At 44.3% G+C, this 123,165-nt stretch overlaps 1 protein-coding gene across 1 annotated transcript; it reads right to left on the bottom strand.

The window, feature by feature from the left end:
* Positions 1 to 65,666: 65,666 nt before the first annotated feature.
* On the bottom strand, positions 65,667 to 120,781 carry LOC144768694 (zinc-binding protein A33-like). Its single transcript, XM_078652554.1, has 6 exons — positions 120,238 to 120,781; positions 77,204 to 77,299; positions 70,035 to 70,268; positions 69,599 to 69,621; positions 68,317 to 68,453; positions 65,667 to 67,979 (listed from the first exon to the last, which is right to left on the bottom strand). Exons 1-6 carry the CDS (start codon positions 120,616 to 120,618, stop codon positions 67,438 to 67,440), a joined length of 1,413 nt encoding a protein of 470 aa, XP_078508680.1. The 5' UTR covers positions 120,619 to 120,781; the 3' UTR covers positions 65,667 to 67,437.
* Positions 120,782 to 123,165: the final 2,384 nt, after the last annotated feature.

Raw genomic sequence — 123,165 nt, 5'->3', positions numbered from 1 at the left:
GGGCATATTTACAACTAAAGTGGCGAAGCGCTGTGTTAAGCCGAGAAGGCTAACACTGCCCTCCGTCACTTTAGAAATGAAGGGCTGCACCGTATTTACAACAATATGGTGCAGACCTTTGTTTCTTCCTGCGCTGGCGCTAAATTTAGCTACCAATGAAGGCACCCTTATACCATAGAGCAAGGGTGCCTGCGTTGTGGGAAATGATTGTTTATGTGCAGAAAGGTGTTCCTTCATGCACATAAACAATCAATTTCAATTTCAAAAAGCTTTATTCGACACATAAACAATCATAAATGGCGATTTGCACAAGCAACACACACAGAAGTTGCAACTCGTTATTTTAGGTTGATTGTTTATGTGCAGGAAGGGACACCTTCCTGCACATAAACAATCATACATGGCGTTTTGCTGTTACTGTGTGTGCTGCACAATGAAGCACACATAGAAACAGCAAAAACGAGGAGAAATAAAGCATTTCTCCTGGTTTCGTCTGTTTAAGACCAGGTTTTCCCTGGTCCTAATTTTTGCTCTGCCCCATATTTATGCCACCATTGTAGATATGGGGGAGTGTCAAAATCAATGGGTGTTACAGCGGAACGCCCAGCCCAACAACCATTGCCCACCCCTTTCACACTAAGTATAGCGTGAAACGGTGCCTTATTCATAAGGCGGCGTTAAGCCATGTTAAGTGGCTTAACGCCGCCTTGTGAATATGGTGAAGCCCCTATCGCCCCAGGAACACCGATTAAAAGTGACATTCCTGTGGCAATAGGGACATGTAAATATGCCCATATATGTTTTTGAAGCCAGTGAAAAACTCTGAGAACTGGCGTACTATGCTTTCGTCAAGAGGCTGCTGAGCAGTCTTGCCGTGGCATTCTGGACAGTAGAGGATGCAGTTTTTATATGGGTGCTATCTGGAATACTGCGTTTTCAAACTCGAGATATGATTGTACCAGGATGTTTATCAAGTTTGTAAGGAAGTAAAGACAACAGTGCTTAATTCGTAAAAGAAAAAGTAACAGGGCCCAAAGGTTTCTCAAAAGCCTGCCGCCAGAGCTACCAAATACCAAGGCAGTTCAGTCTTGATTCCACCACTTCATGCCTCTTTCTTCCACTACCTTCCACTTCCTGTGTCTTTCTCTGTCATATAGTTACTCATTGCCTATATGCTGTGTTAAGTTAGCATGAGCTTATTAAATGTTTAAACGCCATTTTACCTTTTTGCTGCTTCTGCACACGACACATAGTTGTTGTTTTAGCTTTCAGCCTAGTAGAACGTTGTGGTTTACACGAGAATAATATGTTATTGCTCTGATATCAGCTTTTCTTGGTAAACTATGTCTGTACAGTGGGTGCTGAAGCCTTCAAGGATAACTCGACACAGCGTTGTTGTGAGGTCTGATCTTCACACCTTCCTAGACATAACATACATGCAAGCGGCGGCCAAGTTCTGGCTTTAGGCACGTTTTATATTGCTCCCTACAGAGCACACTACACACCTGATGGTGCTTCGCATGCAGAGAGCTGGTGGAAGATGATGTGATCCCTTACCACTAGGATCTTGAGGTATTGGGCTGCCCTTCTAAAACCCAAAGAGACCTTCTTAGATATAATATAATATACTAGATAGGGAGGGTGAAAATTAGGTGTTGTTAAAACCTATTCATTTCAACATTTTAGCATGTTGTCACCTTTTGTATTTTATGGACTAGTAACTATGCTGATAACTTTGCTTCTTATAATATGTTTGCTTGTATTATCTAAGATACTGCGTTTGAGAACATTGCATTAGTAAATAAACATTTCAAATGTGCACGCGTCCTCATTTACTCCTCGTTCTGGATTGAAATGATTGTATAACGAAAGAGTGTTCATGTGTTCCACGTGACCTGAGGTATTCTAAGTTCATGTTCTGGTTTGTCTAAGTATTGGGAGTTTGTAATGACCAATGAGACACTGTAGCTAGCTCGGTAGGGGATTTTGGGTACTAAGGTGAGTTTTGGCACACCCTAATTCACTGAGGTTCCAAGTCTCTATGCACAGTTCTGTAGGAGAACAGGATCCCTGCTACATGGCGCCCAACGTTACGGTGGTCTTATTACATGACACTTGAGTAGTACATCTTTCGATCCTTAACCCCTTCACTGTCGTTTCCGGAAAACGGTGGTGTCGGAAAAACCTACCTTTTTATGTAATAGGTCTTTTCAAGCTTGAATCTTTCTAAAACGGTTTCCTTGAATTACTACCCAGTTGTGCTACAAAGTTTACTTTGTTCTATTACCTTTCTGTGCCGCTATGGCCGCGGTGGACCTTCCGCAGCATAGTCGCATTGCGGTGTGCAATCATTTGCAGAATTACAATGTCCCCGTGGATGGCATGGCCGTGATAATGGTGGTGAGTGCGGAAGTAGCTTACCCTTACGAAATCTTTTACTCGTGGGTGACCTTCCCAGCTGTGGACGGAACTTCAGGTGTGTTCCATACATATACTCCCACTCCTCTGCCGAATGAATATACTCCGTATAGGGCACAGGAAGTACCTATTGATACTTGGCAGCATCGCGTTTGGTTTGGTGGCGCCCTTCCCCACTCGTTGACAGCTCCGAGGTTAGGTCCTTTGTCCATTCCAGGCGCAAATTGGCCTGTTTTGGCTGGATTTAAACCTCATCCTCAACACGGGGCATGTACCGTGGCTAAGTTAAGACGGCTACATGTAGTCGCAATTGGCGTGATTAGGTCGTTAGTGCAATACATAACCCGTAATCTCCCGGGCGGGGCCCCGGGTGGTGCGGCGCTTCATGCAGGACAGGGCGGTATGAAGCTCAATCCCGTGATGGTCAATGCTGTGATGGGCAAGCGCCCCCAGGATAAGGATGATTTTCCTTTCTGGCTTGCCGAAAAGTTTGACCAGCTTGAGGCAGTATTTCCTAACACGACTCCTGGTGAGAAACACAGGATTCTGACAATCAGTTTACCTAAAGACTTGGCCCCTGAAATCGGTGACTGTGAGACCTGGGGTAGAACATTTGCGGCGGTCTATGCGAGGTGTTACGGCACTCCGTCTATGGCTGTCCTGCCGATGGTCCTTAAGCCTGTTCAGGATGAGCACGGACCTGAGGCTGCAGTTGAATTGGGTGTGCGACTGTGTGGCACCTTTGATGTGGTTTGCGATCTCATTCTTGCTAATGTCAAGGGGGGATGCAGTGAACTTTCAGGTAGCTAATGCTTTGGGTGCACTTCCCGATGCCAAGAAACCCCGACAGTTAGCGAGAATTATTGTGGCGGCTTATAAAACCGTGGGCCGCAATAGTAGGGGTCTCAAGCCTTTTTCGACTAAAGAGAAAACGCAACCCCAAAGGCAGAAGTCTGACACTGATGTTCAGCCCAAGTCCAAAAAACAAAATTGGCCTAAAAAACAAAAACAGGGAAAGCAACAGCAACAGAAACAGGAGTCTCGTCCTGCTTCTCCATTGCCTGCGCCCCCAGAATGTATTTATGCCTTGCGCGATCGCGCGAAGATAAAATCACCTGATCGATTTCAGGTTTCTGATCAACGCTCTCCTCGTTCTTTTCAGGAGTCATCGGCCTCGGCGACCGGTGGTGGAGGAGGCGGAAGGGGTCGGGGTGGCCAGCAAGGACGTGACCAGCCCCGCCCAAAGGACAGTGCAGACAAGCAGGACGGCTCTACCCCGAAAAGACCCCAGTTTCAAAAGAAGAAAGTCGCCGCTTTAACAGCGAGATTTGCCACAGAGAGTGAGAACGCGGCTTTGTAATCTGACATGGGCTCCGACTGGACAGCGCGGCGGAGATTACCATCATTCGGGAGGCCCTGCGTCCACTACTGAAGGTGACAGCGACTGACCGTTATGTTGTAGTAGAAACAGTAGTAGTAGTAGAAACAGCTGATACTAGAGTTGCTCCCCCTGACAGACTTTTTGAAATAGTCCTTCAAATCGAAGGTGACATACAGCGTACCATAAAAGGGATATTTTGGGAAAATCTTACAAGTACTTATGACATTTTGTTAGCAGAGGCTGACTGGCCCCCACCTTTTGTTCTCGTAGCTCCGCGAGGGGAGGAGGTAATCCTCCCCAGTTTCGGGCAAACAGTCTCCAAGGAGCATGCGCTGAATTTTGCAGAAGAGTGGGCTAAGGCTCTAGCGCCGGCTCTGTACCCTACACACTGTGGTTTGGATACATTTTCCCCACACCACGCGATTCCTTTGCGGTCTCAGCCACAGCCTCAACCTCAATATCCCATTAGACGTGAGGCTAAAGCTTCCGTTGCGGAAATCCTTGAACAATTGGAATGTCAAGGTGTGATTGAAACATGTGTGTCACCAATGAATAACCCTCTTTTTACTGTGACCAAGCCTGACGGATCGTTTCGTTTGGTATTGGATGACCGGCATTTGAACTCGCATTGCCGTACCTGTGCAGTACAGAATACTCACGGATCTGCTTTAGTGGATGGTCTTGTGCGTAAGCGGTTTAAGACCACGCTTGACATTTCCAACGGTTTTTATGCCCATCATTTGGATGGTCTGAGTTCCCAATGGACCTCCTTTACTTGCGGCGGTGTGCAAAAACAATTTCGACGTTTACCTATGGGCTATAAGAATAGTCCTGGGGTTTTTACTGCACGCATTGTCTCTCTTTTGGAGAGAGTCGACCCGGATGCATGCTCGTATGTGGATGACATTTATCTCACAGACGACGAACTTTGGGAGCATCTGTGTCGAGTTGACTGCTTAATTTGTAGCTTTGCAGACATAGGTTACAAATTCAACTTTGCTAAATCGCACATTGCAGAGTATACAGTGTTGTTCCTGGGCTACGAGCTCAACAATGAAGGTAGAGGATTGGCTCCTCACTTCTTGGAGAAATGCGCACAACTGCGCACTCCGACAACTCTGAAAAAATTACAGTCTTTGCTGGGATTTTTGAACTTCGGGAGAACATACATTCCTGATTATGCCCAGCGTATCAAGCCTTTGTATGCTTTGATACAACCTACATTTACCAAATCATGCTGGCTGCCTGAGCACTCAGCTGTCCTGCAATCTTTGCAGGCTGATCTGCTCGCTTCTAAATTCTTACTGACTCGTGACAACCACACCAACCTGGTGATAAGAATCATCCCTGGGACGGTGGGTTTCACTTACCTGACTTTTAACGAAGGAGACACTGTACCTATTGCTTACAAGTCACACTTGTACACTTCGGCTGAAATGCGATTTTCCACTGTGGAGAAAGTTTTGACGGCTGTACAGATGGCGATTCTTAAAGAACGTGCTCTGTCACAGGGAAAACGCATGTTGGTTGTTACCCCGTGTCCTGCTTTGGAGGCAGGTACGAAAGCCAGTGTACCGAATTCGAAAGGCTTTGCACCCTCGGTGGATACAATGGGCTGCTTCATTGACGTCCCGGATGTCACGTTTATTTTTGACGCCTCCTTACGGTCGCAGGAGTACTTACAGTATGAATTCGTTCATCCGGCTCCTTTAACTATGCGGCCTTTGGAGGATTTCCATTGCATCATTTACACTGATGGGTCGGCGCAGGTTGCGCATGGCTCTAAACACGCCTACGTTTCCGCATGCGCCATTGTGGTAGGTGCCATGGTGAACGATGAGTTCAAGTCCAGAGTCGTGCACACGCAGACTCTAGGGGACTGCACCACACAATTGGCAGAGCTTCGCGCTCTGATGCTTGCATTGGAGTACGCAGATCCTAGGTTGACGACACTTATTGTAAGTGATTCCTATTACTGTGTCCAGTCTTACAATGAAAACTTGTTCTTTTGGATTCACAATGACTTTTTTGATTCCAAGGGTAGCACAATAAAACATAAAATGATCTGGGTCTGAGTGGCTGAGCTTAAAGAGCAGTTTCCGCTCGTGTTTGTGATTCACACTCTAGGTCATCAGCGCGTGGGAGTACACGCTGTTGGCAACTCGCTAGCTGATGAGGAAGCGAAATCTGCAGTATCGACATATTTAGTTGCAGCATTTACACGGTCCAAAAGTAAGATTGATGATGATACCTTGGCGGCTGTTGCTGCCTCTGAGGAGGGAGGTAAATATCCTGCGGGGTTCCCTTCAAAGTACACATACCACTTAAGTCCCGATAAGGTTCCTTATGTGAAAATTCCTGAAGTTGGTCGAGGTTGATTCCCAACTCGGACCGCAGGAATACGTTGATTACAGCGGCACATGAAGGTGTGGCGTCTGCGCATGCGGGCGTTTCGGCCACTGTATCTCAGGTGCAACAGCGTTTCTGGTGGCGGGGACTGTACAAACAGACGCGCGATTATGTCCTTCAATGTTACATTTGCCAGCAGATTAAGCCTTCAACTGCTGCGCGTCCACCACAGACACAGTTGTACATATCTAATAAGCCACTAGGATGTGTTTATTTAGATCACTGCTGTCCTTTTTCTTCTGATACTGCATATAAGTATATCTTAGTCACAGTTGATTCATGCACACGCTTTGTCTGGGTCTGGCCCCACCGTAGCGCTGATTCACGGACTGTCATAAGAGATTTGCGCGTCTTTATAGGGATTTTTTCCTGTGGTACCTTCCATTCGGATCAGGGTCCGGCTTTCGCCTCTAAGGCGTATATGGATGCCATGATGTCGAATGGGGTTCAAGTCAAGTTTTCGTCTCCATACAGACCTGAGGGTAATAGTATAGTGGAACGAATGAACCGTGACTTAAAGCAATCACTGACAGCTCGAGTTATAGGAACTGGCTGGCCCATCTCAATGGCGTGCAGCGTGCTCTTAATAATCTCCCTAGAAGGTCTCTGGGTGGGCGGACCCCGTACAAAATGCTCTTTGGTATCAAGATGTATGTCCCGGACCTTGACGGTCTAGACTGCGTGGCCCAAGCCACGGCCTTTGACGTAGATGAACATTGCAATGTTTTACAGGATCTACAAAAGACCAGAGACAGTCTTGCAAAGGAACATTTGCCCTCCTCATCGGATGATGCGTTGCAGATCCAGGTAGTTGGAGAACTGGTTTGGGAGAAGATCGAGAACAAGAAAGAATTTGGTCCCTCCTATCGAGCTCCGGTTCCTGTGCTTGGAGTGAAGGGCACAAGAACAGTCATTTTACCACCACTTCCAGGTCGTAAGGAAAACAGGTTTATCTCAATTGACAATGTCAAGATACACAGATTGGCCGATTCTTCTTAGTATGACCCCGGCAGTCTCCTGTCCTTCGATTGTGAGAAATTCTGTTTTGGCCACTGCTTCTAATCCTGAGCCAGAGGTGGCCATCGAGATGCCTACAATTTCCAGTCCTTTATTAAGTACTTTGCCTGGTACTAACGTTAATGAACTTGATTACACTTACCCAACTGACTTATCGATGCCTGATCTACAAACACGTTTGGCCACAGAATCCAGATTTTCTTTTGACACTGTCTCGCAAACTTCAGGGGAGCCCTCACGTTTTGCAGTTTATACAAGTTTATTTAAAAAACATTTTTTGATTCCCCCGTGGACATATATTTGGTTGGTACTTTTTTCAATTTACCTTTTTATGTGAATTGGGTTTGTGTTTTATTTTTTCCGGTTCGTCAATGGACACTATGTCGAAGAGAGAACATGCATTCGACATCTAAATGGAACTTTGGCACCCCTTTCCTCATCGCATTCAGCACACAGACGCAAGAGAGACTTGGCTTTTGTTAACATCACTGCTTGGCCTGTCCTTGATGGGATTGTATTGGGATGCTGTTAAATTTCAAATCCATGGCCCTACTGAGGTTGTTAATGTCCCTAATGTGCTCAGAGTAAACATTGGGGATGTGGTTAAACAAAACATACATTCTGATGATTGGGATGTTCAGGCCGTAGAGGCTTTGTTTTCTGATTTGAAATATTATGCTGCCTTTTATGATGAAGATTTGTACTTAGAATCTGCTAATTATGGTGATTTATTTTGCTTCCAACATTTTGGCAACCATTACTTGCATAAAACTAATTCCAGGAGAAGTGCTGTAAATTATACACAATGGGAGCATTGCCCTGCGCCTTTACAAGGCAGTTCAAGTACTTTTTTGAAAAAGTACACTTATTTTACTGACTTTAATCAGTCCAATCCCGCTTCTTTTTATTTTAATATGACAGAAAAGTCCATGTCCAAGGTTAGACTTACCGAACTAAGTTATTGTACTCGAAGTCCTTTCTAGACAAGCTGGCTGTTGGCGGCTACGAGTTGTGGAAGGAAATAATTGATCTTAAATCTGTTTGGGGTTCTAAAAATTGTCCGGTACAAGGCACTGAGGCTTTGCACCGTGCATGTCTCATCCCAAATCATATGTGGTTTTTGAACTCTACCATTTCACAAACAACATGCTTTCGATTGGCTACTTCTAAAAAATTAAATACTCCTTCCTTCCCCGATTTAGAGGAATTTTCTGGTTGGAGTAATGTCACACAATTTTCCATTAGGGAATTGCAATCTCTTTTGCTAAATTCGTCCTTTAACATATCCAGTTTGGATCCAAAAGGTTGGCTGATGTGGCACAGAAGTGCTGATTCATGCCAACGTCGTTTTCTGGGTTTAGCTGATGGCTTTACACACGTCAGGACAGATCCCCGTTTTGAAACTGACCATTCTGTCACCACTTATTCAGTAGGCAAATTATGTCAGAATTGGCTCAAACATTCTACCTTGGCTTCAGTTAAACTACATCCGTCTAAACTGACTGATGATGTTGATTTAAATGATTTCATAAAAGGCCCGGCTAGTGGTAGATCGAAAAGATGGATATATGCGATTTATGATGAAATCTGGAAGACATCACAGATTGAAGCGGCTAAACGCCTTAGAGCTATTGATTAGACTAATTTAGAAAAGGTGCTTGCAGTTGTAGATAATAGCATTAACATGCTTTCTTCCCGCATTTACACATTGGATAATATTGTGTCTTCTGTTGTTGATATTGTACAAGAAGAAGTGTCTGTGTTGTACCATGGTCAAAATCAATTGCGTTCCATTATGCAATTTGCATGGACCCTGCAGACGCTTAAGGCTGGAAAAGTGCCTTGGAATTACATGAATGTCTCCTCCCTCTTTGCCCCTTTTAATTTGACTGACAAGCAGCGCTTACTTTCAATGAGAGATGCATCTTTTTCCATGTTACACATTGAAAGGTTGGAGTCTTTACCGATCTCTGTGGCAGAAGCCACTGCAGCAACGTGGCTTATCCACGGGTTAATCACATTACCATTTGCTTTGTTTAAATTTACAAATTGTATGCGATATATTGCAATAGGCCGATACGAACCACTGGGTAGTTCATATCTACATGAAGCCTGGTCGCTTCCTTTTACTTACAGATGCCTTAAAGATGGGCAGGAAGTTTATCTTAAAGGTGAAGAGTGCACAGAAACACCAGATCACTCATTAATGTGTAGACATATTCAATTACATGGTTCTTGCAACCAAGAATGGCAACATTTAGCTTGTGTTTCGAAAGGTACTCCCGTTCCCGCAATCGTCCCCACTTTCACATTACTGGCAAACGGCAGTTATTTACTTTTAAATAATGAGGATTGTTGTGGGTTAATTAGAGGTATTCCTTATGTGGTTACAGTAACTGAATGTGTGGTTTGCTGTAAAAATGTTTTGTATCCTCTTCCACATGGGAACTCAGATGTTTCCATCTGGCCGCGGATTCCAACCTTGACGGCAGAGTTCAATGGAATGAGTAGAATAAGAGCCCTTTTGTCCCAAAAAGAAGTGGCCCTGAGTTCAGCTTGTGAAACATTTGTCCTTCACATAGCCAACACCCGCACAGAGGTGCAGGCATTATTAAATACTGACCTGCCGTTGCATTTCAGTGAACTGATTCATTCAATCTTTAATGCGTCCTCCACTTCTGGCCTCGCACACTTTTTTAAGATAGTTAGCAGCGGTCTTGTGACTTCATTTGAAAAGATATTTGGAGTCATTCCTGCTTTCTTCCATTCGATATTTTCAAGCTTATTTGGTGGATTTCCTGTTTTGCTGGCGCTGGCGGCAGGCGTTCTGGTGCTATTTTGTTTTATTAGGAATGGATGCCCATCCTGTGTTAGACAACGCGCAGCCCCACCTGGCACTGTTTCGCAACAGGATGCTTGAATACTATGGCACGCTGCTGCTCGCCACCTTAAGCGCAGCATATGGATTATCGTTTTGATTTTCCTAGTTCACATGTGTCCAGCCTGTGTTTCATTGCCTGTGCTGCGATTTCGAGTGAGCCCTTGATTTGTGTCTCTGCAAGATGGTGTCTCCTGACGTGGATTTTAATCAACTGATGAGTCCCTTAGTTGCTCATGAGTTGTTTTGTTCGGACAAAAGGATTATGGCCTTGGCAGCGATGCATGGAATAATGGGTCGTTGGAATATACTCGCAGCGGCGCAAGATTTCTTGGCACACAGCTTTATTGAGAACCCACCGAGTTGTCCTCTGATGATGCTAGAGGCTCCGGTACTTGAAGAGCACGTATGTTCTTTTCCGCTATTAAATTGGATGGCTGAACTGTTTTCGGATGATAACAGTGACTTCCTGCTGAAGGCTGTTGCTGCTTATTTTGCATATTCAGTCCTGGCCTGAGGACATTCGTGGCCTTAAATGACATTACGTTATTCTTTTTAATTTTTTTTTATAATTATGGAAAAAAAAATTGCCACCCAGGCCTATTGACTTGAGTAACAAAATTGTCATGTTGAACCAATTTTTTTCTCTTGGGCTACTGAAAAAATTATTTCTAGCTGTCCTAAATTTGACCAGGCTGATCGTTCTTGAACTCTGCTTTCATGATGAGCCCCTTGCCTTATCTTATCTTATCCGTGCTCGGATCATGGGGGGATGTCATATAGTTACTCATTGCCTATATGCTGTCTTAAGTTAGCATGAGCTTATTAAATGTTTAAACGCCATTTTACCTTTTTGTTGCTTCTGCACACGACACATAATTGTTGTTTTAGCTTTCAGCCTAGTAGAGGCGTTGTGGTTTACACGAGAATAATATATTATTGCTCTGATATCAGCTTTGCTTGGTAAACTGTGTCTGTACAGTGGGTGCTGAAGCCTTCAAGGATAACTCGACACAGTGTTGTTGTGAGGTCTGATTTCGCACCTTCCTAGACATAACATACATGCAAGCGGCGGCCAAGTTCTGGCTTTAGGCACGTTTTATATTGCTCCCTACAGAGCACACTACACACTTGATGGTGCTTCGCATGCAGAGAGCTGGTGGAAGATGATGTGATCCCTTACCACTAGAATCTTGAGGTATGGGGCCGCCCTTCTAAAACCCAAAGAGACCTTCTTAGATATAATATAATATACTAGATAGGGAGGGTGGGAATTAGGTGTTGTTAAAACCTATTCATTTCAACATTTTAGCATGTTGTCACCTTTTGTATTTTATGGACTAGTAACTATGCTGATAACTTTGCTTCTTATAATATGTTTGCTTGTATTATCTAAGATACTGCGCTTGAGAACACTGCATTGGTAAATAAACATTTCAAATGTGCACGCGTCCTCATTTACTCCTCGTTCTGGATGAAATGATTGTATAACGAAACAGTGTTCATGTGTTCCACGTGACCTGAGGTATTCTAAGTTCATGTTCTGGTTTGTCTAAGTATTGGGAGTTTGTAATGACCAATGAGACACTGTAGCTAGCTCGGTAGGGGATTTTGGGTACTAAGGTGAGTCTTGGCACACCCTAATTCACTGAGGTTCCAAGTCTCTATGCACAGTTCTGTAGGAGAACAGGATTCCACCACTTCATGCCTCTTTCTTCCACTACCTTCCACTTCCTGTGTCTTTCTCTTACAAGTTCTTCAGATTCCTGCTTTCTCCCCCTGTAACAGATTTCTCATCTTTCTCTTACCCCTCCACATTTTCTGTTGTTCTCTCTCTTGTTCTGGTTCAAAGTGTGAATATAAAAAATAAGCCCACAGTACCTAAAAAGGGAGTACCGGTGGGCATCATCTGCAACCACCGTCTCAAATTAAGCACTAAGTGGATCTCTTTTTTGGGGACTTTTAGGTGCAACATGCAGATGTTTTCCGATTAATTGGAAATCTGACTATCAATACTTAAATTTCGTACTGATTGTTTTGAGGTAGGAAGGGGCCCATGTTCAGTGGCCAGGCAACCTTCTCCCATATTCCTTCAGAGGTGAGGAGCAGCTCTGTTTCTGTACAGATGATATTAGGAAAGAATTTTGACCTCCAGCATCGCGAGAAGGAGATGACGCCTGCCAAGATGTATCAGTTCTGGATACCTGCCTAATTTCTGGACAATATTAAGGCAACAGTGGTCCCTTACAAGCATCAATACTTAATCAATGAATATAGACGAAGTCGTTACTATATTGAAAATGACATACCCAGCCGGGCAGAGGTCTTAGTGTTTACTTTTCAGTCAATGTAAGACATGATTCACACAAAATAAACAAGACAGGGCACAAGCCTGCACCCAGTTTATCACACAGAAAATATCAGGAAAGGGGAACAATTAGAAGGAAAACACACAAAAGGGCTTATAGGCAAAAAGCTTAGCCTTCTGTAAACTTGTAAATTGCACAGTTTTGATTATGAAACAGAATAATATTGACACTTTTAAAGGGCATATAAGTCATTCCATGTGTGTAAGGTGCACATAGTTGTCGACAGTGTTTCGATCCGTTTACCACATTGTACGGATCACATCAGGACATGTAATGTATGCCTAATAATAATTCTAATAATGCCTTTTACCGGAAGGCCTGAGAGTGACGGTTACTCACTTTTTACATGGGGCTTGTGCGAACCTTAGAACTAGAAAATATTGCGGCGCTTGAAGCTGAAGACTTTTCTTTAGCACTAAACAAAAAGAACATTCATCTGACGTTAGAGGTTTTGGAAGTTTCGACTGTCTGCTTTTCTGGAGCTTGCTTAGATTGGCCCCTGAAGAAGGGACTCCTTGGTCCCGAAATGCATCGGGCCCCTACAAGATTTATTGTCAAGATATGATCATTTATACATATGTGAATTCTCTGAAGATAACTGTGTCATGAATTTGATTTTGTTCTATATGTCAACACAATCAAAAAGTGATGTTAATTAACTTTTGATTCCAAAACTACATGTAAAGATTTATATTTACAAGTATAATTGCATCCATGTGGTTTATATTTTTGATATTTTTGATAAATTGTATTTAAATTACATTTAATTACTTGGAGGGTCATTTAGTGACCACTTGTGAACAGTGCGCAGTGCTGCTACCGCACTGGTAGCATTTAAACTCTAATAATAAAACAGCCTCATTTGCCATTAGGCAAGCCAACGGAATCGAGGCTAGGTGTGTGCCGGATCAAGGAAATTCGTTTGGACTGTTACACAGTAGTGTCAGCCAGAACTAGGAGTGCTTCAGTGGGACCGGAGCATTGAGTGATCGCTGGAGAGCCGTGAGCTAATTGCCAGCAAGGGAACGTCAATCGGACCACAGTGGGGAGAATAGGGACGTTCGGGTTAGCCGGTATGATGACCGAAAGTGAGTAGTCCAAGGCTGCTCAATCGCGGGTGCCGGTGGGGCTATTGATGGCAATATGACACATCCCTGTGCTTTGAAAGTGCCGCAGCGTGGTACAGCAAAGGGCTTGCAGTACCACGCTGCTGTACTTTCTTGTAAAAAAAAGGTGTGTGTATTTGCAAAGGTCCGGAAGGATGTCACCAGACTAATAAAGAGGCCCCACCAAGATCCTGGAAAGAGCAACCTGTAACTGCCACCATTGACAGTTATAGCTGCACTTAAGGAGCAACAAATAGCAGTTATAAAACCAGCGGATAAGGGTGGGGCGGTGGATCTCTGGTCCCGGTAAGCATATTTAGCAGAAGGAAAAAACCATGTACAGAATCCCCTATGGTACCGGAGGATTCCGCAGGAACCTTCAAATGAGATTTCACAAGAAATTGCGAATGCAATCACGGAAGGTATGGAGCACCACATATTAGGACCAAGAGAGGCTGAATATCTAACAAAAAACATGCCAGGGTGCCTATACTTTACCCGAGGGTACACAAGGACGCAACTAATCCACCGGGCTGCCCAATTGTTTCTGGGTGTGATTCCATTTTGGAACCGCTGTCCAAGTACATAGACGTATTCTTAAAACCATTCTTGCAGGAAGTCCCATCTTACCTATGCGATACCATGGATTTTATTAACAAGATTGAAGGTTTTCCTTTTGATCCGGATACCAACTTATTAGTCACAATGGATGTGTCATCATTATACACACAGATTCCCCAACAAGATGGCCTTGATTCAATGGAAGTATTCCTAGAAGCATGACCCAAACCCCATCAGGTGCAGACGGAATTCATTCTCCAATTGGTATCTCTCTCACTGAGGAGGAACTCCTTTAAATTTGACAATGAACTTTTTATCCAAGTCAAAGGCGTAGCCATGGGCTGTCCTTTTGCGCCTGAGCTGGCAATCCTGTACATGGCGAAATATGAAGATCGATTTGTGTATCACAACAATCCATACAGTGCACACTTAAAACAGTTTTACAGGTATATTGATGATATTTTGTGCCTGTGGGAGGGGCCCGAAAACATATTACAAGAGTTCCACACATGGCTTAATGACCGCAGCCCATATATTAAATTCAGCCTTGAATACAGCAAACACAGTCTTTCATTTTTCGGATGTGAGTGTGAAAACTTCACCCAGTGGTTTGATTACCACATTACAAACAAAACCCATGGACAAAAATAATTCCCTACACTTCAGAAGCTTCTATCTCAGAAACCTTAAAAACAATTTGCCATTTGAGCAATTTTTACGCATAAGACGTAACTGTTCTAGAAGGGAAGACTATGAGTTAAATGCAGAAGCACTCGTCAACAAACTCTTGGAAAGGGGATATCCCAAGAAACTATTAAAACATTCTTTCAAAAGGGCATGGTTCACCCCCAGGGAACATTTGTTAACTAAGAAAAGCAGACCACAGACTGACCGCATTGTTTGTGTTTCCACGTTTGGGCCCTACACACAACCTGTGAAGAAAATTATGTGTAACAACAGGCCTTTTATTCGAGGAACCATTCCCAACATCGGGCCACCACTCTTCGCTCTTAAAAAAAACAGTATTATCAGTCAACAAGTTGCAAACACAGCAGGCCAACAAAGAAAACCAGTGATGCTTTGCACTATGTTAAATCTTCCACCTGTGCAAGGGCACCATACATGTGGAACATGTTCAGTTTGTAATTCAAACCACAGAAGAATGCACCTTCACTGACAGCCAAAGACACTGGCGGCACAATGAATTTACAAATTGCAAATCCAAAAATGTGGTCTACACTGTGACATGTCTGTGTAAAAAGATATATATTGGAAAAACATCCCAAGAAGTGTGAAATTGTATTGTGCCACATCGTTCACGATTGAAAAATAAGATCCTCACTTCCCCAATGGTTGAACATTTTACAACTCTAAACCACAGATTTGATGATTTTACATGGACTGTATTATCATTGATAATTAATAACAACCAAAGAGGCGGCGATCCGCAAGTATTACAGGCACAGAGGAAGGAATTCTTAATTATGAAATTCAACACAGCACTGCATGGCCTCAACGAGTTGTCTGAAGTCACAAACCTCTAAAAGGCAACAGTCTGAACAAACATGGACTTCATGTGTCACAATGCCCGGAGGCGCCTGACCTCTCAGTTCCCCTTCCAGGTTGTATTAAAGGAACCAGTTTTGCAATGGCCTCATTGCTGCCGGTTTGGAAGCAGAGTAGCATGTTGGATTGATATTTCATGCAGTATAGAGAAAGAATTGCAGGCAAGTGACACAGTGCCACTGGGGGAGGAATAATTGCACACATTCATTCAGAATCTTACCGAAATTATGTTTCCCTATCATAGGAAACATATGCGATTTGGGAGCAGCTGCTGTTTAAAAGCGTCCGCATCAATTACGGCTTTTTTCGATTTTAAGGTAACAGTGCAGCTAAGTTAGTTTTGCATTGTCATGCAGCACCTTGCGCGCACTGAATTCTTTTCTCACAGAGTGCTCACAGTCATTCCATTCATTGTTTGCAGATAATGGACTGACACCACTGAGTTTTCCCACACATCACATACATTTGAAGGTAGGATCTCTTCCCTTTGGTTCTCTGTTGCAGAAAGAGCTGTCCTATTCAGTACATTTAATTGCTAATGCTCTAATGTTTAACCCTCTCTAGCTTCGATCACAATATAAGATTTGAAGCAACGTTTCTGGACATCAAAATCTACACCACAATTAAGGTACCTAAATTATTCCCTGTCCGTAAAGTAATGGTGGTACGCGGGGTGTCAGAATGAAAACCAACAATATTTCTTTGAAGTCCTGAAGAGAATCCCGGATTTGTTAGGGATTCGAAACGCGTTGGCTTTGAGTATGGGGGATTGTTGATGGGGTGTGTCATGAGGAATGTTAAATAATATTTCCCTCAGCAGCTTCTGACAACACCCACCATGAGGTTAGGTATCCCCAACCTCTCACTGGCAGGACAGGAAACATGTGTTTCGAAAATGAGTAACTGTCCATCTGGTGTTAATATGAATAAAGGACTGGTTTAATATCAGGCTGGCACACATGAGTTATTGATGTTTTTCTTGTGATCATTGATTTTTTGTTATTATTTGTTTGCAAAAACGTTCCATATATTATTTTTTTTTCTCACAAACATTTTTTTTGCACTATGTAAATGGTATATATAGTTCTATTTCAAACGTTTTTGAATTGTGCGATTTACTAATGTGGTGTTTCTTTGAAAAGACATGCTCTATTGATTTATGAATGACTTTGTTGAAATATAAAAATAAGCGAAATAAAGCTTGAAAACTTTGGAATTAATGGTCTAAGGTTTATCACAACTCTAATCAAATAACCTCCCCAGACATTCTGTTTGCTTATTTCACCATTGACAGTGGAGCATCCATCAATGTGATGAGCAATTCATTTTTTTTTATAATTTACTAATTCATCGACCCACACGAAGGCCCACAAAAGTCCATGTATTTGCATATGGGCATGGATGGCCCATACCCCCCACTGGTCGGAGTATTCATGAACATCAATGAATATCTCCCAGGGTAATACTATTCAGGCCAAGGCTAACATTACCAAAGAAGGGCTGGGCATGCTGCTCTGCCGCCAGATAGTGGAGAAATTACAGGCAGATTTGCAAGTCGCTTGCGTCTCCAGCCTGTCACTTTTTTTGATGCGGTACAAAAGGGGGTGGTGATGGACGGAGCATCTGAACCAATCAAACACTCACACCCAGTCAACAGATCTGGGTTTAATCCATCACCGTTCTTTAGCCCTCTCTGCCACCCCAGTTCGGACATGGCCATATGCAAATCAGTCTGACCCTGTGCCTCATGGGAACAGTCCAGCCCGAACTGCCAAGCCATGCCTTCCCTGGACCGGAATCAAGCTTCCTAGGACCGGTTTCTGGCATTCCAGCCGTCTTCAGCCAGGCTTGCTTGAATCCAGTGGCAAAGTGAGCAAGGGACTCAGGTCTGAGCATACCCTGCCAACTTATGGCGACAAAGCGGTACAAAAGGGGGTGGTGATGGACGGAGCATCTGAACCAATCAAACACTCACACCCAGTCAACAGATCTGGGTTTAATCCATCACCGTTCTTTAGCCCACTCTGCCACCCCAGTTCAGACATGGCCATATGCAAATCAGTCTGACCCTGTGCCTCATGGGAACAGTCCATCCCGAACTGCCAAGCCATGCCTTCCCTGGACCGGAATCAAGCTTCCTAGGACCGGTTTCTGGCATTCCAGCCGTCTTCAGCCAGGCTTGCTTGAATCCAGTGGCAAAGTGAGCAAGGGACTCACGTCTGAGCATACCCTGCCAACTTATGGCGACAAAGCGGTACAAAAGGGGGTGGTGATGGGTATGCTCAGACGTGAGTCCCATGCTCTCCACACCACTGGAGCCAAGATATCCTGGCTGAAGACGGCTGATAGCCAGAAACCGGTCCTAGGATGCTTGATTCCGGTCCAGGAAAGATATGGCTTGGCAGTTCGGGCTGGACTGTTCCAATTAGGCACAGGGTCAAGGCTGATTTGCATATGGCCATGTCTGAACTGGGGTGGTGTGGAGTGCAAAAAAACGATGGATTTAGGCCCAGATCTCTGTACTGGGGTGAATGTATGACATTGTTCTGCATTCTGTCCATCAACTGTTGTTTTGCATTTGTCACCCCGAGTGGGATGGGTATGCTCAGACGTGAGTCCCATGCTCTCCACACCACTGGAGCCAAGCTATCCTGGCTGAAGATGGCTGATAGCCAGAAACTGGTCCTAGGATGCTTGATTCCGGTCCAGGAAAGACATGGCTTGGCAGTTCGGGCTGGACTGTTCCCATGAGGCACAGGGTCAAGGCTGATTTGCATATGGCCATGTCTGAACTGGGGTGGTGTGGAGTGCAAAAAAACGATGGATTTAGGCCCAGATCTCTGTACTGGGGTGAATGTATGACATTGTTCTGCATTCTGTCCATCAACTGTTGTTTTGCACTTTTTTTGATCTAGCGCAGTGTGGTGCTGCGTGGCTTTTTGTAGCCTTGTAAATAAAGCCCCTTTTCACACAGTACTTTGCGAGAAAGTGGTGTGCCATGGGTGTTGGTATGGGTGTTCTTCTGTGAAACACCCACGGATTCTGCCGTATTGCCAGATTTACAACAGTTTGTAATCCTTGGAATGCATCAGAATCCTACACCTCCCCAGGGAAGGGGTAAGCAGGTGCAATAAGGAGAAATACTTATATTTCTTCTCATGCTTTCCTCTTTCTATGCATGCTGCGTTCTGCAGCACACATATAAAGAGGAAAACACCTTGTGATTGTTTTTAGTGCAGGAAAGTGTCCTTTCCGGCACGAAAACAATCTCACCTAAAACGCAGACACTCTTGCACCATGGCACAAGGGTGCCTGTGTTGGCGCATGGCAGCCAATTGAGAGCCAGCGCAGGGGGAAGCACAGGGATGTGACATATTGTTGTAAATATGAAGCATACCTGTACTTTGAAAGTGACGCAGCGTGGCACAGTCAAATGACTTGTGGTGCCACCCTGTGTCACTTTCGTGTAAATATGCCCCTACATCTCATACAACCACCATAAAGTGTCCATGCAAACAGACTGGACAGTCTGATAAAAGAATGCCAAAACCGGTTCAGTAGAATAGGCTGTCTGAAAGATAGATAGTGAAGCTGCACATTTATAAAGTCATACAGACAGCACCTCTGCATCATTACTTCATTGCCTTACATTTTTAGCCCAAGGTGGAAGAAGAATTAAGAAAGCTTGAATACGTTTATATCATCGAACAGGTGGAAGGTTCTACACCCTGGGTCTCCCCAATTGTCACGCGAGAGACCAAGCAACTCAGTGATTTGAGATCATGGGACACAACCACACTGACTTTGTTGCATCCTGAAGTACTGGGTTAAGCCTCAGTTGGCAGCATGTCCTCCGCAGGAGATCTTATCTCTTCCAATTCAGGAGTTTGTTGCGGTATCAATTCATCATTACTTCGGGATGGAGGCCTGATCCCCGAGGAAGTCATTCCTTCACCACTTGTGAGCACATACCATGCCTTCACAAAAGTACAGACTATGAGACTGAGTGAAGGTATCATCTGTTTTAAGATGTTTTATTGTGTTATCCAAGGAATGTAGTGTTGCACATGCATAGAATCGGAAATACAAGTAAAGGGAACAGCAAGTGGGTCCAGTCTGAGTTCTCCCCTGAGTCCGAGTATTTGCAAAGTTCTGGAAGGACGTCACTGTACAACAAAGAGGCTCTGACCGGGACCCACAAGAGAGAGCGTTCAGACCACCTTGTGTGCGTGTGGTTCATTTGCAAACACAACAAGATGATAGATGGAGTGCAGAAAGTTTCAGCCACTCACAGATCTGGGTTTAATCCATCATTATTTTGCTCACTATGCCACCTCAGTTTGAGCCCAGCCATATGCAAATCAGTCTTAACCCTGTTACTCATGGGAACAGTCAAGCCCGAACTGCCAAGCCAGGCCCTCCCTAGACCAGAAACAAGCATCCTGGAACCGGTTTTGGGCTAACGGCCCACGTCAGCCAGGCTAGCTTGAATCCAGAGGCACCGTGAGAATAGGACCCATTTCTGGGCATTCACTTGGCCACTTAGTGCGAACATAGCAAACTCAACAAGATGATAGACGGAGTGCTGAAACTTATCAGCCACTCACCCCCAGTCACAGATCTGGGTTTAATCCATTGTTCTTTTGATTACTAAGCCACCCCAGTTTTGACCAAGTCATATGCAAATCAATTTTAACCCTTTTCCACATGGGAACAGTCCAGCCCGATCTGCCAAGCCAGGTCCTCCCTGGACCGGAACCAAGCAACCTGGAACCAGTTTCAGGGTTTTGGCCCCCATCAGCCAGGCTAGTTTGAGTCCAGTGCCACAGTGAGGAAGGAACTCACATCTGGGCATACCCTTGGCCACTTAAGGCGAACATAGCCAACATAACAAGATGATGGATGGAGTGCTGAAACATTTCAGCCGCTCACCTCCAGTCACAGATCTGGGTTTAATCCATCATTGTTTTGCTCACTATGCCACCCTACTTTGGATCCAGCCATATGTAAATCAGTCTTAACCCTGATCCTCATGGTAACAGTCCAGCCCAAACTGCCAAGCCAGGTGGACCGGAAACAAGCATCCTGGGACTGATATCATGGTATTACCCCTAATATGCCAGGCTAGCTTGAATCCACTGGCACAGTGAGCAAGTGACCCACTTCTGGGCATACCCTTGGACTACTTAGAGCAAACCTAGGAAACACAACAAGATGATGGACGGATTGCTGAAACCTTTCAACCACTCACAGAACTGGGTTTAATCCATCGATCCATTGCTCACTATGCCACCCCAGTTTGGACCCAGCCATATGCAAATCAGTGTTAACTCTGTTCCTCATGGGAACCATCCAGCCTGAACTGCAAAGCCAGACCCTCCCTGGACCGGAAACAAGCATCCTGGTACCGGTTTCGGGGTATTACCCCCTCATATGCCAGGCTCGCTTGAATCCAGTGGCACAATGAGCAAGGGACTCATGTCTGGGCATACTCATGGCCACTGAGGGCAAACATAGCAAACACAACAAGATGATGGACGGAGTGCTGTATCCTTTCAGCCACTCACCCTCAGTCTCAGATCTGGGTTTAATTCATTGTTCTTTTGCTCACTATGCCACCTCAGTTTGGACCCAGCCGTATGCAAATCAGTCTTAACCCTGTTCCTCATGGGAACATTCCATCCCGAACTATGCCACCCCAGTTTGCTGCAACAACTCCCGGCCTTCTCAATGAAGCCAACAGCAGAAAGAGGTGGAAGGTGTAGAAGGCAGGTCTAAACCAGTGTTTAATTCGAGCCAGTGGTTTCCGGTGTTCATCACTGACACTTAATTGTCAACACCACACTTAGGATAGTCAGCCACATGGTGGGGCTGCTCATCTAATTTAGAGATGAACAGAACAACGGTTGTTTATGAATACAATATACATAAAAAAATTGCTAATACCTGCCTACCCAGCCATTCCTTTAGCGACCTGGAATAATCTGAACTGTCATACTTGCAGGCTAGAGAGATGGTAAGTATTTGTTTTGGCAGCAATGGGTGGTGCAAGCTGCAGTGACACAGGTCACCACAGTATAACCTTCCCTACCACCAAGGTTACAAGACAGATGGCAGGAGCACATGCCTCCTCACCCATCCAGATCAGGACAGCAGTAGTAGGCTAAAACAGATTATCGGTGTGGGAAATACTTTTCAGTTACTGTTACTCATGTGCTCTGCATTACTAGAGCTTGCAACATCTTTTTAAATATTCGAAAGCATTTGTCGTTGCCGCTTATTATGGTTCTGAGATGCTTTCTCGCACATTTCCACATCCAGTCTCTAGATGGCATAAGTAGGTAAAGTATGTGGGCCAAATGAACAAACTTTTATGTCAAAACTGTTATTATTTGTTTTCCAGAGATTCATCGTCACAGCCTTAAGTATAGCCCCTCATAAAGCATATAGCAGCTATTTACAATTACAGTTGCTACAAGTCTCGTGGTTCTTGCCGTTGCCGTGTTTGAAAGATTGCTTCACATTGCAGTGACTGTAACTTAAGCATCTCGGTTCCTTCACATTAAAAACAACCAACAAAGAAATGGTGGGTAAGATAATTAGTTAGCGTGTATTAGGGTAGTATGGTGTGGGAGTCCATTCTAAAGGTGGCAGTGGTGTGGTGAGACACCAGTCTTGTCCAAATTTACAAACTTTTCATGCAATGCAGCACAGCAATCAAAGTTGCACTGTTTTGCTTCAAAGGGAAAGTGAAAAACAGCCCTGTCTACACTAAGAAATGGTGCTGTTTTTCTCAACCTATCGCTTTGGCACTTTAGGCCGATATGCGTCACCACACACACCCTAGTGCAAGGTCACATGCACTCTGTCAAACATAGGTTTTGTACTGGAAAGGTACCCTTCCAGGACAAAGACGATGCTTTGTAAAGTCCACATTTGTAAAGTGCACAATCACCCGTAAGGGTCTCTAGGCGCTGGGGGCCGTCGGGAAGATTAAGCGAGCTATTGCCCAGAGTCACATGGTGCTGGGCTACCCTGCCGCCGGAGCCGGGGATCGAACCGTGGTCCCCAGATTCCAGCGTCAGTCGCCCTGGCCGCGGTGCCACACCTCTCCCCTTTGTTACTTTTCCGACTTTGTGCGAGTGCTGTAAAGGGCAGCACACATGCAAAGTTTTAAGAGCACGAAGAAATTAAAACATCTCATCTGTTACAACTTCCTCTTGGAGGCCTACGTTTTTTGAGAAACTATGCCTAAAATGGTTAGTAGATAGGGATTTGCATAAAATCTCATTAGTAGTTCCAGTTAGCACCCATGCATCAAAGCCATGATGCAAAGTAGCACATGTTGCATAGTGCTACTTTGCATTATTTTGGCAAAATTTCCAATACGAATCCTGATTTGTGCTGGGTTTGTTTTACAAAAGTAACACAAAACTGGCGTAAAGTGTTAATGAATCTGTAAACCAATATCAATTGCGCAAATTTGTGCAAATAATTTGTAATTTTTTAAAGCTGGAATTTGCCACTAGTGTCTAAAGTGCAGTTGTTGAAGCCGTCTGTCCCTTACAATAAAATTAATATTTCTAGTAATGCATATGGTATTTATATAACAAGCAGAAATGCTGAGTACCTGTTGAAATGCCCATGTGGGCTAGCTTACAGTGGAAAACCAGAAAGGAAAATCATAACTAGGTTAATTGAACACAAGAGTAATATTGGAATTAAGAACCCTTTCATCTACTTTAGCGGTACATTTTAATACAGAACGATACAACATCAACCTTTTTAAATATGCAGTACTGGAAGAAGTTTAATTGAAATCTGGGACTGACAATAGAAAATCACTGCTACAAAGAGAACTTTATTGGATCAGGAAACTGCAAACTGACATACTGAAAGGTCTTAATGACCGCATTGACTCAGTTGTTTTCTAAGATTTGTTTTTATGTGGGATTATTTGTTTTCTGTTTGGCTCAACACAATGGTTTTATGGGCACATATTTCCTTGTAGAAAAGACACATTCATAACAGTATGTCTGGAACCTATTTACCTAGGGATATCGACACTGTCAATTAGGTCACTAAGTACAGAGGACACTCTAATGCTGAGAAATGTATTTCTCCCCAGACACTCCATTCCAATATGGCAGACACTTTTTGATACTAATTACAAATGAGGCAAGTCCTATTTCTATCTTCAAACAAATAGCTGATAAGCAATGAGGTATCCAGCAGAAATTTTGTATTTGGACACAGGAGTTGGAGGAGATAACTTGAAGCCAACTTGTTGGGTGAGTACAGCGCACACTCTAATGCTGAGAAACCTATTTCTCCCCTACACACCATTCCAATATGGCCAACACTTTTTTTTATACATCAGACACAAGGCAAGTCCTGTTTCTATCTCCAAACAGGGAACTCATAAGTACCAAGGTCTCCTAGCAGGGAGTTTGTATTTGTACACTGGAGTTTGAGGAGATAATATGAAGCCTATTTATTGGGGTAAATGAAGTTAGGGGAACCACTGTTGTTAGTTTGACTGTCCTAACAAAGGAAGGATTCTTCGCTAGCCTGCATGTATTATTATTATTATTTATAGTACTTCTAGAGCGCACTGTCACCTTGCAGGCATCCTGGCGCTAAACCTTTTCAGAGATACACAATTGTGAGGCCACGCAACAGCAGTTAACTAAATCTTCGGGAAGAGCCAGGTTTTTAGCCTTTTTCTAAAAGGCAGAAGCTCATTAACTTGCCTTGCAGCTGCCACCTCAAAGGATCTGCCACCTGACCTCACCTTCCTAAATTTTGGTACCCTCACTAACTTTGCCCCTGAGGAGCGCAAGGTTCTCGTGGGCACATACCAGGAACATTTCTTTTGAAAGGAGACCGACCCCATCCTATTCAGGGCCTTAAACACTAGACAAAGAGATTTGAACTGAACTATTTGTCTCAGCGGCAGCCAGTGTAGTTCTGCCAATGCCTGAGAGGAAGAGGACCTTCTAGGCCAGCCAAGGACTAATTTGGCTGCCATGGACTGGATCCTTTGCAACCTATCCAATAAAAAGTTAGGAGCTTCCAGCAACAGGGCATTACAGTAGTCCAACCTACTGAGGATAGTGCTGCGTGCAATCAATGTGCGAGCCAAGGAGGGAAGCAGAGGAAAAATCTTCCTCAGTGATCTAATGATGGCAAGACAGCAACCCACTGTTTTTGTCACCTGCGCTTCCAGAGTTAGCTGACAATCAAAGATCACACCTAGTTAACGGACAGTCTTTACAGGCTGCACTGGGGTCGGGGTATCCAAGGGCCAAAAATTGCTGGGCAACCTGGGAGGGAGCCTTTCCGTGGTGCAATAAAGCACCTCCGTTTTATCAGCATTACATTGCAGCGAGTTTTCCCTAAGCCACAATGCCGTGTCCCACAAACAGCTATGAAACCCTTCCAACAAAGTTGACTGAGGTGCAGATGCAGATTTACCACTGGGGTTGATATTGTTTTCACCATTAGTTAAGAGACTGTTCTCATATCATTACCATGTTTTTCTATATTGGTTCACATCCCTCAGTTAGTCTGGCGCTTGTGTAGTACAGACCGGGGTGCTAATTCAATGTTTAATGAGTACTGTGTTTTTAGAATGCTTCCTAAATAATTGTTACGTAGTTGCCAATATAAAAACAAGCATTGGCATAGCCAATAGGTCTCGCCTTTGGGACCTTATAAGTGTTTAGCCATGCAACACTTGATGTTGTTGCACCAAGGATATTGTGCTAGATAACTAAACACTTATAAGGTCCCAAAGGCGAGACCTATTGGGTATGCCAATGCTTTCCCCGGCTCTGTGGGGAAGTCTGACCTTTAACACACAGAGGAGAGGGACATAAACACTACCGGAGTAAGAAAAACACATTTTTAATGTATTATATGTAATTTATCACCTTAATTTCTGTGCTGAATTCAGAGCTTCCTCCTCCTCTATTAAAAGCATTAGCGTTTTGTTTACATGTGAAGAAGAGGCCATGGCTATTTTATGACTGTACGGTGGCACAGCATGTAGTGAGGTGTGCGCACAGCCAATAAGAAGGCAGAATCTTTTGCTGTCAGCTGGGAGACCTAATTTTGCGGCCAAAATAGTAAATATTGCAGCCATCACGGCAATCAGCTGATTTCGTGATTTTTCTATGAAGCGCGAAATCGCAAAATGCTGGAGGGTCTACCTAGCGGTCCTGCTAGGGCAGACTCGGGGACTGATCTCAATCCTTTCTTCTTGCCCCTGGCTGTGGCATCAGCAGTATTTGTCTCACCTGGTGGTCTGGCAGTACAGACTCGGGCAAAGTCACTGTTTCCCTTCATTGCGGCTGCGTGATTCCAGCTGGTTAGGCTTCACACTCTCCTGAGCGAGTGGGCGGGGCTGTTTGTCTGTCCCACATTCACTATCGCAGGTGGCCAGGTTGGTTGTTTTATGTCTTTAATGCGGTCTGCACTCTTGCCTAACATGACAGCAATCACCGTATTGGTTTGTGGGTCCATCTCCCTGGCACCTATGGCATTTTCTACGTCAGCTGGTTTGCCAGTCATATGTATATAAAGGTTGGCAGTTCAGCGTGCATATTGTACTGCAGTATGGAGTCAGGTGGAAAAGTGAGTGAGAAGTCCCATAATGTGGAGGATGCTGGTGCTTCTGAGCCACTTTCTTCTTTGGCTACTATTCAGCAGATAATCCAGGCTGCTGTTGCTGCTGCTTGTCAGAGAGTTTTTTTTAGAAAACAATGGTCCTAAGTACACAATTATATTTAGAAAAGATTCGATATAGACCTTGTTGGGTACTATATCTATTAAATGCCCAGCCGGACAGAGAATTTTTATTGTGACAATGTTTTTAAAAATAGTAAGGAATATATGAAGGAACATTACAACGGGACGCAATCCTGCACCCGACACAAGGAGGGAAGTGAGGGAAAATGGAATAACAAGTAAACAATTAAACAAAAGAAGTTACAGGCAAAAGCTAAGAGCTGTGGTAGCTTGCATTCAGCATTCAATAAAACAAGCCTAACCAAATAGTAACCACAGTAATTACACACATTGGACCATAGTGGTACAATTTTGTAATGTCGACGACGTTTTGATCCCAAGCTCATTAATTAGAGGGATCATCATCAGGACTAGAAAATAACAATTGCCTGGTGTATACCAATAATGCCGTAATGATGATGATGATTGTGGCACGTTGGGTTAACGAATGGCAGTTTCTCCGAGCCACTGAGACCCGTGTGGGTCGTGAATTAATACGGATCGCTCTCATGAGCTTCTCGTCATAAATGTTTTAGTGAGGGGAGTGAGGCTCCTGTCCAGGGTAACTGGAAGGAAATGGGGGGGTTTGGCCCGGATCACTGAAAGAATATCGACTGAAAGAATATCGACCATCAAAAATATCGTAGAGAAAATATCGACAGTCAAAATATCGAGTTTCTATCTACAAACAGGTAAGTACAAAAATATCGAGTTAAAAATATCGTTTACAAAAATATAGTTGTAAAAAATATCGTATTTACTAAAAACAGTGTTAAATTAAATTAATATTAATAATTAATTACTAAAATATACTTAAAATTACTTAAATTAACTTATAATAATTAAATAATTAATGAAAGTTAAATAAATATTTTTTTATTTCATATTTATTAAACATATATATATAGTAATAAAATATAATAAAATAATACCCAAAAACTGAAAACTGACCCTGAACCCTAAAAATACCCCTTTACCCAAAAACTGAAAACTGACCCTGAACCCTAAAAATACCCCTTTACCCAAAAACTGAAAACTGACCCTGAACCCTAAAAATACCCCTTTACCCAAAAACTGACCCTGAACCCTAAAAATACCCCTTTACCCAAAAACTGAAAACTGACCCTGAACCCTAAAAATACCCCTTTGCCCAAAAACTGAAAACTGACCCTGAACCCTAAAAATACCCCTTTACCCAAAAACCCAAAACTGACCCTGAACCCTAAAAATACCCCTTTACCCAAAAACCCAAAACTAACCCTGAACCCTAAAAATACCCCTTTACCCAAAAACCCAAAACTGACCCTGAACCCTAAAAATAAAAACGATATTACTTCACTTACCTTAAAAACGATATTACTTCACTTACCTTAAAAACGATATTTTGGCTGTCGATATTCTGTCCTGTCGATATTTTCTCCAAACGATATTTTGGAGTCGATATTATGTCCAAACGATATTTTGGAGTCGATATTATGTCTGTGTACCGTTTGGCCCATGGGACAGGGGGCGGGTAGGGCCTAAATGTCAAGGAAAAAAGATTTACCCACACCTCCTATTGTTTGGATCAAATTTGTGATCACAAAGAAAAAGATAAACAAAAGTTACTATGCTTATCTTGGCAATGACTTTTGCCCCTTAGTCTTTTTATTTTTTTAGAAAAAGGTACTTTTTTGTCCGAAGTGGACGCACTATCAACTACACAAACATCTCACATACGTGGAAAACGAACAATAAATTAATTATGTGACTCAGTACACCTATTTACAATACATTTGACATATACACTGAAAAACCAATACATTCATGAACCTTACTCTATAACATTCAGTGTGTCAAAAACAATTTCTATACACATAGACTCAATGTCAGAAATCAATATCAAGAAAAACAGTAAATGTCTTATTCTCAGACTGAAGCTGTGGATGAAATCAAGCAATTTTGTGACAAATTTTACACCCAGAGACCAACTAGGTCAAATGCTCTGAGCGTTCGAGAATGAACACGAAGGATTCAATCACACATTGCCGACGCGTTTCGAGTTGTGGCTGTATAGATTGCCAAACTCTCCTCAGGGCTGAATTTATCTTTGGGAACTGTTTCTGACAACAAAAATAAAAAACGAAAAATCTTATTAGTATTATGCTTCCCTAAAACCCTTCAGCTCAACTTATCAAACACAAGAATGGAAAGGGTAATTTTGTACCTGGGAACTGAAGACATTAGTTCATATCTGTGGAATTGCATTTGTACGCAGTGGCTGCCGTTCTGTAAAAAGATACCGGAAAACTTGAATGTAACGTCCGGTCAGCAATATATGTGACTGACAATTGAGCAAAGGACGCAAGGTTACCTTTACATGAGGCAGGTCCCCCACTCGCTTAAGATGGAAGGCGCTACTGGATCGTTAATCCTAAAAAAACGAGTAATCACAGAGTTATTGTGAAACTCTGTGAACGTGTGTAACATTCCGAGAATCTCGTAGGGAGCATGCCAGTTACTTACTCGGCTTGCAGCGCATGTTTGGAATCGGGTGGCCAAATCGGCTGTGATCCACACGATCAATGTTTTCTTCTGCAGCGATGGCTGAAAGAAAACAACAAAGCCTGTGTTTTAGCCTCACGGCGCGGTACTAGTGGCAATGGCGGCGTAGCTCGCGAAGACTCACCAAATTCTTGTTTGAAACTGTTCGCGTATTCCGATGGGTCAACTCCGTGTAAAACTCCGCTTTGACAAAACGGGCAACCAAGCTCGGGTCTGCATAGCACTAGTCGACTCACCAGGACATGTGATGATCACATGTACCAATGGGAGGGCAGATGCATTAGGCATCTTCAAAGGTGCATTCTGGTAATTGTATTGAACTAAACTAGCGCAAGCATTTTAATGGAGGGAATACATTGTAGTGCCGGGGGACTGTGTGTAAATACAAATGTGGAGAGCATGGGATTATGTCCTATTCAACTCACTCATGCAGTTTAACCCGTTGTTAATACTGTCAAACTTCATTATGAGGTATGCTTCCTTACGTAACAATGCACTTTCAATGTTGGGAGATTGGTGTTTCGGATCTATCCCTGCTAGAATTGTCCAATTGAAATCATTTTCAGTATGGTTAGCGGACACAAAGTGGTCGACCATTGGTGCAGTCGATACTTTCCGCTTGATACGTGATCTATGCTGTGTAATTCTTATGTTGATTTGTTGGCAAGTCTTGCCAATGTATATCTTATTACATTTGCAAACCACTGCGTACACAACGTTTCTTGTCTTACAGTTTGTGAAACTGTCATGTCTCCATTTGGTACCATTATGCTCAAACACGGAACCCTCCAACGTGGTGGGACAGGGCACACAATTGCCACATTTGTGGTGGCCACACACCGGTTTGAGGTTCCACTGAGTGATTAAATCACTTTTGGGTTTTTGAATGTAGCTATCTGCTCGTACCAGCTGTTGTCCTATGCTCTGGTTTTTTTTCATTGCGAAGATAGGCTTCTCAAATGGGTATTCCAGAGACTCCAACAGGTGCCAATTCTTCAAAATAATCTGTCGAAATTTGTTAGTGTGTGCACCATAGGTTGTCACACAAACGAGTTTGTTGATTTCAGCTTTCTCTTTTTTCCGCAAGAGGCTTTCTCTGGGAGTGAATCTAGCTCTTTTCTTACAGTGATTAAGCAGTTTCTTGGGGTATCCCCTCATCCTCATTTCGCCACAAAAAGATTGGGCATGTGTGTCGAATTCAGATACTTCAGTACAATTTCTCCTGATCCTTAACAGTTGGCCGAATGGGAGGTTCTGTTTTAGACACTGTGGGTGTGCACTATTGTAGTGGAGGATGGTGTTTCTATCCGTCCCTTTCTTGTACAGTGTTGTGTTGAGTATACGGTCTACGGGGCTCACTGATACATCAAGAAATGTAATCTTAGATATACTGGATTGCATCGAAAAATCGATGTCAGGATGTCTGGTATTGACCCAATCCACAAAATGATTCAACTCGGTCTGGCTCCCCTGCCACAGGAGCCAGACGTCGTCTATGTACCTCCACCATTGAATGATATTGTTGAAAAAAGGGTTGTTATTGTAAATGAACCTTTCCTCATATTGGGCCATAAACAAAACCGCCATTTCCGGCGCATAAGGACAACCCATTGCTGTGCCCTTGACCTGTACAAAGAAGTCGTTCTCAAACTTAAAATAGTTGCTACGGAGTGATATTTCGGCCAATTCAATGATGAAAGATGTGGGTACCCGATGGGGTCTTTCCCTTAATTCCAAGTATAGTTCCATTACTTGTAATGCTTCATCTTGAGGGATTTGGGTATACAAGGATCTTACATCCAGTGTGGCCATGATTTGTGTGTCTTCATTGAACTCAGAGCCCTCCACTTTTATGATGAAATCTGTCGTGTCCCTCAGATACGATCGAACGCCAACAATAAAGGGTTTTAAAAAGAAGTCTATGTACTTCGAGACTGGCTCAAGGACCGAGTCACACCCCGAGACAATCGGTCTCCCCGGTGGTGTTTGACTGTTCTTATGTATTTTTGGTAAAAAATACAAAATAGGTGTCCTTGGTTGTTTTCTATTTAAGTATTCAAATTCCTTGGGCCCCAAAAAACCTTGATCTAAGGCCACTTTGGTAATTTTGGCAATTTTGTCTTGTATCTCTCGAACAGGATCTTCTCTGACTGGTCTATACCATTCACGGTTTTCGACATGTGATTTGCCCTCAGTTAGGTACATCGAGCGTGGCCAGATCACCACCGCCCCACCTTTATCCGCCTGCTTTATAACAATAGAGTTATCAGCTTTTAGATCCTGAATAGCTTTAATGTGATCCTTGACTAAATTGTTCTGTACAAAGCATTTCGATTTTTCGAGTTTATTGATAGATGATAGTACAGTTTGCTCAAAGGCGTAAATTTGCTTAGGTATATTATGGGTGGGAGTGAATCTCGATTTAACTCGAAGACCTGTTGTTTCTTCAGTTAAAGACGATTCACTTCCTGCAAAATGCGATTTTAGCCTGATCTTGCGGCAAAAATCTAATGCCTCTAGTTTCAATTTAGTGAAGTCGGTGCGTCGTGTGGGAACAAATTTGAGCCCCAAGCTAAGGATCATTTTTTCATCGGGGGTTAGTTGTTTATCTGAGAGGTTCACGATGGTAGATAGATCTAGTTGTTGTAATACCTGCTGCGTGTCCTCATTTCCCATGGTTGCTTGAAGCGAACCCTTGATTGACCTCCCTTTGCTAAAAAAGACTGGTTGGAATTTCCCTGTTTTTTAGAATTCCCAGGTCTGGACTCCGGTGAGGAATCTGATGATGAGGTGTCTGAAAACCCTATGAATCTGTTCTTGGATCGGCCTTGATAGGTAGTGAGAGCTTTTCTAGAGTCAGCCGCAGTGTAATAATCCTCCTTTAGGAATGGGTACACCTGCTCAATTTTGAAAGACTTAGAGTCCCTTTCAAACTGTGCAGTTTTCGCGTTAACCGTGTAATCCTTAAAGGACTGGATTTCTTTTTCTATTTTTTCAATTAGAGCCTTGGCATCTGTTATGGATGGATTCTCTGAAATAGCCTTAGTGAGTGCCTCGATTTCCTTCTCTTCCTGACTGCAGAGTCTCTGGGCAGTCTCTATAGTGTCGACTGCACTTCGTGTTAATGAAACTGAAGCCTTTTTTGTACTCCGAGTCTTCTGTGAAGATCACAGGAATATTTTTAATTTGCAGGCCCCAAGGAATAGTGCCTCATGCAGTTTAACCCGTTGTTAATACTGTCAAACTTCATTATGAGGTATGCTTCCTTACGTAACAATGCACTGTCCAGGGTAAGGCACTCGATTAGTGCGAGGCAGGGTTTTGGTCTACGTCCTCCTTAGTGAGGGAGGGGCTGTATTAAAGGCTCGGCGTTTGTGGAGCTCTAATGAGTACAGCAGCGGTGTGCTGTTGGTTCCCAGGCGCGATGGTCCTGATTGATGAAAGCATCTTATCAAACGTGTACACAGGAACTTTAGATACTATAGACTTGCTCTTCTATTGGTGCCTGCATCTCAATAAAAAAAAATTGACTCTGGTTCCAACTCAAAGTATTCAATACTTACATTAAGTACTGGATACTGAAAATTGAAAATTCCGTCTTCCTCACAAGAGATTTCTGTGAATCTGCCAGAAATGCATTCAGTTACGGTTGACTCTTCTTCAGTTTGTTAGCTACCCTCTCTTCTGGGTTCCATGGCCTCTTGCATTTCTCTTGTCTGGGACACAAGACTGCCTATGATACTGTTGTGTACTTTTCACTAATCACGTTTGCGAATAACATAAACTTAGGATGATGCCAGATTGATTCCATGCACCTCCGCAGGATATAGTATACCTGACCAGCTAGCTTCCAGAGCCACTATTAGCCCTCCTAAACCTGAAGAGGGAGCGAGCAATTCTGGCAATCACTGAACATGACAACTCTGTTTCCTCAGGAACCGTGGTGACAGATTTTAACCTTTGCTCAATCACTCGTGCTTTCTTGTAGTCAGAGACCTATACAATGAATACCAGAGAGGCCTTTTCAATATTTATTGAGCTGTAGTGATTCTTGCATAAGAGATCTCGGCTGAGATGATTAATAGACAGAAGCAGACAAATGTCATAATAAGTGTCAGCCCAGAGAATAAAACAAAGAGTTCCACCATCTTGTTGTTACAGGTTATACGTTTTATGTCATAAAAATTATGACAATTTAGCATACCCCTAAGATGCTTAACCCTGACCTACTTGTTTTGAGAGTGAATGTAAGATATGCCAAGAAAACCCCCGTCTGGATGATCTAACCTCTGGAGTGTATGACAGAGTCTTGGTCATTAACTGGGCACCCCTCACGGAGATGTCAGTCAGCTGCTAGGTGAAAGCTTCAGCAGGCAGGGGCCCCTTTAAGTCACCAGAAGGGTCTCTTCTGATTATGTCAGGGAAAAAAGGCTATATATAGAAAATGGAATACTTACCTCGGGCCGAGATTGTGATCAGGCAACCATTGTTTGTGTTCTACAGACAGCTGTGTCGCCATATGGATGTAATAATAAGACACATTTGTATTACGTATGTGAGAGGCCTCACATCAATGCCAAGGCAGTATGAAAGTGTTCGTACTAAGTGTTCAGTGTTAGCAAGATCTGTGTTTCTGTGAAACCAGTGCAGGACAACAAAAATCATTTGACTTCATATGCTCTGCAATCTCTGCAAAGGGGGCAGAAGAGAAAAAAATCCCATGATAGATGTGCCATTTCAACTTCTTGCTTGAACTCAAACTTTGATGACAGAGGCCTTTTTGGAGGGTTAGGGTGCTCACATGAATGTTCTCATGTTTCAATAGTTGAGGTCTCTGATGAAATGAAGGTATCATAGCAACATGTTGGATTTGTGAGCAGGCCACCTGTATCTCAGGTCCCTCCTGCCAGTAATCAAAGCCGGTCAAAAATAAATGTCTATATTGTATTAGCTGATGTAGGGAAAGACAAGGTCAGAATGGTCTCCAGGAAGACTGAAAAAATTTGGCATTGAATACTAGCAAGAGGCATTCAACTGACTGCAGTCCACCTTCCAGGATGACAAAATACAAAGCCAGACTAACAACCATTATTTGTTAGCACAGGAATGTTTTTTAAACAATGAAGTGCAGAAAGACAATCTTTCACTGTGGTCGTCAAAAATAGACTTATTTGCATCAGAATGAAATGCAAATGCCCTGGTGGCATCTAGGTTTCCATAGCCGAAATGCATTTTTGATGGTTGAGAGGGTTTCTCTGTGCTCTACCTCTGATACCACTGCTCCCAAAGATGATCATCAGGTTCAGGAAGAGTAAGACAACGATGATCCTCATTACCTCCACTGACCTTGCCAATGGTGGTTTACAGATCTTCACAAACACATTAAGATGATTGATGGAGTGTTGAAACTTTTCAACAACTCACCCCCAGTCAAGAGATCTGGGTTTAATCCATCGTTCTTATGATCACTATGCCACCCCAGTTTGGACCCAGCCATATGCAAATCAGTCTTATCCCTGCTCCTCATGGGAACAGTCCAGCCTGAACTGCCAGGCCAGGTCCTCCCTGAACTGGAAACAAGCATCCTGGGACTGGATTTGGGCTATCACCCCTCATCAGCCAGGCTAGCTTGAATCCAGTGGCACAGCAAGGAAGCCCTAAGAGGCCATGGGTATGCCTGGGGATAACTGGTTGAAAGGTTACAGCACTCCGTCCATTTCTTGTTGTGATTTTATGTTCACCCTAAGTGGTCAAGTGTATGCCCAGACATGGGTCTCTTGCTCGTGTGCTGCTAGATTCAAGCTAGCCTGGCTGATGAGGGGTGATGCACCGAAACCAGTCCCAGGATGCTGGTTTCCAGTCCATGGAGGACCTATGGAAGCATTATATATCACATTTGATGATCAAACATATATTTGACCTTGAAGTCAAGTATTACACCTCAAGTTCAACAGCCTGCTATAAGAAGAAATAATAGTGCTTCTTGACAGAAAGGATATAGGGCATGTAGTTCACACTATGCTTTACATGACACTTGAAATGCATGCTAACCTTAGGCTATTCATAGATCTCTGACAGCAAACAAGATTGTATAGAAATCCTAAGATTTCCAGATCTAATATCCACCAAAGAATCAAATCCTATAGACCCTTGGCCTTACTTAATATCATAAGCACTGAAAATATCTGTACTTCACACCATGGTTGGAAAACACATTAGTCAAAATCCTGCCACATGCCATTAAAAGCAAGTACTGTCATTCATTTATTAAATGCTTATGAGTCCTGGCAGGAAACAGGAGGAGACAAAGTGGACCAACTTACCCATAGATACATGATTGGCTGCTAAGAGCCTTGCAGACAGACTATATATAATGCAAAGAGAGCACAACTGTGTGAATTCACAACTCAATCAATCAGGGAATTGTGAATCACGCTACTGAGGGTCTCAAGGCGCCGGGGTGGGGGGTGGTAAAGCTCTGGGTCAGCCAAAGAGCTTGTTCCAGGCCTTTGCCACGATATAGGAGAAGGCTCTTCCACCGCTCTGTTTCTGCAGATGCGTGGGGTTTCTGCAAGGGTGAGGTTGGCGGAGCAGAGGTTTCTCCTGGGTACGTGGAAGGAGACTCTTTCATTGAGGTATTTGGGTTCGGTGTTGTGGAGGGATTTGTAGGCGTGGGGGAGTAGATTGAAAGTTACTCTCTTCTCGATGGGGAGCCAGTGGAGGTCTCGCAGGTGTTGGGTCCAGCATAGAGGGTGTTTCCGTAGTCCAGTCTACTTGTTCTGAGTGCGTGGGTGACCTTTTAACATGGTGATTAGAGGGCACTGCTCGGGGGCCACATGGAGCATACATAAGGAACTGGCAACCTCGCTTACAAAAATAGAAGCCCAGCTACTGGGGTGCAAACAGGAGGGGGAAGGGAAGGGAAAGGATTCGAGGTGCCTGGAACAGCTGCGCGCAGAACATGCAGACCTACTGGAGCGATTAAGGTGCCATAATTACACATCGCATACACCTCGCACACATGCATCAGCCGATTGAGGGGGCTGACTGCTTGCCTAGCTGATATGACAGGAAAGCAACCGCGCTCTGATAGGGGCCATACGTACGTCAGCATGAACTCTGGTATATACACAGTGTGAGATACACAAGGCTATGATGGAACACTACACCCAGTTATACCAATCTAGAGGGCACTGTCCGGATCATGAATTGGAAGGGTTTCTGGGCTCCGTACAACTGCCCACAGTCTCAGGGGAACACAAAGACATACTCAATGGTCCGCTCACATTGGAGGAGATTGGAGATGCAATCGGATCCATGGCATCCGAGAAAACGCCAGGGCCAGATGGCCTGCCAGCCGAGTATTACAAGGCATATCTCAAGTCCCTTACGCAAAGCCTCCACACTCTATACACTACAACTTTAGAAGAGCGAGAGCTACCTCCCTCGCTGCGCGAGGTGTATCTGGTGTCCCTATTAAAACCAGATAGAGATCCCACGGCCCTGGGTTCCTATACACCCTTGGCCTTACTTAATACCGACTATGAAATACTTGCCAAGGTGTTAGCAGACAGACTGGCGCTGGTGGTCCCCACGCTAGTGCATGCAGACCAGAACTGTTTGGTGCCCACACGGAGCACCTCCCTGGACTTGAGGCATGTTTTTTAGAGTGGCGACAGATGCTATACAGGAATGGCCCAGAGCAGGGTGCCTAATATTAGACCTAGAAAATGGATTTGATTCTTTAGAGTGGGACTACCTGTCTGCAACATTATTAAAATATGATTTGGGTCTAGGGTTCCTCCAAATGGTTAGCTTACTGTACACAAACCCTACAATTCGTGTGCGAATGGGGCCGTACATAGTGGACGCTATACTGGTGCGCAGGGGCAATAGAGCCCCTGGCGGTGGCGATCGATGCGCACTACACAGGGGGACGGTATACCTATGGTGGATGCAATACATCAAGTACCACTCTACGCAGACGATCGCCTAGTCTATTTTACAGATGTAAAGAGGGTTCCTGACTAATTGGCACACCTCTTACAGAATTTTGCCACAGTCTCGGGGCTGCAAGTGAATGGTGATAAGTCCTGTATATATGCGTTCCACGAGGCGGGTTGAGACCGGGTCTTCACTCTTAATGGTAAAAGGGTGCAGTGGAGAGAGGACACCTTACGCTACCTAGGGATCCGGATCTATTGCCAGCCGAGAGACCTGTTTGACGGGAACCTGGGGAGAGCCTTAACAGCAATCCGGTCGCAAGTGCGATTTGGGGCGCGCTTCCGCTAGCGGTAACAGGCAGAGTGGCACTAGCCAAGATGGTAATCCCTCCCCGACTTCTATATCACTTTGCCAATTTGCCTTTATATATTCCTGCATCCTTTTTTACCACACTAACTAAACTAGTCAGGGACTTCCTGTGGGGGAACGCAAGACACAGAATGGCGTTGGCAAAGCTATACTTACCTACAGACCAAGGCGGCCTTGCTGCGCCTTCCTTTGAGCACTACTATTTGGCTGCTCAACTGCAGTGGATAGCCCGCTGGCTCGCAGACAGGAATCGTGCAGACACGGCAACCACACACCCGCCCCACTCACTGGAGCAAATGGTCAGGCTTTTTCACCCTGCTAAGAGGCCTACAACGTCAACGTCATTGCTACTAGCGGTAGCATACAAATGCTACCACAGTTGTCTGTATATCACCAGAGGCATCACTCCCTATGTGCCGGCAATACCGCTGGAGGGGTCTCCTAGCGGGCCTACAGGGCTCACGTCGCAATCAATCACGGAGTGGCTAGAGGGAGGTCTCAAGACACTAGGGGACCTATACTGGGATGGAGCGCTCATACCATATACGTCTCTAGAAGACGACGAGGAGTTCCCACCGGGGCAATTCGTTACACATCGCTCACTGATAACCACATTAACAGTCAGATGGGGGGACATGACTACTGAGCCGAGCCCCCACCTCACCATACAGTATCTGCCTGTCATGGGACATGGAAGGCATCTCGTACGCTGGTGCGCAACATCCCTCAGGACCCATACGGCATTAAGCCTCGACCCACTCTGTCGTAAATGGGAACAAGACCTGGGGCAACAGCTAGTAGATAAATAATGGACACAGAAACTAAAGAGCGCGATAAGCATACCTAGAAATATGAGGTTTAGGCAAGTACAGTTGTACATTGTCCACAGGGCCTACCTCACACCCGTCATGATCAATCGCTACTTTAACCGCACAGATGTGATGTGTCCGAGATGTGCTCAACCAGGGGCTGAGCTGATATACATGCTATGGAGCTGCCCCCGAATAAATGTATACTGGCGCACAGTAAGTAGACTGTTACACAGGCTGCGAACTGCTCTTTGAATCGACAATATATCTACTACACCACTTTAAGATGACCCCTGCAACTAAGGTAGTATCTAGGTTCCTGGATTTGGGGATAGTAGTTGCTAAGCTGCTTCTAACTAAATGGTGAAAATCAGAAGATCCACCACATGCACGAGTGTGGCGTTATTCACTACTAGCATGGGCCAAAGCAGAAAGCATCACCATCAAACATGAAGAAACGTTAGGGCTGCGTAAAGATCTCATAGCAGCTTGATGGGACACCTTCTTGCACGCGCTGCAGTGAGTCGAGGAGGGGGGATCCAAGGAACTAACCGATCGTGAGGAGGGCGAGCAGACAGCGTGAACCACACATACCATTAGGAGATACGCTGCGGTACCCCATGAACACATGTGGGCCAACTAAGTGTCTGCGCAGGCGTGGACACCACAAACGGGAGATGATAAGTGCTGGATTAACAAGGAATATGATGTAGGCATGTGTGGGGACAAGGGGAAAAGATCATAGGGACAGGTCACTGTTATTGTTTTCGTTATTTGTTATCTCATCTGTTCAAAAGCCCAAGGTGAATGAACTGGAAGGACTTTTGCGAAACGCCACAGCTGTTCCATTGGAATTCCATTGTATTTCGCTGTAACTCTGCACAGTGTGTAATGATGGTTGGAGGGCAGATGTTGTCATTGCTTTCTCAAAGGAGAAACTGTTGGATACATACGACCTGCACGTTACAGACTGTGTACTTGATATAAAATACATTTTATATTGTACTGATGGCCAATGGGTATGCATGCATTACAACCTAGACTTTTACTGTAGAAAGCAGGTTTACATGCAATTGTTGCCTTTCACAAGAATGTAAAAATCATCAATAAAACAGATTTAAACAAACAAAATGAGTGCCTGGGTGACGGTCTTCCTGGATTCGGGGGTGATCCATTTGAAGGTATTGCGAAGGATATGGAGGGTGATGATGCAGGTGGCGGTGACGGCGTTGATTTGGTGGGTCATGGTGAGGGAGGAGTCCAGTATGATGCAGAGGTTCCAGGAGTGGTTCGTGGGGGTGGGTGGGTTGCAGAGGGCTGCGAGCCACCAGGTGTTGTCCCAAGCTGAGGGGGTGGGTCAGAGGATGAGGATTTCGGTCTTTTCAAGTTGAGCTTCAGACAGCTGCTGCTCATCCAGGATGCAACATCTTTCATTCCTTCCTGGAAGCTGAGTCTCGTGGCGTCGGGTTCCTTCGTGAGGGAGAGGATGAGCTGGGTGTTATCGGCATAGGATACTATGCTGAGTCCATGCTGTCTGACGATGGCAGCGAGGGGGCCCATATAGATGTTGAAGAGCGTGGGACTGAGAGACGATCCTTGCAGTGCTTCGCAGTTGATCTCTGTGGGTTCGTAGAGGAAGGGCGGGAGTCTGATCCTTTGGGTTCTGCCAGTGAAGAAGGAACGGAGCCAGTTCCTTGTATGCCTGCGTCGTGGAGTCCGGCTGTGAGTGTGCGGTGGGAGATGGTGTCGAAGGCTACAGAGAGGTCTAGTAGGATGAGGGCCGCAGTGTGGTCTTGGTTGAGGAGTGTGCAAATGTTGTCTGTGGTGTTGAGGAGGGGGGTCTCATTGATGTGGTTGCTGCAGAATCCGGAATGGGAAGGGTCAAGGATGGCGTCTCCTCGATGAAGTTAGTCAGCTGAGCGTTGATCTGCTCAGTGACTTTGGCCACGAAGGGAAGGAGAGAGATGGGTCAGTAGTTTTTCAGATTTGTCAGGTCTGCAGAAGGTTTATTGAGGAGGGGCTTGACTTCTGCACATTTCCAGTCATCTGGGAATGTGCCGGATTCGAAAGTGGGGTTGATGGTGCGTCGTAGCTCGGGCACCTCTGTGGAAGATGTGCGGCAGGCAGGGGTACATGGGGGCTCCTGGGTAAATGCTCTTCATAGTCGTGTCGGTATCTTCGGTGGTGACCAGGGTCCAGGCGGTGATAATAGGCTGTGTGCGTGGCTTCACTGGGGGGTTTGGTAAATTCCGGGATGATGCTGAAAACAACTGAATCATGTTTGTACAAAGCATACACTTTTTACATTCAGGATGGAGTCTATGGGACCATAACCAGGCCCTTAGAAGAGGATACTGTCAATCAGCTGGATTACTCCACAATTCTAGATGTTAATTTATTTGATAGAGGAGGTTACAAATTATCCTGGGCTTGAAACCTTCTCATCTGAAACAGAAACAATTGGTAAATTGTAAAATATGCAGATCTCAGAAGTGCCTGGACAACCAGCAGATCACACCAAAAGAAGGCTTGATTGGGAAATTTTTACAAACAGTTTGTTGAACCCATGAAAACGAAGGTAACATTAGCGATGCTTGACCTTTTAGGGAGGCCAGCTGCTTGGACACTGGGAGATCAGTCTGTGACATTTATTGCTGTCCACCACTGTATTCCTCTTGGTCAATATAAACTTGGCAAGGGGAGTTTGAAGTATACTGTTGGGGTGGATATGTGGTTTTTCTACTGGCCATTCCCGCTAGCTGCGAAGTCAGCAAGAGCAGTCGGAAACTGTCATCTCCCCTCCTTCGGTCTTTACATGTGTAGTACCACATGGTTTACCTTTGTCCCCTGTTATTAAACATCTATTTCTGTCCCTATCTTTGATTAATCAGAGGCTGTGGTCTTCTGTTGCCAACAACGCCATGACTCTGCCTCATCTTCTCATCAATACAGACAATGCTGAGGAAGTGATGGAGTGCCTTGAGGCTTTGAAGCACTGGATGCAGGACAAAAGGCTCTGTTTCGTTTGAGTGAGTACACTTCCTTAGCTGTTTATATAGTGGGCCACTTTATTTTGCAAATAACGCGTTATTGAGAGAACGGGTATATCTTTAATTTTGGTCTGATTTTGCAAGTAATATGGACTGGTGTATATCTGCTGAAAAAAGTGCTTAAGTAAGTAGAAGTTGCCCCTAAATGTGCAAAAAGATCTGGGGTGAATGGGAACATTACTGTAGATATAGCCAATGGAACGACCACAGAATGAGCTCTGCAAATGATGCATTCTAGCAGCTGAGTTTGGGTGTCAGTCAGGTTGTCCTGTATTCAAACAGCATAATGTGTGTGGCGAAATGACATGCTATTGGTCATTTATAAAATTACTACAATGGTTCTCCAGTACAAATATGCTGCAGAACACCTATGCACTGTGTATCTTGATGTAATGCTTGTTGCAATGTTTAAACTAGGAAAAAGAAAAATTTATAAAATATTCTTTAAAAATAAAGAATTTAAGGAAAGAAAGCTTCAGCCGAGGTGGCTGTAGTGTATTCCATAATCTGTAATCTTTTTTCAGAAAGCACCATTCACGCAAATTGGTTCAAGCCCTTTTTCGGAGGGCCTGAAAGAGGACTAGTTATTTTTTAAGTTATTTGGTGAACCCTCAGATAAAGGTTCATCTCACTAGTTTGCACAGGGTAATGGATATGATATGCTTAACTTTTTTTAACTTCACAATATGAGAAGATGTCCACTGCCACATAGTCTTCCAGGCAATCCAAGTATCAAATATTGCCTGGGTCATGGGCGTACAATGGCCAAATTCTGGATAACCATTAACTACATAAACAATTTCCATTCTGATTAATTGTATGTAAATGCGTCTTATGTGGATATAATGTAAATAAGGCATGGAACTTGCCCTCGTTGGCGTATGTTGGACACCACTGATCTAGGGTGAGGCCAATGTTCTTTACCTTATAGGTGGCATTATTTTTTGGTTGAAAAGATATGCGCCAATAGAAGCATTGTTTACAATTTTTAAATCTGGTTCCAAAGATAACCTCAGTTGTGGCCACATTAAGTTGTAGCCAAATGAGTTGGATTGTCTTAAGGAAATTATCATACTGATCCTTTGGAGGTGTACAATAGTATGTGTATCGTCCATGTATGGCTGTAAGTATATAAGCACACATTATTTTAAATTGTGGTTTAACATAGGGATTAACACATATACACTAACCACTGTGTTGGGGAGACCCCTACGGTATCTCCAGCAGCCTTCAAGAACATCCCATGAGATTGGGTCTGAGGGATTGCAAAGCCTATTTTATTGGTTTACTAAGGCCGACTAGAAGTCAAAGGTAGCCTAATTCTAATTACTTATATTAAAGAATGAGATTGGGGAGGGCATCTTGGAGGGCATTGATACAGCCAGACACACCCTATGGAGCTCTTCTGAATCAAGGCATATGCATGTGGCCGGGTGGCTAGACAGGTAAGAAGCACATCTCCAACATGTACATCTCAGTAGGCAGATTTGCAATTGCAATTAACACAATATTAATTACTTCAGGGATGAACACTGGGATGATCTAGGGACATAGGGCCAGATGTAGGCAGCCAATTACCGGTCGGTAACGGCCGATTTCGGCCGTTACCGACCGGTAATTGGTTTTCGAGATGTAGGGCATGCATTTACAGAATCGGTATTTTACCGATTCTGTATTTACCGAATCGGTAAATACAGACTCGGTAAAATACCGAATCTGTAAATGCAGATGTAGCTGGCACATGTCAGAGTGCCACAGGGCTTTAAGAATCGGTATTTTACCACCCAATCCAATTGGGTGGTAAAATACCGAATCCAGGTGTGCATGCACATCTGTGCATGCACACCTGTGCCATGTGACACACAGACATGCCCTTAGGGCATGTCTGTGTGCCACATGGCACACAAGCCTGTAATTGGGGTGCTAGAGGGTGTCAAAGTGACACCCCCTGCACCCTTGCAAGAATAGGTAATTACCGATTCGGTAAATACCGATTCGGTATTCCACATTGATTCCTATGGGCTTCAAGGCCCATAGGAATCAATGGGGATACCGATTCGGTATTTACAGAATCGGTAAATACCGAATCTTACCGATTCGGTATTTACCGAATCAGAATTACCTACATTTGCCCCCCTCTAATTTACCACTTCTTAAATACCGATTCGGTATGAATCGGTATTTAAGAGGTGGTAAATTAAAATTACCTACATCTGGCCCCTAGTCACAAAGGTAATTTTACAAGTGTAAATGTACTCATGTGTAAACCTACTCCTTGACCTTGTAAATCTACAATTCTGTGCTATTCATATTTTTTGGGTGAAAGCTAACACCGAAGTGTAGACTTACACATCTCCACTGCCTCATTTCATGAGGTGGAGAAAAATACTACTAAATTTACAAGTGTACATTTACTACATGCAATTTGTCACACAAAAGTGGAAATCTCCCCATGGGAAAATCTAGTGTTCTTTAAAAAAATGAATGAATTAAAAAAGTATTAAGAACATTTTAATGGATAATATAATTGTAAAAAAAAAGTTAAATGATTTTTAAACTAGAATAAAACAAAATGTTTCGCCAAAAAACACAAGTTCTCGCAAAGTTGCTACACTGTGTTGCCTCAAAGAGATAGAAGACCAGTGCCATATCTACTAAGATACAGCAGTTTTGCTCTCTCCCTGTGCAGGTGCACTTTAGGCTGCCTTGCATAATTGTGCAAGGGTGTGTGTGATGTCAAGCAGTTTTTTACTAGACAAAACACAGGTCAACAAGCTATGCTTTGACATGTTTTAGCACTTGAATAACTTTGCATGTGTACTGTACAGAACAAATGCACAGATAGAAATATTTTGAGAAAAAAATAATACTTTTCTCTAACGTTATGCCTTCCTTGAGGAGGAGTCGACGTTTGGTGCAAATCCATGTCTACCATGGTTAGTAGATAGGAGTTTGCATCAAAACCCTCTGGGTGGTTGCATTGTACCATCTATGCTATGGAAAAGTGTCCCATTTCTATGATGAACAGTAGCAGAGACGAGGGTGATCATGGCACTAAGCAGTGAGTCACCTGTTATTTCAGTTTGGTGACATGTCGTACTGGCATGATACCCTCTGAACATCTGTGACTCTCCTGAACACCTTTCCGAGGTCAGTCCTTAATGGGGGGGACAATGCCATGTTTCAATCTGACACACCAACTGAACCCACTGCCTTCAGCATATCGACTAAGGCAAATTCACTGAATGCAAATTAATTGGCTGCCAATGGGCATTCTGCAGCAGATTGTCTAGCCTCCTTGGATGATTAAAAGATGGCAGCATAAATGTGTTCATCCCACACTTCTGGCTGTACTTGTCGTATGATTTTACTAATTCAGTAAGACTGTGCATTTGGGCAACAAGCGTCAATAGAACCAAAGTTGCTTACCTGTAAACTGTGGTTCTCCAGTATTGGTGTCTTTCATAGATTCACATGCTTGAATATTCCCCGTCATTGAAGTGGGAGTCCCACGGTACATAACATAGCAATATAGCAATAACCTAACCATAGTATAGGTAAGAAAAAAACATAGAGAGGCATTGAAACATAGAGCTTAATGGAAGAAGGACTTGTCACTTTATTAACATATCCAGGTCATTGTAAGTAGTCCAAACTCCAGCCAATCAGGCGTAAGCACCCTCTATAATGTTCTCCTCAGAGGCTCAGGCCCTCAGATTTTCGTGGCACAAGGGTGACAGTCAGTAGGGGAGGAGAGCCTCTGAGGAGAGGAGGGTGCGTCGCATGTGAATCTATGAAAGACACCAATACTGGAGAACCACAGTTTACAGGTGAGTAACTTTTGTTCTTCTCCAGTATTGGGGTGTCTTTCATAGATTCACATGCTTGAATAAGAGTAGTTAGCAGTGATACCAAAATTATGCAAGGAAAACTATATATACTCGTAAAACATAGTACGATAAACACAAATATAGCATAGAAAAAGAGTACCTTGCAGACAGGAGGAGGGAAGCAACAGATGCTCACCTTATTTAAAGAGATTACGTAGGACCGCCTGCCCCATGGCTGTATCAGCGTTATCAGCAGCATCCAGACAGTAGTGTTTTGTAAAGGTATGTCTGCTGGACCATGTTGTAGCTCTGCAGATGTGCTGAAGAGGGACACCAGCAAACAGCACAGTAGAAGATGCAACAGATCTGGTAGAATGCGCTCGAACAGTTGCAGCAAGTGGCCTCCCTGCTTGCCGATGGCAAAAGGCAATGACAGAAGATATCCAGGGTGCAATCATCTGTTTTTTAACAGCATGCCCCTTATGCATCCGTCCGTAGGCTACACAAAGTTGATCAGCATTACGGATAGTAGATGTTTTTTGAAGATAACATTTTAGATATCTCTTGACATCTAAAGAATGAAGTGTCCTTTCCGCTGCTGTTTAAGGATTGGGGAAAAACGTATTCAAAATGACCGGCCCATTAAGATGGAAGTCAGATGGTACTTTGAGGATAAAGGCGGATTGGTGCCGAGCACGACAGAATCCTTGTTGAATTGAAGAAAAGGCGGTTTTGTGGTAAACGCCTGAATGTCACTGACTCTACGAGACAAAGTGAGAGCCAACAGCAGCGCAATTTTCCAAGAAATAAATGTGAGATCAAGTTTATGGATAGGCTCAAATTGGGCTGTCATGAGTTGTGCCAATACAATGTTTAAATGCCAAGGAGGCGGAGGACGACGAATTGGAGGAAACATCCGAAATAGGCCATTGAAGAATGGCCTGAATTACTCTGGAGGAGTAAAGAGAGGTGGAGCCATCCTGCCGAAACCTTGACATTTCTGCCAGAAAAACGTTAAGGGTAGAATGTGAAAGGCCTGATTTTGCTAGATGTAAAAAGAAAGGCAAAAGTTGGTCTGATGTAGAATGCACAGGGTGTACATTAGCTGCTTCACACCCAAGACAGAACCGCTTCCATTTGACTTTGTAGGTTTTTACAGTGGAGACTGCCCTAGCCATACCAAGAACTTCCCTGCAGTCTGAAGGAATGCTTAAGGTGGCAAACTCATAGTGCTCAGGTTCCAGGCTGCTAAAAGAAGAGATGCCGGATCAGGATGGCACACCTGTCCCTGAGTAAACTAATGGGGGTGTGGGGTGCACTCGTAAACTGGTTCGGTTTAATCTCACCCTCGTTCGAATGAATCTAATGGTGCTGCGATTGGCAAGGGTCGTCACCCCTTGTACATAATAATGCAAAACTAAACACAAGCTGAGTAGCTTGAGTGAATCGCGCACTGTTCACCTGGTGCGTAAACACCTATTCCATGTAATCAAAATAAAACACAATGTTTATATTCACACTGTTATATTTTCATCATTTGTTTTTAACACTCAAAAATCATAATACTCGTATATAATAGAGGGTTAGTGCCCATGGTGATGGCAAACTAAAGTATATGATGGATTCCGTGAGCTTGTGATTAGTTTTACACCTGTCCCTGATCCATTGTAAGAAGATCCGGAAGTGGGCGGAGCAGAATCGGGTCGCAATGCGATAGGAGGAGGAGTTCTGTAAACCGTATCTGTCTAGGCCACCTGGGAGCCATTAGAAGAATGTGTCAAGGCTCCCTCCTCTTTTTCCGCAACACCCTGGGGACCAGAGGAATCGGCGGAAAAGCGTAAGCATATATTTTTGACCAGTTCATCAAAAAAGCATTCCTGCACGACTCTGGTTGGGGAAGCCAACTTGCGTAAAATGGGCATTTGCCGTTCAGATTGGTTGCGAACAGATCCAGATTCGGGGGACCCCAGAGTCGAAAAATGTGATACAGTGTGGGTTGATGTAATTCCCACTCATGATTGGATGAGGTTGATCTGCTCAGAGAGTCTGCTAGGATGTTCAATGTTCCCGGAACATGCACTGCGGTCAGAGTGATCTGATGCTGGATCACCCAATACCAGATTTGTTGTGCCTGAAGGGATAGCAAAACGGACCGTGTGCCCCCTGTTTGTTTATATAGTGCATGCATGTTGTGTTGTCCGTTCGGATCCACACCGAAGCTCCCTGAATGATGGCGCGAAAAGCCTTTAGCGCCAGAAATATGGCCAATAACTCCAGAAGGTTGATATGCCAGTTCCTTTGGTGGTAATCCCATCTTCCTTCGACTGTGAGGCCCTGAAGGTGAGCACCCCACCCTTTGAGGGATGCGTCTGTTGTGAGTGTGAAATTTGGGATGTCCACCAGAAATGGACAGCCTGCTGATACGTTTGATTCTATTGTCCACCATAATAGAGCTGTTTTCATTTGAGATGTGACTTGGACCACATCATTGAATGATCCTGAAATTTGAGTCCATTGCTTGTCGAGTTCCTCCTGAATGGGTCTCATTTTCAGGTGGCAGTGATGGACTAGGGGAATGCAAGAGGACAACATCCCTAGCAAAGACTTCAACTGCCGAACAGAATCGGACCTTCTTGATCGAAGGGAGGTTGCCAAGGTGCAAAGTCGTTGACGCCGTTTGAGGGACACAAAGGCTTTTGACAGTTTGGTGTTGATTATGGCCCCCAAGAACGTCCTGAGTTGAGCGGGAACAAAATGGTACTTTCCCAGGTTGAATGTAAGGCATAGAGACTGGAAGAGGGACCTGCAGATCAGAGTGTGTTGAGACGCCAGTTCGAACGATTGTCGTCTAGATAGGGAAAAATGTGTACGCCTTGTAGATGAAAATATGCTGCCACTGGTGCCAGGACCTTGGTAAACACTCTAGGTGCAGAACGGAGGCCAAATGGAAGGACCTTGAATTGGAAATTTCTCCCAGCCACTCGGAATCGGAGGAATTTTCTGTGCCGTAGAAGAATTGGGACATGAAAATGGGCGTCTTGAAGGTCCAGTGTGGTCATGTATTTGTAATAGTAATGGAAGCACCTCCTCAAGGGACAACATTTGAAATGTCTGTTTTTTTAGGTATTTGTTTAGGGAGCGTAGGTCCAGAATGGGACGCCATTCTCCCGACTTTTTCTGTTTATGGAAGAACCTTGAATAGAAACCTCTGCCCTCTGTAGTTTTGGAACCACTTTGTTTGCGCCCTTTCTCAACTAGATTGCAAGTTGACCCAAAAGTTCCTTCAGATGAGCAGGCAGAGGGCATCTGGGCAGAGAATTGGGAGGGATTTTTACAAACTCTAAAGCGTGCCCCCTGTGCACAATATCCAAAACACATCGATCTGTAGTAATTTCTGACCATTTGGACTAGAAACGGGAGATTAGATCTCCAACCTTTGTGTGAGTTGGCGGTATGGAGCGTTGTAAATGGAAGAAGTCATTGTTTTTTGGATGAATCTCTGCCTCTGTAAGAGGATTTTCCTCTATACTGCTTGTAAGAGGCCGCTGGCGGTTGTCTGTACGTCTGTTGGATCTGGGAGGAGTAACGTTGTTGATTTGAAAAAGAGTTGTATTGCCGGTATTGGTCAGAACCTTCCCGAAAGGAAGAAGAGGAGCCACAACCCCTCGCACCCCGAAAGCGCTGTTTTTTTAACTGAAGAGTGCCCAAAGCACGAGCAGTGTCGGTGTCCTTTTTGATCATCTGAAGGGCATCATCAATATGTTGACCAAACAGTGATTCACCGTCATAAGGCATGTCCAATATTTTCGTCTGCACCTCCTGGCGGAACGAGGTGGCCTTTAACCAACCCTGCCGCCGGAGGACTGCCGCTCCTGCCAGTGGAAGATACATCCACAGCACAATCAATTTCTGAGGAAATCCTTTCCCCTTCCTGAAGAATTCTCAGCGCTTCTGCCTTAGAAGGTTCTGGAATCAAGTCAATGAGGGGAACAATGTCCGACCACATTTGTCTATCTTAACAGCTAAGGATAGCCAACGAATTAGCCGCTCGGACTTTAGTGGCCGCCATAGTGGAGAACTTTTTGCCAATAGCATCAAGGTGTCGTCCCTCCCGGTCCAGAGGAGCCGAGAGTGGAGACGAAGGATTTCGGCCACGACGTTGCGCTGCCTGCGTAATAATGGAATCATGCTTCGGCTGTGCAATAAGACAAGCAGGTGAATTTGCTGGGGCTTTCTATTTCTTATCCAGTCATGGCAAAACAGCTGGAATGGAATTAGGGTTTTGCATTAGCTTGAGACCCTCTTGCCAAATAAAGTCTCTTATTGGAATAGCACAAACTTGTTTCTGCGGCTGATCCTTGAAGTCATACAAGAAACAATCCTCGTCTCTAGTTACCTTAGGGAGGTGAAATCTTTTTGCTGCTCTTTCCATCAGGACATGGAATCCGCCGATATCAACCGGTGGAGAATCAAGAGGAGCTGGAGAGGTGGGAGACGGTGTTTGAATTTGATAATGGTCCCATTCTGTGAGGAGGGATCTATCATCCAGCTCACCCGCTTCTCTGTCATCATCCTCATCCTCAATGACCTGTGGAGTGTCCTGGCGTTGAAACTTTGACGCCGATGTAGAAGGTGTTGGAAGTGGCTCCGCAATGAGCGGAGGCGGAAGAGGTGCTTGCCGTTCAGGAGAGGTCTGGACTGAGGTTGGAAAACAACGGTAATAGTCATCCAGCATAAACTGAAGATTGGAAATAAGAGGCATGGGCATTTGCGCCATGGGAAGCTCTGGCGCTGGTTGGCCGGCCTGCTCAGAATAATCTTCATAGTCCTCAAAGACATCAAAATCCTGACATTTTATTAAAAGTTCGGAGGGACTGCGAGCAGCCCGAAATCTGTCATCCTCCTCCGAATCACCCTCAGAAGCATCAAATGAAAATAGCTCTGCTGGGAGATGAGGAGTCAATTGGATTGGCATCAAAGTGTCCAAGAAGGCTGACTGTCAGCGTTGAAGGAGAGAACCTGTAGACTTCAATGGAACCAAATCCATGGATGCAGCCATCGACGCTGTCACAAAGCCACCGTCGATGAAGATGAACCTTTCGTCGATGAAGAAATGCATGTCGACGAATGCTTCTTCTGCTTAGCAGACGCTGTTGATGAAGTCACAGGCACTGTAGATGACAGGGGCCTCACCTACACTGCCACTAACGTCGATGGCGATGCCGCCGCCGACAGGATCATGGCCGGCATCATAGATGAAAAAGTGGAAGTCGTCGTTGTAGAAGCGACAAAAGAAGTCCTCGTCGACGGAGGGAGCGACGACGTGCTCGTCAATGAGGCAGCCAGTTTTTTAGGTAACAACTTGTCAGACAGAGTCTTGGACGCCTGAGAGTTAGATCTCGGGGGCGTAAAGGGTGAAGATAGACTCTGAGGGGCTGGAAGCACCCCTTTTGAAGATGAAGGTAGATCTGCAGACTTCACATGATGTTTCTTCACCACCTTAACTTTAGGAGAGACCTTCTCCGACTCACTGGCTCTCTTCAAAGATGAAGCAGTCCAGACAGAGGACACACTTTCCACATCGGACAGGGAGTTATCCATAGTCTTTAACTTCTGTAACCACAGAAGGAGACGCACCTCTCTGTCCTTCAAGGTCTTTTATGAGAAAGTCCTGCACATTTTACAATCCTTTACCTGGTGTTCAGGATAGATCCAATAGATGCACTTCTTATGAGGGTCCTCTGAATGAAGAAGCTGTTTTCCACATGTTCCACAGGGTCTCAAGAGGGACTTCTTAGTAGACATGTTGACAAAAATACTCCTTTTTGAAGAAATTGAGAAAAAACTGAGCAGAGCTCAGGGAGATTCCCTTCACATGACATGCAGTAGAAAATCTGAGGGCCTGAATCTCTGAGGAGAACAGTCTAGAGGGTGCTGATGCCTGATTGGCTGGAGTTTGGACTACTTAAAATAACCTGGATAAGTTAATAAAGCGACAAGTCCTTCTTCTATTAAGCTCTATGTTTCAATGCTACTCTGTTTTTTTCTTACCTATACTATGGTTAGGTTATTGCTATATTGCTATATTATGTACCATAGGATTCACACTTCGACGGGGAAAATTAAAGCATGTGAATCTATGAAAGACACCCCAATACTGGAGAACTATGGGGACTACATCCACTCATACCATCAGAATATGTTGACCTAATTCCTGGCTAGCTAACAGTGTGCTATCTAGAACCCTAAACCTTACAGGGCACCTGATGGCATCTGCAACCTTGGAACATGACAAGCCTAATTCCCCCAAGGAAATCGTGGAAACAGATCTACCTTTTCGGCATGCCCAAAGGGAACCACAAGAAATGCACAAATTGGCATTTCAAACGTTTATTGAAGCAAATGGATTCCTGTGTAAAATATGTGTGCTGCAATGATTAGTAGAATAACACTGAGCATTGTAACCAGAATTACAAGAATTGTGAAAAGATTAATAATTCAACCATTATAATTATTGAGTTGATTACATGGATGCATATAATTGTACTCCTACCTAGCACTACCGAGCATAGGGTGAATGTGGTTCTGCCAGATACCTTAGAGTGGTCTAACTCCCCATTTACCTCTGTGTGTGCTTCATCCGGAAGCCCGTCTGGTGTAGAACAGGCCGCCGGCCCGCTCAGGATAGTGATGAGATTCATCTGGGCTGGAATGCAGGCACAGCGCGACCAGGACTATCCAAGGAAATGTTTCTCTGCTCAACTTAGGTTTAGGGCAGTTTATACCATGAAAACTGGACCCATTTGCACTGTGCCCGAGTTCATATCTGGCTGTCATTGTTTATTCTACTAATTCAGAGCTGTCTCCCAACAGACAACAATATGCAAGGGCAGTTTGCGCAGTGTATGTTGTCCTTGGACAAAATGTATGATGGTATGATAATGTGCCTACAAAGAAATGTATTTGTAAGCAAACCACTTTGAGTACACTATCGCATGCAAGCAAAATGTACTGAAAGTCATCATCTAAAAAGATGTCAACTTTAAACGTGAACATGTACAAATGGGAGCGTTTGTGCGCGGGTCCTCCTAACCTCAGAACTTGCCTTGGGGCATTTTGGCTTAACTGTTGTTTTTCCCACAAATCTCTAGTAGTTTTTTTTCCTGCAGTGATTGTGCTACACACTGTATCTCCATCCCAGGGGTATCACAGTGTATTTTGAATGATACTCCCCACCTACCACATTTGCATTTTATAACTGGTATGTTGGGTCAACATCAATATAATGCCTATGACATACTGAGCATTTTGTCATTGTGATGTGTTGCTAGGGATGTATTTAAAATATTGGAAACTAAAGTTTGAGGTTCCAGGAGAGTATTATAAATGTACTTTTTGACTTCAGCTTCACTTTTGCCCATGCTGACATGATACTGTTCCGTGAAGTTGCTGTACAGCATCTTGAGACTGCTTTCCCTGAAGTCCTCTTTTTATTTCCGGCCTCGATTTGCAATGATTGAGGGCTCAGTATTATGCTGTATTGGACTCAACTTTGGAGCCCTGTTGATGCTTACAAAATGTTGTGATTGTTACCACTGAAACTGTTGTAGGCAAACTCCAAGACAGATCTCATTGGTTTTCAGCCAGCTGTGATTTTCCTCTGTGCTTGTTCCTGGTCCCAGCAGCATCTATTCAATCTAGTTACCAGCTGTCGGCATCTACTGTATTCAAGCCTGCACTCTACTGCTCACAAGAGGTCACCCAGGCCACATCATACTTCAACCCAGCTAGCTTCCAGCGGTCACTGTTCAGTGAAATAAAGCAGTTGATACACATGTCTCTCCTCGAGCAAGATGCCTTGATTGGCCTCTCATCCACAGAAACGGAATGGCACAACCTAACTGTGGTCACTTTGTTTCCCAGCGCCCTAGCTCACGGCACTCATAAGTTAGCTTTTTGTTTCAAGAAACGGGTTTTAAGCATTGGGAGCTGTAGACAGGATCCATTATTTCAGCAGATGACTGAGCAGGTCAGTGGTCTTTCATTATCTGACTGGCTGTGTCAGCAATCCCAGAAGAGAGCTTACAGCTTTATATCTTGGGCATTCCATTTAACACCAAACTGCAGTACAATTTACTGGATTTTCTAGCTATAACTGATTACAGGAAGATTGAGGACATAATTTATATGTTGGCAAAGAGGGAACTCCGTCACAATGGCGGCGGTGTTCCGCCCCTGCCAACATATTGACCTACTCACACGATTTAAATGCAGATCATAGTTTAGCCACAGCAGTGACTAGTCAGTCACCACCATGGTTAAACTTCTCAGATGGCCAGATGGAGTAAGGGCCATTGGAGAATTGGCTATATGTCATCCATCCAATTAGGATGGGCAGACATATAGCAGTTTTTTACTGTCTGGCACCACCAGGCAAACTCCTGGTGGTAATGGCCTGTAAAAAAACAAAATGCCCCCCTCGCCATGGGAGATGGCTCCTATGACGAGTGGTACAAAAGGGGGTGGTAATGGACGTAGCATCTGAACCAATCAAACACTCACACCCAGTCAAAAGATCTGGGTTTAATCCATCACCGTTCTTTAGCCCACTCTGCCACCCCAGCTCAGACATGGCTATATGCAAATCAGTCTGAGCCTGTGCCTCATGGGAACAGTCCAGCCCGAACTGCCAAGCCATGCCTTCCCTGACCGGAAACAAGCTTCCGAGGACCGGTTTCTGGCATTACAGCCGTCTTCAGCCCGGCTTGCTTGAATCCAGTGGCAAAGTGAGCAAGGGACTCACGTCTGAGCATACCCTGCCACACTTATGGCGGCCAAAAGCGGTACAAAAGGGGGTGGTAATGGACGGAGCATCTGAACCAATCAAACACTCACACCCAGTCAAAAGATCTGGGTTTAATCCATCACCGTTCTTTAGCCCACTCTGCCACCCCAGTTCAGACATGGCTATATGCAAATCAGTCTGACCCTGTGCCTCATGGGAACAGTCCCGCCCGAACTGCCAAGCCATGCCTTCCCTGGACCGGAAACAAGCTTCCGAGGACCGGTTTCTGGCATTACAGCCGTCTTCAGCCCGGCTTGCTTGAATCCAGTGGCAAAGTGAGCAAGGGACTCACGTCTGAGCATACCCTGCCACACTTATGGCGGCCAAAAGCGGTACAAAAGGGGGTGGTAATGGACGGAGCATCTGAACCAATCAAACACTCACACCCAGTCAAAAGATCTGGGTTTAATCCATCACCGTTCTTTAGCCCACTCTGCCACCCCAGTTCAGACATGGCTATATGCAAATCAGTCTGACCCTGTGCCTCATGGGAACAGTCCAGCCCGAACTGCCAAGCCATGCCTTCCCTGGACCGGAAACAAGCTTCCGAGGACCGGTTTCTGGCATTACAGCCGTCTTCAGCCCGGCTTGCTTGAATCCAGTGGCAAAGTGAGCAAGGGACTCACGTCTGAGCATAGCCTGCCACACTTATGGCGGCCAAAAGCGGTACAAAAGGGGGTGGTAATGGACGGAGCATCTGAACCAATCAAACACTCACACCCAGTCAAAAGATCGGGGTTTAATCCATCACCGTTTTTTAGCCCACTCTGCCACCCCAGTTCAGACATGGCTATATGCAAATCAGTCTGACCCTGTGCCTCATGGGAACAGTCCAGACCGAACTGCCAAGCCATGCCTTCCCTGGACCGGAAACAAGCTTCCGAGGACCGGTTTCTGGCATCACAGCCGTCCTCAGCCCGGCTTGCTTGAATCCAGTGGCAAAGTGAGCAAGGGACTCAAGTCTGAGCATACCCTGCCACACTTATGGCGGCCAAAAGCGGTACAAAAGGGGGTGGTAATGGACGGAGCATCTGAACCAATCAAACACTCACACCCAGTCAAAAGATCTGGGTTAAATCCATCACCGTTCTTTAGCCCACTCTGCCACCCCAGTTCAGACATGGCTATATGCAAATCAATCTGACCCTGTGCCTCATGGGAACAGTCCAGCCCGAAATGCCAAGCCATGCCTTCCCTGGACCGGAAACAAGCTTCCGAGGACCGGTTTCTGGCATTACAGCCGTCTTCAGCCCGGCTTGCTTGAATCCAGTGGCAAAGTGAGCAAGGGACTCACGTCTGAGCATACCCTGCCACACTTATGGCGGCCAAAAGCGGTACAAAAGGGGGTGGTAATGGACGGAGCATCTGAACCAATCAAACACTCACACCCAGTCAAAAGATCTGGGTTTAATCCATCACCGTTCTTTAGCCCACTCTGCCACCCCAGTTCAGACATGGCTATTGCAAATCAGTCTGACCCTGTGCCTCATGGGAACAGTCCAGCCCGAACTGCCAAGCCATGCCTTCCCTGGACCGGAAACAAGCTTCCGAGGACCGGTTTCTGGCATTACAACTGTCTTCAGCCCGGCTTGCTTGAATCCAGTGGCAAAGTGAGCAAGGGACTCACGTCTGAGCATACCCTGCCACACTTATGGCAGCCAAAAGCGGTACAAAAGAGGGTGGTAATGGACGGAGCATCTGAACCAATCAAACACTCACACCCAGTCAAAAGATCTGGGTTTAATCCATCACCATTCTTTAGCCCACTCTGCCACCCCAGTTCAGACTTGGCTATATGCAAATCAGTCTGACCCTGTGCCTTATGACGAGTGGGGCATTATCTTTTTCATTTTAAAAAAGAAAACCCTGCTTTTGGACTTTCTTTTTCGGAAAAAAAGAAAAGAGTTTGGTGGAAGGCCCTATCTTGTAGTGGAGCCCTGCACCAAACTGCAAAAAGCATTGACAGGAAACGCCGTGACAGCAGTTCTTGCCAATGTTTTAGAAATTACTGCCAGTTTGGTGGTCATTTCTAAATTTGGCAGGAGGCATCTCCATCAGGGCAACAGAGTAATTTACTTGGTAACCTTGGCAGAGATAGAGGCACCCACCAACAATTACATTTGGCCCTAGGGCTCTCTAAGGCAGGGTGCGGGCCAGGCGCCCCATGGAAACAGACACTCCTGATGAGTTCCATACATTAGTAAAACGTGAAGACAACAAATATTTCTCAAGACATTTGCAATTAGTAATTCATATTAGAGTTTGAATTTTCAACCCCCACCTTCCTCTATATTTCAAAATTATAGGCCGAGGTTATAAAATCAAAAGATTTTTCCACATCAAGCCCTACTTCTGCCACCACCGCTTCTCTCTCTGAAGGTGAAATTTGGTGATGTCACCTCAGTAAGACAGGCGTAACATAGGAGTGTTTTTTTTAGTTTTCTCACTATGATATCAAGCCTAGATAGTTCTGAGGATTCACCTGAAGTCTACCAAAGAAGTGTATTTAATTCTAGTAATACAAAAACAAAATTACATTTACTAAATGTATGGAAAACCACTGAGTTCAGTATCAAATGATCTCACTGCTACTTGTGGGCGCACTAGTATGGCCCATACTGCTAAAATGCTAAAAGAAAGAGATATATATTATTGAGATTTCGCCTAAACTATATTCCTCTTATGCTAGGCCATCCGTCAAAAACTTACGCAATCGCTACACTCCCTTTCTGTCCTTGTGACATGCGATCCACTCACAATGACCTGTATTTTCTATTCTTTTGTAAACTGTGTACTAAAGAAAGAAATGGACATATTCTCCCCCTCATGCAAAATTGAAGTTCAGACAATGCCGTCCAGCCCTATATTACCTTCAGTCATTACCGGAACCTTTGGTGTGTTTCTGCTTGGCCTTGTTTTTTTTATCAGCTCCAGGCAGGAGGAGACTAAATTCCTAGCCTGATATTTAAAGATGCAATTAATGGCGCTGGCTTGTTTAAAACCTTGTATATATGTATGAATCACTGTTTTTAATCTATGACTGTTTTACAATTTACCATTATTATTCTTGCCTTTTTAGATTGGCTTAGATACATATTATCATAACTTGTAATGGATGTCTTTTTTATAATTATTGATGAAATTATGTCTGTAGAATACTTTTTATGCCGGTATTGTATCGGCGAAAGAAAGTTATTTTGACTGACTGACTAAAAGAAAGAGGATAATCTGAAATGTGTAGTACACATGGTACGGTTTGTTTGACAATAATTTCCTCTGAATATACGATAAAGATATATTTCTTTTTGTGTATACTGTGTACTGGGAGTGGTCTGTTAATATATACTGGATAGGTTTCATTATTTTCAAGAATATTCCAATGTTTCTTTTAGTATTTTAACTATCTGATTTGTGTTGTCTTCCACTTTCTTTGGTTAAGTTGTTAATGGTTCTTCACGGGTGAGCTTTTCAATATGTTATGTTGCCTTCTTTATTGTGGTACCTGAATAACTACTTATTTTACAGTTGTCAGTTACATCTACCTTTCGCATTTAAAAAAGATTCCTTCATCATATTTTATTCATCGGATGCTCAATCAATATCTGGTGGCTTAGTAATTCGATCTCATGATCAAACGTTCAAATCCCGGTGGGTCCACTCAGCCTTTCATCCTACTTAAGTCAATAAAATGAATACCATTAAGTTGGGTAACAATAAAAATCTGTTATTCAGCGGCAAGATACCCTTGTTTGAATGTGTGCTTTACTAATACATGTTATATCAATAGATTGTTTTCCTTAAGCAGTTGGGGTGAAATCTAGTTGCAAATGTTATAAGGTCTCTAATAGGCCCATTGCTATTATCCTTATGTTAGCCTAACTTTGCACATTATAGGACGCAATTGATTTGCACGTTTCCAAAATATTACACTTCTTTTTGTGCAAAATTGCATTTTCTCCCATAGACAGCACGTTTTCGTATTTTGTTCTTTTCCTGGGATTTAGTCGAAACAGTCTTATGTAAGGTCAAACAACATTCCTCTTGTTATTCTCTGAGGTCTGCCACAAGCACCTAGACATACTAGAGAAACCCAGCTGCTGTTTTTGAACACAAGTTTTATCATATAAACCGGAACTTGTCGTTTTGAAAACAGACAGAGTGTAGGCTTGAGGGCAGTGCAACGGTCCTGAGACGATAGAGCTGCGCCAGCTGAGATGTAGAACAGCCATCTATGTATGGTAAGGTATGGGGTTTGCCCCTAATCCCAGAGATCTATAAACACTTTGCTTATATAGTGGTGGGTGGGTTTAGGCAAATCTGTCAGGTAACATGGCCGGTCTTTTTATTGTATATGATCTTTTAATCATGCTAATGACATTACTGACTTGAAAATGTTTTCTAATTGTGGCACAGTGATTGCACATTAGAGAGAGCACAATAGTTTATATCAATATTGTAAGCTTCCTTTGGGTCTCTTTTCTATTTATTGTTGACATGAATGAGTGAGAGGGTTGGGAGTGTTGTGTTCTGGGGTGCCAAATCACTTGTCTCTAGGAAGGTTAGGAGGGCAAGGGAGGCACTGTACGCTAGTCTGAATCAGGCCCTAGGTACTGATGTGGTAAGTCGGCCTCAGTCCCTACATACTGGTGTTCTATGGTCCCAATCATAGTTCTGTTCCCGAGCAGAATCCCTGCAACATATGTATAATACTGTTTCTTTCGGAACCCCTAACAGAGGTCCTTGTGCAGCTCCTTCCCAACTGGATATATGTATGAGTCCAAAAATTATACCTTCCTCCCTTTGTAATAAATTCAATGAAGTAGTGGGCAGTTTTTAGAAAATGTTAAAGTTGTTCCTATTCTTCATTTAGTTCTGTCAATTTCCCAATGTGTTTTCTATATTTCTCAATCAACTGGTAGAGATATATATTAGCACGCGCCCAAGTAATTCTACTTAAATTGACTGCTTCAATCATCTATCATAATTGTTTTCATTATTGCTCCCTAGAAAATATCAGAACAGCTATGGACAGGCATAGGGGGCCATGCTACCCTAATCTGTACAGGGACGTACTGGAAACAGACCGTTCTTCACAATTTAAAATGGCAGTTCTTGATCTCCAGATGGTCCATTAGAACCTTCACAACAAGGTAGCCTTCACCCTCACACTCACACTCAACCCAAGATTATCCACCATCGACTACGCCTAAACCCAACCTTACCATTACCTAACCTCTGCCTAAATCAGTACTAAATGTGTGTGTAAGATCCTCAGACAATGGACATGATCTTCAGGTACATAGAATAACTTATTTTCATGAAGGGCTTGCAGTCTTCCAAAAGGACATGTTATCGTTTCATATTTTCAGTGCAACCTCTATCCTTAAAGTCAAATCCCTCCTCAAAAAAAACAATGACTTCCTGTATTTTTACTCTCTTTCTTACTAACTGACCATCCCTCTCTGTTCCAACACTACCTTCCCTGATTTAGTTTGTGACATTATTGCATTATATGATCCTCAACACTCACCATACTCTGCGTTTTAATAGCTGGTTAGGCCTTCTCGATCAAACCTACCCTCTCACAAAGCTCTTGGGCTTCAACATTTATGGACGTAGCTATACATTCTGGTAGATATGTAGATATACTTGGATGGCATGATCTTCAACCATAACACTATAGAAGCACATCTCTTTTACCTAATCCTCTGCACTGATCATCACACCAACCCCTTTTCTCTCTCCAAATATCTTCCAGAAAGACTATGGCCAAGAATACACCTGTCCTCACGAACCTCTGCTACAACAATTTGAGCTGCTTCAGCATGAAATATCTTTTGGAGTCATTTACCATAACATTGCAAGCTTTAACCACATTTGAGATGTAGTTTCCTCCTCCAGACACTGGATCAGATGTTTTTGACTCTTTAGTAGCACCCAGGAGCCAAAACTGTTTCTGACCACTGAGGCTCAAGTAGGTTTGCTAAAGAAAACTCCTTGCTTAAACCAAAGGACCACCACAGAGAATCTAATTGAAAACACAGAGCTAGCACAGAGACTATTTTACTGTACATCCACAACTCAAATTCATTCGACATACCATCAATCATAAATATGAAGCATTTCACTAACTAGGACTGTCCTTGAAAGAAAATCTTCAAATTCCTGTCTGAACTCCACAACCCACTTGCAAGCCCTGCCAAATCTGTCTCTGCTCACTATATTTGTAAAACGCAGGCTGACCACTTTGTCGAAATAGCTATGCATGTCAAACCTTATCTAGCCAAAGAAATGACCAAAAATAAAATTTAAAGTACAGAACAATACGATTAACAGTATAAAAGACCATAATGGTGTGACATTTTCAGACCCTGATAAGATTGCAGACATATTTAAAGACTTTTATAACACACTGTATTCCAAGAACCGGGAGATAGAAACTACTAAAAACGATTACTACTACTAGAAACTACTAAAATCCAAGAGTATCTACAGGAGTGTGATCTACCGTCCCTCTCTCACGAGGAACAAACAGAGCTTAATAATCCAATAACCACCATGGAAATAGAAAAAGCAATTAAATCGTTAAAGTGTGTGAAGGCGCCTGGGCCAGATGGGTTCAGCGCGAAATTTTATAAATGATTCCCTTCTCTCCTGTCTCCGCCACTTTTACACTTGTTTAACAAATTCAACGACATGGGTAGGATCACGGGCACACTGTCTGAAGCCATCATTGCTGTGCTGCCTAAGGAAGGGAAGGACCCAACACTACCTAAAAATGATAGGCCAATTTCCCTAATCAATTTGGACTGTGAGCTCTTTGCGATGATCCTGGCCAATCGCCTTCAAAAGGTTCTGCCCAAGCTGGTCCATCCCTCCCGGGTCGGCTTCTTAAAGAATAGACTTTCCAGTGACAATACAAGGGTTTTAACCCATGTGTTAGAAAAGGCTAAACTTGCTGAAACCCCCACTGTAGCGATAACACTTGATGCCGAGAAGGCCTTTAATAAAGTCGACTGGACGTACCTGGAAGCGGTGCTCGAGAAGTTTGGCCTAGGCAGGAATTTTACAAGGATGGTAATGTCCCTTTATTTCAGTCCTTCGGCTAGGGTCAGGGCGGGAGGCTCGTTCTCTTCATCCTTCCAACTACAACAGGGAACTAGGCAGGGGTGTCCCCTCTCCCCCTCATTATTTTTACTCGCAATTGAACCATTCTTATTCCATATAAGAAATAATGGTTGTATATCAGGAATCCATTTTAACGACTATACGGTCTTACTGCCTAAGCGATGACGTCTTAATCGTCTCGGAGAAGGCAGAGGAAGCTTTCCCTGCCCTCATGTCCACAATCAAAAACTTCTCTCGTGTATCAGGATATAAATTAAACAAAGATAAAAACTGAAGTAAAACTCCTAAATAACCTGGGTAACAAAGAGGTGTTAGGTGATTCAGGCCTGACCTGGCAGCCAAAATGCTTTAAATATCTAGATTTTGATTTTGACAAAGACCTAATCTCCACCCTGCACACTAACGAAAATTTGACCTTCAAAAAAATCTCCAACCTACTTGATGGGTGGTCACCCAAATACCTCACATGGTGGGGAAGGTCTGAAACACTGAAAATGATGGTGACTCCTTTAATGAATTACCTGGCAAGCATGTTACCGATGACTTTCTCTTCTGACTTTCTAAACAAGATCGATAACCTTTTTAGTACATTCCTTTGGCAGGGGAAGAAGCCGAGAATATCTCTGACAAAGCTGCAGGTATCTAAAGAAAAAGGCGGTCTGGGTCTCCCCAACTTCAGGAATTATCAGACAGCGTTTCTGTGCAAACAGGGAGCGAATTGGCGGACTGTAAATCCGGATTATACTCCGATATGGTTAGAAATAGAAAAATCACTCATCGACAGCGTTCCTCTACCTGCCCTACACACCATGGACCTATCCCACCTGCCTCACTCTAAATACATTCTCCTTAACACTAGGCGTGCCCTATTGAGGCTAGAGCAAACACGCAAATTGACCTTAGGATTCAAAAAGTCTAATTTGGCCTCCCTGTGGCGGAATCCCTCACTTAAGATGGAAGGGAAATATCTCCACTGGGTACCCTGGTCTAAGAAAGGCATTAACCTAGTAAGAGACCTCTATGATGGGCCACACCCTTTACCTTTCTCGACACTTAAGGCCATGTATAATCTATCGCCTATGGATTTTTATGACTTTCTGAAATTGAAAGTTCTCTCGACGCGCTCTTTTAAGCCTTTTACTCCGTGGCTCATGACTCAAGTACCACGTATTATGGAAGCCGGCCACTTTGCTTCTAAAACATACAAACTCCTCCTTCCTCTCCCAAGGAAAACGCACAAACAAAATGAATATAAATGGGAATCAGAACCCAATTCCACCAACCTCACGTTCGACTGGGACAAAATATATAACACAGCCTTTTCCAATAAAATCTCCCCTATCTTGTCTCAGACAAAATATATGTCACTTAAAAGAACATACTGGACCCCGGAAAGGCTATTTAAACTTCACTTAAAAGAAAGCCTGACATGCTGGAACTGTAACGCAGCTATCGGGGACCTTGCTCATATGCTTTTTACTTGCCCCTCCTTACAACTATATTGGAGGAAAATTTTCAGCTTTATAGAACACATTTTTAACGTCAAACCTCCTAGGGAATTCTCATACATCATACTGAGTGTACTTGACCCGAAACTAGTCAACGATTATGACCGCCAGTTACTGGATCTCTTGCTCACCTTGGCCTGCAAAGTCATACTATGTAAATGGAAGAACGCCAATGAAGTGTCTTTTAAAACCTGGCAAGAGTGGCTGACCTTCCTAAGGGGAGCTGATGATCCAGCGTTGCATACCTTTCCTTGGCGCATATCCCATAAGAAACTTTGGAAATCCTTAGACGCCTCATCATTCTCATTCGATCCCCCATGATCTCCTACTATTCCTATATTGTGTATATTTTCATTGTGTATTTCCATTGTGTCGCCACAGCCCTGCCTTAATTACACTAATTGTGAAGATACTGCTTGTTACGTATTACAATGATTTGAAATAGTCTGTAATAATTTGTAATATTTTGTACTGCATATTTCAGTACACTGCCATTGCCACATTTCCCTCTATCGTTGTTGGAACTGCATGTTCCAACTGGTGCTTGAGTATGAAATTTGTGTATGTAGCAACCAATATGTTTGTATCATACTGAATCGGACCCTTTTATTTTATTTTATTTTACTTTATTTTACTTCATGTATCATTCACTTTATTTTATTACAGGTATTTCTTACTTATTTTATTGTATTTCATGTATCATTTATTTCATGCCTCAGTCATTGCTTGCATATATTTTCTTATCAATAAAAATGACTTGAAATAAAAAAAATAAAAAAAAGAAATGAACAACATATCACACCACTTGTAAGCCCCCACCTACTGCTTCCACTGCATTCCAATCCATCTCTCATGGCTCAGACTCTAACTTTTCCAAGCTTGTTTCCTCCAGACTTCAATCAGAATCACCTCCTAACTCATGACTTCCAGCAGTCTTCGCAGTCTTCAAGAAGCTACTGTCACCTTCACCAAACTCCTTGGAGGCTCAAATTATCCTCAGACCTCCTTTCTATAAGAAAAAACTTCTAGGACAGACAGAAAATCTTAGGTCAAGTCACTCCTAAATATGTCCACACTTGATCACTACAAACTAGACATTACAGACTAATGGCAAATAGACATTACTGGGACCGTGGATTGAAGAGCAGCATTCACAAAATTCAATGAGCACACTGAGGTCTAGGAACATATGGCTGACACTGAGCTTGGGATTTGGATTTCACCCTCAGCTTTGGATAGACTCTACCATAATCACCACTTCAGATGACCTCAAGGTACAAACAGAATGGAATGGAGCAGATGTTCTCACACCTCTTGATATCTTAGTTGTTTCCAATTTGGTTGGTCACTCAACCCTCCTACTATGCCTCCGTGATTTGGAATTTGAGATGTGAGCTTTGACTAGATTAATTCCTTGCTCTTTTGCCATACACACCTCATCTTGCCTATGTATTTCACCAAATCTACTGAACCTTGGTCCATCATAGAGATCAGTAATTGAAACAAACTTCTATAACATTTACCTCAGTCCTTCGTCATATCTCACTGAATCCTTTGCCCAGTCTGTTTTAATAATGTGTACATCTTAAATTCTGCTGAAAATGAAACCTGAATCAGAAACTGGTTGCAATACATTTAGATGCCACCTCAACTCCATCCATGATCCAAGGACAAGCAACCACCTAAAACTAAATGTCAGAAGAACAGAAGTCCTTGCCTGTCAACCATTATAATGCAAAAGCCATTGAACCTTACTTGCACCTTCACTGAAATCACCTTGGACTTCGACCTCAACCTCAAAGCAACACAGTTGTCAGAGTCTACTTACATTGTCCGAGAATTCTCAAGGAAGGTTCACCTGTCCTTTACTTGTCCACCAAGCTCTTGACCCCTGCCCTGTGCTTTTATGTTTGGAATAAGCAAATGCCCATGCTTTGTCAGATCGGAATATCTTCTTCTTAGACACCAACCAAACCACCTGAAAATTGACATAAATGTCCTATTTTACTTTCAGTCAAAGACTCTCAGTAGGATACAAATGGGAGTAATGAATACACACTTGTCTGCCAAGGCTTCCATCTGAAGTATCCTGGCAAATTGTACATGTCAGTCACATCTGTTATGATGTGACTGCAGAAGACCCTCTCATGCTGCTGCTGCCTAATCTGAAGAGGGGCTATTAAAAATGAAAAGAATACATTTTCATTTTTGTGAATTTTCAATGTCAGAAATGGCTCTTGTGGCAGTGATGAATTATCTCTGGACAATGCTGGATGGGAGAGGGGGATAGGTGCAATACACCAAACCAAGCAAGACACTTGAGTTGTCCACATCTTTTGACACAGTGTTCCCCGCAGTCATACTGGATAGGCTGTGTGAGATAGGTATCTGTAATAAATCCTTTGGCAGGGTTCAATCTTTTCTACCTGAATGAGTACAAACATTGTTCCATCCCTCTATTTGCATCTTCTCATAAGCTTTCCTCTGTTGTCCCACCGGGTCAGATTTAAGCCCTATGCTTTGTGTAGATGTAAATTGCTATCAAGCACAACAGAATTTTCACCCGTCTCATTCCTGTGCCATCCTGGAAGAAAAGGAATTCACTTAAACTAGACACAAGAAAACTTCAATATTGTCCAGAGAATGGTGCCCTCTTTGGGGACTGCTTTTCTTCTTGTATCTTCTGTGTGCAACCTTGGATTTATCTTCAACAATGAACTCTCTTGCTACATTCAAATAGCCAAATTGTCTGACAGTTGTTTTTTCAGCTTAAGCTTTTCAGCAAAGTTCTTCCTTTACTTTCATCAATGATGCACTTCCAAGTGATTTGTATGATTGTGGCTCACGTCAGAACTACTATATTGCACTTTATCTGTCCCCAAATACCACCATAACAAACTGCGGAGGACCCATGTTTCTGAACATCACAGGTGTCTTCACTGGCTTTCAAATGAGACCACTGTTAATCACTTTTTCTTGACTAAAGCCTGGAAACTTGGTTCCTTTGATCTGACAGACAGCTTTTGGTCAAATTCGGGATGTTGCTTAACGCTAAGCACCAGGATGCCTTTCTTTGATAACTGGGCACTTTATTAAACTTCTTTAAAAAAGGCAACATGGATTATAGCACAAAAGACACATAATTTCAAATGATTGATATTTATTTGCTTAGAAACATTTACATCAGGAATGATATTTTTTTCGCTTTATATGAGATCATTTACTCCCAGCTTCCAAAAGAGGAAGCAAAATGTGTCTACCTCAAAACCTCATCTAAATCTCTGAAGTCACCTAATTAAGAATATTGCAGCAAGACTTCTCATTCAACTGCAGCCATTGTACCACATCAACCCAGCTCTCCGCACCCTCTACTAGTTATCGGTGGCAATCATATTTTTCTTTGCGGACCTCTGCATCATCCTTCTACAGCTTCTAATAATGAACGGAATTAAAAGATGTTAGTACTACCCACTCTCATGACAATAAATGTACCATTCGTGGAACATTGGACGGCTGAGGTAGTCTTGCTGTGATTCAAACTTCTAACCAAGAAGGTTTTTCAGAAGCCACCAGTGAGCATAAAGCCACCCACTTTGCTATTGTAGTTTATATGTAAATCGGTGTTAAGAAGGCATTCATCACATAAAAAACAAACTTTGAATTTTAGTTAGTGATATGCCCTCTATATAGTTAAATGCAACATAAATATATCTCAAAATAATGTTCATAATACCTTAAAAATATTAGTGCAAACAAGAAGGTATTGTCACCTCTGGGAAAAATGTTATAATCTGGGATTCACATTTAGTCTTGCAGCTTATGAGTCACAGTTTTTGTATTTAAACATGTTACCTATTAAACTGATTTGAAGTGCAATGGGGAGGTTCTTGACTTCATCTGTTAGACACAGAAGTAATATGGCTTGGAAGTGATCAGTCCTTCATATAGAAATCTCCTGTCTCATCAGGATGGAGTGGAACATTTCAGAATCAGGATGTTTGTAATTCTTTGTGATGTAATCATTTTGGCGAGGTGTGTTTGTGCAGTAATAGTTCCATTTATCTTTAAATGTAAACGTATATTGATTGAATAAGCTGCTTTGCATGAATTGTATCAGTTTAGTCCTTAATTGTCTGTCTATTCCCATTATTCTGTGAACTGAGTTCCTTGATCCACCCGTTGCAGGTCTTTGATTCAGTATATAGGACGTTCACTAGCCCTTTGAATGTGTGCTAGACTCGCTGACCTACGTCTAGTAAAAATCAGTTTGTTGTTCTTTCGGATTAAAAAAATGCGAATAATCCCCATTGAATTTCATCACATGGTAAATTTTGCTCAAATATTAATTGTAGATTTCAATATAACCTGGCTGAAATTCACAGTCTTTTTTGTATGATTCTATCTCTGTCCTTCCTATGTAAAACTGATTAGAAAGTAGGTCTGCAGTCTAGAGTGAAGAGTATCATCGGTACTGTGCATTTCCCGAAAAAGCCTCATTGGCATTGTGTACATCTTATTACTCTATAACTTTCCTGAACAGATCGAACTTGAGGGATAGGCTTCTAGAATAATGTACTATGAAGGAGTTTTCATAGGCCCAAGTAGGTTTACTTCCCAGTTTTTCTTGTGCACAGCTACCTAGGTAGGTAGCAGGGTGACTTTCACTGGATTCCGATTTTTTTCATTATTCATCTCTTCCCAAGCAGTTCTCTCTAGACAGTGAGCTGTAGCCTTATATGGTGTTGCCATGCATTCCTGTGCCCAGCTTTTAGACCAATCTAGCTGAGGGTTTAGATCAAGGATTCTCACCACTTTGACGTGAGACCATCATCTGTGTTGTATTCTTTAACAGAGTCTCAGAGGGTATGCATGTCCATCTCTCTAGACTACACTATATGTACCTTGACAGGAGGATTATAGTTTCAGATGGAGGATTTGCACTGGTTCGCTGTATGTCCCATCGTTGACACCTGGACCAAACATGGGGTAGAGGACTTCAGTGAAGGTGTCCTTGAAGGTATAGATATGAGACATGTCGTCAGCATTGTAAAAGGAAACCTGTCCAGCTTCGTAGTCCAGATACACCCCAATCTTCTGGGGTTGCCCCTTTAGGCTAAGGTTCTTGGAAGGGGTGTCTAGAGCCTTGTATTCATGCCCATTTCGCAACCAGATTGCCCAGTAGCCATTTTCAGGCTTCAGCTTGATGATCTTCTTCCTGTCAACAGAGACCTTGGCCACGCCAATATCCCAGCTGGTCTTGTTGGCCACTGCCACCTCCCAGTAGTGCCTTCCAGAAGAGATGTCCATGGAGCCGAGAACACAGCCACTTTTGCTGAAGCGGAGCGGATGCTCCTGCACCTCTTCCTCTGGGTCCCCCACGATCATGCTGGTCAAGTCTTTGGAGAGGATGAGTCTGGGGTGAGAGGTCTTTGGATCAAATGTTACTGGTGACGGAACTAGAAATGCAACACAAATACACAGTCAATTAAATAGATCTCAAAGCATTCAGTGAGCAGAGTCAGAGTCACTGAGGTCAGAAACGAGCAGCTGAAACCACCACTCATTGAGGTCAGAAAATAGGAGCTGATGCCAACACTCTTCAAGCAGTAGTGCAAGCATTCACCTCTGGTTTCTAAATAAGCAAGGTACAAACCACAGGAAAATTAAAATGACCAGACAAAAAACAATAATCGCTTTTTAAATTAGAGATCAGGTTTTACCCCAAAATGTCTGTAACAACATATATATTTTCATATTTTTCAAAACTCCTGCTTCATCAGTAGTGACACTCACCTGGCTGCACGATGTTCCTCATCTCCTTCCACACGGCATACTGGAATGGGCCCCTGAAACGACCCAGGCAGAGGTCTCCTGCAGCCACACTGACATCAGGACTCAGAGTTGGATCTTTGCTCTCCTCATTACAGTACCTGCCAAGCAAAGGTCAGTCATCATTACTGAATAATATGCACCAAGCTGTGAATAAGCACTGCGCCCTCAAAGCTGGGGAAAACCTCATCAAAATCTTGCACAACAGAGATTTACATTCTTCACATCTTGCATCCATATGATTCAATGTGAAACTCTTACATCATGAGGCACATCCATTTTCGACCCTCTTTAATCCAGCACAGTCTCCGGGACTTACTTTAAGGCTTGACGTATAATTTTCAATGGAGTCTTAAACTGCCCAACCGCTGGCCCATGTCTGTGCTACCTTGCCCTCATCTTAAGGTCTATATCTGATACAGATAGCCCTTCGAAACTGCCTTCTCCGCTTCTACCCCTCATCATTAAATAAGATTCCTTCTCCTTCCTCCCACAACAGTTCCCTTTATCCTGCTTATTGGATGTATGACATTACAACGCATGCTTTTACCACGCATGCTTTTACATCGCAGTTTTTACAACGCATACCATTACAACGCATAGCGCTTTGGGGTGCTGGATAGTGAATAGTTTAATTTACTATTCCAACTCCAGTCCCCGAGGATAGTAGGGAAGGTGTTGGATAGTAAATTAAATCTATTCCCTATCCTAGAGCGCCCCCCAGCGCAATGCGTTGTAATGGTTTGCGTTGTAAAAGTTGCGATGTAAAAGCACTGCGTGGTAAAAGTTGCGTTGTAAAGGATGTTTCCCTGCTTATTATTTTCCATCACCATTACATATTCTACAACATGCTCCGCTTCAAATGTTTTTATGCCTCCCCTAGCTTTTAGTTCTCTTACTTCAACCAACCTACCTACCTCTGCATTACCTCTTTGCACCATTCTTCATTTCTACCATGTTCTCTTTCCTCTCCCTTCCTTGCCATCTCATCTCCCTTTCAATATATTTTTGGTCCCATTAAATGTTACTCATCACCTACACTTTGGGCGTTTTCATTTGCCACTCTCCCCATATTCTCTGACTCTTCTTTTTCTGTTGCTTTCCACCACCCTCCTCCTATTTCATGCACTATCCCACACTCTTGAACCGGTTTCCCTTGCTCTCCTCCTCCCTCTCTGTAGGTCAATCTTGCACTGAGGATATTCAGCAGTTCGAGGTGCACAAAAAAGGGGAAAGTTACACTTACTTGGTAATGAACGAGTTCATATCCTGTAAGAAAGAGCAGAACATTAGTGACTGACTGCCTTGAGAGATCATTTACATCTGCTGTTGCCAGAAATGCGCATCTGCTGGGAACCTGGAATTCTACATGTGAGATAAAGCAAATGTGCAGTCAAAGGGTCAGTTGTGTTACTTGAAATTGCCAATCTCCGATCACAGGGCTCAAGTCCTGCCATCTCATTGCACAGCTATACTCACCAGTCCTGAGATGCCCGCATGCCCCCCCACCCCACATCCTAGTTCAACTCTAAGAAGAATGATGACATGAAGGAGGACGAAGCATTGCACAGCTCTGCTAACCAGATGGCCCTAAGAGGCTTCTTCACTAATGGGGCGAACACAGAGGGGGTTCAGAGAAGCTCCTGGTTTTGTCTATAGTGTCATCAGGAGACTCTACTAACCCTGAGGAAGTCGGTGGGCTCCTGTTTCTCTAGGTGGCAGCGGATCTGTTCAGCCTTCTCCTCTGCTGCCTGAATTCCCTCCTTCAAGATCCTGTCATTGGAACGGAGGACCTCAAGTAGTAACTCCTTCTCTCTTTTCAGCTCCCTGGTCATGGACATCTCCCGCTCCTGGAGCCAACGGTACAGCACGGCAAACTCCTGGCGGATGTGCTCCTCCAGGACTAAATACTGGGCCTGTGTTGAGGAAGAGGTAACAATGGGTGAGATGGCTCCAAAACCATATCCAAGAAATAGGATTCATACTATATATGCTCTATTTGAAAATCAGAGATCTTGAGCAAAGCAACCCATGGTAGAGTAGGTTTAAATGGTAGCGTTATTTCCATTGTTTTCTCTTGGACTGGATCCACATTCAGTGGGTTCAACAATTTGAAACATCTGAAGTACTCTGTCTAATGTTGTGTACCCAGTTCCCTTTAATCTAATAATCACATTCATTATTTTTGTGCTTGACATTTAGAATTTGTTTTGATTCATTCCAAAGTTGGCTGGCATGTGTTTCATTCTGGCTCTTTAGCCCTTAGGCTTTATTGATGGATAATAATTATGTAAGAGACATATGATAGATGTTTTGTTTGTAGAGTCACATTGTTTTAGAGTTTAATTCTCTATGAATATCAGCTGGTTACAGTCACCAGACATATAATTCAGGAGTCAGCTGATCTTTTCAAAATGGAAAGTGAAAGCACAAGTGCTAAATATGTGCAAAAACAATTACCGTGATTTTTGGAGTAAAATTAATTGGATCCACAACATCAGATAGAGTGCTAGATTCGGTCTTTCCTCGGTTATTATATACACACAGAGACTCGTTATGCGGTGTTGAAGAAAACCGAAGCAGTAACTCCACATTCAGAATTACCCATACAAATTATATGGTAATTACTGGGTGTGATATTACCACAACATTATGAATTTTCCATGAAATACTGTGGAATACCCAAGGCAGTCAATGTTTGTGCACTGAATAACACAGGGTTTTCTCACATTACGTGCCCTTTTCCTTTTTAATAAAATAACATCTCAATTTGGGCCGAACCTCTTCACAACTTAAGATAAGCGCTTGCGATATTACAAAGACATTTGACTTTCATGAGAGAGACAGTGTAGTCCCACAAGGTTCTCCATTAGGCACAATGCTTTGCACATCATTTATAAAAGATTTACAGGCAAAAGTGGAGATTATTTTTTCCATGTTTGCTGATGATAGAAAACATCATGAAAAGAAACATTAACATTGCATATTAACTTAAATTCCACTGCCCTTTTCTGTGACCAGCTGCTGATAAGCTTAGTATAGATTGCATGGTAATACATAGCGGTCATAATGTTTTACAAAGCAAATTCAACCTAATCAGGTGACTCATGCTTCCTTGCAGCGTATCGCCCCATTTGCCTCTGATGTTGCTCTTATGGTTCCTTGATACTTTACAACAGCTTTTTGTTATGCTTGGATGTCTACAACTTTTTAAGTCTTTATGCATGGGGGGCCTATATTTCTGTCAGTCTATGCGACTAGGTTTCTGTAGATGCGTTTGTCTGTGTAGCTTGCCTTGTTTGTTTTGTTTCTCTGTGCGCATGAACTATACAAAAGCCATACCTATTGGCCTTGTCAATGTTTGTTTTAACTGTAAATCCGTCACACTCTTGCTGTTCATACTGTTCCCTTGTTTTCAGATTGTAAGTTATCCATTCTGTTAGGAGTATTTATTGAAGTCTGTAAAGTGCATGGGCTCTACATATCAGAGCACAAAACAAGAGATACACATAAACATAAGAGACCAAAGATCTTCAAAGTATACAAATCGTTAAACTCTGAAAAATTAGAAATTAATAGTTATCTGACAACCTTCTTCTAGTGTACATGACAATGGGGAACTTATTTTATCTTGGCAGTGTGTAGATGCCACCACAGAGGAGGTCTAATCCTGTCTTGCACATAAACAGAGAAGATCCACCTTCATCCTTACCTTCCAATATTGAGAAGAGGGAACTAGCATGTTTGAGGTAATCACGTGGAGTACACACTTGCTTAGTTTTATTTTTTATATAAAGCAAAGCAACTTCAGAGGAGAAATGTTGAAAACGCAGCGGTCCCGCCATACAGAGCGAGTCTTCTCACAAGTACAGTGACTAGATCATGAGTATAGTGACTGGATCACATATGCAGCCCCACCCACTAAATTAGACGCTTTTGCTTGGTTGAATTAATATATGTATATCAATACTGAAAAGTGTGTATTTGAGATGAAAATGTGTGTATTTTCAGAACTCATGAGCTGATGTTGTTTGGATTAAAATCTGTGAATTTCCAAAATGGATTTAATGCAGATATTTGAGTAATATATCATATGCCATTGGGGAGACGTATTACTATTAATATTAACTTAGTGCAGGGGCATTGCAGCTATGGCTGTTATACATTACCCACATTGACAAAGCATTTTTTAATTACTGATGGCAACCATGCATGGTGCTCTGAGTGGTTCAGTGCTGGTGATCTTACAAATGGTGCCCACTAATGTAATTGTGCCTGATGTGGTCACTATTACAACTCTAATAATCACAGTAGCTCGGAGTGATCCTCAATGAAGATAAACAGCTCTTATTACTGAAAAGGGTTGGAGACCTCAGTGTTAGAGTATGGTTGGCCAGTGAATGGGTGCACATATATGATGCTTCACACCTACATGGGTGCACGCCTCCAGGTAGGTCTTCTGAAATGGACTCCACAAGATTGATATAGCACCTAGTTGGAAGCCCAATAGTAGGACAGTTGGCCATTTGCCTATACTCTGGCAGATATTCCCCTGGGGAATCCTGGTCCCATACCACTTTGAAGTCTGGAGGGACCTCGAAGCAATGGTGACCCAGTGTCTTTTATGTCGAGAGAGGGACAATAAGTGGGCAGATATGTTCAATCATCTGTTAGATGTGTTTAAGCTCAGAGCTGTGACATACCATGTGAGATGTCTCCTATTTTCAGAGGAAATCCAATTGTGGACAGGATAGGATCCTAGTTCAGGGGTCTTGTTAGTCTGTTAATGTAGTTGTCCCCTAGAGTGGGAGAGTTTGGGTTGATGCTTTCAATGTAGATCAAAGCCCTGCACTGTTTCACCTTGGAAAATATCTATGAGAAAGTGGGCTGTTAGTTGGGAAGGAAGTGAGTTATTCAAGAATAATGCGTCTGCACCAAGTACCTTGCTGTAACACTTGACTCTCTCTGGGTAGAAAGGAAGAGCAGTCCATGGCCAGTGGTCTAGTATTCCAGTCTGCAGTTAGACAAGACATAATACCCAGTAGAGCACTGTCCAGACAGTGCACTTATTTATAATAAAAATACTTAATAATGTACACAATACTCAATTCTGTGCATCAAATTGCAAGTACACAAAAGTTGGAAAGTGTAAATACCTAAGATGACACACATTTAACAGTTCATACCCATAGGAACTCCTAAACCCTAAACCCATAGTACCCCAAGAATTTTCTAGACACAATATAAAGGGGTTTAGTTATCAAAAATCAGGCATACTGGCTTGGTCAGTGTGCTACCTCAATGATAAAAGCAGCATTATGTTACAGTAAATCAATGTGGCCTTATTAAAACCATTTAAGGATGGTGCAGTCTTAAAATGACATTCATTACTACATGTAATGACTCACTGTTAACTTTGATCCTCCTGCTGGCCAGCAGAGTAATTAACTTGGCCCAGGGGATGAACAAAAGGCGCACTCTAATTAGGAGCTGAGTCACAGAAAGATGATAAATCTTCATGAGCCAGAAGGTGTGGAGATTTGACAAAATTAACATTAAAACCACACTTGTGATCCTTGTTTACCAGAAGATTTATGTGTCACCTTGGTCACTAGGCCTAACTACTGCAGAATTTTACTTTAGTGCACATTCAACCCATACTGTACAACAGTGAAGCACAGACACTTTTCAATAAAGCACCGCAAACGAACACTGTGACTGCCCACTGACATTACAAGGCCTGTGCACAGGTCAGCACTAATCCATGAAGGGTCCTTTCTGTGACAGGCTACCTGTTAGCAAATAGTGGGCTGACCTAGATGGCAGTTCCACTTGCTCAGTCTACACGTGTTTGCACATGCATGTGTTCATGTGCATCCAACCCGGGGACTTCTACCCCAGCTGTGCAGCAGGAGAACCCTAGTTTAAAGGCAGACACTGGCGGCCAGCACGCCCAATCCCAATCAACAGAGCATACAGTGATTGAGACCCAGTAAGTGAGACCCAGTCATTGCAAAAGTCCAAACACCTGTTTGTCCAAAAAGCAAAGACCCAGGGAGTTAAATGGCTCAGAACCCATTTTCCTATAATGCCCATAATTGTTTCTAAGTCATGTAGATACTCTAGTTTAGGAAAGGCACAGGGGCAAGGAGAAAGATCAGGCTCAGTACCAAATGTGATTATTATTAGTTGAAGATGCAGTTGCCATCTAACCCCTGACCCATACACCCACCATTATGAGCAAAGTCCTTTGGGTTAAAGTGACATGTGTCTTCCCTGTATGTATTCCGTATGCAGTGTTAACTGAGACCAGTTCTGGAAGGCCAGGGGAGAACCTTATCCTACTGAGAGGGATCCCCCTAGTATATGATGGTGGGAATGAAACTCACACCCATACAGTGCCACCCATAAAGGAGTTTGACACACAGAATATGGTTCCTGTACATATTTGAGTAGAGAATAGATTCAGTTCCTGGACTGACCTATGCTTGGTGGTATCAACAGGATATGTATGTCCACCATACGTTGAGGGGGGGTTGATACATGCCAGGTTTTCAGGATAGTCAATACGTACGTAAATGATTTCATTTAGACTCATTGTATGGAGATATTGCTTGTGACAATATTCTGAAAGTCTTTTGTGGACCCGGAATTTCTGGACCTATGCTGGAAAAAAATTAAATATGAGGAGGTCTGTTCACTGTCAACAAATCATGAGTCACTACATGCTGCCATTGTACACCGTCAGCCAAGGCAAGCCCACTGCTGCAAGATGACAGAAACTCTTCCAGTTGACCCCAAAGTTTGCGTACTGTAGGTTATTTGCCCGCATTCCTATGGCTTGAGAGTGGAGACTAGATACTGGAGTGGGAAGAAAGGGAGCTGGGCTCCCTTGGGAAATTTAATGAGAGCCTCCTTAGGGAAGGGCTGCTGATTACCTGCTCTCCTTGAGCACTGCAGGTTTGGTAGATGGGAACTGTGATGGGTAGGACTGAAGTTTCTATTCCTCAGGTGAGGCAGTTTCTACACACAACTTTTTGGGAGTCTGATTGCTGTTGCAGGAAGGCTGAATCACAGCCAGGTGTAAAATCTCACACTTCATTGTGCCTATATTATGGGGGCTCCAGATTGGAGACAGCCCCAGTGCTACCTGTCCTAGGAAGCATAGCCTTACACAAATTCACTAAAACAGACCCTGTTCTCCTTTATCCCACTCTGATTTTTCAGGGAAAAGGGAGGAGCATCTCTAACAAAACATTTAAAATACAACATTCCTGTTTTTGCGGTTTCCTTACCTCAGATTTTATGAGAAAATATCTTTAACTGTATTTACCAAGTGAGTGATAGTGATGTGTGCAATTTGGGGTTCTCATGCAGTACAGTGGTATGGTAACACATGCAAATAATGTTGTTTCCTTCTACAGTTGTGCATGCTATCTAAGGAAGCCCCCATAATATTTCTAAAAACACTTCATGAAAACTGACCTTGATCTAAAAATTCTAAATGTCGACATTCCTTTTTCTTTTAAATGACTGTCTCCTTCCTTTCCATCCTCTGCATGCTCTCTCTCTCTGAGCACAGCCTACTCTAAGTCACATGGATGCTTAACTAAATCTTTCTTCTTGTTTCTCAGCAAATTGCCCACACATCATTTCAAAGGTCACAACCTCCCCTTTAAAAGTCATACCCCTACAAGCTAACCATACCTAATCTCCTGTAGCACATCTTTTTATGCAGCCAACCAATGCATGAATTCATATAGCCCCCTCTCACGTTAAAGATCACATCTATATCCTACTAATGTAATCTACCACTTAGAAACCGGAGTAAAGGCTTTGAATGGTTTACTGTAGAGTGCAAGACTTATCCCAATAATCACAAACCATATCTGGGATCCGGAGCAGCATGCTACAGAGCGTAAAGTACAATAATGCCTCCTCAGGGGTAGTGAGTGCTATATAAATGCAATTACAATATATTATATAAGCCACAATAAACCCAATACCATAACACTCAGCAGTCAGACAGTCAACTGTAATTCATACAGGCTGCTTAATAATTCCCCTTCACTGTTTGGCACTCTTACACTCATATAAGATAAAAATGCCAAGGATCATATCCATCTCGCAGTACTATACGAGTCCACAGCAATAAACCACCCATTACCATCTGATCAGGTGTGGAATAGAACTACCACATGGTACTCGTCAACAGAGGACTCTATTATAGTCCACCACTGCAGGTCCCAACTAGCTACATAATACGGCCACATTTGATATCTCACAATGACAATCTAATATGGGATAACATTAACAAAGTCAACCCCAACACATAACTCCACTATTTCTCCCTTTAACCTATGCCTGGTTGGGACCACAAGCTTTTAAGAAAATACCCCTGAATTGAAAACCCAGTGCAGTAACCAGTAACCAGCTAAGTGGTCTATGAACATAAGAAATATCACAAAGGGACCTGGCTCAAAGCTGCCAGCTTACTGAAAAACAAACTATGCAACTGTCTCACTCTTCTTCGTCTATCACACTGCTAAGCATCGAATACCATAACATAACTGAATCTTGATGGTGCTCACTCATGACATTTAGAACCAAACACCCTACCCTGTTAAAGCATGCTACCCATTCAGGCAAGCACTGTAGCTCATCACATAGGGATAGTAAATATTATATATATATGTTGCTATAAAATACTGGGACAGGGAACAGCGCCTTGCCAAAGGGCCTTACTTCAAATTAGAAAACATTGTGAGTAATAAGGGGCTCCAGAGTGTTTTTATAAAAAAAAATACAAAACCATAAATCGTAATAGAGAAGTTGTCTCTGTACCACTTACCTGTATTTCTGAAACTTTCTCAGCCTCCTGCTGCCTTGCATTCCTTAATCTCTGCATGCGACAATCAAGAACTACTAAGTTGGCAGTGATCTTGTCCTGAAATTAAAGGAAAAAGACTGCTCTGTTTAGTGCAGGAAATATGAAGGTCCGGGGTAGCTCAAATTCTTATCTATTTCGCTTGTCACAGAGAAACCCATTTCCTCTCAAATTACATCAATTACTTATTTCTAATTTGGTTATTAGTTTCGTCCTTCCTTCACCACAGATCTAAAAGAGTCAAGGCAAATCACTCTCTCTCCCAGCCCTCTCCAGTTCTCATGGGGGTTCCCCAAAGGTCCGCCCTATCTCCTAACCTCTTCAACCTGTTCTCGGGAACCTTTAGCTAACTCATTAAACTCCACTAACATTCTCTTCCACCTGTATGCGGACAATACGCAACTCTATTCGAACATCTCTTCCCCGGAAAACATCATCTCCCTCAACACTACCCTAACATCTACTCAAAACTGGTTAACTGAGAACCATCTCCTGCTCAACACCACCAAAACGGAATTCCTGCTCATCTCCCCTCCCAACCACATCCCCAAGATTACCATTTGGTTGAGTCACCTCACTGCCTTCAATTGCACCCCTCTCTTCATAGATTCAGCCAAATTGCTTGGAGTCACCATGGACAAGCACCTAAATATGAAAAATCAGATCAGCAAGGTGTGTAAGGGAGCAAACCACATGATGAGGACAGCCAGGAAATATCAAACTTTTCCTTCTGCAAAATGATTTCAAGTAGATGGTCCAAGCGCTTGTCTTGCCGAGGCTTGACTACGGCAGAGCTACCCTCGGTGGCCTTCCCAAATACACCCTGGCTCCACTAAGGGCATTACTGAGCACAGCGGCTAAACTGGTTACAGGCACCAAACGAAATGAGCACATACCCCCAATCCTAAAATCTCCTAAGTGGTTGCCCTACGAAGCACGAATTCAGTTAAAGATTGCGGTTCTGGCGCTCAAAGCCCTTCACTTCAATACTCGTAGGTACCTTGCGCAAAAACTTGAGCTATCTTGTGGTGCAAGAGCCTCAAGATGTGCCAATACTTTCCTTTTGAAACCACTCATCTTCAGCAAAAAGAGAACTTGTCTCAGAGCCTTTTCCGGCACTGCCCCAAAGATATGGCACTCTCTTCCACCGGAAGTTAGCAGAATCTCCTCAACGACGGCACTCAAATTGCAAGCCAAAAGATTCCTTATGAATTAATTCTTATCCTAATTGGGCTAGGCTCATCTGCTCGAAGACACGGTTTCCTACGTCCGTTGTACCATCATGTGTTACTGCTCCTCTTTACCACAGACTGTGACCCCTTTCATTGCCTGTTTATACCTGTTTTTTTTATTACCCCCCCATGGTGCAATTGTCCTGGAGTACCCCTACTTGTTGACAATTGTGTATTAATGTCCTTCCTTCCGTCCTATTGCCAAGCGCTCTGATATCCTCCAGGATGTTGTTTGCGATATATAAAACTTTTTTAATAAGGGTAACATGGGGAAAAAGAACATGTTGCATGTGATGTTCTAGCAGTTGACATAATGGCAAATGTGTACAGTGATTAAATGTATATTTCTTTCTGATGTTGAGTTAAGAGACCTTGAAATTCAAAATGCTGTAAAGCACGACAAAATGCAAAATGGCCCACCACATAATGCTAGCATTTGTTTCAGTTCCAAATCCGTTAGAAAAATGCAAAGATATTAGCAACACAAAAGCTAAATAAAAAGATTTTGGCATGCACACAAAATGCAAGATACAAAGTTTTCAGAAAGTGCAGAACTGAGAAGGAAAAAGTACAAACTTTGCAGTAGGCCAACCAAAGTACAAAATGAAATGAAATGAAGGTAATCTTATAATGCGCAACTAAGCCCGAAGGCATCAAGGCGCCTAACCAAAAAACTCCAAAAAGAACCAGGAAACGCGACTACGGGTAGGCTTTAGCAAAGAGCCACGTCTTCAGTGCCTTTCTGAAGCACAAAACAGAGGGTTGGGCCTTCATTTCCAGGGCCAGGGAATTCCACATAGTAGGGGTGAGATATGAAAACGCTCTTCCTCCCCACTTGGCTCCTCGAACGCGAGGCACCGACAACAAGCTCTTTCTAGAGGAGCGGAGGTTTCTACAGGGAGCGTACGACACCAGAAGGTCCTTCACCCCCTCCGTCCCATAGCCCCCTAGTGCCCTAAATGTCAGACAAAGAGTCTTAAAGGTAATCCTGGCCTCAATCGGAAGCCAATGTAGGCTTTTCCTGGCAGTTGTGGCAGATGACAACAAGCTCTTTCTAGAGGAGCGGAGGTTTCTACAGGGAGCGTATGGCACCAGAAGGTCCTTCACCCCCTCCGTCCCATAGCCCCCTAGTGACCTAAATGTCAGACAAAGAGTCTTAAAGGTAATCCTGGCCTCAATCGGAAGCCAATGTAGGCTTTTCCTGGCAGTTGTGGCAGAGGACATCCTAGGGGCATCCAACAAAAATTGGCCGCCGCATTCTGGATAGTTTGTAGGCGTTGCAGCAAACCCTTATTAATGCCGGCGTAAAGCACGTTGCAGTAGTCACACCGCGAGATGACCAATGCTACTACAACCTGTTTACGGGCCTGTGGAGATAAGTAATGTTTGATCTTCCTAAGGATCTTGATGATGCCCCAACAAGTAGCAACTGTCCTATTGACCTGCTTGGCCATAGAGAGGGCAGGGTCGATCAGGACTCCGAGATTTTGAGCCGAGTCTGTGGGTGTGGGACACTCTCCTAGCGAAGGGGGCCACCATTCTGAGGACCATATATCCTTGTTCCCCCCGAAAACAAGGATCTCGGTCTTCTCGCCGTTAAGCTTTAGTGAATTGTAAACCATCCACCGCGAAACTGCCTCCATACAGTTCCTAAAGCTGAGAGCGACGGAACTGACCGAGTAGGAGAGAGAAACCATGATTTGAGTGTCATCTGCATATGACACTACCTCCATCCCAAACGATCTTATCAACCTGGCAAGTGGGGCCACATAGATGTTAAAGAGGGTCGGACTTAACGCCGACCCCTGTGGCACACCACATTGCACAGGTGTGGATGGAGATAGGAACTCTCCTAACTTGACCATCTGTTCCCTCTGGTTAAGGAATGAGGCCAGCAAACTCAAAGCCGTACCTTCCACCCCTATCTCCCTGAGACGTGATGTTAAAACCAGGGGAGACAGGGTATCAAAGGCGGCTGTTAGGTCTAACAGGACCAAAAGAGTAGTGTGGCCCTTGTCGACCTCAGTGCGAATGTTATCAAGCACTACAGTGAGAGCCGACTCAGAGTTGTGGCACCTCCTGAAACCATGCTGAGAATGGTCAAGTAGACCTGCAGAGTCCAAAAAGGTCGACAGATGCTGGTTAAGATGGGTCTCCAGCATCTTTGCTGGTGCCGGGAGCAAAGAAATAGGACGGAAATTCTTAAGAATTTCAGGATCTAATGTTGGTTTCTTAAGGAGGGGCTTGACCAAAATAAATTCAAACTATAAAAGAAGCCTACAATGCTTCCCGACCAGCCAAACCGCGGACGGTGCAGGTAAGAGCGGTGAGGCGGTGTGGAGTCGACATACGACGCAGAGAGAGAATAAAAAAAGAAAACACACTTACCTTGAACTCTCCGCATTGCCGACTCAGCAATGCAGCGAGCACAAGGTGTTTTTCATTTTTTTTAATTTTATTCTCTCTCGTCGTCGTATATCGACTCCCCCCAACCCGCTCTTACCTGCACTAGCCGTGACCAGCCAATATGGCCACACCCTAACTGCTGGTAAATGCACACAATACAGAATTATGGTGGACGCCTGGAATGATGTGTCAGGAAGAATGAAGTCACCAAAAATTATTTCTGACGTGACAAATGGACAACAGTATAAAGGTACAGGTCACTTATTATCATTTGACCTATGAATTACATGTATTTAACTTACTCCAACAAATGCAGTGAAAACAAAAACAAGCATTATTCCAGCAGAGCTTGTAGCGAACAAGTGCTTGCAGTATCTGACATTGTAGTCAACAAATGAAACAATGAGCACTGTATAAAATAAAATCACCAATATTGGCATTTGCACCGGAAAACGGTTAGCAATTAATCTCATCATCATCAAATGTTTATTTCGGATAAAATAATCCATAGAACACAATACGACAAGTTAAAAAAAAGCACTAGGTTAAAAGCAATAAATACCAGCAGTCACATGCAGAGCATCAGTGCCAGTCAATAAAGTACATGATAAAAAGCAATGAAGGGAAACCTCAACAAGGGTAAAAACAGCATTCAGCGCAGATACAGATCAAATAGAGGAAAGTGTGCTTTTGAGGGATCACTGCTTCAGAGCTTTGGCACTACGAGTGTGGATGAGCCAAGCAGCATGCAAAACGTCCGTCATTTCAACGACAATTACCTCTCTCACGTCAAAGCGTACAGTGCATACCCCATACCTTAATTTAAAAAAAAGTTGCAATGGGATGGAACCTGGCAGGATATCAAAGAAAGATTCATAAGCAGGAGTAAACTCAATGTCTAAAAAAGAAGGTCAGTTAGGCTCCCCGCTTTGACACATTTCAGTTCCCTCAGGCACAAATGCTCCTTTAATCGTTCTTTAACCAGGGAGGGAGGTACTCATTTTGCTATATCTGGTGTGATCCACAGTAAAGGCAAGCCTATTTCATATAGCGTACTGTTATGGGCAAACCAGGCGATCTTCTCACAGCTAGGGGATTTTAAGACTGCCCTTGTTTGCGGGCAACACCCTGCACCATGATGTTTGCTCTGACAGATTTATAAGGTTTAAATGCCATACATTTTGTTTCACTAATATTGACCTCAAGGCCCCAGTCGCTGCAAAAAATTAAGAAGCGATCAAGTATTGCCTGCAGGCCACGCATGGGTAATGGCTAGATCAGTCGACCTCAGAGCTGGGGAACCGGGTTCGAGTCTCAGCAGGGATGCTCAACATCCTGAGATTTTGGGCAAATCACATAATCTCCCCTTCCCTAACAAAAGAATGAATGTGTCCATCTGTAACGCAACCGGTGCCCATGTAAAGCGCTTCGATACCTTTGAGTCTAGTTCCCACAATGTAAAACTCCCCCCCCTACAAAAAAAGGTGTGCCATCTGCAAAAAGCAGCGTCACAATTTTATGGAGGCCATGTTTATGTGTGTCATTACTAGGAAAATAAAGTGTGTGAGCTAGATCATTTATATAGTGGGTAAACAGTGTTGGGGTCAGCACACAACTCTGTTGGACGGGAAACATCCTTTACGACGCAACTTTTACCACGCAGTGCCTTTACAAAGCAGGTTTTTCAACGCAAGTCATTACAACGAATTGCGCTGGGGGGCGTTCTAGGATAGGCAATAGTTTAATTTACTATCCGACACCTTCCCTACTATCCACGGGGACTGGAGTTGGAATAATAAATTAAACTATTCACTATCCAGCACCCCCCAACGCAAGTCGTTGTAACGACTTGCGTTGAAAAACCTGCGTTGTAAAGGCATGCGTAGTAAAAGCATGCGTTGTAACAACGTACATCCCTGTTGGACACCAGTTTCAATGTTGAAGGGATCTGTGAGCTCACCAATCTTGCTATACCTAACTCTGGCAGTATTTTTTGCATGCAATCTGATATGAATGGACAAAAAATTTGCAAGAACACCAATCTTTTTCAAAACTTCACAAAGCTTAGCCCTAGGAATGGAGTCAAAGGCTGTTCTCAGGTCGACAAAGACCACATTCAAGTGGCCCTTGTCAAGCGTTACCGTTTTTCAATAGAGAGCACAGAAACTGAGGATTTTATCTATCGTACTGACCCTGTTCTAAAACCCACATGCATCTCAGAGAGAATGGAACTGTCTTTAACCAAACAAGCAACTGTCCCAGAATTAGACGAGAAAAAATATTCTGGGATTTATCAATAAGGATGATGGATATATAGTTTCCTGGATCCTCTTTAAAGCTTTTTTGTAAACTGGGACGATCTCAGCTGTCTGCCAGGAACCATGGATCAAATCGCCTGCTAGAATAGAACAGAACAGCAGCTGGAAATAGGAAGCCCAGATCACAGGTTCTGACGTAAAGAGTTTCCCAGGGATGGAATTGGGGCCACTCGCTTTATGTACCAGGAGCGCCACCAATGTTTTTGTGCTGGAAAGTCAGAGGATGGCCTTCTCCTGGGAGAGGAGACTAGTTGTTAAATGACTGTCTGCTTTTAAAGTCGGGCTTAGCTGCATAGGTTTTTTTTAAATGGTCGACCCAAGTCTATGGTTGAAGACACTAGTAGTAGCATTTCACTTGCCATGGGCCACTATTCCCCAAAGTGAATTGGCATCCCCTGCCCGGGCAACTACAACCAAATACTCTAAAATCTCTCGCTCCCAGTCTATTTCAACCTGGCGAAGTGCATCTTTATAGTCCCTCTTCGAGCTTACAATATCTTGCCTACCACCATCTTTTCCAACTTAGTCTCTGAATGAGAGCATGTCTTGATTTCCTACAACTTGTATTAAACCATGCACAGCGAGACTGTACCGTAGGGGGCTTTAAGGGTCCTAAAAAGATTTCCATGGTAAATTACAAGAGTCAGGATCAGGGGTTTGCATCCCACTAGTGGTCAGTGCATCTAAAGTGTCAGCCACCTAGTCATAAATCTGGGCCAGCACATTTGTCTCCTTGCAAACAACCTCCCATTTTATGGCCCGCTTATTATTCGAAATTGTTGGAACAGCTCGGGATTCGGGATACCACTCTGATAAGCAGTAGACCCAACCCCACTAAGAGATAAATGGCGGGCGTTGTGGTCGCTGTCATGATGCTCTACAACCACCATGTCTTTAAGAGATTAGCACATCGGTAGTGACAGGAATATGCAGTCAATGAGACTCTTTTGCAATGCGCCCATAAAAGTGTGAGCACCACTACGATCCAAAAGGGACCTGCCACTGCAGGCCCTAAGGCCAAGGTTGAGAGATACGCTCGTCAACTGGTCAGCAGCAACAGAACATCTTGTGACAGGGTCCAAGCCTAACTGAGGAACACCTCAAACTGCATCCTCTTCTTCTCTTAGTTTGAGGTAACATTAAAATTGTCGCTGGAAATTATGCTATCATTGTGTGGGGCAATGCCTATCACATTTTCTAAAACATACAGTGTATAGGATGGCCTATTTGCCCCATTTGGCCTGCTGTAAGCATTAAAAACATAGCAAGAAGACCCACTCCCAGCAAGAGACAGCTCAATAACATCTTGCGAATTTATTCCAAGCCTCATGAGCAAATTTTTGACCATCATAATTAAACCACCTGCTAGGCGACCCCTGCCACCTGAGGTTACTGGACAAAATACATGGTAAACCCTGACCTATGAAGTGGCTCAACACACCATGTTTCCTGGAACATACAAATATGAAATATGTCAATAAATGTCCCCAAGTCTGGATCTACCAGCTACGAGTTGAGACGCGCAATATTCCATTAAAGTATATTCCAGGTTTTTTGTTGTGACCTTGGATTAGAAGGTGGTGGAGACTGATCCAACAGGGCAGGCAGGGCTGTAGTATTGGAGTATGTCCCCTATGGAGACGCTGGGCTTGTTGTAGCTGGTGCCTCAGTGACTTGTGCACATTGATGGCCACCCATGTGTGAGGCGATTCCAAATGCACTGGGTTCCAGAGACTTGGAGGGGGAGGACACTACACGATGGCACAAAATGGCCTTGAAGGGAATTAGCCTGGGAACAATGATTGAGGCAGTGCCAAAGGGTCCCCAGTAGGCATTTGTGATCGCAAAGGGTTCGGCATCACAAGATACCTGGATCAGGCACTGTCAGTCTTGGGCATCCTATGATGATGGATATTCAGAAGGATTTTAAAAGAGATTTTAGCAATTGTGTTACCACGGTGGCCGTGCCTGCTGTCAGTCCTAAACATGTCCCTTGTGGACCTCAGGGAAGGGAGGGGCCTGTAAATATACCCAAGGGAGAGGCCTTAATTTGACCTGATGGAGTTGCCAGGTGATTTAGTCGACCCTGAAGAATTTCCACAATTAGGGTAGTCTTGAAGTTACCTGCACTGGGTCCCCCGTGCAATCTTTAGGGTGAATACCAATATCAACAAATCGTACGTGGCCATTGCATCAGACCTACATCAACTCCCATGGTTTAATATGAGTACTCTTCTGTTGTATCTGCTATGTGGATGCTCTGGAGAGTGGCACAGTGTTAATGCTTGTTTCCAGTAATAGCAGTAGGACGTTCATATGCACTGCCTATTACGCCACCGTACAGTCCATCGGCAGGTGCAACATGCAATAGGTCTCATGCGAGGTCAGTGTTGCCCAATCTTTTGAAGTTTTCACTGGCCCACTCATGCACTAACTTTTTGTGAGATAAAGCTACAGACCTATGTGTACATGATGGAGGGGACCTGCTGTCATCCTGGCTACTGCCTACACTATGAACTTTATTCCTTCATACATTCTCTGCATCTGCACCCCCATGTGGCAACCTGTCCCTATACGGGCATGTGCTTCTTCACTTTCACAGTGACCAATGCAGTTTAGAATACAGAGCTGTGGCTTCTCTGTATGCAACTATTATTTCCATTTTAAATACTTTATGCCAACAATGGGATTTAGAAAGTACCAAGAGGCACTGAGGGTATTGACAACTAGCACCGAACCACACGCCATATTTGCCTTTTCCAGATACTTGTTTATAGTGGGATTGATAAGGAAAAAAGCGGGGATAAAGCTGTGATGCACCAAGGATCAAAACACTTATGACTGCGAAAACATCTTTGAATTGTATATAATATCTAGTCACTTCTCCCTTTTACCGCATCACAAGAAGTTGCTATCTAATTTTAAAACTTACTGGGGTGGTAACAATGGAATGTCATGGTGACCAGTTTATATTGTTTTTAATTATTTTATTCGAAACTCCTGACTTTTTTATTGAGATTATATAATATATGGTTGGATGTGTTTTAGATTGCATTATGAATGATTGTATTACTATGAACCTTTTTGGCCTTTGGCCGAAATAAAGTACTTAAAATTAAAACTATTATTTCCAAAACAGAGCAGATGCTGATTAACATTCTTCTCCCTTGGACTCCTGGCAGAGTTAGTGGCCATTGCAAAACAATATACTAACTGCGTTTCACTGTGTGATGATAGCGGTTACGTGACCTTCCACCTCAACTCATGGACTTCAGGACTTGGGTCTGCTACTGATGGTTGAGATGTTTATGCACCGCAGAGTCACTGCATCAACACCTCTTCCTCTAGTGAACACTCATGCGACAAGGGCTCTGAAGAGACATGAACTCAAGTCTTGCTTCCATTGCACTATACACCAAACAACTAGTTGTATTAATGTGTAGAGTTGGATCGTGGTTGAGTTGATACAGGTGTTAGAGTGTTAAAACTGAAAAAACCTCTGGTGTCCCAGGGAAATACCAATTTGGAGGTGTGTGTGTGTGTTTAATAGCTGATGCCGGAGGTTTTTCTCAGTTACCACCATAATTTCAGCCTGAAACCATGTCCCTGTACATATAAAAAAAAAATCTGACCTAAATCATTCAACATAGCAGCATATACTTTCCCTAAGAATTAATTATCAAGCTGAGTTGCTAACATTCGAAGAATGTTCTCAAAATGAAAGGCATAACAGTATATCTGAAAGTTAGGTAGTGCCAGGCCACCCATTTTTTAATTCTGAATTTTTTCTAAAAAAGGTTTAGATGACCAAATAAAACTTCTCACTTTACCTTGTATCCTATTAATTTGATCCTTTGGAAATGTTAAAGGAAGGGTATTAAATAAGAAAGTCAGTTTGGTAGGATCAGCAGCTTGATACTCCCATGGATTGTTCTTCCCATAATGCTTGAAAGATAAACGTATTCATCCCCTTAAACAAGCGGGCTCCTGAGAAGTCAGTAAAATCTGAGGTGAAATATTTGGTTGTGAAATCAAGAGAAGCCGTACTTTAATCGTATTTGGAGAGACCCAGCATTGACTGTAATGTTTAATAAGACCCAGGAGAGACTAGGTTGATACTCTTGCCAAGAAGAGAAATTTACAGAAAATGGTATCCCCAGACCCCCCTATTTCAACAGAATGGATTAAGTCTATTAACTATGTTAGCCAATTGACACAGCCTTTGACCCGAAAAATGTAGAGAAAACCTGGAAGTATTTTTTAACGTGCCAATCTAGTCTTACGAGTATTAGGATTACATCCTAAATTGCTGTGCCAGATGCTCAGTCTCTCAGAAACTACGAAGGCCATCAGCAAAATAACAGTCTCTCCGAGGAAGGAACTACGTTCACGGACACGTACAACGTATGTAACAAACTGACAGTGGAATGAGTACTTAAAAGCAAATGAGAAAATGTCATTTGCCACAATGCACAGTTCTGACTGCATTGCGTCCTGGGCTGGGAACATACTTGTTTCAACTATCACATGCATACTCGTATATTATTTACACTTTACGCAAACAATACACAAAGAGTAATTCACCCATGCCTTCGGTATTCATGACATTTTCATCACAATTCCCTCCTGAGTCCTGTCTCCTCCGTGGCTTCTGAGGTAGTGACACTGATAACAGGTGTTAGGGTGCCGTGCATCGTGGCCTCTGTAGATGTTTGAGGGGCTTGTTAAAAGGGGCCTGTGCCTCTCAGACTGCCTCGACATGGATGTTGGCTGCGACCACCTCCTTTGTGCAATATTTCAAGCCATACTATCTTAACAGCCCTTGTATTGTTCTTCTACCTCTTGGTGGATCTCTCCATGACTGTTCAGGGGCAGGTCACAGTCCAAATGTAAACTTCTGAATTGAGCAATGTTAGCTCGTTCAAACAGCTGTATATTTAAGTGTTGACTTTAAGAGCTGAGACCGATTTTTCAGGCTCCTCGCTGAACTGTAGCACCCATTCGGACTTTCCATTGATGTGCATGCTTAGTACTCGTGCTATTTCTCAGTAGTGACACCAAATTCAGTCTCTGATAAATCGCAAGCAGAGTGTTCTCAAGGCGGTTATTTTCACTAGCATGTGGAATGCAAAATTAAACAAGCATTTGCAATGCAATAGGTCTCGCATTAGAAAAGTTTGAGCTATTGGTATTGTAAATGACACATTTTGTATGTATGTGTTGGTTTTGAAAATAGCTAAATTAATAGCTTTGTCATTTACAATGCCAAAAGTTTGAACTTTCGCAAATGTGACACCTATAGCATTTGTAATGCAATATGTGTTGTATTTACGTGACTTCGATGTATTCATATTACAAATAACAATGGCTTTTAAAAAAAAAAAATAATACTTAAATAAAAGTTATTTTAATGTATAATGGCAATAGCTTAAGCTTCTGTAAATAACTTTTATGAAGATTATGTTCAGTGTATTTTATTGTGACGAAAATCCAAGAACAGAAGTGAAATATTAACATCTTTTTGTGACATTTGTAATAAAGCTTGAAACATTGAGAGCACATATTTGAACCAGTTGTTGTGAACGGTTGCACAGATTGATGCTGTGGTAGCACTGAGTAATGTTGTGGTGGCGACGAGTGATGCTGTGGCGTTCAGTGATGCTGTGGTAGCGCATAGTGATGTTGTGGTGCCCCTGAGTGATGCTGTGGTGCCCCTGAGTGATGCTGTGGTGCCCCTGAGTGATGCAGTGGTGGTGCGATAGATATGAGTGATTGTGATAGAGAGATAGAGTGAGGGCGATAGACAGAAAGATAGATAGAGTGAGGGCGATAGATAGGTAGAGTGAGGGCGATAGATAGATAGGTAGGGTGAGGGCGATAGAGAGATAGGTAGAGTGAGGGCGATAGAGAGATAGGTAGAGTGAGGGCGATAGAGACATAGAGTGAGGGCGATAGAGAGATAGATAGAGTGAGAGCGATAGAGAGATAGATAGAGTGAGGGCGATAGATAGATAGTGAGGGCAATAGATAGATAGATAGATAGATAGATAGATGGAGTGAGGGCAATAGATAGATAGAGTGAGGGCGATAGATAGATAGACAGATAGATAGATAGATAGACAGATAGATAGATAGATAGTGAGGGCGATAGATAGATAGATAGATAGATAGATAGATAGATAGATAGATAGATAGATAGATAGATAGATAGATAGATAGATAGATAGATAGATAGATAGATAGACAGATAGATAGAGTGAGGGCGATAGATAGATAGGAGTGAGGGCGATAGATAGATAGATAGATAGAATGAGGGCGATAGATAGATAGATAGAGTGAGGGCGATAGAGTGAGGGCGATAGATAGATAGATAGATAGATAGAGTGAGGGCGATAGATAGATGGAGTGAGGGCGATAGATAGATGGAGTGAGGGCGAAAGATAGATAGATAGATAGATAGATAGATAGATAGATAGATAGATAGATAGATAGATAGATAGATAGATAGTGAGGGCGATAGATAGATAGATAGAATGAGTGCGATAGATAGATAGATAGAATGAGGGCGATAGATAGATAGATAGATTGAGTGCGATAGATAGAGTGAGGGAGATAGATAGATAAATAGAATGAGGCCGATAGATAGATAGATAGATAGTTAGATAGATAGATAGATAGATAGATAGACTGAGGCCGATAGAGTGAGGGCGATAGATAGATAGATAGATAGATAGATAGATAGATAGATAGATAGATAGATAGATAGAGTGAGGGCGATAGATAGATGGAGTGAGGGGGATAGATAGATGGAGTGAGGGCGAAAGATAGATAGATAGATACATAGATAGAGATAGATAGATAGATAGATAGATAGATAGATAGATAGATAGATAGATAGATAGATAGATAGATAGATAGATAGATAGATAGATAGTGAGGGCGATAGATAGATAGAATGAGTGCGATAGATAGATAGATAGAATGAGGGCGATAGATAGATAGAGTGAGTGCGATAGATAGATAGAGTGAGGGCGATATATAGATAGAGTGAGGGTGATAGAGTGAGGGCGATATATAGAGTGAGTGCGATAGAGTGAGTGCGAAAGATAGATAGATAGAGTGAGTGCGATAGATAGATAGATAGCGTGAGGGCGATAGATAGAGTGAGGGCAATAGACAGATAGATAGAGTGAGGGCGATAGATAGATAGATAGAGTGAGGGCGATAGATAGATAGATAGAATGAGGGCGATAGATAGAATGAGGGCGATAGATAGAGTGAGGGCAATAGATAGATAGAGTGAGGGTGATAGATAGATAGATAGAGTGAGGGCGATAGATAGAGTGAGGGCGATAGATAGATAGAGTGAGGGCGATAGATAGATAGATAGATAGATAGCTAGATAGAGTGAGGGCGATAGATAGATAGATAGATAGATAGATAGATAGATAGATAGATAGATAGAATGAGGGCGATAGATAGATAGATAGAGTGAGGGTGATAGATAGATAGATAGAGTGAGGGCGATAGATGGAGTGAGGGCGAAAGATAGATAGATATATAGATAGATAGATAGATAGATAGATAGAATGAGTGTGATAGATAGATAGATAGAATGAGGGCGATAGATAGATAGATAGAGTGAGTGCGATAGATAGAGTGAGGGCGATAGATAGTTAGATAGATAGAATGAGGCCGATAGATAGATATATAGATAGTTAGATAGTTAGATAGATAGATAGATAGATAGATAGATAGATAGATAGATAGATAGATAGATAGACTGAGGCCGATAGAGTGAGGGCGATAGATAGATAGATAGATAGAGTGAGTGCGATAGATAGTTAGATAGATAGAATGAGGCCGATAGATAGATAGATAGATAGATAGATAGATAGATAGATAGATAGATAGATAGATAGCTAGATAGAGTGAGGGCGATAGATAGTTAGATAGATAGAATGAGGCCGATAGATAGATAGATAGATAGATAGATAGATAGATAGATAGATAGATAGATAGATAGATAGATAGATAGATAGATAGATAGATAGATAGATAGATAGATAGAGTGAGGGCGATAGATAGATGGAGTGAGGGGGATAGATAGATGGAGTGAGGGCGAAAGATAGATAGATAGATAGATAGATAGATAGATAGATAGATAGATAGATAGATAGATAGATAGATAGATAGATAGTGAGGGCGATAGATAGATAGAATGAGTGCGATAGATAGATAGATAGAATGAGGGCGATAGATAGAGTGAGTGCAATAGATAGATAGAGTGAGGGCGATAGATAGATAGAGTGAGGGTGATAGAGTGAGGGCGATATATAGAGTGAGTGCGATAGAGTGAGTGCGAAAGATAGATAGAGTGAGTGCGATAGATAGATAGATAGCGTGAGGGCGATAGATAGAGTGAGGGCAATAGATAGATAGAGTGAGGGCGATAGATAGATAGATAGATAGTGAGGGCAATAGATAGATAGAGTGAGGGCGATAGATAGATAGAATGAGGGCGATAGATAGATAGAATGAGGGCGATAGATAGATAGAATGAGGGCGATAGAGTGAGGGCAATAGATAGATAGAGTGAGGGTGATAGATAGATAGATAGAGTGAGGGCGATAGAGTGAGGGCGATAGATAGATAGAGAGATAGATAGATAGATACATAGAGTGAGGGCGATAGATAGATAGATAGATAGCTAGATAGAGTGAGGGCGATAGATAGATAGATAGATAGAATGAGGGCGATAGATAGATAGATAGATAGATAGATAGATAGATAGATAGATAGATAGATATAGTAAGGGTGATAGATTGATAGATAGAGTGAGGGCGATAGATGGAGTGAGGGCGAAAGATAGGTTAGATAGATAGATAGATAGATAGAGGGCGATAGATAGAGTGAGGGCGATAGAGAGAGAGTGAGAGCGATAGAGAGATAGATAGAGTGAGGGCGATAGAGAGATAGATAGAGAGGGCGATAGAGAGATAGATGGAGTGAGGGCGATAGACAGATAGAAAGATAGACAGATAGATAGATAGATAGTGAGGGCGATAGATAGATAGATAGACAGATAGATAGATAGATAGATGGCGATAGATAGATAGAGTGAGGGCGATAGATAGATAGAGTGAGGGCGATAGATAGATAGATAGATAGATAGATAGATAGATAGATAGATAGATAGTGAGGGCGATAGATAGATAGATAGATAGATAAGATAGATAGAAAGAGGGCGATAGATAGAGTGAGGGCGATAGATAGAGTGAGGGCGATAGATAAATAGAGTGAGGGCGATAGATAGATAGATAGATAGATAGATAGATAGATAGATAGATAGATAGTGAGGGCGATAGATAGATAGATAGATAGATAGATAGATAGAGGGCGATAGATAGAGTGAGGGCGATAGATAGATAGAGTGAGGGCGATAGATAGATAGATAGATAGTATGTATCGGGTCTAGAGATTCATCAGTCCAACAAGTACCGACTTGCACCCACCTGGGTGATCCACTATTGAACTACAAGTACCAGAGTCCCGAGGGGCGATCCGGAGGAGGGGCTAGCGGTGTGCGCTCCATTGCGGTGGTTTCTATTGATTGGCTCCCTTGAGCTTTGAGCCGACGGGCTCCTGGATGCTGCCCTGCGTGCCGGTTCGGGCATCGAGGCCATTGACGGTTGTTTGGCGGCCTTCTCCTCCACCCCTAACCATTTCTCTACTGATGAGGGAAGTTATCCCGAAACCCGAGCCATGTCTCGGGCGATACCCAAAAACCCGGGACATGTATCGGGTCTAGAGATTCATCAGTCCAACAAGTACCGACTTGCACCCACCTGGGTGATCCACTATTGAACTACAAGTACCAGAGTCCCGAGGGGCGATCCGGAGGAGGGGCTAGCGGTGTGCGCTCCATTGCGGTGGTTTCTATTAATTGGCTCCCTTGAGCTTTGAGCCGACGGGCTCCTGGATGCTGCCCTGCGTGCCGGTTCGGGCATCGAGGCCATTGACGGTTGTTTGGCGGCCTTCTCCTCCACCCCTAACCATTTCTCTACTGATGAGGGAAGTTATCCCGAAACCCGAGCCATGTCTCGGGCGATACCCAAAAACCCGGGACATGTATCGGGTCTAGAGATTCATCAGTCCAACAAGTACCGACTTGCACCCACCTGGGTGATCCACTATTGAACTACAAGTACCAGAGTCCCGAGGGGCGATCCGGAGGAGGGGCTAGCGGTGTGCGCTCCATTGCGGTGGTTTCTATTAATTGGCTCCCTTGAGCTTTGAGCCGACGGGCTCCTGGATGCTGCCCTGCGTGCCGGTTCGGGCATCGAGGCCATTGACGGTTGTTTGGAGGCCTTCTCCTCCACCCCTAACCATTTCTCTACTGATGAGGGAAGTTATCCTGAAACCCGAGCCATGTCTCGGGCGATACCCAAAAACCCGGGACATGTATCGGGTCTAGAGATTCATCAGTCCAACAAGTACCGACTTGCACCCACCTGGGTGATCCACTATTGAACTACAAGTACCAGAGTCCCGAGGGGCGATCCGGAGGAGGGGCTAGCGGTGTGCGCTCCATTGCGATGGTTTCTATTAATTGGCTCCCTTGAGCTTTGAGCCGACGGGCTCCTGGATGCTGCCCTGCGTGCCGGTTCGGGCATCGAGGCCATTGACGGTTGTTTGGCGGCCTTCTCCTCCACCCCTAACCATTTCTCTACTGATGAGGGAAGTTATCCCGAAACCCGAGCCATGTCTCGGGCGATACCCAAAAACCCGGGACATGTATCGGGTCTAGAGATTCATCAGTCCAACACGTACCGACTTGCACCCACCTGGGTGATCCCCAATTGAACTACAAGTACCAGAGTCCCGAGGGGCGATCCGGAGGAGGGGCTAGCAGTGTGCGCTCCATTGCGGTGGTTTCTATTAATTGGCTCCCTTGAGCTTTGAGCCGACGGGCTCCTGGATGCTGCCCTGCGTGCCGGTTCGGGCATCGAGGCCATTGACGGTTGTTTTGCGGCCTTCTCCTCCACCCCTAACCATTTCTCTACTGATGAGGGAAGTTATCCCGAAACCCGAGCCATGTCTCAGGCGATACCCAAAAACTCGGGACATGTATCGGGTCTAGAGATTCATCAGTCCAACAAGTACCGACTTGCACCCACCTGGGTGATCCACTATTGAACTACAAGTACCAGAGTCCCGAGGGGCGATCCGGAGGAGGGGCTAGCGGTGTGCGCTCCATTGCGGTGGTTTCTATTAATTGGCTCCCTTGAGCTTTGAGCCGACGGGCTCCTGGATGCTGCCCTGCGTGCCGGTTCGGGCATCGAGGCCATTGACGGTTGTTTGGCGGCCTTCTCCTCCACCCCTAACCATTTCTCTACTGATGAGGGAAGTTATCCCGAAACCCGAGCCATGTCTCGGGCGATACCCAAAAACCCGGGACATGTATCGGGTCTAGAGATTCATCAGTCCAACAAGTACCGACTTGCACCCACCTGGGTGATCCACTATTGAACTACAAGTACCAGAGTCCCGAGGGGAGATCCGGAGGAGGGGCTAGCGGTGTGCGCTCCATTGCGGTGGTTTCTATTAATTGGCTCCCTTGAGCTTTGAGCCGACGGGCTCCTGGATGCTGCCCTGCGTGCCGGTTCGGGCATCGAGGCCATTGACGGTTGTTTGGCGGCCTTCTCCTCCACCCCTAACCATTTCTCTACTGATGAGGGAAGTTATCCTGAAACCCGAGCCATGTCTCGGGCGATACCCAAAAACCCGGGACATGTATCGGGTCTAGAGATTCATCAGTCCAACAAGTACCGACTTGCACCCACCTGGGTGATCCACTATTGAACTACAAGTACCAGAGTCCCGAGGGGAGATCCGGAGGAGGGGCTAGCGGTGTGCGCTCCATTGCGGTGGTTTCTATTAATTGGCTCCCTTGAGCTTTGAGCCGACGGGCTCCTGGATGCTGCCCTGCGTGCCGGTTCGGGCATCGAGGCCATTGACGGTTGTTTGGCGGCCTTCTCCTCCACCCCTAGCCATTTCTCTACTGATGAGGGAAGTTATCCCGAAACCCGAGCCATGTCTCGGGCGATACCCAAAAACCCGGGACATGTATCGGGTCTAGAGATTCATCAGTCCAACAAGTTCCGACTTGCACCCACCTGGGTGATCCACTATTGAACTACAAGTACCAGAGTCCCGAGGGGCGATCCGGAGGAGGGGCTAGCGGTGTGCGCTCCATTGCGGTGGTTTCTATTAATTGGCTCCCTTGAGCTTTGAGCCGACGGGCTCCTGGATGCTGCCCTGCGTGCCGGTTCGGGCATCGAGGCCATTGACGGATGTTTGGCGGCCTTCTCCTCCACCCCTAACCATTTCTCTACTGATGAGGGAAGTTATCCCGAAACCCGAGCCATGTCTCGGGCGATACCCAAAAACCCGGGACATGTATCGGGTCTAGAGATTCATCAGTCCAACAAGTACCGACTTGCACCCACCTGGGTGATCCACTATTGAACTACAAGTACCAGAGTCCCGAGGGGCGATCCGGAGGAGGGGCTAGCGGTGTGCGCTCCATTGCGGTGGTTTCTATTAATTGGCTCCCTTGAGCTTTGAGCCGACGGGCTCCTGGATGCTGCCCTGCGTGCCGGTTCGGGCATCGAGGCCATTGACGGTTGTTTGGCGGCCTTCTCCTCCACCCCTAACCATTTCTCTACTGATGAGGGAAGTTATCCCGAAACCCGAGCCATGTCTCGGGCGATACCCAAAAACCCGGGACATGTATCGGGTCTAGAGATTCATCAGTCCAACAAGTACCGACTTGCACCCACCTGGGTGATCCACTATTGAACTACAAGTACCAGAGTCCCGAGGGGCGATCCGGAGGAGGGGCTAGCGGTGTGCGCTCCATTGCGGTGGTTTCTATTGATTGGCTCCCTTGAGCTTTGAGCCGACGGGCTCCTGGATGCTGCCCTGCGTGCCGGTTCGGGCATCGAGGCCATTGACGGTTGTTTGGCGGCCTTCTCCTCCACCCCTAACCATTTCTCTACTGATGAGGGAAGTTATCCCGAAACCCGAGCCATGTCTCGGGCGATACCCAAAAACCCGGGACATGTATCGGGTCTAGAGATTCATCAGTCCAACAAGTACCGACTTGCACCCACCTGGGTGATCCACTATTGAACTACAAGTACCAGAGTCCCGAGGGGCGATCCGGAGGAGGGGCTAGCGGTGTGCGCTCCATTGCGGTGGTTTCTATTAATTGGCTCCCTTGAGCTTTGAGCCGACGGGCTCCTGGATGCTGCCCTGCGTGCCGGTTCGGGCATCGAGGCCATTGACGGTTGTTTGGCGGCCTTCTCCTCCACCCCTAACCATTTCTCTACTGATGAGGGAAGTTATCCTGAAACCCGAGCCATGTCTCGGGCGATACCCAAAAACCCGGGACATGTATCGGGTCTAGAGATTCATCAGTCCAACAAGTACCGACTTGCACCCACCTGGGTGATCCACTATTGAACTACAAGTACCAGAGTCCCGAGGGGCGATCCGGAGGAGGGGCTAGCGGTGTGCACTCCATTGCGATGGTTTCTATTAATTGGCTCCCTTGAGCTTTGAGCCGACGGGCTCCTGGATGCTGCCCTGCGTGCCGGTTCGGGCATCGAGGCCATTGACGGTTGTTTGGCGGCCTTCTCCTCCACCCCTAACCATTTCTCTACTGATGAGGGAAGTTATCCCGAAACCCGAGCCATGTCTCGGGCGATACCCAAAAACCCGGGACATGTATCAGGTCTAGAGATTCATCAGTCCAACAAGTACCGACTTGCACCCACCTGGGTGATCCCCAATTGAACTACAAGTACCAGAGTCCCGAGGGGCGATCCGGAGGAGGGGCTAGCAGTGTGCGCTCCATTGCGGTGGTTCTAGATAGATAGATAGTGAGGGCGATACATAGATAGATAGAATGAGGGCGATAGATAGATAGATAGATAGATAGATAGATAGATAGATAGATAGATAGATAGATAGATAGATAGATAGATAGATAGATAGAAAGATAGATAGGACAGAGTGAGGGCGATAGACAGAGAGAGGGGTATAAAGAGAGAGGGGTGTAGAGGGAGAGAGAGGGGTGTAGAGAGAGAGGAGATATCATGTATTTGGCCAAATTGTGTGAACTTGGGAAAACACTTTTTGAAATTATTCCTTTGCTCCCTTTTCGGCAAGATTGGAAGTATTTTGAATTAATGTAAAAGGTGCGAGCAAGAGCTTAGATAAAAAATGGACTGAATAGTACCTGGGGGAGGGAAGGAGTGCCCAGTCTGATATAGTCACCAAAATGTAATATGACAGTAAATGTGAAGCCCTGGGAGCAAGTAGGAGTTAGATTCTAGGCACATCAGACTCTCGTGGTACCTCTGTCCACTGATTTAAAAATACTTGAGCACTCAGAAACAGCTTATTAGAGCAAAGAACCACCAAGGTGATACTCCCAGGATTGGTCCCTAGAATTGTTTTCGTTCATGTATCTGGAGCAGTGGCTGTATTTGCGTCTCTGTAGCTGAATAGGGGTACTGCAGCTGATGGGCAGGGCCCCTTTGTGCTGAAGTTCCTCCCTACCTAATTGACACCTCTTACACATAACATTAGGGGGTATAGAAATGAGAGTGAAAGGGTTAAAAGTGGCTGGGAACCAAAATTAGGGCGTAAAGGCCAGAGCTGCCGACTTTGGCAAACCATACAGAAAAGGGGGTGGTGATGAACAGAGTGTCTGAATTAAGCAGACCACTCTTACCCAGTCCAAAGATCAGGGCTTGATCCATCACCGTTATTTATCTCACTGCCCCATCCCAGCTCAGAACCTGGCTATATGCAAATTAGTCTGTCCCTGGCCCAGTGCATCATGGGAACAGGGCAGACCAAACTACCAAGCCAATTCTTCACCAGAAAGGAGACAAGCTACCGGGGACCGGTTTCTGGCATTTCAGCCTCTTCGGCCCGGCTTGCTTGAATCCTGATGGAGCAGTGAGAAAGGGACTCATGTCTGAGTATGCCCTGCCACACCTATAGTGGCCAAAAACGATACAGAAAAGGGGGTGGTGATGAACAGAGTGTCTGAATTAAGCAGACCACTCTTACCCAGTCCAAAGATCAGGGCTTGATCCATCACCGTTATTTATCTCACTGCCCCATCCCAGCTCAGAACCTGGCTATATGCAAATTGGTCTGTCCCTGGCCCAGTGCATCATGGGAACAGGGCAGACCAAACTACCAAGCCAATTCTTCACCAGAAAGGAGACAACCTACTGGGGACCGGTTTCTGGCATTTCAGCCTCTTCGGCCCAGCTTGCTTGAATCCTGATGGAGCAGTGAGAAAGGGACTCATGTCTGAGTATGCCCTGCCACACCTATAGTGGCCAAAAACGATACAGAAAAGGGGGTGGTGATGAACAGAGTGTCTGAATTAAGCAGACCACTCTTACCCAGTCCAAAGATCAGGGCTTGATCCATCACCGTTATTTATCTCACTGCCCCATCCCAGCTCAGAACCTGGCTATATGCAAATTAGTCTGTCCCTGGCCCAGTGCATCATGGGAACAGGGCAGACCAAACTACCAAGCCAATTCTTCACCAGAAAGGAGACAAGCTACCGGGGACCGGTTTCTGGCATTTCAGCCTCTTCGGCCCGGCTTGCTTGAATCCTGATGGAGCAGTGAGAAAGGGACTCATGTCTGAGTATGCCCTGCCACACCTATAGTGGCCAAAAACGATACAGAAAAGGGGGTGGTGATGAACAGAGTGTCTGAATTAAGCAGACCACTCTTACCCAGTCCAAAGATCAGGGCTTGATCCATCACCGTTATTTATCTCACTGCCCCATCCCAGCTCAGAACCTGGCTATATGCAAATTAGTCTGTCCCTGGCCCAGTGCATCATGGGAACAGGGCAGACCAAACTACCAAGCCAATTCTTCACCAGAAAGGAGACAAGCTACCGGGGACCGGTTTCTGGCATTTCAGCCTCTTCGGCCCGGCTTGCTTGAATCCTGATGGAGCAGTGAGAAAGGGACTCATGTCTGAGTATGCCCTGCCACACCTATAGTGGCCAAAAACGATACAGAAAAGGGGGTGGTGATGAACAGAGTGTCTGAATTAAGCAGACCACTCTTACCCAGTCCAAAGATCAGGGCTTGATCCATCACCGTTATTTATCTCACTGCCCCATCCCAGCTCAGAACCTGGCTATATGCAAATTAGTCTGTCCCTGGCCCAGTGCATCATGGGAACAGGGCAGACCAAACTACCAAGCCAATTCTTCACCAGAAAGGAGACAAGCTACCGGGGACCGGTTTCTGGCATTTCAGCCTCTTCGGCCCGGCTTGCTTGAATCCTGATGGAGCAGTGAGAAAGGGACTCATGTCTGAGTATGCCCTGCCACACCTATAGTGGCCAAAAACGATACAGAAAAGGGGGTGGTGATGAACAGAGTGTCTGAATTAAGCAGACCACTCTTACCCAGTCCAAAGATCAGGGCTTGATCCATCACCGTTATTTATCTCACTGCCCCATCCCAGCTCAGAACCTGGCTATATGCAAATTAGTCTGTCCCTGGCCCAGTGCATCATGGGAACAGGGCAGACCAAACTACCAAGCCAATTCTTCACCAGAAAGGAGACAAGCTACCGGGGACCGGTTTCTGGCATTTCAGCCTCTTCGGCCCGGCTTGCTTGAATCCTGATGGAGCAGTGAGAAAGGGACTCATGTCTGAGTATGCCCTGCCACACCTATAGTGGCCAAAAACGATACAGAAAAGGGGGTGGTGATGAACAGAGTGTCTGAATTAAGCAGACCACTCTTACCCAGTCCAAAGATCAGGGCTTGATCCATCACCGTTATTTATCTCACTGCCCCATCCCAGCTCAGAACCTGGCTATATGCAAATTAGTCTGTCCCTGGCCCAGTGCATCATGGGAACAGGGCAGACCAAACTACCAAGCCAATTCTTCACCAGAAAGGAGACAAGCTACCGGGGACCGGTTTCTGGCATTTCAGCCTCTTCGGCCCGGCTTGCTTGAATCCTGATGGAGCAGTGAGAAAGGGACTCATGTCTGAGTATGCCCTGCCACACCTATAGTGGCCAAAAACGATACAGAGTGGTCTGCTTAATTCAGGCACTCTGTTCATCACCACCCCCTTTTCTGAATCATTTTGTCCACCATAAGCGTGGAAGGGTATACTCAGATGTGAGTCCCTTGCTCATTGCACCATCAGGATTCAAGCAAGCCGGGCCGAAGACGCCTGAAATGGCAGAAACCGGTCCCCGGAAGCTTGTTTCCTTCCCAGTACAAGAATTGGCTTGGTAGTTTGGTTTGCCCTGTTCCCATCATGCACTGGGACAGGAACAGACTAATTTGCATATAGCCAAGTTCTGAGCTGGGATGGTGCAGTGAGCTAAAAAACGGTGATGGATCAAGCCCTGATCTTTGGACTGGGTAAGAGTGGTCTGCTTAATTCAGGCACTCTGTTCATCACCACCCCCTTTTCTGAATCATTTTGTCCACCATAAGCGTGGAAGGGTATACTCAGATGTGAGTCCCTTGCTCATTGCACCATCAGGATTCAAGCAAGCCGGGCCGAAGACGCCTGAAATGGCAGAAACCGGTCCCCGGAAGCTTGTTTCCTTCCCAGTACAAGAATTGGCTTGGTAGTTTGGTTTGCCCTGTTCCCATCATGCACTGGGACAGGAACAGACTAATTTGCATATAGCCAAGTTCTGAGCTGGGATGGTGCAGTGAGCTAAAAAACGGTGATGGATCAAGCCCTGATCTTTGGACTGGGTAAGAGTGGTCTGCTTAATTCAGGCACTCTGTTCATCACCACCCCCTTTTCTGGATGACTTTGGCAAACCAGGCTCAAGCATCGGCGTTGGATCAACATAGTGTGATTCTGGGCAATTCACTTAATCTCCCCGTGCTGCCTACCAAAAATGAATGTGTCCTTGTGCAACGTAACGGTGCTTATGTAAAGCGCTATCATTCGTGCTATATAAAACTGCACAAAATAAAAATAAAAAAGAACGCGAGTCGTGTACCTCAAAGCCCAAGCCAAAGGAATTTAGAGAAGAGAGAAAGAGCGGCTTGTGTGACACTGGGACAGAAGGTCAGCGCTGACGGCTCTCTCCTTCCCCGTGGCCTGATGAGGTTTTCAGCAGCGGTGTCCTTGCAATGGTGGCAGCATGGAGGCTCCGGCACCTAGGTCATTCTGATCCTGCATGCCTTGGAGCCATCTTCGGATTCCAAGGTATGCGAGACAGTGGGCAGCAGTGCGGTAAGATGGCCAGCGCTCTGGTGACGCAGCTTTGTTTGGAGGTTTCATCACCGTGTCCGCGAACAATCTATGAACTGATGCTCATGTAAAGCGCTATATTTAGTGCTATATCAAACTGCAAAACTTACAAATAAACAAGCAACACAAAGAAGGCGGGGTATAAAGTTACACAACACAGATTTGGCGGTTGGAGAGAAGGCAAACAAGCGATGCGTGCTCTGTGCTGGGGGAGGGGGAGGGCGAGGGCCATTTTTAATGACAGCGTAATGGCCAGAGCTGCCGACTTTGGGAAACCAGGCTCGAGCATCGGCGTTGGATCAAAATAGTGTGATTGTGGGCGATTCACTTAATCTCCCTGGGCTGCCTACCAAAAACTAATGTGTCCTTGTGCAACGTAACAGGTGCTCATTTAAAGCACTATCATTCTTGCTATATAAAACTGCACAAAATAAAAATAAAAAAGTTGCAGGCAAAGACAATCAATGATTAAAAACATGGGAATAACAGGGAGAGGAAGAGATTGACATGGGGGAAGAAGGGGATATGAAGAAAGAGAGCGCTGTGCTAAATCATGTGGTGCGGCACCCGGGCATAACCTGTAGCAGCCGGTGTAGTGAGAATTCAAGGACTTTGGAGGCTGCAGCAAGGGAAAGGCAATGGAGCCCATAAACATGAAACAGTGTGCCGTGGTAGGAGCTGTTGTGGACGGGATGAGCACAAATGGAACAAGCTCTCGGCATTGCATGGCGGAGGGGGGGAGTGGCTTCCTTTGAAGTCTGATGGGGGGAGCGGATTCCTTTGAAGTCTGATGCCGAGGCTCAGACAAATGGTGTGTGATGTGACTGGCGATGTGCGCGCGCCTGGCTCACATGAACTGTACCTAATCCGCAGTTTGGGTAGACTTTTGAAAGCCTTACTATAATCTCGCCAAACAAGGCTCGACCTAAAAATGGAAACTCAGATGATAATTTAAAATTTTTCTGGGTCTATAATTTAAAACTGGCTTCTGATAACTCACATCAGAATACCTAGGAGCCCGGTTACAAAAGCAATACTTGCTCCTTCCTTTAAAGTTTCATGCCTTCTGTTAGCATACGGCTGGGTTGGTGTTTTTTTATATCTTCATTAAAAGACCTGGCATATTGCCATACCTGCTAACTTGAACACAAATCTCACCCAGTGTGGAGGGGGCGGGGCCTTGTAGCCTTGTGCTGGGAAGTAGCTACGAGGTACTTTTGCCCCCACCCTGCACCCAAGACTCCTTCCCCAAAAACAACATTAAAAGCTTGCTGAGGTTGGTGCCATGTCTTGGGGTATTGTCATACCCCTTAATGGACATTGGCAGCTCAAAGACTTCGAAAACGAGCCTGAAATCCACTACTTACAGGGGTTTCCAGCACGTTTTCCCTGCCACTGTGTGATATAGGCTCCTGGCCGGGGGATGGGAGCCGATAGCATGTGTCACACGGTGGCACTGTGTGTGAGTTGGCAGGCCATAGACTAGGATCCCTTCCCCTACCTCAACATGCAGCAGGAGAGGTGAATGCAGACACAACCCAGGAGGGGCGGGCCATCAAACGAAGCGCTGAAAAGCACCTTGTGCAGTCCCCCTGGGGCGCCCGGGCGAGGCTGGGCTGGGCCCACTCTCTTGGTCTCATTCTACAGGAGCCTGAACAAGGTATTGAACTATCATTGTGACCTGCCTGCAAGCGAGTGCCTTATTCTGTTGCACCATGGTTAAACACAAGCCCCCAGCCCACTGCTAAAATTAGTGATAACACTTTGGATGGCTATATTAGGAATGCCGTAGGTACTCTGAATAAAGAAATAGAGCGTGGAGTTACGCTTATCTACCACTGCAGCTAATCCGTAGCTCCAGCTCCTGGTACCGTGCTGCCCCTTGAAGCAAGCGTACAGACTTTAACTGTGGTCATGGATACAACCACAGACCTTCCACGAGCTTCACCAGATGCCCCCCATAAGACTGCTGACATTGGACACGACAGTAACTTAATAATTACACCCCCCTTGGACAGAGCTGCCGATAGAGCGCCCCCAGCCATAAGGAAAACATGTAGCTAGTGATTACTTACAGATTATTACTTCGATTGGTTTGGACTGAAGAATTTGATTTTACCGTGAGGATTATGAATTACAATTATTCGCATTAAGAGTAATGGTGAGTTACTGAGGATGTAATAATACTAGCATGTTGACCAATCTGCTGTTGTGGTTGGTGACTGGGTCCTATCTGGTATTTTAGGTTACTTATAATTATACGATCTAAAATATATGTTGAAATGTACTCAGACTCGGGTACTAGATACTGATGGATACACTTTGGGTTTTCAAGCTTTATTCTTGGTGACGGGTACTTCTTTGACTTACCTTTCCTTATTACACGGATTCGGTGTATTCTATTGTGAATATTGAGTCCAGTACTACTTTTTGTAATTTTGGTTACTGTATTAATTACAGCCCTGAAGAAGTCTGTATATCATATACTGATCAGACGAAACACGTGTTGGCTGTTATTTTGTCATATATTGGATGAAGAAATCTGATGAAGAATTGATGGAATAAACGAATTTTGAACATTGGGATCTTACAGACTATATTTGAAGACGAGTGCTTGGTGGATTATTGCCTATGTTCAGTCATTTATGACATTTATTGAGTAGTGGTAACCTACTCTCTCCACTTAGAGCACCAATTGGACTTGAAATTGTGTTTACCTGCTTATACACGCTGTGCGCTTCATATTAACTGTTACCATTATTGCTTTAGAGTTCTAATTATACTAACCATGCTTCCAAATGTAATCCTATGGTTAGTATTTCTCCGCCAGTTAAGATAATTAACTGTAGATAACTCCTGCCACCTTGTCCATCCACGTCTTCGAATCAGACGACTGCACCATCATTTGACTGCCCGAAAGTAACATGATTGAGGATTATTTGTGACCCAGTAACTATCAATTTATCACCAGCCTGTTGCCCCTATATGGCAGTCTTGGTTAATGCCTGTCCTTTGACTACGGACACTAACGATCCACCAGAACTATTAAAGAACAAACTTATACACTGACTCCACTCGAAGCATATATTTCTGCTTGCTATGGCTGACAAAATTTTGACGACTAGGTGAGTGGGGTGGATTGGCCTGCTTAGGAAAAGTCTTTAAGGGGGATTGTATCATTATCAATTTTAAACAACCTAGAGGGTAGTCTTTGCCAAGGTCAATGCAAATTGCTCCATTTGCTAAGAACACTGCTCTAATTCCACTAGGCTTTTTCTATCGCCATCTACGAGGGACTGTATAGCAGCCTAGTGACAAACCCAATATTTAACTGTCGACAGGTTGGAGTTTCTCTCATATTCCCCCTATAGCCTTGTCTCATAAATATCTGGACTTAAGCTCACTTCAAGATAATGATGGACTATCACAGGGGTGGGGCTCCTTCTATCCCCTCTTCATGTCAGGGTGGGAGACGTGGACAATCTATTGCACCTAATTGTAGAATCTTCTTAATCTAATGCATTAGGTATATCTGAAACAGAGGTTTGTGCCACAGATATTACTGACCAGACAACTGTAAATGTTATTGCGCATAAATGTGGCCCTGCTGAGTTTCTCTCTGTAGAGCTCCATCTGCATATTACCCAATTGGGTCATGAAGGCGTATAGACATTTGTCACCTGGAATGTGTGTGGGCTACAGACCTAGCTGGACATTCCAGAATGGCTTTGCATTACCCCTGATATTACTTGCATACAAGAAACCTGGCAGGTGGACCAATTCAGGTTGAAGGCTTCCCTTATCTTTTCTTGGGTGCTGAACCGTCCACAGCCGGGCATGCTAAAGAGGGGCTACACATTTTAATTCCTAATAAATTGCCTGTTACTGTTAACAAGTTTTCAGTAGTTACACCCCACTTCCAACCTTTGTGGCAGTCAATGAAGGGTGTCTTAAACCTAGTGGCAGTCAGTTTCTACAACAATGTATTTGACACCTCCCGTAACACGGTGAGCCATGCCCTGGATGAGGGATTGGAAGCCTTTCAGTGCCCTATTCTTTCCAACTTCATTCCGTTATGGGCAGGTGATTTTTATACTCAGGCATGCCCCCTCTCAGTGAAGGAGATATGCGCTTTTTCCAGTCCCAAGGGGGTTGGCCTCTCACATTTCCCCCATCACGATTATGGACATGCAATGAACTCATTCATTTCTAAATATCACCTCCTCCTACAAGATTGTAAACAACAAGATGTTGGGAACTTAACCCCCTCGTTTATTGGTAGAAATGTTCATAGTATTATTGATCATGTCTTGATCTCCACCTCTGCTTGTCGCCTGGATCGTACCTCCAGTACTATTCCTACCTCTATGAGTGATCACAATCCAGTATTACCCTTTTTCTTTAGGGCTAATAATACAATAAACACTGTACGCATAGTTAATATCACCCCACTTAGACCGAATGGTGTGCGTATTAAATGGGCAGGAATAGATCCCATCGGAGTACTATACCAAGTAGTAAGGGGGAATACAGGAGAGTTTGATTACTGTCTTGAGGCGGATCATGGAATGTTGTTGTTTTTTCTTTCCACCAGATAACTTGCACAACAAATTCCCTCCTCACATGACCCCGGAGACCCACCAAAATGATCATTCTTGTACCCATGCCTCCCAGCTCTTGAAATTGCCCCTGCAATGTTCCCCAAGGGATTACACAGTCATGAAGCTTCAGCATAAAACGTATATGCAGGTATTAGAGGCAAAGAAGGTGTTACAGGAAGAGGCCTGGTCTAAACTGACCCCAAGCTGCTAAAACAAATGACATTAAGTTATTTTAGGACACAGTAAATGCCCCTTTTTAAAAAAAAAAAATGATCTAATCCAAGGGCTTAACTTCTTGGTTTCTTGTGAAGCATGGGTCACACCCTTTTCTGCCATTTTCTCTAATCAGGGCGATAGTAGTCCAATTATGGATAAGGGGGAACTAAGTAGTAATCCCTCTCCTTAAATATTCGTCTTGAGGAGGTCCTCCTTGCCCTACACCAAAGTACAGGTGGGAAAGGCCACCAGGCCCTGATGTGGTTCCTGTTTATGCATTTAAAGCCGTCAAGGATTTAAGTGGCCCTATTTTAACACATGTGTAGGATAGACAGGAGGAAACCCATAGACCGAGTTGGGATGGGTGTATGCTGTAAATAAGAACAATTCCCAACAGGTATCAATTGGAAGACAATTTCAACAGGTGTATGCAATATGCATTACAAAAGGAAGAAACAAGGAGTCACTGCAATTTTTTGAAAAAAGGCGGGTATTATTCACCACTTTTAAGAGCAAGGCGGGTCTGTTGCAAAGTTATACAGTTAAACAGCACTGTACAGATCAATTGGTGTGACAACCCGGTGGCACTTGGTGAAGGTGATATATACATGAATATATACAGTGAATAGTGGTGGTAGTGCAAGTGCTGGGGTGAAACAGCGTGGTCGGCGCGTTGTGACAATAGGTGAAAAAATACAGAGTAATGGCTCCAAGGATCAAGTTGTAGTCACTTAAAACAAGAATGAGTCAATTTTCAGGAGTACAAAACAAGTAGGGCGCCATAAAGTTAGGCTGTGTGGTCGACGGCGTTTCGATCCCCGTCAGTCGGGAACGTCATCAGGACTGGGTTGTCGAGGGAACAGTGATGTCCGCCCAAGGCAAGGTCGTGCGGATGGAGGGGCTGATGAGTAGGGTCCAATGCTGAATAGCGATTTTGAAGGCTTGAGGCAGCAGGGGTGGTCAGCGTCTGAGTGAATCAGGACGTCGGGACAATTCTCACGAAAGGCAGCGTCTGGCAGTGAATGCAGGAGCTCCTCAGACGCTGACCACCCCTGCTGCCTCAAGCCTTCAAAATCGCTATTCAGCATTGGACCCTACTCATCAGCCCCTCCATCCGCACGACCTTGCCTTGGGCGGACATCACTGTTCCCTCGACAACCCAGTCCTGATGACGTTCCCGACTGACGGGGATCGAAACGCCGTCGACCACACAGCCTAACTTTATGGCGCCCTACTTGTTTTGTACTCCTGAAAATTGACTCATTCTTGTTTTAAGTGACTACAACTTGATCCTTGGAGCCATTACTCTGTATTTTTTCACCTATTGTCACAACGCGCCGACCACGCTGTTTCACCCCAGCACTTGCACTACCACCACTATTCACTGTATATATTCATGTATATATCACCTTCACCAAGTGCCACCGGGTTGTCACACCAATTGATCTGTACAGTGCTGTTTAACTGTATAACTTTTCAACAGACCCGCCTTGCTCTTAAAAGTGGTGAATAATACCCGCCTTTTTTCAAAAAATTGCAGTGACTCCTTGTTTCTTCCTTTTGTAATGCATATTGCATACACCTGTTGAAATTGTCTTCCAATTGATACCTGTTGGGAATTGTTCTTATTTACAACCTATTTTAACACAGGTACTTAATGCAGCAGCGGAGTGTGTAATTCCCCTCTCCTGGGCGGTCTCAATATTTTTACCCATTTTTAAAAAGGGTGATAAATCAGACCGCAAATGCTACTGCCTAATTTCCCTCCTAGACTCATCAGTAAAACTGATGAGTACATTAGTACTATTTAGACTAGAGGAACGGGCACATAGTAACTATTTGATCAGAGGTACAGTTTGGCTTTAGAAAGTGTCTGGGGACAGTCGAGCAGTGTGTGAACCTAAAGCTACTGATCGGAAAGTATACTAGGGCTAAACCGCGTTCCCTTTATTTTCGCTTTGCAGATTTAAGCAGTGCGTTCGACTTGGTTGACCAATCCATCCTCTGGTCAACTCTGATTTCCCTTGGTACCTCCTCGGAGATCATCTGCTTCCTTACAAGCCTGTATGGGAGTTTGTCATCCACAGTTCGATACAGCACCCATGGTGAATGCTCCACCCCCTTTAGGGTTGGGAGAGGAATCAGACAGGGATTTGTATTGCCCCCCCCTTCCAATTTCACTCTTTATTAATGGAGTATTTGGTGTTCTTCAGGCTCTGCAGGCCGATGTGCCCAGCATCGCCAGCCGTTCCATACCTGTGCTGTTTTATGCAGATGATACGGTTTTAATATCTCGGACACCCATCAGCCTGCAGAAGCTGGTGAATGCCCTTAGGGCCTTCATGGAAGCCAAGAAGATGGTGATTAATAAAACCAAACTTATACCATGGCTGTGGGAAAAAAGCACAGAAGTGTAGACCATTTTTCATTGGGGATGCACCGGTAACTAGAGTAAATTCTTTCTGTTATTTGGGTATTTTGTTCTATAACAACGATACTTGGTCCCAGCAGGTCCTAAATGTCAGAACAAAGATGAGTAGAATTTGTCACGCAATCTTTAGGTTTTCTCACAAACTGGGAAGTCGACCTGTAAAGTAGATGATAGTTATATATAAGGCTGGGGTAAGGGGTCCACTGGCACTTTTAGGGCAGGGTGTGGGGTTATACCCCAAGTTACCCCATTCAGGTAGAGGAAATAATATCCTAAAACGTTTGTTAAGCCTACCCGTTTCTGCTTTATCCCTGATTGCTCATAAGGAGGCTGACATGCTATACCTGGAGGAGCTGCTTCTATTAAAACCTTTATTATTTGTGCTCTTCATATGGTCTAAGAGGACATGGGTTACTAAATCGATTATTTTAGATCCTAAAATGAAGACCTTATCCCTGTGATGGCCTGTTCAAACAATGCACTCAGCACTTTATGTTGTTCAGTGGTTTTTATTATAATTTTAGGAGTTACTACCTTAAGCCAATTTTTCTCGCACAGAACATCTGTAATTATAAAAATAAACTGAGCGATCTGTTTGCTTTGGGAGATTCTTTTGCATGTTTTAATGTCACTCTTTTTGATAAGGGGGGTAATTAACCTCAGGAAACGTATTGTATGCTAGACTGAATATGGGATGAGGCATGGTTGACTTTTTAACATTAGTCTTATGTATTTGTTTTTATGCTGAATATTTATTGTATGTACTTTTATGGCTGTGTTTTAATCTGCCGAATAAAGTTTTTTGAATTGAAACGAATTGTCTCCTATCTCTATAATGCGACCTGCTTAGTAAAAAAAAATAAGAGCAAAAACTGGCTCACCATGCAATGGCTGCATAGCGGACCAGGCTGCATTTTTTTTTAAAGAAAGACCGCCAAAGTGATGCCTCAAAAAATATATAACAAATGTCTCTGATCGGCGTTGCGAGAGGAGGAGAACAAGGGCCGTCGCAAATACCCCATAGCACAGGACTGGGACTCGATGATGATTGATTTGGAAGAGGTGGATCTGGATGGTGTGGGAGACCCGGAGGGGTGAACACATACATATAGCGGAGGGCGGCTGGGGCCCACGAACATCAGTACCATTCACAAGGGCCGGACCGTGCCTAGAACCTTTACCTATTTCCGGATAGCTTGAGATACATTGGACCGAAATGTAGAGTGTACGAGAAAGGACAACCAGGAGACGGGAGGGGGGTGGGTGGGTGATAGAGGGCAGTTGGGGTTTAGCATATTATGTAAGTCAAGATTTTGATGTTTTGAGTTCACCACTGAGACTAATCCGAGATTGGATGAGGAAAACGATTCATGCTGGTAAAGATATGTTATGTAAAGGTCCTGATAAGGAAAATGGAAAAGATTGATGTGTAAAATGATGTGACTATGTACAGTAATGTATACCACCCTGCGACAGTCACGAATAAAGAGTTTTACAAAAAAAAGGATCTACAGATCCTCATAGGTGGAAAAAAACAAATGTCTCTGATGCACTGGAGTTTTCAGGGGGTACATTAATTTCAAAGCATGGTTATCCTAGAGAGTTTGTGAACGCCCACAAACGCAGCAGTTTGTGGCCATTCAGACTCACTCATGTATCGCTCCTTTCCTTCCTGAAAATTGTTTTTGATTTACTCCTGGCAAAGACAATGTGCGAGTATGGTGTAAGGGGGCTGTGTGTCTGCATGGAGGTTTATGATTTTCAGTATTTCGCGTGCAGCTTTTTCTCGATCCCATCAGGTGCAGATGCAGTCCCAAATTCCCAAAATACCAGGCCTTCACATTAAGGTCACTCCTGTTTAGGCATGAGCTCATCTGCACAGAAACAGGAAGTGAAACAGAGAGGCTCATTATCACTTTGCACCTCTTATTTATAATTTCTTGGAAATTAGGCAAGCCGGTTCCAGGAGGCAGGCACTTCATTGATCTAAATCAAAATTCATGTTTCCTCCTAGCTGCTCCACATATGAGATGGGAATAACCGTAGGCAACTTCTCCACAAACACATTATTTTTCGTGCGTCTTCCATTAGATGCAGGCACTCTAGCTGTGAAGTGACCTTGTAGAGAGGGACTTAGGGGCAGATGCATCAAGCTAATTACCGGGCGCGAAGAGGCAGATTCGCAGAATCGTCCCCTTTGGTAATTAGCCATTTGGGATGGATCAAGTCCAAACTCAATCGCAAAATTGGTAATCGCAAAATTGTGATTACCTATTTTGCAAATGCATTTAGGGAATCGTAATTTGCGATTCCTTAAATGCAATGCAAGAAGCAATCTGAGATTGCAACTTCACATTAAGGAATCGCAAAGTACCACTAACATCAAGTTGGTGGTAATCTGCAATTCCTTAGAAAAATGCTAGAAATGAAATTTTTCTAAGTGGCATGGGTGTGCGCCACATGAGCACACATGCCAGTTTGGGGGGTGAATCAGGGTGGCCTTTTGGCCCCCTATCACCCTTGAAATTGCATGCACAATTTGAGATTTCCTTTTTGGAAATCGCAAATTGTGAGTGGTTTCCCATTCATTCCTATGGGCCTATAGGCCCTTCGAAATGAATGGGAAGGCATTCCCAATTAGCAAATCGCAAATTAGGAATCGCAATTTATTTAGCGATTCCTGCATGCATAGGGAATTGCGAGTCCTTAATAGCGATTCCTCAAAAATCGCTATTAAGGAATCACGAATCCTTACATTGATTGCATCAGTGTACGCAATTGTGAGTCCTTAATAGCGATTCACCCTTGAAATTGGCATGTGTGCACATGTGCGGCGCACGCATGCCCTAAGGGCATGTGTGTGCGCAACATGACACTTAGAAAAATGCAATTTCTAGCATTTTTCTAAGGAATTGCAGATTACCACCAATTTGAAGTACTCCCAGTTTTATGGTATTTATTTTTCTACAATTTCCGTCTGTATTTATCCATATTTATTTTTTGCCCATCTTATGTATTTATCCTTATTTATTTTGTGTTTTGAGAATATATGGAGTTACAAAATTGTATATTTCTACATATATTTAACTGATAAACATGAATTCATACTTTACTGCCTGTTGCATTTTTGCAAATTAAGCAGCCAAATATAGCAAAACACTACACCTACAGGTAAATATGAGCATTATAATACAAATATATGTTACCATACACCTGCATTTAGGGAAATCTCAACATATTTTTTACTTCCCAAGCTGTCTATCTGCTCAGCCGTTGTCCTAAAAATCACAAAAAACAGCATGGAGGGTCAGCCACAAGAAGCACAATTTTCTGTATTTTTCCACTTTTAAAAATAAATGCAGGCAGAAAACACCTTCCTTTCTGTCGGTTTGTAATTATCTGTTTAAACCAGCAAAAACTGAAAATCGGGAGCCTTAGTTATAAGCCACCACACTCATTCCTCCTGTCCACTAGAGGTTCTGTTGTTCTGCAGTTCCAGGTGGTCACATTCAGGCAGGAGTCCTGACCTTCAGGTTTGTCTGCTGATACACTGTACACCCCACATGGACAGGATTACCATTTTCTCCTCTTGGTATGATTAGCTGGTCCACATCAGAACATGCAAGTAGCATTTGGTCTTATTCAGGCTGTCCACCATCATCTGCCCCATTGTGAACTGAATCCAAAGGGCTACAGAGTCATGGCTTTGGATTCACTGCACATCGCTAGATCTCTTCAATGGTGGCTGGTAAATACGGCTTTGTTGATGGGGTTCAACTTTAATCCTCTAGTACCTGTAGTATTGATGCCAGAATGAATTGCTAAGAAGTGCAGCCAGGTTCTTTAGGTACTCTGGAATTTTGTTCTCTGATGTAGTCAGCTGGATCTTCTAACTGCCACGATGTGATGCTTACCTTCCAAGACACTCAGGCCTTCCTCTGTGGGGGTGGGGTGGGGCTGTGGTTATCAGACACACAACATTGTTGCCATGACCTAGGTGATAAGGAAGGGGGCGCTCACTCTCCTGCTGGGGCCCAGGTGGTGTGATACCGAAAACCATTCTCTTTCAAAGCCTCTTGCATGCACCCTGGGATAAAAAACATCAAGACAAACTCTCCGAGCTCCATATCCTCCTCCTTATTAATGAGTGTGGAGACTGTCCTATTTCATAAGGTTTATCTGAGATTTAGTTCTCCAATCCCATATTTAATTTATGCATCCCCTTCCTTTTAAGGTCTAACCTCACACAGCTTTTAGCTATCTGCTGCTGAAAGTCAACTGTAAACAGTACCAGAACTTAGGGCGGTCTTTAGGTCAACCCATTTCTTATCAATAATTGACTTTCTTGTCAATGCTATTTACTTGCTTCCTATTCAATGGCTTTCCTTCTTCTTGTGTTTGTCCTGCCCCCTACAGCATTGCTTCTTTACCATCCTTTTGACTGGATGACTTAAATCCTTCCATGCTTACATTAAGGGAAATGTTTGTCTTTTTCTTTCACCACTCCATTGGAGAGCATGCATTTTGTTGCTCTTTTACTTTTGTGCTGCTTTTCCCCTCAAAATTGCTGAAAAGGGTCTCCTTGTTGCTCCCCCTCCCAGTAAATCCAGTGCTCCCCAACCAGCCCCTTTCTGCTTTTTTCTTTACTTTAAAAAAAGTGACAATCTCTCCGCCAAGTACTCTGTTATTCCAGCCCCTCCACTTCTGCACTGCTCACCCTGCTCAGTGGCGTTGCCTTACTACCCCCAGGTACCCGCTCCTATTCCTCTGTCCCCTCTGTTCTCCTCCACATTGCTTTTTTTTTTTTTATTACTTATTTTTCTATACAGGAGGGCACTAAAACTGCAATTTTCTACCAGGTCGTTCCTCTTTCTTAGATGTACTTCCGTGCATAATTTTGTTTAATTTACCACTCCAAGACTGTGGTGTTCAGAATCTTGGAATGTTAAAGTTTAAAAAACAAAAAGCTGCTCCTGTATCATGGCGTATGTGTGAGTGAGTAATGACGTATGCAAGATTGTATGAGATCACGCTGCAGATTAGTTTTTAGGTCGAGCTGGTCCAGCGAAGTATCTATTGTTGTCCACTTGCTGGGAATTTGAGACAGGGGATGTGCACGAGCAAGCCCTCGGAGGTTTCACCTCGTGGGCCCGCACGCCCAGCCCGGCGCCGGGCACATCTCCTATCCCACTTTCTCAGCAAGTGACTAACACATACACACACACAGCCACACTCACGCATGCATGCACACACACACACACACACACGCAACAGCCACACTCACGCATGCACACACAAACACGCAGGCACACACACACACCCGCGCAGGGTGGAGTCTGAGTTTAGGGAGTCCGCTCCTGCACGGGCCCCCGCGGGGCCTTCCTCTCACCTGCTTCCGACTGCTGACCTTCATATCTGGAGTGCCAGGTCCTCGGCTCCCGATGAGTGGGCGGGGGCGACGCGGCCAGGGACAGGCTAACAACTTCCAGCCTGCTAACTTTCTACTACGGGAGTGGCGGCTGCGGTGCACGGGCGGGGCAGGACGGCGGCTGCGCAGGATTCGTAGCCCCTGCCTTTCGGCCGCCTCCCGCAGCAGCGCGCGTTCGCCTCGCTCCCTCCCCCCACTCCTCTGTGGTGCGCATGCACCACTACTTACGATTCCCAGCCCTGCTCCTCTGTGGTGAGCGCGCACCACTGGTTTTCACTGGTTCATAATTCCCTTGTATCCCTTCATGGTCTCTTTACCCTTGTATATGTCTACTCCTCACGTCCGCCCTTGTTTTTAGTAATGTAGCCGGATTCTTGCGTTTGGCACCTCTCGAAAAATGTATGGTAATACCGAATAATGAACACATGATTGACTATTTACTTTATGAACTCGTTTGCTTTTATCTGGACAACCCTCGTCCCGTCACCCACTGAACCCATCGGCTGCAGGTCCCTGCACTTGCAGGGGCGCTGGGAGGACAGGAGCAGTAACAGGTGCGCGGAATGTACCGAGGGGCGCTTCCTGCACTTACCCGGTCCGCGCTGGCGCTGTGTGTCTCCGGCCTCCCTCGAGCTGCAGAGCGGGGGCAGATGTCCGACACCCCCGGGTCTGAGGTGGTGAAGCCGCCTCACTTCAGACGGGAGCCGGCCGCGGGATGCTATGGTCTGGCCGCGCCTCCCCCTCCTCGCAGCCTCTAGTACAGACCAGCGAGGGGGCGGAGCATCCTCCGCCCGCAGGTCCCGTCCCACCCTGGCCGGTTATATAAAGACGTCCTGGCTCTTAGGTAACCCCTGGACACCCCTGTAAAGGAGCGCGTGGCCAGGCCCTTCCACCCTTCGAGGCGCAGATGGATCTAATGCACGGGCGAGAATACGCAACTCTGAGCTGGAGACAGAGCTCATGGTGTGAATGCGCCTTTTAGGAAAGCCCAATGATTTGTCCAAAAAGTGAGTGGCCCAAGAAGTTTACTCGGAATCTTCTCCGAGACATGTGTCTCTGTAATTAAAGGTGTGGTTTGAAAAGGGTCAATTAAAATCCTGTACATGCCGGTGTGGCCACCGACCTGGATTTTGATGCCTCTCATTCCCTAAGCTTTCTGCGATTACATCCAACATTATAACCAGGGCCGCTAGAATCATGTGATTGTTCAATAAAAATAGTGCTTTAAGTCACATGCTGGGGTCTCATAGCACTAAACATACACCTTACTATTCCCCACTGGTGCACCAATGATTGATTTCTGGGACTGGTTACGCACAGATATTTATAGTGATCACAACCTTTCAAAACAAAAAAGAAAGGGCGAGGATGTGGCCTAAGGGTTGGGGTGGACTTCATTGAAGTCGGGTTCGAGTCTCCGCAGGGACTCTAAACATCCTGCGATTCTGGGTAGATCACGTAATCTCTCCCCGTGCCTGACAAAAAACAAAATGAATGTGACCGTCTGTAACGTAACTGGTGCTCATGTAGAGCGCTCTGTCATCTTCAGGTCTAGTTTGTGCCATATATACCCCCATCCCCACCAAAAAAAACATATTTCCCAAATATTACTTTAACTTGCATTTATTGTTCATTTAAGGTGTGTTATATGTATGTACATGAAGGTGCAAAGTGCTGCAAACACACAATAATCCATACTACTATTATAAAGAGAGAGCTGAAACCTTTGAGGCGGGTAAACTCAAGAAGTACAGCACCAATCACAACACCCAATACAGCATTGCAAAGGGGAGTTGCAGCAGATGGACATAGGCTATACAGGTGGCCACCATATACATTAGAAACGTCAAAGAACCTTAGGGGTAAAGTAGTCCCTTGTGGGCTTTGGCGTGGGCGTGTTCGTGGGCGTGTCAAACTACACACATTTTACTTTGTGGACGTAACTGTTGTCAGAGGGGCGTGTCAAACTACACACTCAGAGGGCCGTGGGCGTGTCGGGCATGGTCGTAGCCGTGTCAAAGTACACACATTATACTTCGTGAGAGGGGCATACCACAACAGCGTTCTCAGAGGGGTGTGCCACAAATGTTATAACAAAAAAATGGCCGCGTCATTCAGTAGCGCGCCTTTCCGTTCACGAGTTATAATCACTTCTCACACGTCGGTATAGAAGACACAAGGTGCGCCGCATTCACGCACATTACCATTCAGGTGGCGTTAATAACATATGTTGCGAAGCAACCTTTGTGGGCATAAGCGTTACCGATCTCAACCGGGGATAAACGCAGGCGTCCCAGAATGCACACGCCCACACGTCTCAGAATGCACACGCCCACACACACCAACGCTGAACAGCACGCACACCTCACGACGTGCACAAACGCTAATCTCACTGTGATGAGATTAGCGTTCGTGCACGTCGTGAGGTGTGCGTGCCCTTCAGCGTTGTTGTGTGTGGGCGTGTGCATTCTAAGACGCCTGCTGCATTGGAAAGTGGTGGGGTAGCATTCGGTAAAGTTTGCCGTCCTTCAGGTAAATCTTTTTTATACCCGGACAACGTCGGGACGGGCAGCTAGGGTCTTACTACTTTGCTCTTTTTAGCCACTCTTTGTTCCTGCCCCAAACACACACGACCCTCCCCCATCCATTGAGGATAACAGTTCCCAAACTTTTGATGCACTTCAACCTCTGAACGGCTTTGCTCATGTTTTCTATTAAATAACCATTGATAAGCACTGCACGCGATATAAGAACTTCTTTATGTAAATCAGGCTCCGTGTGCTCACTGCTCCCCAGGGGGAGGCGTTCTCCTGGGAGGGCAGCAGCACACAATAGCACCGGCTGTGCGTGACTCGTCAGGCAGGTCGCTGGGGAGGTGACAACAGGAATCATGGGAACCAACCGGCTAAAAATATTGCGCACATTTTCCGTAACTGCACTGCTCGCGTGTTTCTATTACCTGAGCGCTCATCACCACTGCATGTGCAATTAATGTGAGTTGAGAAGGGTACTTGAACGGAGCTCTGGGAGCACATTGTCCTCACGCTCAAAATGAGTCAAAGCTTCTGCTTAGCAGCGATTTTGCATATTACCATAAAAACGCATATTTCCCACCAAATATAGAGGCTTTCTCTTAAAATGCTGGATAAACAGTACAAAGCGTGCAAATTGTCATTTGTTGGAATGTGCACCTACATTTCTTTGACCTGGCCCCAGAACGAAGCCTACGGACAATGCTCGTTCAAAGGAAGCTGCACTATTACACGCACCTTTCAGTGGGAAACCACAGACCGATTAACTATGTTTTTATTTTTTTATACTCAACATTTGTATAGCGCACTGCTGCCACTTTTGCATTCTCGAATCGCTCAATCAATCATATTTCGATTCAAACACTGGAGCAACCTTGCACGGTTGAAAGTGTGCGTGGTTGCAATGTGGCTAGGCAGCATGGGAATGTTAAGGTGGCCTCTAGAACATTCTAAGTGCTACGTCAACGCGTGCAGATTGATGGTGCTCTTAAGCTTAAGGGCCTAATCAAGGCTTTATCAGTTCTGCAATATGAACGTCACGGGCTCAATTACAGCAGTAGGCCTGCACATTGATTGTGTAAATTGTGCACTCACTCATTAGCATTAGCACGGGGTGGGCTAATAAGCAGATCCTCATCTAATACCCCATTCCTTAGAATGCAGAATAACATGCTATAGTCATTAGGATGTCTGCAAAAGCTCATGTTTGCTCTTTTGTCCTGTCATTTGCACAAGGTTTGGCTTGTTTAGTTACGAGACAAAATTTGCTCCCGAATTTAAGCTATTGCCATTATAAATTACTATAACTTTTATTTAAGGATTACCTCTTTAAAAAAATCACAAACCATTGTTATTTGTAATATCAATACATCTAAGTAACTTAAATACAAAACATGTTGCATTACAAATGCTATAGGTGTCACATTTGCAAAAATTACAAATGTTGGCATTGTAAATGACAAAGCTATTAATTTCGTTATTTTCAAAACCAACACATAAATAAGAAATGTGTCATTTACAATACCAATAGCTCAAACTTTCCTACTGCGAGACCTATTGCATTGCAAATGCTTGTTGAGATTGGGATACAGTTTCGCATTAGCAAACAAGCATATTGTTTCTTTTTTGCTAATGCGGAACAGCATCATCAAAAAGCACTGCTGAAGCCAGAAGTTTGGGTAATGCAACTGAAAAGCAAGACATACTGGCTTTGTTGTTGTCCATTAGTAGGTGAATTTGAGATGATGCACGCAGTATAAACAAGCGACAAGCATAATTGTGCAAATGTTCTACGTTTGACTAAATATGTGTACTTTTGAATTTTAGTCTGTGCTCGCTTGCATTGGCAACTTATTACTTGTGTACTTCCAATCCAAAGTGGAAAGCTTCAGTCATGAGCCCCTCGTTGACACCACCTTTGATGTTGTGACAGTGGAGAAGGGGTGCAATCTGGGCCCATGTGGAAAGGGCTCTCGGGCTCTGCGTCCACGCCAGCATGCAGGGAAGTCCAGTGCTTGGAATGGAAAAATAGAAGTGCAGGTACTCTGTAACAGAGTACGTGCTTGTTTCTAAGAAGTGCCGGTACTCTCCAATTAAAAGTATTATGTCTCTCTTAAGAAGTTCAGGTACTTTCCCTCCCAAAATAAAAAAGTGCCAGTACTTGGACAGTATCGGTCCATTGAAAGCACTGGGAAGTCCCATTTGCTAGTGGAAAACACCGGCATACCAAGAGGCGAAGATGCACTTACATCACCACTTGGCAGGAAACCGCAGCATGTCAAAGACAGCTCAATCCAGGTTTGGAGAGTTTGGCTGTTTCCGCATGCTTCGAGATGACGAAGGAGCTCTCTGTTGACTGGGGAGCATAGACAGCTCTAATAAAACGCTCTTTTGCAGAATCACTCCATCTGGAAATCGCATTCAGTTTGCTACATTGTGCTAAAGGAAAGATAGATCACATCTGTTTATGGTACGTGTTACCAGAGCCATGCTTGGCAGGGTCCCGGCACCGCAGTAAACATGAGCTCTGCATGAGTGGGAGGAATGCAGGGCTGCTGGGCGTTTGCTCTCCTGGGGCTGAGTCAATACATTCTTCCACCTGCTGCCCACGGGATGGGACTCGCAGTCTCGGCACCTGACACATGTTTTATGTGGCGGGGGTGTGTTATCTTCTCACGCCCAGAGCTTTCGACACCACGTCAGACCTGCAAGCTATGTTGCGCCCTCTTTGGAAAAGTCAGATCCGCTTGCTTTCGCCCCAGAGTAACAGGTTTTCTTGTGTGGAAGCTTAAACACCCACCAAAGATATTGTACTGTATTCGGGTATATGTAGGGCATTACCCCTGCTGTGGAACAAACGTAACGAAACACTCTAAATAGTGCAGTATAAAGTCAGTATGTTTCGTGGCAAAATATTAGGACGCGACAATATCCGAGGTTCTTGTTCACAATCACTAAGTACTTAACCATTCAATGGAACTGATGTTTAGTAATAGCGCCTGGAAGCCTTGGGTGGTGTTAGGGGGTTCTGCGGACTAACAAAATAAGGGAGGGAGCACGGTATAGCGAAGACATGAACAGCATGAGGTGGCATAGTTTGACATGTGTAGAATATGGTAAAAAGGCACAGTATACCATTGGCAATAAACTATGAGCAATGTATCGCAATATATTTAAAATTGCACAACATAACACTAGGCAGCATAACGTAATAAATCGTATTAAATTAAAGTATATAATACTGTCAGGAAGGATACCCCGGTATGCCACAGCTAGATTTATAATGTAGCCCAGAGAATTACAAAGTTACAGTACAGCACGGCGAAATTAATTAATTTATTTATTTTACGCGTTTTTATATAGCCTGGACTTTACCCGAAGGTGTCACAATAAATAGCAGCATACCACACTACAAACGTACACAGCTTAGTGCAACGACGCTTTAGGACGGTGTTGAAGCGCTATATTAAGGTACGCACCTTGTAGAGCGCGGCGGCCTGCGGCAGCGGCAGGAGGCTGTGGCCGCAGTGCTCCGGGGTGCCGGCGGCATGCCCGGGCACCACGGCCTCGTCCTCTTCGCAGAAGAGCAGCTGCTGCCTGCCCGCCGCGTCGGCCGCCTCCTTCTCGCGGTGCGTGTCGGCCAGGCGGCCCAGCGTGCGGACAGGCGTGTACTTCCTTCCGGGGTGCTCGCGCTTGCACATGGGGCACGTGCAGACGTCCACGCTGGCCCAGTAGCGGTCGATGCATTCGCGGCAGAAGTCGTGCGAGCACTCCAGCACCACGGGCTCGCGGAAGAGCTCGTGGCAGATGGGGCAGCTCAGCTCCAGGGCGATGTCCTCGGCGGGCAGCAGGCCGGACATGGCTCCCCCTCACCGTGCCGCGCGAGTCTCAGTGCCACGCGCTCCTCGACACCTGTGATCCTGCACTGACTGAGCGGGACAAGCTCCGAGCAGCTCCCGGGCGCCCGCGTTTCCTCGTTCCACGAGAGCCTACTCCTTGCACCACGTGACGGAGTTCATTCATAATCTGGCTCGCGCATACCTTTGCTACGAGCACCTGCAGCTCCCACGCCCTCACACAGGACCGCATTGTGCGGGCGGAGGGCGGGGGCCCTCGTTCATGGGTAGAGGCGGGAAATAATCCCCAGACTTTGACTCAGAGAAAGACTCAAAGGGGAAGAAGGCAAACATCGGGGAAAAGCGACAAAGGGAGGAATTATGGATGAAAAACTTGTAGGAGTGAGCTAAAAGAGACTGTCAGTGTGAGAAAGAGGCACGAGGGGGTTCACACATTCGACACAGTCATCCATAACAACGAACAACTGTATCAACGCAAGCAGTTTTACTATATATAGTCCTTGCATGCCAATAGACTCGATTCACGCTGGAGACTCCCTATTTTTTAAAGATAAGTTTGGCTTTATTTCAACTGTTTCAAGCCTAAATTCCCTCTGCTTTAATATAAGGCTTTGGAGAAAATACATTTCCCCGAATTTCCTTTCAAAATCAACCACTTTCCTGCTCTAAAATGTTGTCATGTATGATAGTCATTGTAGCAGGTTAGCGGTCCTACTCTCTAGGGGATAGCCAGGTGTAGCTACACAACATCCTCTGGCCAGGCTTGGCCAGAGGGGTGTTATGTACACAGACAGGCAGTGTGTACACAGGCTTGTCCGTACATATAGTAAATAATGGAACTCACACTAATCTATGTTTGCTGTCTGTTGTAAGTAAACGCCATTACCAGTAAAGGTGAATAAATGGGTTTATTCTTGAGCACAGCAGAAAGGACCCAGCGCCTGCTGACCAGTCAACCAACTGACCAAGCAGAACCTGGAGTCCACAAACAGATAACCATTCTAGAACAGAGTACAGAGAGCATAGAGTACAATTGAAACCATAGAGAAAAGCAAATACATAGTTCACAACACATCTCCCATCTTTATAAACAAACAATAAAAGAAACGAAAAGAAATCAACTAGCATAAATAATCATTCAAATAAAAAGGAGGTTTACGATACCTTGGGACCCTGGGAGTGGAGAGAGAAGGGGGAAGGGAAGGAGGCGAAGCAATAGTGGTGCCACGAAAAGTAGAGGAACCTCGTAAACCAGAGGAACCAGAATCCGATGCATCACCAGCTCCAAAACATAACCTGTCAGAGGAGGAAGAAGAAGGAGCACACTCTTGAGATAAGAACATGTAACCACTACCCCCCTCCTCATTTGAAGAAACAGAAAAGGAATTGCAAGGAGCAAAAACAGAGGCATCAGAAATGGATTGGGCAGATGCTTGCCCACATCTCTGATAGACAGCAACACGCCTCAAATTCCACTTCTCACCATTATCAAGAAGAACATAATTAGGGAAAACTTTTTTAACAGAAAAAGGTCCCCTAAATTTGGTTAAACCTTTGGCACACCTCCCTGGTTTGACTTTGACCAAATCTCCTTTTGAAATCCTGCTACCAACAGTGGAGGAAGGCAAAACAAACTTGGAATTAGCAAGATCACCACTGCACAAAAGCTGCTTGACCCAAGAAGGAACAAGCTTCGAACCAGGCGGCCTCCCACGCAAAATTTCAAAAGGAGATTTCGTGGAATTCCCATGGACAGTTGTTCGATGGGCACAAACCATTTCCTGAACAAGATCAGACACACAACGACCACCAGAGACAGCCAGTTGGATTGTTCCCTTCACTAACCTATTGACCCTCTCACACATTCCATTTCCACAAGGATTATAAAGTGAAGTCCGATGATGGGACACTCCAGAGTAAGAAAGAAAAGATTGCATTTTCTGAGAAACTAACTGGGTCCCATTGTCGGTAACAATAACACTGCGAAAACCCTCAGAAAGAAACAAGGACTTTAAAAACAAAATAGTGGTCTCAGTAGTGATATCCTTGACGAATTCGACAACAATCCACTTGGAAAAAACATCAACGCAGACAATGGCGAAACGCTGATTCAGACTCAATTCAGACATAGGTCCAATGAAGTCCAAGCATATGGTATGCCACGGCACACCTGGACAAACAGTCTCTCCCATGCTACTGCCAACAGCCACTTTCAAGCGTTTTTCTCCTTCCTTACACATACTACATTGCTCAACCCACAAATCAACCTGCGCATCCATTGCAGGCCTCCAGAAATTAGATTTGAGTCTCTGGCCAGTCAGGGTTTGGCCAAGATGCCCCTCATGAGCAATATCAAAAAGTTTGCGCAGGAGACCACAAGGCGAAACAAACTTGTCATTGCGCAAAATAATGTCATCCCCACAAGTAGACAATTCGTCCAAAATCTTGACAAAAGGACGAACAGAAACTTGCACACAACTCTCTCTCCTAGAACCATCCTTGAGCAATCTAACAACATCCTTGAGAACCTCATCACTTCTCATAGCATCA

The sequence above is a fragment of the Lissotriton helveticus genome, chromosome 7 (genome assembly GCF_964261635.1).
Source record: "Lissotriton helveticus chromosome 7, aLisHel1.1, whole genome shotgun sequence".
NCBI classification, from domain to species: domain Eukaryota; kingdom Metazoa; phylum Chordata; class Amphibia; order Caudata; family Salamandridae; genus Lissotriton; species Lissotriton helveticus.
The sequence above is the reverse complement of the archived record's forward strand: the minus strand, read 5'-3'. Positions and strand labels throughout refer to the sequence as shown.

Bases quoted from the DNA above. Each gene is read 5' to 3' on its own strand.
- LOC144768694 (XM_078652554.1), bottom strand. From the start codon at position 120,618: ATGTCCGGCCTGCTGCCCGCCGAGGACATCGCCCTGGAGCTGAGCTGC. The intron at 69,622-70,034 runs GTTAGTAGAGTC...TCTTTCTTACAG, and splicing joins AGCCCACCGACTTCCTCAGG to GATATGAACTCGTTCATTAC. The intron at 68,454-69,598 runs GTAAGTGTAACT...TTTGCTTGGCAG, and splicing joins ATGAACTCGTTCATTACCAA to GTACTGTAATGAGGAGAGCA.